This window comes from Lissotriton vulgaris, chromosome 1_1 (assembly GCF_964263255.1).
Source record: "Lissotriton vulgaris chromosome 1_1, aLisVul1.2, whole genome shotgun sequence".
Taxonomy (NCBI): Eukaryota; Metazoa; Chordata; class Amphibia; order Caudata; family Salamandridae; genus Lissotriton; species Lissotriton vulgaris.
This window is the reverse complement of record NC_141685.1, coordinates 112,926,741-113,070,919: the sequence shown is the minus strand read 5'-3', so window position 1 is coordinate 113,070,919 and position 144,179 is coordinate 112,926,741. Positions and strand designations below refer to the sequence as shown.

Below are 144,179 nucleotides of genomic sequence, written 5' to 3'. Positions count from 1 at the left end.
CAATAACACTGGTCAGGCACTAGGAGAATCTGACGCAAACAATGCAATAAGCAGACCAGGCACTAGGAGAAACTGATACAAACAATGCAATAACACTGGTCAGGCACTAGGAGAATCTGATGCAAACAATGCAATAACACAGGCCAAGAACTAGGAGAATCTGACGCAAACAACGCAATAACACAGGCCAAGAACTAGGAGAATCTGACGCAAACATTGCAATAACATAGGCAAACACTAGGAAAAACTGATACAAACAATGCAATAACACTGGTCAGGTACTAGGAGAATCTGACGCAAACAATGCAATAATGCAGACCAGGCACTAGGAGAAACTGATACAAACAATGCAATAACACTGGTCAGGCACTAGGAGAATCTGATGCAAACAATGCAATAACACAGCCAAGAACTAGGAGAATCTGACGCAAACAATGCAATAACACAGGCCAAGAACTAGGAGAATCTGATGCAAACAATGCAATAACACAGGCCAGGCACTAGGAGAAATTGATAAAAAAACAATGCAATAACACTGGTCAGGCACTAGGAGAATCTGACGCAAACAATGCAATAGCAAAGGCCAAGAACTAGGAGAATCTGACGCAAACAATGCAATAACACAGGCCAGGCACTAGGAGAAACTGATACAAACAATGCAATAACACTGGTCAGGCACTAGAATAATCTGACGCAAACAATGCAATAGCACAGGCCAAGAACTAGGAGAATCTGGCGCAAACAATTCAATATCACAGGCCAGGCACTAGGAGAAACTGATACAAACAATCCTATAACACAGGCAAGGTACTAGGAGAAACTGATACAAACAATCCTATAACACAGGCCAGGCACTAGGAGGATCTGACACAAACAATGCAATAGCACAGGCCAAGAACTAGGAGAATCTGGCGCAAACAATTCAATATCACAGGCCAGGCACTAGGAGAAACTGATCCAAACAATGCAATAACACATGCCAGGCAGTAGGAGAATCTGATACAAACAATCCTATAACACAGGCAAGGTACTAGGAGAAACTGATACAAACAATCCTATAACACAGGCCAGGCCCTAAAAGGATCTGACGCAAACAATGTAATTTCAGGTGCAGAGGCTAGCTCTGTACACTATAGGTACAGATTTAAACCAAGTCATGGTCTCTTTACATAGTTTAAGCCAACACGTTTTCTGCCCCACGACTGTTGGTCTTACGGACTCTATTGTGACAGGCATTAGGTGGGACATGGCTCTAGTTCACTGGGTCACAAAGGAGCCTCTGCTCAGGGCTCAAATGCGTTCTTCAGATACCAAGCACTGGAATTGCTGATCTGAGCTCTTCTGTGAAATGATGTCCGTCACACCCTCTTCCATCGCCATATGAGGTGCAACAGGCAGGATTCTACAATAAGCCAAACCAGAGGCCCTTTCTTGAATATGCCTTTCAACCAGTCTCCAATCAGCAAGGGAGCTTTTTTATAATTTGCAGCAAGAAAAGAGGATCTTTTTGTTTCACCTCTGCCAGGCTTCCTGCTCTGACGTGGAGACAAATGGGTTGGAACAGGCTACAGGAGGCCGGATTTGTATTCCACCCTATGCCAGACATCCAGTGAACAACAAGGGGTTCCTCGGGGAAGCTACCAGGGGCTGCTTTCTGAAGCAGGCCATGTGCACAGAGACTGACCCTCATGTAGGGACTAATCAAGACTGGATATCAGAATGAATCTAGATCTAACCAAGATTATTCATGTCCTTATTTCCCTTCCACTGTCAGTAAAAAGCAGCGCCAGGTGCAGAGGTTACTTCTGTAAATGCCTCCTCAAAGTGAAGTAAAGTCAAAAGTAGTGCAGAGTAGCAATGTTGACCTCTGCAATCCTTACAGTGACAGTAAAACGCAGTGCAATGTGCATAGATTCCCTTGTTTAATTCAAACCCATGGGTGTCAGTAATAAGTGGTGCAGTTTATAAATGTTCCCACATTAAATGCCCCTCGTAGTGTGAGTAAAAAGCAGCACACATATATTCTGTACTTTAAACACTTCTCGAAGTGTACGTAAACATCCATGCACCTTACAGATCGATAGGTACCCCTTATAATACAGTGAAAAGCAGTGCTTTGGACACAGATTTCCTCTTTTGTAAACACCCCTCATTGTGTTTCCTCTGTAAATGTCCCTGGTAGTGTAATACACAGCGGTGCACTGCACACAGCTTTCCTCCTGTTACTGCCGCTCATAGTACAGGTAAAAGCAGTGCAGTACTGACAGATTCTCTCTGTAAAGGCGCCTCAAAGTGTCAGTGAACTGCAGTGCAGAGTGGACAGATCTACTCTTTTGTAACCTCCTCTCACTCTGGTGTAAAATAGATTTCCTCCTGTGGCTCTAACACTGCTTCGAGTGCAGGGCTCAGACTTCCTAACCTGTAAACGAGCCTCGTGATATAGTAAAGAACAAAGCAACGCGCACAGGTCATCACTTCTGAAAATACCACACTTAAGGGCCGCCCTTGAGCCACACAATGCAGTGCAAGAGTGACGCAACTCTTAACTTATATTTATCAAGCTACGCAAGGCCACCTTGCATGGCCATGCGCGGGCCATGCAATGGAACGCAAGAGAGACACAACTCCTAAATTAGATTTATCAAGCCAGGCAAGGCCACCTTGCATGGCCCTGCGCGGCCCATGCAATGGACCGCAAGAGCGACGCAACTCTTAAGTTATATTCATCAAGCCACGCAAGGCCACCTTGCATGGCCCTGCGCGGCCCATGCAATGGAACGCAAGAGAGACACAACTCTTAAGTTAGATTTATCAAGACACGCAAACCCGCCTTACGCGGCCCTGTGTGGCGTCATATGCAGCGCAAATCCCTGCTTTGCGTTGCTCTGCTCCAGTGACGGGTTCCATGGGTGGAGCGTGGGCGTTCCCACGCATCGCCTCATAGATGTTGCCGCATTCCCAGATTCACCAACACTGGCAGACCTGGGAGTGCAGCAAAATGCCGCGCCTCCCATGTGAGGTGCAACGAGGATGAATATCTTTATTTCTCCTTGCTCCTTGCTTTCGTTGTGTCCTGGATTCTGCAGCACACATGGAAAGAGGGAAATGCTTCAGGGGATTGCTTTTGTGCAGGAAGGTGCCCCTTTCTGCACAAAACAAAAAGGTTTACAACGCACGCACGCTTGCACCATGGTGCAGGGGCGCCTGCTTTGGCGTTAGGTAGAACATTGTGCGTCAGCGCAGGGAAAAACAGGAATGTGCTGCATGAATTTTTGAATAAATATGCCCCTACGTGTAGTAAAAGGAAGTGCAGTATGGACAGTTTTTTCCCAGTGAAGAGTGAAGAGTAAAGAGCGGTGCAGCATAGATGTATGTTTCCCAGTGAAGAGTGAAGAGCGGTGCAGCGTGCCCAGATTTTCTCTTCTTTAAATGCCCCTCGAGCTGCTGTAAAACTGATTCCGTTTGCAGACCACAGATGGGCTCCGAACACCCTGCACAGAATAGTCAAGGGCAGAGGAGTCTGCACAGATTTCCTCTTTTATTTTAAACCCCCCTCACAGTGTAATAAAAAGCAGTGCAGTGTGTGCATATTAGCTTTCCTGTCAACAGCCCTCATAGAGCAAGGAAAAGCAATGCAATATACAGATTTTATCGGTTCACAGAGATTAGTAATATAGCAGAGCACACATTTTTCACAAGGTACAAAAAGCAGTGCCATTTTCACAGACACCCTCTTCTGTCAATCTAAGACACAAAGTGTAGTAAAAAAATGACCAATGTGTGCAGATTCCTCATCATGAGGTACGATGCTTGGCAGGGTTCACAGATTTCTCATTATGCAGAACGATGCAGGGTAGCGTGAACAGATTCCACATAGTGCAGTAATAGGCAGCGCAGTGTGCAGATTTTTTACAGTCTTAAATACAAATGATGACCACAAAGACCACCAGGCCAGAAAGAAAGCCCCCTCCCCTCTCTCCAAGAGGTCCCAATATGGATGAGCCCAGCTGAGCCCCACAGGCCCCCGGATAGAAGCGCCCAGCTCAGCCCCAGGGCCCCCCAGATAGAAGAGCCCAGCACAGCCCCAGGGGCCCCCAGATAGGAGAGCCCAGCTCAGCCCCAGGGCCCCCAGATAGAAGAGCCCAGCTCAGCCTCAGGGCCCCGGATAGAAGAGCCCAACTCAGCCCCAGGGCCCCCCAGATAGAAGAGCCCAGCACAGCCCCAGGGGCCCCCAGATAGGAGAGCCCAGCTCAGCCCCAGGGCCCCCAGATAGAGGAGCCCAGCTCAGTCACAGAGGCCCCAGATAGAAGAGCCCAGCTCAGCCCCAGGGGCCCCCAGATAGAAGAGCCCAGCTCAGTCACAGGGGCCCCGGATACAAGAGCCCAGATCAGCCCCAGGGGCCCCCAGATAGAAGAGCCCAGTTCAGACCCAGGGGCCCCTGATAGAAGAGCCCAGCTCAGCCCCAGGGCCCCCTGATAGAAGAGCCCAGCTTAGCCACAGGGGCCCCCATATAGAAGAGCCCAGCTCAGCCCCAGGGCCCCCAGAAGAGAAGAGCCCAGCTCAGCCCCAGGCCCCCCGGATAGAAGAACCCAGCTCAGCCCCAGGAGCCCCTGGATAGAAGAGCCCAGCTCAGCCCCCCAGGGCGCCCGGATAGAAGAGCTCAGCTCAGCCCCAGGGGGCCCTGGATAGAAGAGCACAGCTCAGGGGCCCCTGGATAAAAGAGCCCAGCTCCGCCCCACGGACCCCCGGATAGAAGAGCCCAGCTCAGCCCCAAAGCCCCCGAATAGAAGAGCCCAGCTCAGCCCCAGGGCCCCCCGGATAGAAGAGCCCAGCTCAGCCCCAGTGGCCCACGGATAGAAGAGCCCAGACCAGCCCCAGGGGCCCCGGATAGAAGAGCCCTGCTCAGCCCCAGGGGCCCCAGATAGAAGAGCCCAGCTCAGCACCAGGGACCCCCGGATAGAAGAGCCCTGCTCAGCCCCAAGGGCCCCGGATAGAAGAGCCCAGCCCCAGGGGACCCGAATAGAAAAGCCCTGCTCAGCCCCAGGGCCCCGCGGATAGAAGAGCCAAGCTCAGCCCCAGTGGCCCCCGGATAGAAGAGCTCAGATCAGCCCCAGGGCCCCGGATAGAAGAGCCCAGCTCTGCCCCAAGGCCCCCGAAAGAGGAGACCAGATCAGCCCGGCTCCTGCAGAAATTCCTTCCAGGATTATTCAGTCTATTTCTACAAACACTGCAGAAGGTGCTGGCAATCTCCTACCTGACCAGAGACCTGAGCAGACGTGTCCAGGCTCTCTCCTCCCCCTGGGGACCTCTGGGGGGGGGGGGGCAGCTCTGGGTTCTGTGAGGGTCTGAAGATCAAGGTAGCTGCCCACCAGACAGGGCTCCTTCCTCCTCTGCAGAGGCCGGAAGTGATGTCACCGTAGCTACTGGTGCTGTCTCTGCCGCTGCTGACCCGGAAGAGGAAACCCTTCTCCCTTTCATCCAATGTGCAGCTCCGTGTTTCATCAGCAGGCGAGGAGCGCCCTTTGGTGGACAAAGATGGAACCGCCGCCTCCAGTCTCTAGGACTGAATTTGAAATGACAGCCTGAATTTCATTAAATAGATGAAAATGTGTATGCAACTCACTGCTAGAATAAATCTAGACAGCATTTTTCTAATTTCCCTGTTTCTTTGGGTAAATCTTTATATTTGTTAGGGCTGTGTATACTCAAACAGCATTTCAACGGTTTGCCCCAAATTTAGTTTTGCATTTGTCTGCGTTGTTTACCACCTCACTCCCTTCAAAGTTTCACTTATAAAATAAAGAAAGATTAAGCAGATTGTAGTCACAATAACTTCATAATACAGAAAATCAGTTTTGACTCTCACAGATTTCTCCCTCAGTGGATGGTCCCATGGCAATGAGTGAACGGTGCCGGGTCTGAGGATGAGAGGGTATTCCAGCACTAACTAATGCCAGACTCCTTCATACAGGCTCTTATTAGAGTTACCACCTCTTGGTCATGTTTTAAGAGTTTGCAAAGGCTCGGATATTATTCTTCAATAAGACTTTGTGTAAAATTGTTTGTATTATTTATTAACATGGCTCTGCTGTCTTTGTTTACTTTAACTATCAGTCATGATTCATTAAGGCAGTTCTAGAACACATTGAACAAGTGATTTTTCTTATATTTAATATTTTAACTTTGCACTTATTGAAGAAAACAATACCAGCGTTAGGTTATTTTCCTACTTATTGTACTGGCCGGAACATTAAAATACTGGCCATGCCACGCCTATAATATACCAGCCAGGTGGTAACCCTCTGTCCTGGAATAAGTCACTCCTCGACCACGCACCATCAATGTGTGGGTGCAGGAGGGCTTCGTAGCACTGTCAGGCAAGTTGCATTTGTTGCCTCCGCAGTGACATCAGATCCGACAGGCACACATCAGAGCATTCAAGTCTCACTCATCATGAGTGACACTCACACATTTAGAGGTTGTGCTGAAGTCTCACTCACACCTTGCTGAATCTTATCACTGGGAGACGGGCCTAGTACTCCATATGTTACTTTGGTTGTACTTCCACTGTGTGCGGAGTAGCCGTTTAGAACTAAAGAGGGAGACACTATTCACTTCAGCAAACCCACTGTCCTACATTTTGATATCACTACTTTTTCAATATTTCACCGTGACGGCTGCACAGATTATACATTCCGTGTAATGTCAATTTAGATGTCTGTATTAATGATTTGGATTTTACCTGTGTACTCATCATTCCTATAATTTCACTAATATCTCTTCCACTGACATTATCATAGTCAAATGTTATGTGACATCAATTCATGTGAGGTCATTCAGCCCAGGCTGAGACAGCTTCCCGTGCACACACACAGACAGTTTTTAAACTGCTGTAGCCTGGCTGGTCTAGCGTCCGTCTTATTGCCGCCGCACAGGAGTACTTCACAGGTCTTTAAAAGGCCATTTACTTGTTAGCGAGGCTTTGTTGCTTTTCACCCCTTTTTAGAGCTCCTGCAACTCCACTCTGCCTATTGCTGGAAGAATTAGCCCCACCCGAACATTTTTGTAGCCCCCCCACCGCCCTCTAAATTTGGCTCTAGTTGCGCCTCTGAGTAAGGGGGAGGAGCATGGTCTTTGCTGACAGATGAACACATCTGGAAGCAGTACAGGCGCTCCCCTGACACGTTCCTGCCAAGCTATGCTACCAGCATTCAGACCAGAAGAGCGCTGATCTCTGCAAAAGGATATGAAATGTTTGTTTCAGTTTCATTACACTTCATGTCAGTGTTGTTGAACTTTACAATGGTCACAAAGTGGTTCCTCACTTGCGTTCCTACGAGTACTTCAGTCTCTTAACTTTCCCGCTGTGCCGTTTCTCCAACTAAATTGCCCACGAAAACGCATATAGTCTTTTCTGAGAGAGAAGTAACATTTATGTTTCCTGGAGAAAGTGGTTAAAGGCGCTGTCTGTTTCTGCTGATTCTTGGATTTGACTAAAGTGAGTCAAATTCTGTGCCGAGGTGGGTTCACTAAGAGAAGCCCTTCCAAATGTACAATGGCGTTGTATGAATCTGGCTTTTTATATGGTATGCCTGTGGTCATTCCATGCACAGAGATCAGGGGTCCCCCAAAAGTGTACAAGCCTCAATGTAAATCCCAAAGTGCTCTGTTAGTGGGAGTGAGGGCGAGCAGCCTTAGGCCTCACACAGAGAGTGGAAGACATTTATTGCACAACATTGACCAATAATGGACACACGGCTCGATAATGAGATCCACACCACTTTTTAAATCAAAATATTTTTCACTTTCAAAAGGTGGCGTTTAGAATATGTTTGAAGCAGTTCAATGTTCCCTATGGTGAAAACAATAATGCAGTTTAACAGGTAAGTTCCACACTTACAAATCCAGTATTCGGGCCCAAAGGTCAGCAAGGAGCACGGGTTAGGTGAGCAAGGGGGCGGCTGAGTGCAGAGGTCAGAGTCAGAGTTCGGCCCAATGCTTTTCAATAGTGACTGGGGGTGCCGGGAGCCACACTGCTTGCAGGTAAGTGGATCAGTGGCAGAGGCTAAGCTTTGGGGGTTAGCACAAGCACAGGGGGGCCCCAAGCAGCCCCAAGCATACACCACCAGGGGCAGAGGGGCAGCTGGATGCTACATCAGCGTTGGGTGCCCAATGCTTTTAAATGGAGTTTGGAGCTTTTGACAAACAGCTGCAGGCATCTCTCCGGAGGTTGCAAGAGGGAGACCAACTACAGGAAGGGTAAGTAGAGAGGCAGCGTGTCGTAGGGGCACCATTGGTTCAGCTCACCAAGGCCCAGGGGCATCGTCATGGAGGTTTGGAGGGAGCGGTCAGCGAACACTGGATTCGAGGTCTGAATCACTGGGGAGACTTCACTGGGCAGGTGGGCCACTCAGACTCGGGCTGTGGGCGTCGGGTGCAGGGATCACGGTTCCAGCTGGATCCGGAGCCCTTGGGGTTGTTTTCTTCTGGACAGGTCCACTCTCCGTGGGCGATTGGAGTCTTTTTCAAAGGCAGCAGTCCTCCCAGGGTTTTCAGAGGTCACCGGCTGCAGGACAGGTTGCAGGTTCACAGAAGCTGGAGACATGCTAGTAGGGATGGGGCCAAGGCAGTCGTCGTATTCAGTCTTCTCTGCAGGGACCTCTTCTTTCTTCTTAAGTCATTGCAGATCCAATTTTCAGGACTGGTAGAGCCACCTAAATACTAAATCTAGGGGCATTTTAGGGGAGTAGCAGGTAGGGCCAATTGGCACCTTGCCTGGGGTGACTACACCATCTATTATGCCACCCTCCTGTGGGAGTGTGCACAGACCTAGCCCTGATTGGCGGGTCTACCCATCTTCAAGATGGTAAGGACTGAAAGATGTGCTCCACTCCGCCTCCCCCACCTGAGGGGTGGATTGGCAGAGGTGGGCACATCTCTTCTTCTCCTAAGTTTTTCCACTGGTTTTCCCACATGAAGTGAAGGTGTAAACCGGAGGCTGCCGTCTTCTGTTAGCAGCAGAGGCACGGGATTGCATATTACAAAGGAGGCAGGCCTTTGAAGCTTCCCCTTGGAGCACTGGCCCATCCCGGGGGAGGAGGTGTGACACCTTGGCCCAGGATGGACATTGTTTCTGGTCCAAGAGAGAAGGGGCTCTCCACCCAGGGGTCCGGAAACATGTCTGGTGGAGGCTGAATGCCTACAGCCGGTCAGAAACCACACCAGGGTTAGTAGGTTTTCAGGGGGCACCTCTGAGGTGCGCTCTGAGTACATGGTATAATAAATCTCACAGTGGCATTGGTGTGGATATATTGAAAGGAGTAGTTTGGTACCAAGCACCCCTGTGTTCAGGGAAGCAATCATGGTGCTGTGGAAATCGAGCTGTCGAGTTTCCAGCCCATGTACTCTGTTTGGCTTCACTGGCGCTTACAGTATTAAAGAATGGACCCTAATATTGTCGGGGCGTCTCTGCTCATGCAGATGTGTCCTCACCTGTGGTATAGGTCACCCTGCATTAGGGCTGTGAGATCGGCTAGAGCAGTGACTGACCTATACCTTCAGGCAGTGTTGTCTGGCACGGACCCCAGGTAGAATGCCATGTCAACCTTGTTGTTTTCGCTCTCACAGGGGCATGCAAGCTGCATGGGCAGTGGCATGGTCCCACTGAGGAGGGTATGAGGGGAGCCTCTTCAGCTCCCAGGCCCTGGGTACCCAGGGTACCATTTACTAGGGACTTACAGGGGACAGACATACCAATTGAGGATATGTTTTGGGAAAAAGCACTGGCACACTGTGCACTACAATTGAAACCACATCAAAACCAGGGGCTAACCATGTCAAACAAGGCACTTTCTCACAGATGCTCTTAGTGTTACAAATGGGCGTGAAGGAAAGGACCTCTGCTCCACTGTCCTGGGTCAAGATATTTCCTTTGAAATGTTTTAAGCTGACACATCCGGGCGATTGAAAGGGCGTCTGATGAAATATCTTCATCCCGCAAAGTACACTGCGAAAACCGATGAGGCATCAAAGAATCTAGCACACCTTAAGTCATTGGGGGTAGAGGTTACTCCTGCTGCAGACCGTCTTCACCATACTTGGGATTGGGGGAAAAACCACCCATGTGGAACAGAGACCATTATGAAAGGACTGGCTTCATGTTCAGCTTTTCTGCACAATACAAAGCCCTGAAAGAGAAGAGAAGAGGGACTCTTCGTTCAAAGTGCATCACTCCTTTGTTTGCTTGTTTCTATTTTCACTTTTTGCCATTGAGTTTCACAGTTGAATATTACATATGATTTGGGGAGACTGATGCTTCTAGGATAGAAATATAGGGTGGGGGTGTTAGGGAGCTGGATTTTAGGTTAGATTCGTTAAAGTTTCATTTTGTTCATGTTACCAGGCACATGCCCCCGCAAGTTGTACAGGATCACTTTGATTCTAATGACTAACAAATTGTTGTCAGACTTAGATGGGATATAGTATAAAGTCATGGAATGATAATGGTTTAAAAACTAAAATTGAGATGGGGCCTTTATGTTGTTTGTTGATCATCACACCCCTGATATCCTGTTATTTCAAGAGACTCATTTACTAGGTACAAAGTGTGTGTTCTTGGGTAGGATGTATACACCCGTGTCTATCATGCAGGATTCACTCTGTGGTCCACAGGGGTCGCCATTCTCCATTTGCCTCTGTAGGTCCTTCCCATTTTCAGTACAGACAGTTCACGTAGACGACAAAGGTAAACATGTAATTCTCTCCAGTGGGGTCTCCGATCATTCACCAGTCCTATAAACCTCCTGACATCGACAATGGGAGTTGAAGGGTAAATGGTGTTTGAATGTTAGATGATACTCTTGTGAAACATCTGCAGGATAAGATCACAGATTATTTTTACATTATTGCAGGTTCAGTCTCCTCAGCAGATACAGCTTGGGAAGCATTCAAGGTAGTGCCTAGAGGAAATACCATGGCTCAGGTTAGGTGTAAGCTCGAAAATTGGAAGAGGGAGAATACTGACCTAGAAGACCAAATTATTCAGGTAGAAAAGAGGGAGGTGAATGCAAACCATACCAAGGTAGCTCAACTCCTTTAACACCCGAGAACCACACTTAAGATTGATATTACTGGATGGACAGGTTAGTTATATTCACAAAGTATGAAGTGGATGACCAGGCTAGGAATGTTTGTACTGGCTTCCAAACAAAGGCCATATGTCAAGAATTTTCCCTTCAATTTTATCCACTGAGGGTCAAGTACAGATATTACAGAGACATTCACCCATTACTACCAAATATTATATTTTTGTGTATATCGCCCTCCTGCTAAACTTCAAAATCCCATCATAAGAGAACTTTCAGTGTGGTCACTGTCAAGGGATGTCCAAGGTCCCAAGGGGTGTACTATTAAATTCTTCAAGAAATGTGCCTTTCTGGTTATTCTGCATTTAAAGTTGATGTTTCAAGGGGCCTTTGTGAATTGCATGCTTTCTGACTTCTTGTGAGGGGCGGTTATTTCAGTTACTCTGAAGCCACATAAGTCCCCACAACTCGGTGCCTTCTATAATTCAATTTCAGTAATTATTAATATCGAAACTAAAGCCTGTACAAAACGTAGTAGCCTTGAGATTACATAATGTCATCCGAACACTACTGCATGATGATCAAAATGGCTTTATGCCTAATAAGAGCGCTCATAATTGCCTCCGGCACCTCCACATTATACCCTCACATGTACACGATTTCCAGAGCCTAGCTGCCCTACTTTCGATATATATATAGAAGACTTTTGACATGGTGCTTTGGCCTTTTATGCTAATTGTACTATAAAATGGATTTTTTGCCTCGTTTCATTTGTTTTGTCAATAACCTTTATACCTCCCCTTGGGCACAAGTGAGATTAAATAACCCATTATTGGTCCCACTCTCGACATCGAAAGACACCCGACTTAATTACCCTCTCACACCCCTATTGCTCACCCTTATTAATGAGACTCTGGTGGAGTGGTTCCACTTAGATGCACAGGTCAGGGATCTGGACTGGGGAGACAATTATTAGGGTAGAATTATGCTTCACGTGGATGACACACTTTACGCGGATGACATACTTCTATACATTTCAGGCTGAGTGTGAGAAGTTTGGCTGGTATATGCTGTCCACTAGCTAAAGTGGGCATATTGCACCAGTCCAAACGACCCTTATGATGTTGAGGTCAAAGATAACCTTCATGAAAGCTATCCTAGTGGTAGCTATGGAGAGCAGCCTTCAGGCTAAGTCTTGAAGGAGTGTACAGCAGCTTGTTTTACCAGATCACAACCTCCTGAGTACTCAAATGAAAGGAGAACCACACAAGTATTATGTATTACTAAACACTCTCTACTAACCTCTATACGAGATTAGAGCAGAAAACACACAATACTTAATCAATAGAACAACAGTAAATAGCACAATACACAGCAGGCTTCAAGGGGAGACCGAACCATATACTAAAAAATGGTATAACAACAATAACTTCACTAGGCACAGTGCCTAGAACACCTAGAATCACTGGGACCCCAAGGGACTACCCATAGGAGTGACACAGGGAGCCCATGGACGGTGGGGGCAGTATGAGAACACAGACGCGTGCTCCGTACAACTCTATGGGAAAGTCATGGTTGAAAAATTACAGTTCAAGGAAACTTCGGAGAGGACTTCAAGCAAACCCTTTGCAAATATACAAGGTTCTAAGGCCAGCACCCTTGTGAGTACTGAGGTACCGTGTTACCTATCCCAGAGGAGCCAGAGGAGCCAGGTGCATAGGGGTCAAGTGGTGTCAGAAACCCTCGTCGTTTTCAATGGCGTGATGCTGCCAGGAAGATGAAAACTGTCCAGTGGAATCCAAGCCTAGATCTGAGGTGAGAAGAAGCTGAAAGCATAGGGGACAGAGTTTGGGCCACTTCAGGGTGACCAGGGGCTCGATAGACAAATACCCACCGATGCCGGGAGCTTCAGGTGTGAAGATAGGATGCTTGACTCTGCAGCCATGGGGAACAGGAGATGTTGATGATGACCAAAGTCTAAGGGTGAGCTGTTGAGTGCTGAGGGGTCAGTGTCCGGATTGAACATCAACAAGCCTTGGCAAAGGCATCCCTCGCCGTCAGAGGAAACAGGTTACGGTGAGGACCAGCAAGGTCCTGGGGACTCTCCAAACTATGGGGAGTCAGGGCACATCTGAAGCAACCAGGGAAGCCCAAGGAAAATCAAAGTGACCCTCACTAGGGCCCACAGACCAACCGACCAGGGATCGCAAAGGGAATCACAAAGCACCAGCCCACAGAGCATTCGTGGAGTGGAGGCTGGAAATGCTGCTCAGGGTTGGGACCAATGCACAGCCTCAGGGATTGCCAAAAAGCATATGCTGCTGAAAAAGTACTCAGTGCACAGGGGTTCGGGTTGCACGGTCCCCACGAGGGATACGGGTCTCAGGATTGCTGAGAGAGCAGATCGATCTGAGAGATGCTCGGGAACCCACCTCCTGTGTTGCAGAAATCTGCGGAGTCCTCAGGAGCTCGGGAGAGGCAAACCGGTCAGATGCTTTTAGGTGCCTGCTGATGCAGGGGAGTAACTCCTTTACTTCAAGGGAGATTCTTCTATCGTCCAGCAAAGTGTAGACCATTGAAGTACTTGGTTTCTGCTTGCAGAGTTTAGTCCAGGTAAAATCCAAAGTCCTGTAGTCAGGTTTCCCACTTTATACCCAGGGAAGGCATTGGACTAACTCCAGGGACCCTCCTAGGGGAGGGTTAGGACAGAGGGAAGGCTACACCCATGCCCTTTGTCCAGTTTCACACCAGTGCAGGTGCAAATGGCTCCTGCAACCGGTTTGAGCTGGACTATGCATGGGAACACCAAATGTGCCCCCAGTGCAGACTTTCTGGCACTCTCAGAGTGCATCCACCCTGCCCCAATACACTAAGGCCTGTCTGGGAGGTGGTCAGACCTCCCAGACAGGAAACCTATTGTCAGGCTTGGATCAGAAGCAGGAGGGCAGACTCGTGTCTGTGGCTGGCATTATCCTTTTTGTGATGCCCAGGTCAAAAAAGCTGGTACCGGATGCACCAGTGTTTCACATAAGTCCCTCTAGAAGGTTGGAGTCATACCTTACCCGCAGGAGGTAGGATTCCAAGGTGTTTGACACCAAACACAACATGTTTCTAGGCTTCCGTTTTAAAGTACGCTGCCTAGTGCATCCTCCGCTCCTCATCAGCTAAGCTGGTAACTGTGTCTAGATTTAAAAGAGCTAAATCAGGAGGAAGGGCCTTTAGTATTGCAGCGGCACTGGCCTGGAATAAACTCCCAACTGAACTCAGGCAGATGGAGAACTTGCTGCAGTTCAGGAAGAAGTTGAAGACCTGGCTTTATCCCACCAAAAGTAGTAAGAACGTTCTGTGAATACCAAAAGTAGTACGTTTAGGATTTTGTCTTAAGTTAGTTCTGTGAATCGAGCCCACAGGATTAAAGCGATTTCCTCTCTTAAAAGATTTGGATCGAACTAACAGATGTGGTTAGGACACGTGTGTGGTCGTTAATCAGCAAGACAGGTAATTTAGCAATTCACCTTTAACTGGTCCTTACAAACTCCCAGAATTAAGTTAGTGCTGTGAATTGGGCCCTGTGTCACTCTTCTGTCAGAAATGTGAGTCCCTAAATAGGATGACAACCTGATTAAGTAATATATGAAAAATCTAGACCTATATGTTCTTCCATCTGCAAGTTCGGCTTGCCCTGAGACTGTTACCTCCCTGAAATCCTCCCTGAAATCAGCTTTGCTGTTTGTTAATCACATTTTTAACAAACGGCTGAACACTTCACGGAAGTGTGCTGTTGTTCTGAAGGGGTGAAAACAGTCCCTCCTGGTAAAACTGTTAACAAAACTATTGCTGGCCCCAAAACTCTTAGCAAATTCAGACCTATTTCAATTCTTCCCACAGTAGCCAAAATGCTGGAAAAGGTGGCCAATAGACAGCTTTCCCTTTTTCTGGAATCAAACCCCCTTTTCCATGATACGCAGTGTACAGGGTACAGTACGGAGTTAGCCTTACTGGAGGTCTCTGAATTTATCAAGTCTAATCTGGTTCAGGGTGCATCGGCTACTGTTGTAGAATTGGATTTGTCATCAGCGTTTGACACGGTCTCGTATTCTATCCTGCGGCAAAGGCTGTTGAAGATTAGAACTGAAGGGAAAGCTCTGTCCTGGCTTAAATCATATCTTGAGGACAGATCTAAGGCTGTTTTCCTTGCTCCTTTTACTTGGGGTCCAAAGACCCTTAAATATGGATTCCCCCAGGGCTGTCCCTCACTCTTTTCAATGTGTAATTGGGGCCCTGGCTAACTTTGTGGAAGCCTGGGGCTTGAAAGTGATTTCCTGTGCTTATGACGCACAGCACCTTCTGTCCCTCCGGTATGAGGCTTCTGATGCCTTCAGTTCTTCTAAGAATTGCCTGAAAGCAGTCGGCAATTGGATAGGTGAGAGCTGCCCTAACCTGAAATACAAAAAAAATAATTAATTATTCTCTTTAGCTCTAGAAAGCCCCCCGATTCACTCAATTGGTGGCCCCCTCTTGTGTGAGAAACCAGGGTTCAAACCCTTCTTTGGGAAAAGTTTTTTTAACCACTCACGTGAATTGTATTGTTTATCTATTGTGTTTTTAATTTGTATTATTTACGTAATACATTTTGATACCATTTTGATAATTTTGGAGTCACATTTGCAATGGGTGTGTCTGTGGAATGAGGGAAGAGTTTTTACTTTAACTTTGATGTGGCTGTATAAGGGCGCGAACTTAGATGACTGTGATAGTAAGCCCAAGGGATGGATTATTTTACACTGTTGTGTTGGTACCCAGTGCCTTGGATGGTTGGGCCACTCCCTTCAAAATATAAGGTCAAATTTGACCCCACCTTCTCTTTTGAACTGCAGGTCAAAGCCGTCTCGGCTAGCTGCTTTGCTACCTTGAACTCTCTCAGGAGGATATTGCATCTGGCTCTGGTGGTGCCACAGAAGACCATTGTTCATGCCCTGGTTACCCCAATGTGAATATTCTAAATCTGGGCTCACCAACCTACTTACTGCAAACGCTGCAGATCACTCAAAATGCAGCGGTGCCTTATTCTTAAGGTGCCCATGCATCAGTCCGTTTCTGGTCATCTTTGTTGCTGCACTGGTTACCGGTCATTAGCCATATCAAATTCAATTATGTCACAAGTAAATAACACCTTGCGCTACAAACGTCTGAACAGCAACCCAGTGAAATAGATCAGTGAAGACATTCTCCGGATCACCCAAGAGGGTCTGAAAGATGGATTCATTACTAAAAATGGATTCCTGTTCCTCAATAACAAGGAGCCACGTACCCCGGTATTGTATACTCTACCCAAAGTGCATAAAAATGCAGAGGAACCCCCAGGAAGGCCCATCCTGTTAGGCTGTGGCTTCATTGTGGAACCCCTTATGGAAATATGTTGATTTTTTCATAAAGGACCTTGTTGGTGACCTATGACCTATGTCAAAGACACCACCCACCTTATCAATCTGATTGAATCACAAGCATTTAATCCAAACACAGAACTCCTTTTTACTCTTGACATAGAGTCCCTGTATCCAAACATTCCCCAACAAAAGGGTATAGATGTAATCAAGAAACATCTAAATAACCGTCCAGTGCCCCATCACGTACCCACTGAATTTATAACTAGTCTGCTTGAGATTGCATTCACTAGGAACTACTTCCTGTTTAAAGACACATACTTCCGACAGTGCAAAGGCACTTCAATAGGGGCAATTTTTGCTCCGAACTTTGCTATTCTGTTCGTGGATGACTTGGAATCCAACATCATTCTCAATGACACGAATCCACACGTTGACAAGATCCGTCTTTGGCGCAGGTACATAGACGATGTCCTTGTGATTTGGGGCGGTGACCAGAATGCATTAAAAGAGTTCTGTGCTTGGCTCAACATAAGCCAGCCGGACCTAAAATTCACATTTAGCTATGATGCACACCAGGTAGACTACCTGGATGAAACTATCAAGTGCTTGGATGGCCAGTTATACACTACTCTATTCAGAAAGCCCACCGAACGGAACACCCTGCTTGAATACCACAGAGGGCACCCCAGGGCACTCAGAGATGGTCTTCCATATGGGCAATTTCTGAGGCTCAGACGCAACTACAAATTCAAGGGAGACTTTTTTCATGAGGCGGAGATCCTCTTTTGGTAATTAACATCCAGGGGCTACCCCAGGAAACTGGTGAAACGCGATATGAAAAGAGTGTGGTATGCCCACCGGGAACACCTACTCCAACCACGTGAAAAGAAATCACTAACTAGGATCACCTGTGTCACCACTTTAAGCACAGTGAGCAATCAACTGATGAAACTAGTGAGAAAACATTGGTCTGTACTGGACCCACTCAAACTAAGTACAGGATCCTTCCTTTTCTCTATTAAAAGAGGGCACAACCTTAAAGATCACTTGGTTAGGGTGTTTACCCAATTCAGTCAGGAAAAATAACACTATTGAGGCTTGTTTCAATCTGCCACCAATTGTTGGACCCTACAAATGTAATCAGTGCATGGCATGTGACTCCACAAACAACACAAACGTTTTTGGATATGACAACTGTAAGCATGTTCTTAAGTCATTTACCAACTGCAATTCCAAAAAATGTAATCTACTGCATCAAGTGTCCGTGCCAACTATACTACATCAGTCAGACTACACAGCATATCAAGACCCGGATCTCACAACACAAAAGCCGGATCCGTTGTAAAGTACTCACGGCGGCAATGGTGGAACATGTTTTGGCCCTAGGACATTCAGAAACAGATTTCACCTGGCAGGTGATAGACAGCCTGGTACCCAGCACAAGGGGCCGTAACCAACAATCCATACTCAATCGTCTAGAATGCAAATGGATCTATAACTGCAAGACAATTGAAAAAGGACTGAACACTCTAGATGAGTGGAATACCTGTGTTTGATACCATGCCACCAACGTCCCTGGAACCAGTTGTCCTCCTCATAGGTCTAACCTGATGAGCCTTTTGTCACCCACTATGCTACCCTTGTACAGAAATGACGAATGTTACTTTTTGTGTTAACCATATCTACATATCAAGATATCTCATAATCTACAAAGCGATGCTGGAATTCGCTACGCATCCCTGATGGGTTTGTACTTTCCCTAGTGAGGTTCCGTGAATTCTGAACCCGTGTTTTAAATGTCATGGTTCCGTTACGATTTTGGTAACAGTGAACCGTAACTAATGAGTTCAGCAAGTACGAGTGTTCTCGCCATGTTACACACAAGGATTCATAGTTTTCATTTTGTGTAAGGCAGCCATCCTGTGGTTGCCCTCACATAGGCCGATAATTGAGGCTGAATATGGCTTTGAGACCCGTGCCCTTTAGCTGGGTTTTGTGCGGACTTTTACATGAGCCGAAGTGAACTGACCTCGTTGCCTGAAGCCGACCTTGCTAAGCCAGTTCTTGCCCGCTAGCTGATCAAGACTAAGATCAGAGTGCAGGACATCGTAAAGTTTTTACTGCACACAAATATGCCGTATCCTACTTTTACCTGTTTCTTTTTCTTTCTTTATGGTCTATTTATGATATGGGTCGTGGCCTCTTTATTATGGGTTTGTTCGGTCTATCTAAAGATGAATGTTGGGTTTGTCCGATGATTGATCATGGGCTGGACAACTGAAAAGTGGGTTTTACCGTCATGCGATACTTTTAGGGTGGATACATGTGATTGGACAGTTCGTAAATATTAGGTGTTTGTCTGGAATGTGATTTTTGGCATAAAAAGGAATGGCTTGCTTTGTAAAATCGAGCAGTCTCCTGAGAACTCATACCGTGATGATTTCTAGGACTTCTGTCACTGGCTGCAGTCAATAAATTAGATCTGTGACGCCATCAAGAAGTTTCCCGTGTCTCTGTATTCTAAGACAGGTGAACCCGAAGACTTCAGGCGTGGCCCTGGCGCCACTGGGTTCTAAATAGCCCAGTTCTTCAGTTGGCGCCCAACGCGGGGCGACTTCAGTGGTACTGGTCCAAGCCCGAAGATTGCGAGGAGATTTGTGAGGAAATTCCGGAAGAGGGCCCCCACTCCATCGACCCCGGTATATCGAACGTGGACTGAAGGTTTTTGCTGCAAGGCTTCCCGCTTTTCCTGATGGCTACGAAGGACTGCTGCCCTGACGGTCGCCCTGTCTTGGACACCCCCCCTTGTGATGATTTGTACGGCGAGACGATAGACGGGTCTTCTGGTGGCGTGACTGATACCTTAGCTAAGTATAAGTGGGTCGCTCCCAGTCCTTTGTTATGGGTTTCTTTGGGTCTTTGATTTGGTTCTTGCAATTACCAAAGCCGAGGGACTCGTACATTTACGAGACTATCGTTTGTGATAAATCCCTTGAAGTTTGAAGCTAGATTAGTGAGCGAAGATGCCTGGTCTTAGCAAAATTAGGAAGATATTTTGTTGTGGTTCTAACAGGGATTCCCGGTTGGAGGACTCATGTCCGATACCTCCAGTTGGAACTCCGACTTATGAGCTCTATTCTAAACATGGCGTGGGTCCCATTACGTTTAATGAAGTATGGGTCTGCTACACCAGGAAAGATGGTGTCTTACGATGGCCCCAACATGGTAGTTTCAATACTAAGATTTTAAATAATTTGGAAGCTGCATTATTCAGGAAGAAAGCCCAGCCGGCAATGTTTGACTCTTACCGCCTTTGGCGAAAGGAAGCCAAACAACTGCTACGTTTCTATCACCTCAAAATACTTTGTCTCCTGTCCTTATGACAGCTTCCCCTTCCGCTGGACAAAGGATAACTGATACTGTTACTGGTCTTTTGTCTCCTCTCTTTGGGTCATTGAGTATGACTCCTGTTTCTGCACGTAAACAATTACGTAGCCAGCTTCGTGGTCCCAAAGAACGGGGCGTGTTAGATCTTTTGGCTCGTAGATTGGTTTCGAATGTCTTGAGATATGATCTAGAGTCAGTTATGGATGTCTTAGGGAAGCACCGAAGCAAAGGTACGTTTTTGATGTTATGTGTACTTTCCTCCGTGAGGAATGGGAAGATAATCTGGTGAGGTACCGTTGGAGTTACTTAAGGTACAATCCGAGTTTGCGAAAGGGACGATAGTGGGTCCCGGCGTTGAGAAAGCAGTTGCGACAATACTCGCCTTTAGGAGCGAGCTTCCTCCTCAGCCACTGTTTGAGTCTTATCCTTCTGTAGGGAGAAAAGTGAGACAGTATCCAATGAGAGAAGCTCCTCCAGTATGGCGCGATGCGGTAGCTGCTGGTGCGAATAATGTTTCCCTAGCTATACCAGCACATTTTCAAAGAGTATGGGTACATGTTCTGTGGAAGAGAGTTGAGGTTTTGGCTCTTAAACAGTCTCTACCTGATCCCCGTACGAATCCAGCTGGATATTATAAGGAGTTGTGCCAGACAGTTGACGCATGCATCATGAATTTAGATGACATTGACATGTTGTTGGGTAACGTGGTTCCCCAACCTTTGTGGGCGAAGATTCGTCATGAGGATCATGCGCCAGAGTTAGGTGATACATGGGTGAATATCGCTGCTGCGGATGGTAGACAGGTTGGTGGAGCTAAGCCTGAGCCTTTAGTTGCAGATTTACCTGGCATGATTATCAATCTTATGAAGACAATGATGCCGGCTTTACGAGTGAATTGGGATAAATTAGCCGCATGCAAGCAAAAGAAAGATGAAAGTGTGTCTGACTTCTTCACTAGGTTTGAGGAAACATTTATAGATCATAGTGGTCAGGATATGAGTACGGAAGGTGGTCAAAGGTTGTTCGTGGACAAGTTTGTCTTTAATTTGTTACCCAAGCTTTGTAATAAGCTGAAATATTCTGAGAGTTCATGGGCTGTCTCTTCATCGGCCCAGATATTGGCGACTGCACAGTACTACGAGAATAGGGACAAGGATGAGAAAGATAGAGTAGAGAAAAAGACTAAAGATTTAAAGACAAAGGTTCTGATGCAACAGGCGTACCCGCCTCGTCCGACTCAACAAGGGTCACAGCAACATTTGCAGTTTCAACAACAGCCACAGTTTCAGAGACCGCCACAGAAAGCTGGGTATTTTCCTCCAAGACCACCTTTGGGCTTGAATCAGTGTGCATATTGTAGGGAGGAAGGTCATTATAAAAATGAGTGCCCTGTTTTACGACAGCGCGCAAGTGGTATGCCGGCCCCAAGAGTTCGTGGTGTTTTCCAGCAAGTATCGAGGGGTAGAGGGCGTGGAGTGTGTACTCAGAACGAGCGTTCTTTTCCCACACAGAATTCTATGAATTATTTTGATCAGCAGAATGTTCCGACTGGCAGATGGCAGATCTGCTCAATATTATGCTGATGATTATTATGCTGAGAGTGAAAGTACTGATTATAATGATTGCTAAGATAGCTGAGGACAAAGGAAGGGAGTAGTGTCAGTTCCAGTAGACTAGAGTGGACCTTATGTTGCAGTAGTTACATCAGGTGTGGTAGAGCCTTTTCTTTTGGATACTGGTGCAGCGAAGAGTTCTATCATGCACTCTAAACTCCCTGGCGCACCTTTGTCTGGCTTAACTAATGTTTCGGTAGGATTCTCTGGCCCCCAGTTCGTAATCCAGTTTCTAGTCCCTTGTCTCTTTCTATAGGGCCTTGTGAATTGGAAGCACCTCTTATTTTAACGACAGGTTGTGGTGAGAATTTGTTGGGTTTGGATTTGTTGAAAAGGTTGAATGCGACATTGCATTGTTCTCCTTCGGGAGTGCAGCTTACATTGGGTAAGAAAGTGATCTCTCCGATGTATCTGTCTAAAGATCAGCTTCCACCGGAATTGCATTCTCTCCCTGATACTCTTTGGGCTACTGGTCCTAAGGATGTGGGTCTTTTGGAGATTCCACACGTATTCCCCAGTATCGGATTTCTATTGATGGTGAAAGAGCGCTTAGGTCATCTCTTGTCGAAGGAGGGAAGAAGGTTGACTCCAGAACGAATTCAAGCGATTGCTCAAATGTAAATGTAAATGTGCAGGAATTTATATAGCGCAAATCACCAAGCGGTTTCTAAGCGCTTGCTTAGGGAACCCGTCCTGGTATTCCCCTGTGAGATAACCCTGGCAGGGTATCCTCAAGGTGAAAGCCAGGCATCCCGCCGCGAGGGGGCGTTGTGGAGATTAAGCAAGCTATTGCCCAGAGTCACAGAGTGTGAACCCGTGAATAGAGTAGGCACCGGAGCGAGAATTGTCGGGTCCATGGACATATTAGGACTCAAGACCCCGCCGAGCCGGGAATTGAACCCTGGTCCCAGGCTGACCTCTGCTTCCAGGTCTGCCTCCTCTAACCAGTGAGCCACACTTCTCCACAGAGGACTATGCCAAGTACGCAGAGAGAGGTACGTGCTTTCCTGGGTATCACGTCGTATTGTAGACAGTGGATTCCGAAATGTTCTCTGTTGGCAAAACCTCTGTTGGCATTGACTTGTTAGGATATACCGAACCCTCTTCCTTGGTCTGACGATTGTCAGAAAAGTTTTTCTGAGTTGCGTGATACGTTGTGTTCTGCTCCAGTGTTGGGTACTCCTGACTACAGTAAGCCTTTTACACTCTATGTCCACGAGAGAGAGGGTTGTGCATTGTCAGTTTTGACTCAACAATTCGGTGATAAGCAGCGTCCATGTGCGTATTTCTCATTGACTTTAGATCCGGTAGCTAGAGCATTGCCAAGTTGCTTGAGAGCTACAGCGGCGGTGGCTGTTTCTATCCGACAGTCTGCTGGATTGGTGATGGATAATACGTTGGTCGTGATGGTTCCACATGCAGTGGATATTTTATTAAATAGAACCAAGACTCAGCACCTTACTAGTGCGAGGTTGTCGGGTTATGAGTTGACGCTTTTGGCTAGTCATGTGCACATCAAGCGGTGTAATGTATTGAATCCAGCAACATTGTTGCCGATTTCTGTGGATACAGATGGTCAGGGACAGCATGATTGTTTTCTTAGGACCGAAGAGGAAACAAAGGGTAGAGTCGATTTGAAAGATACTGCTCTTTTGAATCCTGATGGTACGCTATGGGTTGATGGGTCATGCTACAAGCTCCCAAATGGTGATACGACCGCAGCATATGCCGTGACGACATTATGTAAGATTGTTGAAACTGCACAAATGAGCTATAATTCGGCGCAGGCAACGGAATTGATTGCATTAACGAGAGTGTGTATTTTATCTGTGGGAAAGAGAGTGAATGTGTATACTGATAGTCAGTACACGTTTGGTGTAGCACACAGTTTTGGACGCTTGTGGAAAGAAAGAGGATTTCTCACATTACATGGGACTAAGATCCAACATGGGCAGTTGGTGAATGAGCTTCTTGAGTCACTTACTTTGCCGAAGCAAGTTGCGATTGTAAAGTGTAGTGCTCACCGGAAGGTTACGGATGATGTTGGTCGTGGTAATGCGTTTGCGGATGAAGTTGCGAAAGAAACAGCGAGAAATATGATGAGTCAAATGTACGTTGCAGGCCCTGCGAGATGGATTGGTGCAGCTGGAATGTGTGAAGATACGATTGAGAGTGTGAAATCAATCCAGGCTGAAGCTACTGAAAATGAAAAGAGTGTGTGGAAAGAAACTACCGGTAGATTGGACTTGAGCGGTTGTTGGGTTGAGTTATCAGAACACCAAAGATGGATGTTGCCAGATGCATATGTACTTGCGGTTCTGTCAATGGCACATGGGTTGTCTCACATTAGTGCGAAAGGGATTTGTAAGTTATTGGCTCCAGGGTGGGAGAATGGTGGGATTCCCAAATATGCGGAGAATGTGGTCAAGAATTGTATGGTGTGTTTGATGTATAATCCTGGTAAGGGAACTCAAACTCCAGCTGGTCACTTTGCGCCTCCGACGTACCCATTCGAGGTTCTGCAATTGGATTTTATCCACATGGAAAGATGCAACAATTTGAAATACGTCCTTGTAGTTGTTTGTGCCTTTTCTAGATGGGTAGAGGCATACCCCCTAAAAGATAATACTGCCTCGTCCACAGCTAAAGTCTTGCTCAAAGAATATTTCCCTAGGTTCGGGTTGCCAAGGATGGTGTGGAGTGATAACGGAAGTGAGTTTGTGGGGAAGATCATGAAGAGAGTGTGTGAGGGTTTGGTCATAAAACAGAAATTCCATGCTGCGAATCATCCCCAATCAGATGGGTTAGTGGAATGTTACAACGGCACTCTGAAGCTGAAGTTAGCCAAAATCCAAGAGAGTTCTGGTCTCCAATGGCCCGATGCTTTGCCGTTGGCACTTTTGTCAACTAGAACTACAGTGCATTCCTGGGGCCTCATTTATGAGGCCTTGCGTCAGTTTTGCGCCGCCGGTGCGTCACTTTTTGTGACGCACCAGCGGTGTAAAAAATGCGCCTTGTTGCGCCATATGTCAAGGGTCTTGAGCTCAAATGTCCATGGACTCGATAATTCTCGCTTCGGTGCCTGACCTAATCATGGGTTCACACTCTGCAACTCTGGGCATTAAGCTTGCTTAATCTCCACAACGGCCCCCCGCGGCGGGATGCCTGGCTTTCACCTTGGGGATGCCCTGTAGGGGCTATCTCACAGGGAAAAGCCAGGACGGGTTCCCAAGGCAAGCGCGGAGATACCCCTTCGGGGGTCGATTCAGGCGCTATATAAGAAACATAATAATAATAATTTAAAAAGTGACGCATCGAGGTAGATGCGTCACTTTTTAAACCCCTGCGCCACATTATACCTGCGTCAGGTATAATGTATGCAGAGGGGGCGTTCCCCCGCAAAAAGCCTCATAATAGTGACGCAGTGAAATCTATGAGATTTCACGGCGTCACTTTTAGGACGCTGTTGCGTCAAAAACTTGCGCCTGCCTCACAGCAGGCGTAAGACTGACACAAGCCCTTTCACATGGGGCTTGCCCCATGTGAAAGGATGCATTGCTGGAGTTGCGTCACTTTTGTGACACACTCCAGCAATGCGTCACTTTTGCGCCTACAGATACGTCAGAAATACTGACGTATCTGTAACTCCTTGCGACATGATGCGTCATATTATAAATATGACGCATCAATCATGTCGCAAGGAGTGCGCACTGAGAAGTGACGCATCGCTGCTTTCACGCAGCGATGGGTCATTTCTCATAAATGAGGCCCCTGAATCGGACTTAGTCCGTTTGAAATTGTTTTTGGTCGACCGGCAAATGTGTGGGGAGTGCTGAGACCAACAAAATTTAGTGATATTGACTATCCTGTGTTGGTGGACTATTTGTATGACCTGACGGCTAAATTGCGTGTCTTGCATCAACAGGTTCACGATAACCTGCCACCAGCCTCTGTGGACCCAGGTCACACCATCAATCCTGGTGACTGGGTCCTCGTGAAAAATTTTCAACGGACCAAGAACGACCAGCCCCGCTGGACAGGCCCTCATCAGGTGTTGCTGTCTACAAGGACATCTGTAAAAGTCTTTGGGAAGAAAAATTGGATCCACGGCGTACACTGTAAGAGGGTACCTTTACCTCTGCCATACGACCAGTGGATCCTCGAAGGTATTGCAGACACCGAGACTGAAAGGTTGCCGAACTTCACACCGTTCAGCAACGCTGAATTGGTATGGAGAGAGACTGAAAAAGAAGACGATGATGCCTTGCAAGCAGCTGTGCCTTCACCTTTGAGATTGGACACCATCGAGCCTGAACTGTTATTTAAAAACCAGACAGAGCTTGGCAAAAACCGTTATAATTTACGACCTAGAGATAATGGACTATTAAAGTACAAATAATTCCTTTTTGGTTTTTTAGAACTGCACTCTCTCAGCCAAGAAACTGTTTTGATCTATTTTTTTCTTTTTTCCAACCGCCATCTGGGTTCAGCTGTAGGGTCGCGGAGTAAAGACTTGGGACTGCAGCCGTGTAGACACAAGGTCGACGGTTCTGGTTGGTCTTAGGGCGTTCCCTGGACTAACAGATGCACTCTTTAAGCAGAAAAAAACCAACCGCCGCAAACAGCCCAGCTAGAGGATGGAGTTTTTTGAGATCGAGAGAGCTACTGAGAAAATGAACTTTAAGATGAAACTATGTAAAAGAATGCATAACAAATACTTTCTGATTAAATGTATTCTGATGTTTTTTAGCATGATGTTGACATGATGGTGGGTTGGATTGTTTTTACTACTCAAGTGTCTTCTGCACCCATTTCCCAACCTACGACTTTCCCTACTACTACTTCTTTGCATTCTTTTCACATCTTACCTGAACACAAGCAGGTTAGAAGGTCAGAATTTGTACATAACACATTTGTACAGCTACTGCATCAACATCAGTTGGTAGTGAACATTACTAATTGTTGGGTGTGCGGTTTTATGCCACATACTACGGATAGAGTTGTTCCCTATCTGATCTTACCGTTTACTCAGAATGGGACTCTACGGGCTTTTCAGACGATGTTCATATATGCCTTCGAAGTGTATCCCCCGCATTCCATGAGAGATAACTCGAGTAATCAAGCTTTGGTGAAAGGAGTTATGAATATGAGCAGAGATATCAATACGTATAGGACTATTCCCAAGGAAGAGTTATTGGCTTATGTTGGATGGAACACGACCGGATACAGTGCTAGTTTGAGCAAAAGGCAGAAACGAAAGAAGTCACCTCCGATTTGGATCGTACCCCACCAAGGTCATTTTTGTCTGCAAGGCAATGGCAAAAATCCGAAACAGCTGGCAGCTTGCCGGCGCCATCCTAAAATAGTTACAACATGCCCTAATCGTGAGCGTCGTCGAGGCAGGTGTGCCTTCTTCACAAATCTACCGTGGAAAATCAGCTGTGGTGCTGGATAAAGGCTTTTGCATCCTTGACTTTCACGAGCGCAATACACTTACTCAAGTGCAAGAGCAGCTCGCTTGTAGTGTATAATGGGAAGCTTTTTCACTGTAGGGTAGCACACTTACAATAGATGTGCTCACTTATATTACAATGTATGGTAGCATGCATGGTCATGGAATGTATATTGATACTCTAATTTCAGCGTAAGGGTAGCAAACGTATAATGTACTCCTCCTCACTGAAATCATGCGATTACTATACAAAAGCACTATTATTTCAGTACAAGGCCACCACTGTGATGACATTTAGAAACACTCACGTTTCAGTGTACGGTGAATGTGTTGCTAATCTATAGAGGCTCCCTTCTCCTAGTGTAATGTGAGGGTGCTGATGATGTACAGACTCACTCTTACTTCATTGTAGGGTAGCATGCTTGTAATACATGTAGTCACGTGTTTTTCAATGCATGGTTGTCTGCATAGAATGTAAGCTGATCCTCTAATCCAGGTGTATGGGTAGCAAATTTATGATGCATGGATTAACTCTTATTCCGGTGCAAAGGAACCATGCCGATAATGTATGAAAGCTCTCTCATTCCAAGCAAGGCCAAGAGTGTGATCGTGTATAGAAACACTCACGTTTCGGTGTTTGCCCAAGACATTGAGACTCTATACAGGCTGCCTTCTCCCATGTGAAAGATGAGGAAGCTGATAATGTGCAGCCTGAAGGCAGATAGCGTATAAAGAGCATGTTGATTATGAGAGGAACCTCTGGATGGGGAGGAAGACAGGCATGTATGGTGGCAGTCTTCTTTTAATGTATGAGAGCATGCTTTGAATGTATGGAGGAGCCAATTCCGGTGAATGGGAAGCACACATATAGAGACCAAAGCCCTCAATATGTCAATGTATAGCTAGCATGTGTTTAATATATGGAGGCATACCTGTTCAAGTGTCTGGGTAGCATGCCCAATTTCAGGGCATGGCAACCATGCCGATGATATATGAACTGACTTATTCCAAGGCCACGGTGGTGAAGATGTCAGGACGCGCACTGGTCGCAGTTTATGGCTGCGGCGCTGATAATGTGCACAGGTGCTCTTCCCTTTTTGTAAGAGTAGGATGCTGAGGGGGCCCCACATAACAGCGCATGGTTGCAAGGCGATAGCTGCTGTTCTTTACACCCAATTTAAACATACACATATGATAGATTACAGCAGTGCTGCACAAATAAATCAGTTAGGTCTGCTGAACGCGGAACGATATGTTTTGTACCTAGCCGGTGCTCCGGCTCATATCTCCCTGTTAAGCGAATTCATTGCTGCTCAGTAAAAGAGCTGCTTCTGTGGCTGAGCTCGTGCACTGAATGATGACATAACCTGGGCACATCACCAGCTCACTCTCTGCAGCCCACGGCTCTGCTTTGTCAAAGTAGGCGCACTCCCAAAAGACATGCCAACCCCCATCGCCTCCTTCCGCTTCAGCCCAATTCTTCCGAAGTAATGGTGATGATGAACTGCCTGCCACAAGCTAAGTGGGCCCTGCACTGGGGTCGGCTGGGACTAAATGCCATCCACGTGAGCCACCAGAGCCCTGCTGGCGACACACGTCGCTTCATTGGTAGTTACCACGTTTAGCACCCTGAGGCCGCCGCATCTCCCTGAAATCTGCAGGAGGTTGTCGGAGAGAAGCTAGGAAAGAAAGCAAAAGGGCTTTGACTGCGCAGCGTTCCCTCAAAGCTATCACCGGGAGTAAGTCAGAGGGGGCCTGCTTCCCTCAGCGGCAAGAAAGACGATAAAGTCTCCTTACAACAAGCAATTGTGTTCCCTGGTCAGCGCTCGCGGGCAGAGCCTGCTTCCTGACTATGACACAGACAGGCATTTCAAACGCATTTCCAGTGCAGCGCTCTTGATGTAACTAGCCGGCTCATCCCCCTCCAACAAGTTGCGAATAAAATAAATGCAAATACGGAGCCTCGGCTGATGCACGCATAGCCTCCCTGGCACTACCCGTGCTGTTTCTGTGACCAGGAGCGTATTTCTCTTCATCTGCTGAACTGATCTTACTCTGACCTTTAATACACACTAGAAGCATGAACTCGCATGGTAGCCCTGCCCGTTTGGCCCCGCCCACACACTCGCGGTTGGCACCGTCTGCCCGCCATTCACCCACTATGATGGACGGCTCACTCAAGGGACCCCTGCGCCCGTTGGGGCGATTGCATAGTAACACACACATGGTCGCTCGAACTAGTTGATGCTCAAATTCAGTGACTGTCACTGCACTCGCATGGAAGCCCCGCCCCAAATACGCGGATCCGCAAATCCGCAAAATCCGCGGATTTTGCGGATCCACGATCCGCAAATCCGCAAAATCCGCGCATCGTGGATCCGCAAAATCCGCCCATGCTTAGTCATGGTTCCGTTAGGATTTTGGTGACAGTGAACCGTAACTAATGAGTTCGGCAAGTACGAGTGTTCTCGCCATGTTACACACAAGGATTCACAGTGTATTTGAAGATTCCGTTCCGAACCATAGTTTTCATTTTGTGTAAGGCAGCCATTCTGTGGTTGCCCTCACATAGGCCGATAATTGCGGCTGAATGAGGCTTTGAGACCCGTGCCCTTTAGCTGGGGTTTGTGCTAACTTTTACATGACCCGAAGTGAACTGACCTCGTTGCCTGAAGCCGACCTTGCTAAGCCAGTTCTTGCCCGCTAGCTGATCACGACTAAGATCAGAGCGCAGGACATCGTAAAGTTTTTACTGCACACAAATATGCCTTATCCTACTTTTACCTGTTTCTGTTTCTTTCTTTATGGTCTATTTATGATATGGGTCGTGGCCTTTTTATTATTGGTTCGTTCGACCTGTCTAAAGAAGAATGTTGGGTTTGTCCGATGATTGATCATGGACCGGACAACTGAAAAGTGGGTTTTACCGTCATGCGATACTTTTGGGGTGGATACATGTGATTGGACAGTTCGTAAATATTAGGTGTTTGTCTGGAATGTGATTTTTGGCATAAAAAGGAATGGCTTGCTTTGTAAAATCAAGCAGTCTCCTGAGAACTCATACCGTGATGATTTCTAGGACTTCTGTTACTAGCTGCAGTCAATAAAATCGATCTTTGACGCCATCAAGAAGTTTCCCGTGTCTCTGTATTCTAAGACAGGTGAACCCGAAGACTTTGGGCGTGGCCCTGGCGCCGCTGGGTTCTAAATAGCCCAGTTCTTCAGTTGGCGCCCAACTGGGGGCGACTTCAGTGGTACCGGTCCAAGCCCGAAGATTGCGAGGAGCTTTGTGAGGAAATTCCAGAAGAGGGCCCCCACTCCATCGACCCCGGTATGTCGAACGTGGACTGAAGGTTTTTGCTGCAAGGCTTCCCGCTTTTCCTGACGGCTACGAAGGACTGCTGCCCTGACTGTTGCCCTGTCTTGGACACCCCCCCTTGTGATGATTTGTACGGCGAGACGATAGACGGGTCTTCTGGTGGCGTGACTGATACCTTAGCTAAGTATAAGTGGGTCGCTCCCAGTCCTTTGTTTTGGGTTTCTTTGGGTCTTTGATTTGGTTCTTGCAATTACCAAAGCTGAGGGACTCGTACATTTACAAGACTATCGTTTGTGATAAATCCCTTGAAGTTTGAAGCTAGATTAGTGAGCGAAGATGCCTGGTCTTAGCAAAATTAGGAAGATATTTTGTTGTGGTTCTAACAGGGATTCCCGGTTGGAGGACTCATGTCCGATACCTCCAGTTGGAACTCCGACTTATGAGCTCTATTCTAAACATGGTGTGGGTCCCATTACGTTTAATGAAGTATGGGTCCGCTACACTAGGAAAGATGGTGTCTTACGATGGCCCCAACATGGTAGTTTCAATACTAAGATTTTAAATAATTTGGAAGCTGCATTATTCAGGAAGAAAGCCCGGCCGGCAATGTTTGACTCTTTCCGCCTTTGGCGAAAGGAAGCCAAACAACAAGAGAATAAACAAGCTAAAAGAGATAAGAGAGAAAAGGGTGTATCGATAATGCAAGCGGCTAAGCAGTTTAAGGAAAATGAAGAAGATCAAGCGATTGAGGAGTTGCATAGGCAACATAATATGGCCATTGATAAATGTTATCCAGCTTTGCCCTCTCTCCTACAAAGTGCAACAAAGGACCCTGAAAAGGATCCTTTGATGTCACATTCGTTGAGATTACCACCCCCTCATGTGCAGAGCGCTACAGTACCTCCGCAACCTCCTGCTGTTGCTCAGCCGCCAGCTCCTCCTCAGTTAGTTTCTCCTCCTACGGCGCAGCCTCCTCTGGGGCCGACGACTTTGCTGTCAGTTCTGCCTCAAACTTCTTTGTCTCACTCTCCTGTACCTTCGACTTCTCTTCCTACTACTGCTACATTTCTATCACCTCAAAATACTTTGTCTCCTGTCCTTATGACAGCTTCCCCCTCCGCTCGACAAAGGATGACTGATACTGTTACTGGTCTTTTGTCTCCTCTCTTTGGGTCATTGAGTATGACTCCTGTTTCTGCACGTAAACAATTACGTAGCCAGCTTCGTGGTCCCGAAGAACGGACCGTGTTAGATCTTTTGGCTCGTAGATGGGTTTCGAATGTCTTGAGATATGATCTAGAGTCAGTTATGGATGTCTTCCAGCAATGGGAAGCACCGAAGCAAAGGTACGTTTTTGACGTTATGTGTACTTTCCTCCGTGAGGAATGGGAAGATAATGAATCTGGTGAGGTCCTGTTGGAGTTACTTAATGTACAATCCGAGTTTGCGAAAGGGATGATAGTGGGTCCAGGCGTTGAGAAAGCAGTTGCGACAATACTCGCCTTAAGGAGCGGGCTTCCTCCTCAGCCACTGTTTGAGTCTGATCCTTCTGTAGGGAGAAAAGTGAGACAGTATCCAATGAGAGAAGTTCCTCCAGTATGGCGCGATGCGGTAGCTGCTGGTGCGAATAATGTTCCCCTACCTATACCAGCACCTTTTCAAAGAGTATGGGTACATGTTCCGTGGAAGAGAGTTGAGGTTTTGGCTCTTAAACAGTCTCTACCTGATCCCTGTAAGAATCCAGCTGGATATTATAAGGAGTTGTCCCAGACAGTTGACGCATGCATCATGAATTTAGCTGACATTGTCATGTTGTTGGGTAACGTGGTACCCCAGCCTTTGTGGGCGAAGATTCGTCATGAGGATCATGCGCCAGAGTTAGGTGATACATGGGTGAATATTGCTGCTGCGGATGGTAGACAGGTTGGTGGAGCTAAGCCTGAGCCTTTAGTTGCAGATTTACCTGGCAGGATTATCAATCTTAGGAAGACAATGATGCCGGCTTTACGAGTGAATTGGGATAAATTAGCCGCATGTAAGCAAAAGAAAGATGAAAGTGTATCTGACTTCTTCACTAGGTTTGAGGAAACTTTTATATATCATAGTGGTCAGGATATGAGTACGGAAGGTGGTCAGAGGTTGTTCGTGGACAAGTTTGTCTTTAATTTGTTACCCGAACTTTGTAATAAGCTGAAAGATTCTGAGAGTTCATGGGCTGTCTCTTCATCGGCCCAGTTATTGGCGACTGCACAGTACTACAAGAATAGGGACAAGGATGAGAAAGATAGAGTAGAGAAAAAGACTAAAGATTTAAAGACAAAGGTTCTGTTGCAACAGGCGTACCCGCCTCGTCAGACTCAGCAAAAGTCACAGCAACATTCGCAGTTTCAGCAACAGCCACAGTTTCAGAGACCGCCACAGAAAGCTGGGTATTTTCCTCCAAGACCACCTTTGGGCTTGAATCAGTGTGCATATTGTAGGGAGGAAGGTCATTATAAAAATGAGTGCCCTGTTTTACGACAGCGCGCGAGTGGTATGCCGGCCCCAAGAGGTCGTGGTGTTTTCCAGCAAGTATCGAGGGGTAGAGGGCGTGGCGTGTGTACTCAGAACGAGCGTTCTTTTCCCACACAGAATTCTATGAATTATTTTGATCAGCAGAATGTTCCTACTGGCAGATGGCAGATCTGCTCAATATTATGCTGATGATTATTACGTTGAGAGTGAAAGTACTGATTATAATGATTGCTAGGATAGCCGAGGACAAAGGGAGGGACTAGTGTCAGTTCCAGTAGACCAGAGTGGACCTTATGTTGCAGTAGCCACATCGGGTGTGGTAGAGCCTTTTTTTTTGGATACTGGTGCAGCAAAGAGTTCTATCATGCACTCTAAACTCCCTGGCGCACCTTTGTCTGGCTTAACTAATGTTTCGGTAGGATTCTCTGGCGCCCCAGTTCGTAATCCAGTTTCTAGTCCCTTGTCTCTTTCTATAGGGCCTTGTGAATTGGAAGCACCTCTTATTTTAACGACAGGTTGTGGTGAGAATTTGTTGGGTTTGGATTTGTTGAAAAGGTTGAATGCGACATTGCATTGTTCTCCTTCGGGAGTGCAGCTTACATTGGGTAAGAAAGTGATCTCTCCGATGTATCTGTCTAAAGATCGGCTTCCACCGGAATTGCATTCTCTCCCTGATACTCTTTGGGCTACTGGTCCTAATGATGTGGGTCTTTTGGAGATTCCACCTTATGTTGTAACGCTTAAAGCGAATGTTAAATTGCCACGTATTCCCCAATATCGGATTTCTATCGATGGTGAAAGAGCGCTTAGGTCATCTCTTGTCGAAGGAGGGAAGAAGGTTGACTCCAGAACGAATTCAAGCGATTGGTCAAATGACTATGCCAAGTACGCAGAGTATGACTATGCCAAGTACGCAGAGAGAGGTACGTGCTTTCCTGGGTATCACGTCGTATTGTAGACAGTGGATTCCGAACTTTTCTCTGTTGGCAAAACCTCTGTTGGCATTGACTTGTTAGGATATACCAAACCCTCTTCCTTGGTCTGACGATTGTCCGAAAAGTTTTTCTGAGTTGCGTGATGCGTTGTGTTCTGCTCCAGTGTTGGGTACTCCTGACTACAGTAAGCCTTTTACACTCTACGTCCACGAGAGAGAGGGTTGTGCCTTGTCAGTTTTGACTCAACAATTCGGTGATAAGCAGCGTCCATGTGCGTATTTCTCGTTGACTTTAGATCCGGTAGCTAGAGCGTTGCCAAGTTGCTTGAGAGCTACAGCGGCGGCGGCTGTTTCTATCCGACAGTCTGCTGGATTGGTGATGGATAATACGTTGGTCGTGATGGTTCCACATGCAGTGGATACTTTATTAAATAGAACCAAGACTCAGCACCTTACTAGTGTGAGGTTGTCGGGTTATGAGTTGACGCTTTTGGCTAGTCATGTGCACATCAAGCGGTGTAATGTATTGAATCCAGCGACATTGTTGCCGATTTCTGTGGATACAGATGGTCAGGGAGAGCATGATTGTTTTCTTAGGACGGAAGAGGAAACAAAGGGTAGAGTCGATTTGAAAGATACTCCTCTTTTGAATCCTGATGGTACGCTATGGGTTGATGGGTCATGCTACAAGCTCCCAAACGGTGATATGACCGCAGCATATGCCGTGACGACATTATGTAAGATTGTTGAAACTGCACGAGTGAGCTATAATTCGGCGCAAGCAGCGGAATTGATTGCATTAACGAGAGCGTGTATTTTATCTGAGGGAAAGAGAGTGAACTTGTATACCGATAGTTAGTACGCGTTTGGTGTAGCACACAGTTTTGGACGCTTGTGGAAAGAAAGAGGATTTCTCACATCACATGGGACTAAGATCCAACATGGGCAGTTGGTGAATGAGCTTCTTGAGTCACTTACTTTGCCGAAGCAAGTTGCGATTGTAAAGTGTAGTGCTCACCGGAAGGCTACGGATGATGTTTGTCGTGGTAATGCGTTTGCGGATGAAGTTGCGAAAGAAACAGCGAGAAATATGATGAGTCGAATGTACGTTGCAGGCCCTGCGAGATGGATTGGTGCAGCTGGAATGTGTGAAGATACGATTGAGAGTGTGAAATCAATCCAGGCTGAAGCTACTGAAAATGAAAAGAGTTTGTGGAAAGAAACTACGGGTAGATTGGACTCGAGCGGTTGTTGGGTTGAGTTATCAGAACACCAAAGATGGATGTTGCCGGATGCGTATGTACTTGCGGTGGTGACAATGGCACATGGGTTGTCTCACATTAGTGCGGAAGGGATTTGTAAGTTATTGGCTCCAGTGTGGGAGAATGGTGGGATTCCCAAATATGCGGAGAATGTGGTCAAGAATTGTATGGTGTGTTTGATGTATAATCCTGGTAAGGGAACTCCAACTCCAGCTGGTCACTTTGCGCCTCCGACGTACCCGTTCGAGGTTCTGCAATTGGACTTTATCCACATGGAAAGATGCAACAATTTGAAATACGTCCTTGTAGTTGTTTGTGCCTTTTCTAGGTGGGTAGAGGCATACCCCCTAAAAGGTAATACTGCCTCGTCCACAGCTAAAGTCTTGCTCAAAGAATATTTCCCTAGGTTCGGGTTGCCAAGGATGGTGTGGAGTGATAACGGAAGTGAGTTTGTGGGGAAGATCATAAAGAGAGTGTGTGAGGGTTTGGGCATAAAACAGAAATTCCATGCTGCGAATCATCCCCTATCAGCTGGGTTAGTGGAATTTTGCAACGGCACTCTGAAGCTGAAGTTAGCCAAAATCCAGGCGAGTTCTGGTCTCCAATGGCCCGATGCTTTGCCGTTGGCACTTTTGTGAACTAGAACTACAGTGCATTCCTGAATCGGACTTAGTCCGTATGAAATTGTTTTTGGTCGACCGGCAAATGTGTGGGGAGTGCCGAGACCAACAAAATTTAGTGATATTGACTATCCTGCGTTGGTGGACTATTTGTATGACCTGACGGCTAAATTGTGTGTCTTGCATCAACAGGTTCACGATAACCTGCCACCAGCCTCTGTGGACCCAGGTCACACCATCAATCCTGTTGACTGGGTCCTCGTGAAAAATGTTCAACGGACCAAGAACGACCAGCCCCACTGGACAGGCCCTCATCAGGTGTTGCTGTCTACAAGGACATCTGTAAAAGTCTTTGGGAAGAAAAATTGGATCCACGGCGTACACTGTAAGAGGGTACCTTTACCTCTGCCGTACGACCAGTGGATCCTCGAAGGTATTGCAGACACCGAGACTGAAAGGTTGCCGAAGTTCACACCGTTCAGCGACGCTGAGTTGGTATGGAGAGAGACTGAAAAAGAAGACGATGATGTCTTGCAAGCAGCTGTGCCTTCACCTTTGAGATTGGACACCACCGAGTCTGAACTGTTATTTAAAAACCAGACAGAGCTTGGTAAAAACCGTTATAATTTACGACCTAGAGATAATGGACTATTAAAGTACAAATAATTCCTTTTTGGTTTTTTAGAACTGCACTCTCTCAGCCAAGAAACTGTTTTGATCTATTTTTTTCTTTTTTTCCCACCGCCATCCGGGTTCAGCTGTAGGATCGCGGAGTAAAGACTTGGGACTGCAATAATAATAATAATAATAATAATAATAATAAAACCATTTTTAAAGCGCCTGGTTACACCTATGACGGTGTGTCCCCGCGCTGAAATGCTACTACTCCCCGATGAAACAGAATGTACCAGGATACTATTTACTTGGGAAAGAGATAAGTTTTTAAATATTGTCTGAATCTTGTTTCGGAGGGCTCCATTCGAAGGTTCAGGGGGAGGCTATTCCAGTGTTTGCTAGCCAAGAAACGGAAGGAGCTACCTCCCATTCTGGTCTTGTGAACACGGGGAAGTTGGAATAACATCACTCCGGATCTGAGATTTCGGGTGGGGCGATGGATGGTGAGAAGTCTTTGCAGATAGTTTGGGCCTTTTCCCTGGGCAATACGATGAGCCATACATAGTGCCTTAAATTTTATGCGCTCCACAATAGGGAGCCAATGAAGTTTACGCAATGCCGTCTTACCGGATGCCCTGCGTGGAAGGTTGAGTACCAGGCGGGCAGCGGCATTTTGGACACCCTGTAGCTGTTGAGTGCCTTTTTTGCTCAGGCCTAGGAGAAGGGCATTGCCATAATCAAGATGTGGCGTGACCAGGGCGTGGATAAGTTTCTTCCTGGCACCAAAGGGGAGCAGATCGAGAACTTTGCGGAGAGTTTTCAGTATTCCAAAGCATTTTCCAGTGATTTTATTAATCTGTTGCTTGAAGGAAAGCTCCGCATCGATCATAATTCCCAAATTTCTGACAACCTCTGCTGAGCGGGGGATTGGCCCTAATTCCGTTGGCCACCAGTCCTGCGACCAGGTGGAGGGGGACTTACCGACCACCAACAATTCAGTTTTATCGCCATTTAGGCGAAGGCAGTTGCTGTTCATCCATCCTGCCACAGCCCGCATACAATTGGAAAAGTTAGAGGCTTCCTCAGGCTGGTTGTTGGCAAGTTGGATTATTAATTGGGTATCGTCAGCGTATGTGACGATATCCACACCATAGGATTCCACGATATGTGCCAAAGGCTCCATATAAATATTGAACAGCGTGGGGCTCAAACTTGAGCCTTGTGGAACCCCATGCCTCAACTTACGAGGAGATGATTTATAAGGAGGGCAATGCACCTGAAAATTCCTATTTTCCAGAAAAGATTTTATCCACTCCAGGGCTGGACCCTCTATTCCCATATCGGAGAGGCGCGACAGCAGCGTTGAGTGCAGCACGGTGTCAAATGCTGCACTAAGGTCTAATAACACCAACGCTGCTGTCTGCCCTCCATCAACAAGTTGTCTCAGGCGTTCTGTGGAAAAGAGGACCACGGATTCAGTTGAATATCCTGCTCTGAATCCTGACTGGGTTGAGTGAAGGCAGGAGTTCTCTTCAATAAATTTCATAAGTTGCTTGTTCACAACCTTCTCCACAACTTTCCCACAGAAGGGGAGGAGGGATATAGGTCGGAGGTTTTGCAGTTGGGAGATATGAATGTTTGCTTTCTTTTTCAGGGGTATAACCTGTGCGGTTTTCCAAGCCTCCAGCACATGGCACTCCTGAAAAGAGAGAGCAATAAGCTGTTCAATCTGCTCGATCATGCCATCAAGAACTCCTGTACAACGATTAGGGGAGATGACATCCAGAGGGGATCCAGAATGAATTCCTCTCATGATGGAAAGCAGGTCTGATCTCTTAGGGACTGAAAAACTTGTTAACTGGAGCTTGGTAGCGGGAGCATTTCTCACTATTGAGTGAAAGTCATGTGGGCTATCTGAGAAAGTGGCATGTATTAAGTCTACTTTTTTTACAAAAAAGTCCGCAATCTCATCACATAGCTCATTAGAGTATGTATCTTGAGCCTCAAGTCTGGTGGGAACCGTGAGCTCTTTATATATTGAAAAAAGTTCCTTAGTAGGGTTTTTTGCGGATTCAATACGTTCTTTGAAATGCACACCTTTCGCTGCTCTTATAAGTTTATGATAAATTTTTAATTCCTTTTTATATTTTATCTTGTCCTCTGGATCATAGTTTTTTCTCCAACCACGTTCAGTGTTTTTACATTTAGCTTTAGCTTCCTTAAGTTCTTTAGAGAACCAAGGAGCCGTTTGAGTCTTTCTGACAGGGGGTTTAAATGTCCATGGTGCTACTGTGTCCAGAGCTTTGGACATCCATTTTTCATAGCCCTCCCATGCCTTGAGCAGAGTGTCATTAAAGGGAGGAGGTTCTCTACATAGGGCAGATTTAAACTTTTCCTCTGTAAAGTTCTTCCAGTCTCTGCGTTTTAAGGGACTAGAATTGGACACATTAGAATTGGTCGCACTGTATTCCTGTAGAGCATTTTCCACCTCAAAGGGGATGACAAAATGATCGGACCATGTAATTTGCAGCGGAGTGTTGATTTTAAGATCCTCCCAATTAGCAAAAACAGGGTCAAGAAGATGACCAAGTTGATGAGAAGGAGATGTAGATTGCAGTGTTAGTGATAATGGTTTCAGAGCCTGTACCACGGCCTTTGCCTCCCTACATTTGCGATCTTCAAAATGAAAATTAAGGTCTCCTAAAATGAGAAATTTCTTATGTCGGAGCGCATGTTGTGTTATTAGTTCTGTCAGCTGAGTGGCAAATTGTGAGGACTGACCAGGGGGCCTATATACTAGAAGTCCATTGATATTACTTTTGGAACTAGTTTTAATCGCAAAAAACCCACTGCAGCCGTGTAGACACAAGGTCGACGGTTCTGGTTGGTCTTAGGGCGTTCCCTGGACTAACAGATGCACTCCTTAAGCAGAGAAAAACCAACCGCCGCAAACAGCCCAGTTAGAGGATGGAGTTTTTTGAGATCGAGAGAGCTGCTGAGAAAATGAACTTTAAGATGAAACTATGTAAAATAATGCATAACAAATACTTTCTAATTACATGTATTCTGATCTTTTTTTAGCATGACGTTAACTTTGGTGGGTTGGATTGTTTTTACTACTCAAGTGTCTTCTGCACCCATTTCCCAACCTACGACTTTTCCTACTACTACTTCTTTGCATTCTTTTCACATCTTACCTGAACACGAGCAGGTTAGAAGGTCAGAATTTGTACATAACACATTCGTACAGCTACTGCATCAACATCAGCTGGTAGTGAACATTACTAATTGTTGGGTGTGCGGTTTTATGCCACATACTATGGATAGAGTTGTTCCCTATCTGATCTTACCGTTTACTCAGAATGGGTCTCTATGGGCTTATCAGACGATGTTCATATATGCCCTCGAAGTGTATCCCCCGCATTCCATGAGAGATAACTCGAGTAATCAAGCCTTGGTGAAAGGAGTTATGAATATGAGCAGAGATATCAATACGTATAGGACTATTCCCAAGGAAGAGTTATTGGCTTATGTTGGATGGAACACGACCGGATACAGTGCTAGTCCTAAGCGTGGAAGGGTATACTCAGATGTGAGTCCCTTGCTCATTGCACCATCAGGATTCAAGCAAGCCGGGCCGAAGACGGCTGAAATGCCAGAAACCGGTCCCCGGTAGCTTGTTTCCTTCCCAGTGTAAGAATTGGCTTTTGTAGTTTGGTTTGCCCTGTTCCCATCATGCACTGGGACAGGAACAGAATAATTTGCATACAGCCAGGTTCTGAAACTGGGATGGTGCAGTGAGCTAAAAAACGGTGTTGGATCTAGCCCTGATCTCTTGACTGGGTGAGAGTATTCTGTTTAATTCAGAGACTCTGTCCCTCACCACCCCTTGTTGTAAATATTTTTGTCCACCCTAAGCGTGGAAGGGTATACTCAGATGTGAGTCCCTTGCTCATTGCACCATCAGGATTCAAGCAAGCCGGGCCGAAGACGGCTGAAATGCCAGAAACCGGTCCCCGGTAGCTTGTTTCCTTCCCAGTGTAAGAATTGGCTTTTGTAGTTTGGTTTGCCCTGTTCCCATCATGCACTGGGACAGGAACAGACTAATTTGCATACAGCCAGGTTCTGAAACTGGGATGGTGCAGTGAGCTAAAAAAACGGTGTTGGATCTAGCCCTGATCTCTTGACTGGGTGAGAGTATTCTGTTTAATTCAGAGACTCTGTCCCTCACCACCCCTTGTTGTAAATATTTTTGTCCACCCTAAGCGTGGAAGGGTATACTCAGATGTGAGTCCCTTGCTCATTGCACCATCAGGATTCAAGCAAGCCGGGCCGAAGACGGCTGAAATGCCAGAAACCGGTCCCCGGTAGCTTGTTTCCTTCCCAGTGTAAGAATTGGCTTTTGTAGTTTGGTTTGCCCTGTTCCCATCATGCACTGGGACAGGAACAGACTAATTTGCATACAGCCAGGTTCTGAAACTGGGATGGTGCAGTGAGCTAAAAAACGGTGTTGGATCTAGCCCTGATCTCTTGACTGGGTGAGAGTATTCTGTTTAATTCAGAGACTCTGTCCCTCACCACCCCTTGTTGTAAATATTTTTGTCCACCCTAAGCGTGGAAGGGTATACTCAGATGTGAGTCCCTTGCTCATTGCACCATCAGGATTCAAGCAAGCCGGGCCGAAGACGGCTGAAATGCCAGAAACCGGTCCCCGGTAGCTTGTTTCCTTCCCAGTGTAAGAATTGGCTTTTGTAGTTTGGTTTGCCCTGTTCCCATCATGCACTGGGACAGGAACAGACTAATTTGCATACAGCCAGGTTCTGAAACTGGGATGGTGCAGTGAGCTAAAAAACGGTGTTGGATCTAGCCCTGATCTCTTGACTGGGTGAGAGTATTCTGTTTAATTCAGAGACTCTGTCCCTCACCACCCCTTGTTGTAAATATTTTTGTCCACCCTAAGCGTGGAAGGGTATACTCAGATGTGAGTCCCTTGCTCATTGCACCATCAGGATTCAAGCAAGCCGGGCCGAAGACGGCTGAAATGCCAGAAACCGGTCCCCGGTAGCTTGTTTCCTTCCCAGTGTAAGAATTGGCTTTTGTAGTTTGGTTTGCCCTGTTCCCATCATGCACTGGGACAGGAACAGACTAATTTGCATACAGCCAGGTTCTGAAACTGGGATGGTGCAGTGAGCTAAAAAACGGTGTTGGATCTAGCCCTGATCTCTTGACTGGGTGAGAGTATTCTGTTTAATTCAGAGACTCTGTCCCTCACCACCCCTTGTTGTAAATATTTTTGTCCACCCTAAGCGTGGAAGGGTATACTCAGATGTGAGTCCCTTGCTCATTGCACCATCAGGATTCAAGCAAGCCGGGCCGAAGACGGCTGAAATGCCAGAAACCGGTCCCCGGTAGCTTGTTTCCTTCCCAGTGTAAGAATTGGCTTTTGTAGTTTGGTTTGCCCTGTTCCCATCATGCACTGGGACAGGAACAGACTAATTTGCATACAGCCAGGTTCTGAAACTGGGATGGTGCAGTGAGCTAAAAAACGGTGTTGGATCTAGCCCTGATCTCTTGACTGGGTGAGAGTATTCTGTTTAATTCAGAGACTCTGTCCCTCACCACCCCTTGTTGTAAATAAGTCTGAGCGAAAGGCAGAAACAAAAGAAGTCACCTCCGATTTGGATCGTACCTCACCGAGGTCATTTTTGTCTGCAAGGTAATGGCAAAAATCCGAAACCTCAGCTGGGGAAGAGTGTTTGTACTCAGACGTATGTTTTTGCGTCTCAATCTTCCCCGCCGTTTTTGGCAGCTAAGGGCACATATTTTGTTTGTTACAACAGAGAATATACATGGTTGCCCCCTGATTTTTCAGGAAAGTGTTATGTTGGATACCTGTTGCCTCCTACGTATACTGCTGCTACAGATTACCACAAGACGAGAGTTGTTAGAGGTGTCTTCGATCGGGAAGATACCGCTGGACAGGAAGTGGGAGACTTCTTTAAGGGTTTCCTACCGTTTTGGGGACCTATGGCTAACAGTAGAGGCTTACGGCAATTGACGAGAGTGGTTGAATCCACCATAAACGAAATTGCCAGTGCCCTTAGTAATTTGACAGCTGAGCTTCAAGCGGATCGCCTTATGACGTTACAGAATCGTATAGTTTTAGACGTCATACTCGCAGATCGAGGTGGAGTACGTAAAGTGATCCTGGTTGAAAAGCCAGGTCTTGATGGTTTGCGGAAGTGGGTATAGTGGGTCTCCAGGCATAGGTGTTGAGGAAGGGAATTCCAGAGCTTGGGGCCCAGAAGGGAGAAAGATCTACCCCCCATCCTCATTAGGCGTATTCTGGGAACTGAAAAAAGGCCTTGAGATGAGGATTGCAGGCAGCGAGCCAGCGTGTAGGCTTGAACGAGGGCTTGCAGGTATCTAGGTGCATTGCCCCATTTGATTCTGTGCATTAGGCTAAGGGTTTTGAATTTAACCCTATTTTCAATTCGTAGCCAGTGGAGCGTTTTAAGGTGACCGGACATATATTCCCTCCTGTGGCACTTGCAAAGCAGTCTAGCTGCGGCGTTCTGCACCAGTTGAAGGCATCGCATGACTGCTTTAGAAGCCTCTAGGTAGAGGACGTTACCGTAGTCCAAGCGGGAGGTGATTAATGCGTTGACCACTGATTGTTGAGTGTCATCTGGTAACATCCATATAATTTTCCTGAGCCACCTCAGGATGGTGAAGCAGGTGGATGTCAGATTGGTGACTTGGGGTTCCATAGTAAGGCCGTTGTCGATGATGATGCCTAGGGTTCGTACTTTTTGTGACGGGATGGGTAGGGAGCCCATTTCAGTTGGCCAATGTCTTGGGTTCCAGAGGTTTTGATTAGGGCCCAGTATTAAGACCTCCGTTTTGCTGCCGTTAAGTTTGAGCATGTTTTCTCTCATCCAGGTGGCAATGCTCCTAAGGCCAGACTGCAGGAGGGAGGAGGAGTCGTGGTCTCCGTTGGAGAGTGAAAATACGATTTGAGAATCGTCGGCGTAAGTGAACATGTTGAGGCCTGCTGCTTCGGCGATCTGAGCTAGCAGGGTAACGTATAAGTTAAAAAGCAGGGGGCTCAGTACCGATCCCTGAGGGACACCATAGGGGGATTGGTGGACATTTGAGGCCGCGGTACTAGAGGTGACTTGAAACGTCCTGAGCGTCAGAAAAGATGATATCCAGTCCAGTGCTTTGCCCCTAATTCCCATGGTGGAGAGCAATTTTAACAAAATGTGGTGAGATATGGTGTCGAACGCTGCTCTGAGGTCGAGTACAATCAGCGCAACGGAATCACCTCTATCGACTAGAAGGCGAAGATTTTCCATGACCCCGAGCAGTGTCGTCTCAGTGGAAAAGCCGGGGCGGAAACCCGATTGGGAGGGGTGAAGTATGTTGTTTACCTCCGTGAAACTGGCAAGGTGTCCGTGGACATGTTTCTCCAAGATTTTGGAGAATGCAGGTAGGAGGGATATAGGACGGAAATTGGCTAGCACTTTCGGATCCGCCGATGGTTTCTTGAGAAGTGGTGACACCTTGGCATGTTTCCACATGGCTGGGACCTTTGCTGTGGTGAGGGACAAATTCAAAGTTTGGCAGATGACAGAGAGTTGTGGGGGGTCCAGGAGTCTCAGTACAGAGATTAGGAGGGGGTCGATAGGAGAGCCAGATTTTACTTTACCTAAGATGACTCGAAGACCCTGAACATTTATCTTGGGCCAGAATGTTAATGGCACGTAGGGCGGGTTTTGCGCAGGGGAAATGGCCTCCCCCTTTGGATCGAGGTCCAGGACAGTTTCTGCTTGTATCTGGTGCTGTTTTACAATGTCCTGGTAGATGGTCTCAATCTTTTTAGTAAAGAACTGCGCCAATTCTTCACATTGGACATTATTCAATGGAGGGGGTTTGGCTGATGTATTTGAGCCCGCTAATTCTTTTACGAGATTAAAAAGAGTTTTGGATTTGTTTGTGGCTTCTGAGATTGCTTTCGCCACGTAGTTGGTTCTTGCCGTGGAGCAAGCTTTATGATAGAGCTTGAGTTCGTTTCGGTAGGTCAGGCAGGCTGTAGGAGAGTAGTCTGTCCTCCAGAGTCGTTCCAGGCGTTTACACTTGGATTTCGCTGCCTTCAGTTCCAAGTTGTACCATAATGCAGGAGGGTTATGGTTTGTGATTTTTTTACGAGTCAAGGGAAGGCAGGTGTCTAAGGCTCCTAATAGCCATTTGTTAATTTTAGTAGCTACAATGTCTATGTCCTCGGTGTCAAATAAATTATCCAGGGGTGCTGAGTCTAGGACGGACATAAGGTGGTTTATGTCCAGTTTCTTCCAGTTTCTGTTGCCGGACTGTCCTGTCCTGCCGGAGGGACAGGAGTTTATGTGGTCAGACACGCTGAAATTTATAAGGAAATGATCAGACCAGTGTAGGGGCAAGGCTGGGTGGCAGAGTGACAGTGGAAGACTGGAAAAAATAGGGTCCAGAAGGTGTCCTCTTTTGTGTGTGGCCCCCGAGTTCCACAAAGTGAGATTCATGGCAGCAAGATCATGGATTAGGTTTGACTCTGGTTTATTTAGCTGGTCGTCAAAATGTATATTTAGGTCGCCTAAGATGGACATATTGCTGTAGTTTATCCGGACCGAGGCGACCCAGTCCACTAGTTGGGTTGCCCAGGGTTGAGGAGGGCCGGGTGGTCGGTAAATCAGGAGACCCGTGAAGGTAAAGTTCGGGTGGAGTTGAAGTTTAAATAGGGCCATCTCACAGGCATTCAAGGAGACTGGTTCCAGGGTACATTGCACCGATTTTTTGAAGATAACAGCTATGCCACCCCCAACACCAATGGTTCGGTCTATTCTGGCTTTGGCATAAGTAGACGGGAGGGCCTCCGCTATGTCTGGGCCTGAGCTGGCGTGTAGCCACGTCTCCGTGAGAAATAGGGCGTCCAGAGAGTTGTCGGACAAGAGGTCGAATATGTTTCTTTTATTTTTGCTGAGGGATCTACAGTTCAGGCTTCCTAGAAGCCACGTGTGTGCCGGCTTACGGTTTACGACAGTGGCCGACAGAGCTGAGGAACATCAAGTTTGAATTTGCAGGACGTACACGAGATGGAATTGTGCCTATCATTTGGTAGGAGCTGACATTTTTGTTTGATAGGGTGTCGCATGGAGAGTAGTAGTTCAGGCGTATAAACCCTAGGTATTGTGGTGTAGCCTCCAGGGGTTTCGGGCCCTGGGCCCGGCCTGGTGCGGACGGGCGCAGACGGGCTTTCCTTTGGCCGCCTTCGGCGTGCCCACTGCGCTCGTTCGCTGCGCGTCCGGTAAATGCACATTGATATAGGGAGGAGAGAGGCGTGGCCTCAGGAAGTAGGCGTGGCCCGGGGGTTGAGCGCGCGATTGCGGCGATGTTGTTCCCTACCTGCAACAGCACTAAGATCCGCTGTGCGAGGGACTTTGTATCAGCTTTCTGGGGGAAAGTGCTCAAGGGTGAGTGAAACGTGGTTTTAAAAACACAGAAAATTCAAATATAATTTTAAACACAAACAGCAAGCAGACTCTCCCGGCTTCCGCCTCAGGAGTAGTTCGGTAATTTTGGCGCGCTAGTGGGTCAGCGCGACTTATGAAGGCTAGGATTGAGTGGGCGTGGCCTCAGGTAGTGGGTGTGGCCCGGGGGTTGAGCGCGCGATTGCGGCGATGTTGTTCCTTACCTGCAACAGCACTAAGATCCGCTGTGCGAGGGACTTTGTATCAGCTTTCTGGGGGAAAGTGCTCAAGGGTGAGTGAAACGTGGCTTTAAAAACACAGAAAATTGCAAATATAATTTTAAACACAAACAGTGAGCAGACTCTCCCGGCTTCCGCCTCAGGAGTGGTTCGGTAATTTTGGCGCGCTAGTGAGTCAGCGCGACTTATGAAGGCTAGGATTGAGTGGGCGTGGCCTCAGGAAGTGGGCATGGCCCAGGGGTTGAGCACACGATTGCGGCGATGTTGTTCCCTACCTGCAACAGCGCTAAGATCCGCTGTGCGAGGGACTTTGTATCAGCTTTCTGGGGGAAAGTGCTCAATGGTGTGTGAAACGTGGTTTTAAAAACACAGAAAATTCAAATATAATTTTAAACACAAACAGCGAGCAGACTCTCCCGGCTTCCTCCTCACGAGTGGTTCGGTAATTTTGGCGCGATAGGGAGTCAGCGCGGCTTACGAAGGCTAGGATTGAGTGGGCGTGGCCTCAGGAAGTGGGCGTGGCCCGGGGGTTGAGCGCGCGATTGCGGCGATGTTGTTCCCTACCTGCAACAGCGCTAAGATCCGCTGTGCGAGGGACTTTGTATCAGCTTTCTGGGGGAAAGTGCTCAAGGGTGAGTAAAACGTGGTTTTAAAAACACAGCAAATGCAAATATAATTTTAAACACAAACAGCGAGCAGACTCTCCCGGCTTCCGCCTCAGGAATGGTTCGGTAATTTATGCTTCTCTAAAGATACCCAAGCATCGTTAATGGACAAGCTATTTGATGGCTCTCGTCTTTTAAGCAAGAAAGCAGACTAGACCCCAGACAGATTCCTTGGGTCTGTCTGCCTCCGCCACGCAATTTCATCACAAATCTCGTGCCCTTTTGGCTACTGTAGGGTTTTTCAACACTGCCAGCGCCAGACCCTGCTGCAAACCCAACAGGTCTGCCAGTTCTTTCATGGCCATGGCACACAAAGGCAAAGTCCAGGACATCATGCCACTGCGTGACCTGCCTCTACAACTGGTGCAGCCTCAAAACCTCTTTGTGTCCTTCCAGACACTGACTCACCCTATTATAGGCAGTATCCAACATATTCTCCAGTGAATTAGATTATGCCAGTGGCAGACCCCTCTCCCTATTCCACCCAGACTTAACAGTGGCGACGGATGTATCACTTCTGGGATGGGAAGGCCATATGGGAGACAGATTAGGGAACCCTCATCCCCAGCAGAGACCCAACTCCACATCAAGCTGTTGGAGTTGCGAGCATTTCACTTGGCGGTGGAGGTCTTCCTGCCCACCATCACAGGAGGGCGGGTGCAGCTTCTCACAGACAGGGCAGTCAATGACGATGGTCTCATCAGGAAGTGTCACACTTGAACGTGTTTGACAGCGAGCCGAGGATTCACTGGCTCCCAGGTACGCTGCCCCGAGATACAGAAGAATCCTTACTGGGTTGTATTGAATATAGTGTGAGAAGCATATGGGAGAGACGGTGATCTACCGTCCTGACGAGTCCACGGTAATTAACTGGAATGGTTGAAACATTGACTAAACAGGGACTATTTCATATAAATTATGTCTTCTAAGAATAGCCTTTGCTTAACTTGTATTGTACATAAGCAATTTACAGCCCTGTTTTTGTGAACAAAATGTGGATCTGACTATTTTATCATCATATCACTTTCATCTTGAGCACTGCGCAGTCATCACTCAACGATTTATATATACACTTGCTGCTGAGAATACAATTATAATTTTTGGAAATGAAAAGGCCTCATCTGAATTCTAATCATGATAAAAATGTGAATTAATATCTGCCCAGGGCTTGCATATGGGATAATGAACTCATAGACCTCTGTAGTTGTTCACAGTGCACATGGGAAGTGCTTCTATGCATCTACGCTTGCCAAGTTCAAGTTCAAGTTCAAATACTTTATTTCGTTAATTGACAGTAACCATAAAAGCATACAACATGAAATTTCATTTACAAAGAAGTAATATGCATAATTTTCCATATAAAACAATATTCAACAAAAAGAGACAGTTAAAATTCATCCATGCCAATTGAATTCCGCAATATAAAAACATGTTTTAAAAATTCTGAGACGGTTGCAACCGTTAAAACTGTATCTAATCTCTGTAGTTCTAAAAACGCTGGGCGGCATCGATTTAAATTCATTTCCTTAAGCATAGGGATGATAAGTTTCCTGCGAGGCAATGTATAAAATGTACAGAAAAATAATACGTGGATATCAGACTGGGCTGAAGAATCATCACTTGGGCACAGAATTAAATCATGAGACCAAGAATTTGTAACAGGGAAAGTCAAGAGTCTAAAAACAATGTTTAATATAAAACGCGTCAGGATAAACCTCATAATTAATCATATATAAGGTTAAATATGGCTGTAGTTTGTCCCTAGACGATATCACTTGATGTAGAGAAACAGTCTTTTTCTTTACTTCCTCTTTTATTCTTTTCTCCTGAAGATGTTCCATACAGAGTTTTTTCAATGCTTTTCTGGGTATGTTAACCATTGTGAGAGGATCATCGTAGTATTGGTTGCAATAAATTTCAGCTAGGAAAGATTTAACATAATCGAGCCACTTGATTCACTCACTTTTTCTAATTTTAAGACATCCCAAAGAATAGCGCGATTTAGGACACACTCATTAGTAGTCCATACCCTATGCCAGAGGAGGATAGGCTGTATTCTAATTGTGTCTGTGATCTGCGGCCGAGCTCTGCATGACAAATATAAGTCGAGACACTCTCAGGAACAGGTAAAATGTGTCTCAAAAACATATTTTCGGCGAATTGAATTGTTTTTATACTGGCATATCCCCAGAGGCCTGATCCATAAAGAACAACTGATATACAAGTAGCATTATAAATAGTTAAAATGTCCCTAATTGTTTTTTTCCCCCATTTTTTTAATAACACTTTTTAAAGCCATTATTGTTTTTGAGAACAAGAGTGTTCTCGCTTTTACCGCACTTGCCCATGTGCCAGTCTCATGGAACGGGATACCTAAATAAGGAACGGTAGGGGTAGATTCCAAGGGAGTATTATTTATGTAAATATTTTTCCTTCTTTGCTTACCTCCTGTACCACAGTTCATGGAAAACGTTTTTGTACAATTAATTTTTAGATCCAGGTTTGACATAAATTTATTAAATGATGTTGTGAGGTTCTGTAACGCCAGGGGCGTCTGAGCCATTAAAACCGCGTCGTCTGCGTACAGGAGTGCAGGGACAGATCTCTTACCAACCATGGGCATATCCCTGCACTCCTGCAGCAGACGCTGCTCGAGACCATTTATATAGATCAAGAACAGAAACGGGGCCAGGACGCACCCTTGGCTTACCCCATGGCCCATCCCAAAGGATCTTGTACATTCTCCACCCTTCCCATAACGGACAGATGCTGTGGCCCCTGAGTATAGTTCCCTTAAGAAGCAAATAATAGTTTTTTCCACCCCTCACCTTTCTAATAATGCCCAAAGTTTACTATGGGACACGCAGTCAAATGCCGATGTAAGATCGACAAACATAAAATATAAGCGTTCCCCCTTAACCCTGGTATATTTTTGATGCACAATAAATAAATGTAATCCTTGTTCAACTGTACCTATTCCCTTCTGAAAACCGTATTGCAGGTCACTTATTATCCCGTTTTCTTCTGCCCAGTTTTGAAGTTTCGCTAAAATAATTCTGCCAAGGATCTTCATGGACGAGTCCAAAAGGGAAATGGGTCGGTAGGATGCACAATTTCGCCTATCTCCGTTCTTAAATATTGGCACAATTACCGAGGTGAACCAGGAGGCATTTAGTCCCCTCTCCAGAGCGGCATTAAAAAGCTGTGCCAGCATAGGCCCCCAAATCTCGCTATTTTCTTTAAACAAGTCTGCTGGTATCCCATCTGGGCCTGGGGCTTTTCCGCTCTTGGTTGTTTTCAGACTCGCCATGACTTCTTCCATGGTTACGACCAATTTCGAATCCGGTGCCCTTTTTCCCCTAATTATGGGGAGCAGTAATTGGTGCGTACCATGTGGGTCACTATAGAGTTTGGAAAAATGGTCGACCCAAACATCCTCAGAAATCGCTATTTCTATGCGAGCTTTAGTGTTATCATAAAGAAAGGGGGCATTTACCGCCTTCCAGAACGCAGATGGGTCTTTAGATAGCGACGCTTCACAGAGGGCATCCCAGGCCTCCCGCTTTATAATATTTTTCCTGTTTTTCAATGCATCGTTATATTTTTTCCCTAAGCCTCTCACCAATGACAGGTCTCGAGGGTTCCCATGTAGTGTGTTTTTAAGGTCGGGGAGGGTCTTAGTGCATGAAGTATCAAACCGTCTCCTATTACCTTTTACCCCTTTTTTGGACTCAACCCATAAGCTATCCCTGATAGCAGACGCTATAAAGTTAAACTGTTCAATAATACGCTCACTGACTGTGTGCTCATCCAGACAGATCATAAAACTTTCTAGACATTTAATCACCAGATTCCTTGTAAATTTTTCTTGGGTCACCTTACTCCATTTAAGTGTGTAGCCATTTTGCCTCCCAAGCATCACATCAGGGACTATCTGGCTAGAGGACCCTTCACCATCTAGCTCCTGAAATGGATTTTCAATCTCTAATGTTAGTGGCCGGTGGTCACTCATTGGCAAATCAAGAGTCTTGAATCTTTTAATTTGCCGACCATACCTATTTACGGATATAATGAAGTCAATAACAGACAATGCTCCCCTGCCAATAAATGTCGGGACAAAGGGGGATGAAGTTTGAGCAATTTCATTAGCATATCCCAGATCATAGGTAAACAGTATTTCATTTAAGAGGTCCCCACACACAGAGTGTTCAAAATGGGTAAGACTAATGTCTTGTTCAAGCATAAGACCACAAATGCCTTGTTGACCCCTTTTTCAAAGAGCATAATTAAAATCCCCCCCAAATAATTATTACTTCTTTCTTATTGGTGTCAATTTCATGTTTTAGGTCATCCCTCAGCGTTTTATAGTAATAACAATATCGCTATTCGGGATGTTATTATAAAAATTTATAATAATCAAACTAACCGCCTTCTTAACATCTATCCTTACCAGCTGATAGAAGCTGTTTTTTTAGAGTAACTGTACTCTCTCATACTTAAGCTGGTTAGAAAGATGCATGCTCAGGCCACCCTTTGCCCTCCCATATCTTCCCCCCAAAGCCAGTGTAAACAGGGTTTTATATCCATTTATATGAACTGGCTCTGGTAACCAGGTTTCATGTAATGCCAAGATATCATATTTATTTACTACATTTTCCCAGATAGGGTTTTTAATTTTCGATCTAAGTCCTGCCACGTTCCAAAACATAATGTTACAATGTTCCTTTTTTTCGATGGTACTATTGGGTCTTGTGGAAGATATAGCCCCATCTGTTGGCTCAGCCCTTAACAGATTACCCATTTTACTCCTTTCGTGCCCTCCAGGATCTCCCTGGAGGGTTACTTTAACATCTCTATTATTCATTTTACATTCCCCTTAGTTAATACTAAAACTCTCTGGGGACATGGGGACTACACAGTTAGTAGCTGTCTTTCCTTCACACAGTACAATTTCTTCATTATTCGACTTAATTAAATCACTGTCCTGTGGTGTAGGGTGCATAAAAATAACAGCATTGTCCCTAGGAAGTCAGTTCAAGGCCTGAAAGTAAGTCAAACCGATTATATATTGCTATATTATAACTACCTGGTACAAGACCTGTGCTGCCACCGAAATGGTTGTTTTCTAATCGAGGATTTACAGATCGCAGGTATGGTGCTCTGGGGTAGAAATCACCTAATTCCCAGGTTACTATAGAGCTATCTCCTATTTGGGGTTGCCAGCTTCGGAGGTAAGGGATAACATGTTTGTCCCTAAAATTTAGTATGATCAAGTCACCTGCTATATCTTTTGGCATGTGTCCTAGCCATCCCACCCTTCTGGCATTCAAAATGTTCCCATCAATATTAGGTGGGAGAGGTCTGTTTTTACTTAACCAAAAGGCTACTTTATTTTTTAATTCCTGTTGTCCTTCAGTTTTCCAATTTTTGAGCTTTGGAACCCCCGAGTGGATACTCACATAAGGTGCCGCCTCCGGAGGTAAATCAATACGGTTTATTCTTCTGTTTACCCTGCCCGGTTACCACCCGTCCTATCTAGGTTGATACTTTTTTTAATCTGCCCTACCATAGGTGCAACATTCTTGGTTATTGTAGGTTTTTGGATTGATTTTGAATCCTGGGTGTTTAGGGAAGATGTTTCCAGGGCTACCGGTTGATTTGAAGCAATATTCCCTGGCCCAATGCTTTTGGCCACAATGGTTTCAATTGGCTTCTTAGTTTGCTTGTTTCCTGTCATTTTCTTAATGAGTATGGCGTTTGCCTTTGTGATTTCCTCTATACTCCCCACCTTTTCCCCTATTCTCTTCACCCGTTCTACCAATGGAAGTAATAAAGATTTAACCAAGTGTTCAATCTGGGCGAGTAGGTCTGATGGTGGGGTAGATATGGGGACTCGTGGTATTGGACAAACCTTTGGTGATGTAAGGGGGCTGTTTGTTGCCGTTGGGGGACTTGAATACAATTTTTGTTGTTTCGCTAATCTCCCCCTATGTTTGGCACCTTTACGCTTCCTTTTAGCTAAAGGAACCTGAGCATGTGTAGGAGATTTCGTATTGTCTTTAATAGGTGAGTTGAGAGCAGTACTCGGAAGACTTAAGTCTGATATAAATTGTACATTGGGCTCAGCCCCTGTGTTTCCCGTGGTTAACCCACAACTTAGATCCCTGGTTGGCCCATAGTCTCGTTCTAGTGGGGTACATGAAATATTGCTAATCTCATTTCCATCCCCTAATGCAGATGGAGGTTGTGAAGATTCGATTAACACCAGGGAAGATCGTTTATTAGATGTACTTTCTACAGATAGGCGTTGTTCGGCTCTCACTATTTCACGTTCAATAGCAGATGTTGCCTTGTTAAGTAGTGGTCTATTGTCCCCTTGAGCGATCCCCCCTTGGAGATGATAGTTTTATGGACCCCTTTAGTAGTCATAATACGAGTGATGTTTCTATATATGGCCAAGTAACAGAACAGGACACACAGGAAACCCACCTAGCCGGTGCGTAGTCCAGTAAGCAAGAACCACACAATAAGCTATCGTGTCCATATCTAATTAACTTACTCAGTTTTTCTCAATGTCCACAGTCAAATGGGGTGGCCCAGCCAGGCCTCTTTTGGCCTCTGAGGGCCACAGAGGGCCCACCCTTTGCCCGGGCTTAGCCCGGCTAGTCCCGCGCGCGTCCCGCGAGGCGGGAGGCGTTCCTAAGCTTTCAAGCGCTCCGGGCGCTGCGATGACGTCAGGCGTGCGCCGTGGCCGCCGGAGCACCTGGGGATTGTAGGCCCTGCCCTCGCGGTGTTCGTCTGGCCGGTTGCACTGCCGTTCTGTTTTGCAGATGAAACGGGCACTGGGAAGGCAGTCCGGTCCCCCACAACAGTATTTACCCAAGGAGCCTCGTGGAATTCAGCGAGCTAACCAGGTAAGGTTCCCAATGAGCGCTCTGTGCTCCTCAGTTTTCAAGCGCTCCGGGCGCTGCGATGACGTCAGGCGTGCGCCGTGGCCGCCGGGGCACCTGGGGATTGTAGTCCTTGCCCTCGCGGCGTTCGTCTGGCCGGTTGCACTGCCGTTCCGTTTTGCAGATGAAACGGGCACTGGGAAGGCAGTCCGGTCCCCCACAACAGTATTCACCCAAGGAGCCTCGTGGATTCAGCCAGCTAACCAGGTAAGGTTCTACGCTTGTCACTTCTGGAGCAGAATGACGTCGACACTGAGCTGCATGATATCTCCTACTGCATGCAGCAGGACTGCTTTAAGGGTTGAGGATCCAGTCTGGCGAGTTGGGAATATTCACACGGTAAGGAATCTGCAGGTAAAGCAGTATCCACCAGAAAGAGCATTATCGAAGGCAAGTAACTGGTTTGTTATGTTTTCCTGTTGTCGTATATTATCTCATTCTGGGTGGTGAACTCTGCTCGTGGAGTTATCTGTACTCCTTGGAGCTCGCATAGTTCCTAAAAACTCTGCTCCAAGGAGCGTAGTGAGGTTTTTTTCTACGCTCGCGCTCTTCAACGTCATGTGCCTCAGCAGGGAAAATCCACCTCCTAATGAGATTTTTCCTTGCTTGCGCTCGCCGTAGTCTAGTTGGTGAGCAAAATCAACCTCCTGGGGCGATTTCTCAAAGCAGATCGTCGGATTTCTCAATGCAAGTGGTCGCGGCAGGTCACAACCACTTGCGTTGAGAAAACTTCTTTCGCATTGAAGAAGCAGCTGCACCCTCTTGTGCTGAACATGGTGCCATTCGCGATTATTTTTACAGGGCGGGACAAACACCAGGAGATCAAAATCAAATCAAATCAAATTATTCTTGTGATTTTTTTGGCAATTATTTGATTTTTGCAAGCACTAACACTTCTCTGTGTAAAGTAAAGACATTGAGAGTTTTGTAACTTTCAGATACTCAAATTGTGGATTCAATTGCAATTAAAAATATTTCCAGGCCTGAAATTGTTTGGGGAGGTTGCATGAGGGCAGCCTAAGTTATCCTGCAAGAGTTTCTTGATGAATTCTATTGCAACTACAATATGTGCTCTCTCATGTAAAGTCAGGTTGTTAGAAGCTTTTCTGCAACTCAAGCTACGCCTTACTTTTCACCTGGTGTGGATGCATTTCTCATGTGTAGTGAGATCTCCTTTCTGAGTATAACGTTTCTGGCTTTCCCCTCGTGTATATGGCTTTAGTCCAGTGCGAATTCTCTCATATGAAGTGACATTGTATTCGAGACTAAACCTTATCTGACATTCAGAACACACATAAGGCATTTTTCCCCCGTGTGAGTTCGCTCATGACAAGTGAGAAGTAATTTGTAACCAAGACTTTGCTTGCATTTCTAGCACTCATAAGGTTTTTCCACAGACTGGGATCTCTCATGAAGCATAACACTGTCTTTCAGATACAAGCTTTTATGGCATAAGGATTTTCTCCAGTGTGGAGTTTCTCATGGTGAGATCACGTTTTTTCTGCAGCTTTTCTGGAATTCAGAGCACTCAAAAGGTTTTCATCAGTATGGAGTCGCTTCTGGTTAGCGAGGCTGTGCCTATCAAATAGGAATATCTGGCATTAACAGCATTGGTAATGTTCTTTCCCTGTGTGCATCTGCTCATGTAGAGTGAGGTTGCGTTTAAAATTGATGCTTTTCTGGCATTCATAGCACTGAATTATTTTTGATGGTGTGTTTTCTTATGGTGCTTGTAACCATCTCTACCTCTGAATCTTTTCTAACATTTAGAACACTGATAATGTTTTTTTCTCCAGTGTGGATTCTCACATGTTCATTGAGATTAGATTTTTGGCTAAAACATTTTTGGCATTCGGAGCATGGATAAGGTTTTTCCCCAGTGTGGGTTTTAATATGCAGTGTGAGATGGATTTTTTCACTGAAACATTCCTGGCATTCAGAGCACTGATAAGGTTTTTCCCCAGTGTGGGTTCTTGTATGCAGAGTGAGACAGCCTTTTTGACTGAAACATTTCTGGCATTCAGAGCACTGATAAGGTTTTTCCCCAGTGTGGATTCTTATGTGCTGTGTGAGACTACTTTTTCTACTGAAACATCTCTGGCATTCAGAGCACTCATAAGGTTTTTCCCCTGTGTGGAATCTCACATGTGCAGTCAGAAGTGATTTAAGTTTGAAATGTTTTGGGCATTCAGAGCACTGATAAGGTTTTTCCCCAGTGTGGGTCTTTGTATGTTCAGTGAGTCTGCTTTTGAAACTGAAACATTTCTGGCATTCAGAGCACTGATAAGGTTTTTCCCCTGTGTGGAATCTCACATGTGCAGTCAGAAGTGGTTTAAGTTTGAAATGTTTTGGGCATTCAGAGCACTGATAAGGTTTTTCCCCAGTGTGGGTCCTTGTATGTTCAGTGAGTCTGCTTTTGAAACTGAAACATTTCTGGCATTCAGAGCACTGAAAAGGTTTATCCCCAGTGTGGGTTCTTCTATGCTGAGTGAGACTGTTTTTGTATATGAAACATTTCTGGCATTCTGTGCATTGATGAGGTTTTTCCCCAGTGTGGGTTCTTGTATGCAGAGTGAGAGTGCTTTGATCACTGAAACATTTCTGGCATTCAGAGCACTGATAACGTTTTTCCTTAGCCTTACAGTGGTATCTTGTATGCTGAGTGAGACTGCTTTTGTCTTTGAAACATTTCTGGCATTCCAGGCACTGATAAGGTTTGTCCACAGAGTGGGTTATTGTATGTCGAGATAGACTCCATTTGTTACAAAACCTCTTCTGGCATTCAGAGCACTGATAAGGGTTTTCCCCAGAGTGGATTCTCATATGTTCAGTTAAATAAGATTTTTGGTTGAAACTTTTCGAGCATTCAGCGCACTGGTAAGGTTTGTCCACAGAGTGGGTTATTGTATGTCGAGATAGACTCCGTTTGTTACAAAACCTTTTCTGGCATTCAGAGCACTGATAAGGGTTTGCCTCAGAGTGGAAGCTCATATGTTCAGTTAAATAAGATTTAAGGTTGAAACTTTTCGGGCATTCAGCGCACTGGTAAGGTTTTTCCCCAGTGTGGGTTCTTGTATGCAGAGTGAGACAGTCTTTTTGACTGAAACATTTCTGGCATTCAGAGCACTGATAAGGTTTTTCCCCAGTGTGGATTCTTATGTGCTGTGTGAGACTACTTTTTCTACTGAAACATCTCTGGCATTCAGAGCACTGATAAGGTTTTTCCCCTGTGTGGAATCTCACATGTGCAGTCAGAAGTGATTTAAGTTTGAAATGTTTTGGGCATTCAGAGCACTGATAAAGTTTTTCCCCAGTGTGGGTCTTTGTATGTTCAGTGAGTCTACTTTTGAAACTGAAACATTTCTGGCATTCAGAGCACTGATAAGGTTTTTCCCCTGTGTGGAATCTCACATGTGCAGTCAGAAGTGGTTTAAGTTTGAAATGTTTTGGGCATTCAGAGCACTGATAAGGTTTTTCCCCAGTGTGGGTCCTTGTATGTTCAGTGAGTCTGCTTTTGAAACTGAAACATTTCTGGCATTCAGAGCACTGAAAAGGTTTATCCCCAGTGTGGGTTCTTCTATGCTGAGTGAGACTGTTTTTGTATATGAAACATTTCTGGCATTCTGTGCATTGATGAGGTTTTTCCCCAGTGTGGGTTCTTGTATGCAGAGTGAGAGTGCTTTGATCACTGAAACATTTCTGGCATTCAGAGCACTGATAACGTTTTTCCTTAGCCTTAGAGTGGTATCTTGTATGCTGAGTGAGACTGCTTTTGTCTTTGAAACATTTCTGGCATTCCAGGCACTGATAAGGTTTGTCCACAGAGTGGGTTATTGTATGTCTAGATAGACTCCATTTGTTACAAAACCTTTTCTGGCATTCAGAGCACTGATAAGGGTTTTCCCCAGAGTGGATTCTCATATGTTCAGTTAAATAAGATTTTTGGTTGAAACTTTTCGAGCATTCAGCGCACTGGTAAGGTTTTTCCACAGAGTGGGTTATTGCATGTCGGTATAGACTCAGTTTGATTCTAAACCTTTTCTGACATTCAGAGCACTGAAAAGGTTTTTCCCCAGTGTGGATTCTCATATGCTCAGTGAGATAAGACTTACGCCTGAAACTTTTGAGGCATACTTTGCACGGAGAGTGGTTTCCCCCAGGGTGGATTCTCATATGCTCAGTGAGATAAGATTTACGCCTGAAACTTTTTTGGCATACTTTGCACTGAGAGTGGTTTCCCCCTGTGTGCATTCTGTCAAATTCTGTGAGATAAGATTTATGGCTGTATCTTTTTGGGAACAGGTAACTTTTTTCCCCAACTTCGGGCTTGTTTAGATAATGTTCAGCACTTATCTCTAAAAATTGTGTGTAATTTTCTTAACACTTGAATTGAGCAAACTATGTCTGGAAGCAGTCCTGTAACACCTGTTGAAATTTTTCTAGCAGATAATAGTCTTTAGCCTCTCCGGCAGCAACTTAAATTGTGACTGAAGTTTTTCTCAAATCTATTTGTATAGGTTCTTAGCAATGCAGTAATAAGGTGTTGGTTTGATATTTAATGATTAAACTGATAAGGTCCGTTTTGTACTGACGTAATGGCAGTAACTGAGGGCGTTTGAACGTGCAGAGTACTATTGTGGATCATTAGTCGCGGAATATCCGTTCCTTCTACCCTTTCTATGTTTGGTGTAAGGTTAAGGTTTGTAGTCCTGAAGACGAGGCTTTATTTACATTAGCTATAGCGCAACGGTGCTCCTTTAATCCATTTTCATCTTTAACAGTTTTACATATCACTCCTGCACAACAGATAATGTTGAGGCGATTTACATAGAATTACCGAACAGTACACAATAAAAAGGAAACAATCTGAGATGGTCATGAAAACAATAAAATGGTGAATTTTTAAGGTTTTCGCCAGAGTGAGTAGAGTGGGTCGAGGTGTCATATCTCGAGGCAGTTAGTCTCAAACTTGCGTAACTGGTTAAAAACGGTTGTTGAACAAAGGTGATTTTCTAATCTTTTGGTTGTTAACGTGTCAGCTTCGGAGTCTTCTTTCAGCGTCTTTTCTTTGATGGTATCCAGAAGAAACCTTTAGTTGTAACTTTCTTTTATGCAGTGTGTGCTTCCTCTCTAGAATTACATGATGCTTTAGATGTACGTTATTCTGTCATGCTGAGGCGATTTGTCTTTCTGATAATATTTCAGATGAGGATGCTGAAGTTGTCTTCCTACATTATTTCTGATGCTGTGTGCACAGATATGGCTTTGCTCTGGGTTAATGAAATGCAAAATTAGAAACTTCACTTACAGGTGTAGTACTTTCCTCGCCACACTTAGATTTTTCGAAATTGTTTAAACGTAGAATGCTGGATGTCCTTCAGTTTTTCAAAATAATCCTTCTTATGGTGCTGACATTCAGTTGCTTAGTGCTAAATCTTGCTTTCTTCGTCCGTAATTTCAATCACCTATAGTATTAAAATTAAATAGTTAATACATGTACATTTCCAAAAATATAATTTACAAGCCAAATCAATGCAGAATTTTGAAAATGTTGAGCTGTTTTTCAGACAGAGCAGAGTGTAGAATGGTAGCCTGAGAGTACTTGGATGTAGGAGTGAGGATTTCTAGAATTTTCAACATTTTATTAAGCTCACAAAGGATACATGTACCCTATGAAGTTGTAACATAGAATCCCAAAGGCAGAAATTAAAGTCATATGGACTGGCACCAAACAGATATTAAAAAAAGATATACTATTAATTAATTTGTAATGCAGATTTCTGGGAAGGGAATTACTCCTCCACGGACAACAGGTGTTTTCCCCTGCCCTAAGTTACCACCTACTTGTATCTGGTATCCTGACTTGAGATTTGGCCTCTGCCTCAAGCAAATCTATTGTGTGCTGCGAGGACTATGCCTAGACCTATCCCTCAACTATGGTCCAGAGTGTGAATGCAGGGCAATGAAATTAAGGCGTACTTTCATGTGTTCATTTTATTCCACCTGGTTATCAGTTGTTAGGTTTTTCTGCACCTGGACCAGGACACAATTTTTTTCCAGACAGAAAAATTAGACTGCAAAGATGCATAAGACGCTGGGTGCAGCAGAAGCAGCCAAGACTTATGCTGTTTTTTTTACTAACTGGGGGAAACACGCAATTCTTCCCTCTGTTGGTGTTCACAGTTGTTGTTGGCCTGTGATTCAGCATTGAGTGCAGAGCATACCGAGTAGAGCTGAGGGGCCGAGCCGAGGAGGAGTTGACAAGCAAGCGGAGCAGAGCCTGGGACGACTGCCCTGGTTTGTTTTGTGACCAGTTCCCGCTCCCGAAGGTTTCTCCCGCTTCACCCGCGTCCTGTTATACGGGCGCTTTAAGTTCTACAGATCTGCTGTGGGGGCAGGAACGGCTGCTGCCAGCAACGTGGTGCTAAGGCGCTGCTAGTGCTGCTCGTGCGGCCACCGCTGCAGGGGTCAAAGGAGCCTTGGACTGCGGTGCTGCTGGTGCGGCGGCTGCTGCAGGGCACAGAGGCACAGAGGAGAACAAAGGACACAGAGGAGCCTTGGCCTGCCGCCTGATTTTACTTATTTACTAAGCATTGAGCAGAGCAGAGCTGAGCCGAGGAGTGGAGGGGAGTGCCTACATCTGCCATCTGTAGTGGGACTGGCTCTGGATCCTGCTCTTGCTCCTGAAGGATTGCCAGCATTCTCACTTGTACTCTTGACAGCGATGAATAGCAATGAACAAGCAATGAACAGTGAGTGGTGAGTGACAAGTGGCAAGAGGTGTGTGGCGTGTGACTAGTAGTTAAGGTTGATCGGTCCGTAAGTCGCTGAGCCATTGGAGTCTGTAATAAGTCTGTAATACAAAATCTGAGAAATTATGCAAAGGGAAAAGTGACAATAGACTTTGACCCTCTTGAAGCACCCCTCGATCCCTGAATTACTCTGCATGCCTAGACTACAGCCCTACCCGGACCCCGGATATTAATTAATCGGTTAAATAAATAATTAAGTAACCAGCAGTACCGGCGGATTCTGTACCGAGGTGTGCTTTGGGGGTGTTTTCCCTTGGAGGTGTTGGGAGGTGTTTTTGTCCTATCAAAGCACCGTTTGGTCTTGTCACTGGCCCGTTTGATTCTCTGAAAGGAGCAAGACTTCTTCACCTTAGAGGGTGTATTATGAGGTCAGTAAAGGAGCGGCCACCTTTTCCTCCTATCAAAAGGAAAAGAAAAATACAACACACACTAATACTAGATACATTTAAAATAAAACAGGCAGGTGACATATACTCCTTTAAATAATCTAAGGTCCATACATTTGGGAAACTGGGAAAGTCGCTGTCAAAGTTTGATTTTATGAAAGATCCAACTGGTGCTATGCTAACATTGCTAACTAGGAACACTGAGCATGGGGTTTTTTAGAAAATTAGGACTAAGAGGGCGCACTGCCTGGGTTGAAACGTTACAAGGTGTGTAAGGAGCAAAAGTATCGTTGTGTAGTGCGTAAAGAGCAGACGGCAAAACGCCCTTAACCGTCTAAACAAGTCAAAGACAAGACAATTTAACAACAAATAAGCTCTCGCAACTACATGTGTGTATATCAAAACAAGGTTCAATGACCAACAGTAAAAAGGAAACGCAGACGCAGGTTCTTTGGTGTGATACTTCTTGTTACAGCAAGATGTTAACTTTTCTCCAGACTTAAGAAAGATATCAATCGCCGACACGTGTTTCGTCGTGTGCGGGTGAGTCAAACACGACTCTTCAGGGCTGGTAATACAAAACAATGTAGGCAAATTTTAATCTAGACATGTAAAGTTTGATACTGCATATGGTGACAAAAGTGCAGCCGACATGCAGTCTGACGTGCGTTTGTGTCGCACATGATAGGTGAAAATTGGTGACGGTACTTGCATACTCAGGCAAGTGATCGGTCTATGGTGCTAATGTGCACGTAGTGAGTGAGATGAAAATAAAGACCTAGGTGTGGTCATGATTCACTCGTACAGAGTGGTCCTAAAATTAAGAGGGTGTCCGTCGTGATGGTGAATAAAAACGTGAGATGTACTACATCTTTACTTCTAATACATAAGTGAGGAGGTGTTTGTGTGACCTCATAGCGTGGTAGTGACAAGGTGCCTATATAGGGTAAAGATCCAGAGAGCACAAATTCATGCAATGTCTGATGGTCTATGAATAATGGTTATTACCTTAAACTCCCAATCCACTGTGTGGTTGGAGTAAGTCTGGGTCTTTACAAGCTCAGTTTCAGGCTATATAGTGTGAGGAAAGGAAAAAGAAAAGAAAAGGGACTCATGAGGAGGCTTCTAAAGGAAGAAATTATTAAAAGACTTAAATGAAGTCTCGGGCAGCACAACAAACTATTCCTTACCAATGGGTATTCTGTGTGTTCATACACAGACGAGGCTGGTTGGCAAAGTGATCAATGGTAGTATGGGAATGGAGTTATCATATCCCATTGGTAATCTTGTAGAGATAGTGTAGCGCTATATGTAAAAAAAGGGGGAAAGGGAGAATCATGTGTCACTATCATATAGCGCTAATCAGTCGTTTGATACAATGTTTGCTGGCTATAGAAATATTGCACAGTGCCTGCCCAGGTGCTCTAGAAGGATAGCGATTAACGATGAAATAAGGGGGGGGGGGTGGTTTACCTGTATCCCGCTATGCCGTCAGGCGGGGAGCCGGGAGGGGATTCTTATTTCGTGCCGAATTGAGGAGACGAGTAAGTATCCTCTGAGGCGGTGTGCTGTCGAGTGAAAACAAGTTATGGTGAGAAAGCTGTCCATAGGGACCCGCGTTAGGAGCAAGTGCACTCGATGCGTACTAAGCAAAAACGGGTTATTGGTGTGTTGCACAGCGGTATTGAAATCGCACTTACCCGCTTCAGGCAATCCCTCCTCTGTTTGTTCCCGGCGGTCGTCTCTCGTGTACGAACAAATGACCCCGGGAGAGGAGGGATTAAATGGAATTAAGTGGACATAGAAGACGTCCTAACGGCGATGCATCTACCAGCGCCATTACTAAGAGGTGAACTCTATGGGAAAAGGAGGGCGTCTATGCGTTTGGCCAAGGTCTACGTAGGAGGAGAAATGGCAATACACTAAAGTGTTTAGTGAGTTAAAAAGTCCCGCTATTTCCAGAAAAGGAAAATAACTTTTTATTCCTGTTCCGGAATAAAATTGTTAAAACGATACTGGCAACGTATGTCAGTTCCAAAAGTCCATTGTCATCTGCTCATAATTAGACAAAACCGTAGAAAAGAAAAAGTATGGCGTCAAGCATGCAGGATCAACCCAGCCACACTTAAAAAGTTATTTTCCTTTTCTGGAAATAGCGGGACTTTTTAACTCACTAAACACTTTAGTGTATTGCCATGTTTGTGGAATATAAATGGGGTTCAAGCAAAGATTCAGAATAACCAACTCGCTACTTTGTGCTGTTTTCAAATCATTTGTTTACAAGAGACTTGGGCTTTAGTTCCTTTTAGATTGGAAGGGTATAGGGTTATTACTCATTAGCTAAGAGAACAAGTAACTATGGCAGACCTTGTGGAGGTTTGGCTATTTTTATATCAACTGAGCTAAAAATGGAAAGTGAAATGGACGTCCCAAGTCAAAAGGATTATCTAATTGTCAAAATATGATACAAAGAACAAAATGTAATTACATCTCTTGTAGTAATCAACGTATATAATTACGAAGAACAATGGCGACCAATTTGATAATTATGATATTGCAGCAACTTGACAATGACATCCAACCTGAGATTATTATTACCGGTGATTATAACATGAATATGCTATGGTCTAACGATAAAGATGTTGAAATACAATGGCAAAATAACTTATGGTCAATTCCATAAGTAATTTTGCCATATCCAATGTTGATTTTCATCAACAATGGATATGAGGGATCATCTATCAAAAAGATAGAGGAAAAAACAACGGAAAGCAAGAAATAAAGCTTCTAAAAGTATAAAAAATACAAATGCATCAGGTATAGTGAGATTGAACACTGGAAACAACAATGACCAAATATCATATTGTGAAGGTGAGGGTAAACAAATATCTCCAACAAAACCCTTCTACCCTCTATTTAATAAGGATCTATCGGAGGTCCAAGCAGTTATGAAAAATAATTGCCTAAACAATCAAGCTGCTAGTATAAAAATGATAGAGAATGGGAAAATTCAGTCCTTAGAAATGCTGCAAGTGGAAATAAGCCATCACAATTGGAAACAAATAGAGCAAAGAGGGAGAGTATCAGAGATTTGTTAAAAACCTGGAAGGATATTAAATTACCACAAGATCTGGGAATCGAAACGAAGCAGTTACATAAACATCGACAATCATTGTCTCAAACTGTTAGTAATCATAATGGAAGGTTAATTGAGCATGCTCAAGGTGAAAATAGCCTGCAGCAAATTAAATTAAATAACCCAGATCAAAAAGAGGGAGTGATGCAGGTAATTTTTGTGATGAAATATAAATCTAGGGGTAATAATGAAACAACTTGCAAACATCTGGGCCCAACACAAGATGGCAGGAGTATGCAAAGCATACATGCCTGAGGATTAATGGCCCCAAATCCTTGCCGTGGTATCTTGTCATGTTGTGGCTGAGTGTGCCATGTGATGTGGCAGGATATAGTGCTTGGTGTGATTTGGTCATTTTTGACCAGGTGGAGTGCTGGATGGTTAGGCAAATTTTGATTTTCTTTGTTTTTGGGATCGTGTGATATAGTGCAGTACCTACCGTATGATGTAAATAAATTACATTGCTAATATACCATAAGGATGTGGGGTGAGTGCTATTAGGGCCGAAGCCTTGCTGATTATATGCAGAATAACAGGTCTGGGTGGTCACTACTGACTAGAGCAGGTTAGCAGCTGCACAGGTCTTGGGCATTGATCTTATTGAGGATAATATGTGACAGGCACTGAAGACTGGAGCTGGCTAGCAACAACGCTGGCCTCTGGTATTCATTACAGGCAGGGCAACAATACATGTCAATATTGAATGGAACTGGTTGGTAGTAGAGTTGACCTCTGGTTTTGAATATTTTCAGGATTTAAGGTACAGGGGTCACTACTGACTGGAGTTACTTAGCAGGATAATAGGTCTCAGGGAGCCAATACTGACTGAAGCTGGTTAGTATGATCACTAGTCCCAAGGTGCTACTAATGACTCAAGTTGGCTATAATGATAACAGGTCCTAGGGGCCAATACTAACAGGAGCTAACTAGTAAGCTTACATACAGGTCCAAGGTGCCACTACTGACTGGAGCTGGCTAGAAGAAGTGAAGTAGTGTGGCTCACTGGTTAGAGGCGGCAGACCCGAGAGCAGAGGACGGCCCGGGACCAGGGTTCGATTCCCGGCGCGGCAGGTTTCTGGACCAGGGTCAGCGGACTCGATAATTCTCTGGCCTCGGTGCCCACTCTGATCAGCGATCACACTCGGCAACTCTGGGCATTAGCTTGCCTCATCTTCACTAACGGCCCCACCAGACCGCCGGGGATGCCTGGTCTCACCCTGGAGATACCCATTAAGGGACCATCTCTCAGGGAAGCCAGGAAGGGTTTCGCAGCGGTCGAAGCGCCTTGGGACCCTACGGGTAAGTAGTGCGCTATATAAAGGCCTATACATTACATTACATTACAAGAATAACAGGCCCAAGGGTGGTGGGGTGCGAGTGGCACCAGTGACCGGAGTTGGCTAGAAGCATTGACAACATTTGGTATTGATTAAATACAGGATTCCAGGTCACAGGAGGCACTGCTGAACACAGCTGGATAGCAGCAGTGGTGGCCTCTAGGAGGAGGAATTGAGAAAACATAACTGGATATACTGGTTTCTTTTATACCGATAATTGTTTACACATCATACACATCAATGCCACAACCTGCATTGATATATTACATTACCAAATTACAATCTTCTTATATTAATTTGATGTGTCTGTTCGCCTTAATATGCCTGCAAAGTTATATGATTCTATTAGGGCCCAGAACCATTTTATTTAGTGATGTCCATCTGCATACTTTCCTGCACCTTGTAGTAAATTGAATATTGACAAACGGAAGTGTTATTTCCAGAAACAGTGAATTCTGCAGGTTGTCTGTGTATCTTTTATCTGCACCTCACGGACTCCTCACATTCTCTCGAGAGAAGATCCTGCCTCCTACTCATTAGTGTTGTTTCAGTAACTGTTTCTATCACGTGTTCACGTTTCATTGACTTGTATTAGGAAAAAAGTGTATAAAATACATTGTGTAGCATTAGCATTATATACTCCAACTTGCTTTAAGGTGGATGCTGTCGTCCATTGCAAAGACAATTGTCACTTCTTAGTTTGCTTGGCCTTTTGCTATTTTTGCATTAAATGTATGATAGATGTCTTCGCCTCCAGGTGTGTTGTGTTTCATTTTACATATCATAAGAGATGACGCGGAAATTGACAATCCAGTGTACACATTCTTCATATAAATCAACTCACAGTATACTGTTCTGGAGGTTCAGTCCCACAGACATTATCTCTAACTGAACACCATGGGAAGCATGTGCTTTTCAAACCAGTTGCCGTCTGATGCAGCGTCTTCGCTATTGGATAAGTCAATATGTCCTGAATTTTAGGAGGGTTATCGTATCTAGTGCACTCTGTTAGACAGTGCTCACCTGTGGTAGTAAGATGGTAATAGGCACCTTATCACCTATGCACGGTGCAGGGCTTTGAGTTACAGAGCTCCTCACGCTGTGGAGAAGATTAGGTCACATTTACCCATTTTCCCATATTTGGTCCTGATGAAATGCCAACAGATTGCTCCATGACCACACAAGGCATGAAAAACGTTGACCTGAAGTATAGACCCCAGCTTACCAGCAGGTCCATAGGTGATTGACACTTTCACACAGTGATAGGGGCCATTAGTTCCTCAATTTCTCTGCCACCGTTTTTAATCTCAACATGGACCAGGAAGATCACATTAACCGCATCGATGCGGATGACGGAACCGCTCCGTCATTAGCCGCGGTGTCGCTGTTATTTCGCGCCTGCACGGCGCGTTCTATTGAGCGGGCGGGGCCATGACGGAACAGCTCCGTCATCAGCACAGCTCACCCGAGGCTGGTGACGGAGCGCTTCCGTCACCAGCGTGTGGGCGCTGAGCGCCCCCCCCGCCCCCTTAGCGCTGCGGCGGAATAGCTGCCGCAGCAAAGGGGTTAACTATATTGTGGCAACTGGTCGATAGTTGATCTTATATTCAGGCTTCACCAATCTCACTTCTTTTGACACAACATCCTCTGTCCTACTATGCTCATCGGCGTACTTAATAAAAGATGTGCGACAAAGTGCCCTCTAGGGGTGCCCGCCAGGCATTGTAGTGCTGGCCTGGTGAGGAGTATAAACCAATGATGAGGCATGTCACCTTCAGGTGAGTGAACGCAACTTGTCTTAAAAGCACATGCTTCCTAGGGTGTCTGCGTTCAGTTACAGATAATGTCGCTGGGACTGAACCTCCGAAAACAGTATACAGTGATTTGACTGTTCTATGTTGCTGCTACAAGCTCCTTACCTGTGCGAGTTATCTGAAACGATGCAGGGGCAGACCCAAACCAGCCACATGGTGAGATCAATGACAAATACTGAAGATTTAACAGAGCTTCCAAGCTGGAAACCATTACTTAATTGACCTTCAAAATAAAAGACACGTTTTTAGTATTCTGGTGACTCATGACCATAAAAAACAAAGATTATAAATTCAATATTGTGTCAAATACTTAAAAAATGGAACTGGATGTGATGAATCGGATTCTGTCCCGGGTCATGCGTGACACCTTCCACCACTATAGCCTTATAGCCCGCCGTAGCGGGCTATACCGGCTATTAAAAGCCCGCTGAATCGTTAAAGGCCCGAGCCGAAGGCGAGGGACTTTAACGAAACAGCGGGACTTTAATTGCCGGTATAGCCCTGCTACGAAGGGCTATAAGGCTATTAGAACATTCTGCCAACACAGGGCAGAATGTTCTAACAAATTAAACAAAGGGTTCTCGAAGCTCGAGGGGATATGTATCCCCTTGAACTTCGAGAAGCCTTTGTAGAACATTGGAATGTTGCTCTGCGGGCCTTTACCGGCCCGTAGTAGCAGGGAGCACTCCATTGACTGCAATGGAGCTCCCAACATTCCAATGTTCTAATATTGCTTATGGGACTTCTAGTTTTGTTTTTCCCATTAAAGGATGGGCTCTAAAGTCCCAGTGTTCTAAGCGATGTTGGTCAAAATCAGAGGCCTGACGGAGGATGAAGTATGACACTGCTCTGCTTAGCAGTGAGATGACTGACAGTTCCCCAGCCCTTCCATTCTTTGACAGACAGAGGCTCGTCAGCCGTTCATATTTTCTTGCAACGAGAAAGAAACTTTTATTGCAGCTTGTGTCACTGAAGAGATAAAACGCCTGGGCGTGTTTCATTAACTACTGACAAACATGAACAATCAAGAACATGAGTTTCTGGAAAACTATCAAGCACCCAATCAGAATCAGCCGCCCTTCACACCCAGGAATTCTTGAGGCTTTGGAGAGGGTGAATTGCACGTGGTATAAGAGGAACACTACATCGACTCAAAGCTCACTTTTCAGGGATGTACTGAACTGCCAGCCTCATGGCACACTTAGCCAGCTCTTCACCTCCTCCTCCTCAAACTGTTGACCAGCTATCAGGGCAAATGAGCGTGCAGCAAAGCCTCGCTGGCTTGATTCCACACAGGACCAGGCAAGGTGGTCAACTCCGTGCTCCTCCAAGTCAGCAAGCACTCTGGTCGAGCCAGTCCTAACCCCACATGAATGTTCCCCATCTCAACTATTTTAATGGTCCTAAGTTATGTTTCTGCCAAATGATTGAGTCAAAAAATGAAAGGTTTTACTAGGAAGTGCTGAAAGAGAAATCATGAAGTTTTTCAATATTTCTGAATCTGCCACAGTACACAGGAGCATTATTTCTCTACAGCAGCAAATCATGTATGTGCCCTGTAGAAAGCACGTTTGAATGAAACATGGAATGCATTGCAGATAAAAAATTCATGCAACAACATAGAGTGCAAGATAACTTGTGTTATTATTCCAGCAAAACGAAATGCCATTTGTGTACGTCATTTTAAAGACAAACCCAGAAAAATGTATGGTCAGTGTTGTTCTTCTCCCAGGTAAATGACAATATCCATTAATGTGTCAGGAAATAACATACTATGAGAAATCCTACTCTATGGCAGGGTGCTGCCTGCCACTATATTGCAGGTTACTTCCAACATAATCTGATTTATACATACATACTCCAGGGTGCTGCCAGCTATCGGGTCTGCACACAGCAGTCTGGAGCCACTCAGGAAGGAGGTGAGCTCTTCATTTCATCTTAAGCCCTTAGGTTACATTCACAGCCTGATAGGTCCGGCGAACTTTATCTGCGCTCTAACTGTGCAGAGCAGATACACGTAGCCCAACATAGTCTGTGTTGTGTGCTGGGTGATGCCTGGCATCTTAATATCGTTGGCGGATGGATGAAGCTTTGATAAGAGCTGCTACAAGAAGAGCAGAGAAAAAGGACCACAGATCGCCACAGAGCGACAACTGCCCAGAATCTGAAGAAAGAACTCTGAAACAGCAAACCTCCTACACCCTGGAGATTCTCCAGGATAAGCAAATGATGGTAATGAAATGCAAACTGCAGCATTAAGGTCACACACTACAACATCTTTCCCTTTAAACCAAAGGTAACAACCTACAAGAAAAAACTAAACCAAAATCAACAAAACTAGAAAATGCATTTCCAAATGCTGCAAAAGAGAAACAGTTAATACAAATGAACAATATTAAACTTTGTTGGTACATTAGTAATGTGCTTACTTCTGGGCTTCACTCCATCTGCAGCAATAACGCTCTGAAAGGAGAAATTACGGCTGTGAGTCTCAGAGTCTTCAGTGTTACTGGTCTCAGTCACAAAGACTGTGGTGTTGGAAGATAACTTTCTCTTATTTGGGTTTATAGTTCCACTAGTCACGCCATCGCTTTTAGCAGACACGCTACTGTCAGCAGCATCATAACTTCAGGCAGACCAGCAAAGCGGATCTCACCACTCACACTGGGTGAATATTCAACAAGTACGGTCTCGGCTTACCAAGCAGAACAAAAGAATCGGGTCTCACAACCATACCCAGAGCCACAGTTAGCTTTGCCGTCACTTGAGCACACCCAAACATCTCAGCACTTAAGCACCAGTTCCAGGGGAGACCATCTGTGATGTCCTTGTTAACTTACACCACTCCTGGGTCAGCACAAGCAGCATGGTGGGCAGCGTCTAACACCGCTACCAAAACATTCATGAACATCCAAATCCTCGTCACCCAAACTACCCAAAAGTGGCTTTCTAGATCAGCATCCAGCCCTGTAGTTTCTGCCTCTGTGCACTAATTTGTTGCTAAGGTTGTAATTTTAAAAACAGCCTTAGTAGGGGGAGGAGCCAAGATGGCGACCGAGATGGCTGCGTAAACGCTCGGCTCCGTGAGCCTTCTCACCCTGCGCATACATCCTGGCAACCATCCTGAGCCGCAACGGCATATTTAAGTAGGCGAAGGACAACTTTCACTTACCGTTTGCTCCCGAGGCTTCTACGTTCGGCAGACCCGTTGCAATGTCCCCGACGGTTTTGCGGCCTTCACGTAGCTGGGACCAGGGTCTCGAGTGAGGAGAGTGGCCGGCCGCGATTGCGACAACAGCGGCCTCTGGTGATGGTGAGGAGTCGGCCGGTGGGAACCAAAGACTTGATGGCCGATGGCGACAGTGCCAACCCAGTTCAACTTGCGGAGACCCTTGTGGGCAGTGCGATACAGCAGGATCGAGGGGTGTGCACGACACTTGGCCCCCCATTCCAGTTTTTTGTCCGGGCATACTACCGACTTTTCCCGGAGTCGGCGGGCAGCTCCCAGGGAGCGGCAGAGATTTTGTTAAGTCTTTTGGTGACCCTCCGATGAGAAACCTGCCTTGACTGCGGGATCCCCGTGGTGAATCCTGTTCCTCCCTGGTGTGGGGCCCGGTCCCGAGGTGAGGTGGGGAAGGACGAGGCCGGATCAGCTAAGATGGCGGATAGCACCCGCTTACTCACACCTCATCTGGGCAGAGAAGTCGCTGTGTGTGAGAGTCCTGGGGTCTGGCACCACGAGAAAGAGCCCACGTCCAGAGATATACTGGCTGCATTAACAACTCTGCAAATGACCCTGATCCGAGACGCCCGGGATCTGGGAAGAAGGATGGCCGCCATTGTTGTCCCACCGCTCCACATCGGCGTGGTTCGATCTCAAGGAAGTGCCGATTTGCCCGCTTCTACGTCAGTGATGAATGCTCCAGCTACGCCTACGTTTGTGGAGAAGCCGATAGACCCGGTTCATGATACCGCTTTGGATAGATCTGTTGTATATGTGAGTGACTCGTCGGGCCCTTATCTGTTCGGTGGCTGAAGAAACAACATCGATCTATGGTTTGGGTTGCCCCGGCGGCGTTTCAACGCTTACCGGATTGTGTGACTCTCTCTTCCTGGCTGGTGAGATGGTGCGCGGACTGGAGGTTGTTTCCTGTGTCGATACTGACACAGACGGATTTCCGCCATACATATTCGGCTGGGTTTTGGGGGCTACAGTCCCATAGAGTGACGGCACTGCCCGGTCCGCCCGGATCGGTTGGACCTGCCACACTGCTCAATATGTCGATTGATAACTGGACGTATGTTGGTACTATTGATAGAAAAGGCCAGGGGTGAGACCGTCTAGGACATAGTGGAACTCATTGTTGGCTGACGGTGCTTAGGGGGACACTCAGCGGGGATGTTATTGATTGCGCTATTGATGATTATTGTTTACTGTGGCTGTTCTGATCCTGCTTTTAGGATGTTTACTGTGCGCGGTGGGTGAGGGGGGGGTCGGGTACCTGGATCGATGGCCCTCCTCCACATTTTTTCTTCTTTTTCTTTTTTCTCTTCTTCTATATTTCGGGTCTCTCATTTTGGGCGATAGGCACGCTGCTGGGGGGGGTAGGCCGTAGCCTTCTGCAGGGGTGCAGGGTGGGGGGTAGGGGGATGGGGTTTGTTAATTTGTTCCTTCTTTGTCTCTATGGCCCTTTGTCCTTCTTCTTTTTTGGTGTTGCTGTTTTTCATGTTTCCTACAGTCTGTATCGTTTTGAGGGGTGGGGTGAAGTTCGCCACAAAGTGTATGTGTTTTTTACATTTATCCTGACTCGTGTGACTTACCCCCATTTCTTCAACTGTATTCGCACTCTTTGCAGATTCCCGCTTCATGCTTGCTATTGTAGGAACATGTATGACCATATGGCATTGATTCTGAATTTTCTTTCTTTATTGTAAAATGAACCACTCAAATCCTGAACCATACGCAGTACGCTTGAATACAAGTTATATCCTGGACACTTATCAGACCCCGATTTTCGGGCTTCTGTATCTTTCTATACTGCTTTGCTGAACTCACGATTTGACTAGCGGCCGGCCGGGATGGTTGTAGGCCCATGCTTGTATTTACTTGAGGTAACAATAAAGGTTCTCAAAAAAAAAAAAAAAACAGCCTTAGTTACATTACAGGGGCCTTTCTGACACCATTATGGGTTCAAACCAAAGGGCTGTGGTCTCCCAACAGTCCGGATATACAATTATTTTACAGCCATAATTTCAGAAAAACTACTGAACAGATTTACACCAAATCACAAAAAGCACAATTTGCGGACCATGGTCTAGCTTCCTGCCGAACATAAGGCAATTCCATTCAGCAGTTTATATAGAAGTCTATGGAAAATGCATTGGGATTTTGCATTTTGGGACCCCCCCTTTTTCTCGGCCATCGCCTGATGGATCATCCCCCAACTTTCTATGCAAAAACTAATAAAAAAGGAGGATCTTTTTGGAAAGTTTTGTGGAGATTCATACTCCGGTCCCAAAGTTATTGGCAAGACAAAACGTTATTTTCCTATGAAAAAGCAGAAGTAACTAAATTAACCTAGTGGAATTCCTGAAAACAAGCTTTGACATAGCCAATAGGTCTCGTTTTGGGACCTTATAAATAGTTAGCCATGCAGCACATTTTCCTGGGTGCTACACCATCTACTGGTACTTCATGCACGCCTCCCACAATATATGGTGATAAAAGGTCCGCAGCCTGCAGTGGAAAGTGGAAAAACTGCTGAGGGGATAGGAAGTAAAGACATGTATTTGTTATAATCGCGGGCACTGTGAGGTTTATTTCCACATGACGCCTACACCCCCTTCCCTCGGCCCACCCCGCAGACAGTTACAGGCACAGCTGTAACACCGGGCAGGACAGGGCTATTTTGGCGTTTCCTCTCAGTTACGGCCCGCTGTCTGCAGCCCTTCTGGGGCTACGATTCAGTGTGAGATGCAGCTAGCGGGGATCTATATAATATGTATGTGGGGGCAGGAGAGGGGTCGGGGCTCTGGCGCCGGCCTTTCCTGCCCTAAGGTGCAGCCCCGTTTTCATCTGTGCAGTTTAATACTGCGGCAAGGTCCCATGGGCCGCCACAACTCTGCACATGAAACCAGTGAAAGCAATCCTCACAAAAAAACACACATTCCATGAGAGGATAGAAAAAACGATAAAGCTTTGCTGGAACAGAAGAACAGCTTGCCAGGGATTAGACCAAGCAGTCTAGAAAAAAGGAGAATAAGATCAGATGAAGCAGCTGCTTACTTTCTACCATATCCACGCAGCCACGGTTTATTTTTGCATCTGGCTTTCACTTTAAAGTGAAAGCCAGATGCAAAAATAAACACGCTGCGGAGCTTGTCTTTACGGGGCCATGTCTTTGAAACACATGGCCCCATAAAGATAAGGACCCTTTTGCGACAGGAGTAAGTCAGACGAGCCCATCCAAGTGGGCCGTCTGACAGAGAGAAAAGTCTCCCTAGGAAAAAGCTCTTTCCCAATGGCTGGCCACCGTTTAGCATAAACAGTGACGCCAGCCAATGGGAAAGAGGGGCGGGGCTTAAAGCCGTCTAGTGTAAGCTCCTCAAAAACATTAAATCTCGCGAGCGAGACAGCGCATGTGCGCAGCCACGCAGGCTCGACCTAAAAACAACACAGCCGGTAAATCTGGCTGTCCGGAAATGCAAAAAGGTTTACGGTAAGTAAAAAGGTTCCTTCACCAAGGCTAGGACTGAAAAAAAAAACAGGTGCTCCAATAAAAGAAAGTGCAAGGTGCTAGAGGGTATAAACTTGGGAGTGCTCAAAAGAAAACCTGATACAGAGTATTCTCTCCCTTTTCTTCAGGGTGAGAGACAATAGAGGCTAGCGTTCCATGCTGCCGCACTTCTTCCGTTACCAAAACATCTCAAGGCAACAGTGTATGCGGCATATTCATACCGGGCATATTCCCACAGGCGTGCATTCCTCCTGTCCCTTTTAAACCATGCCCTTCCTTTTCTACCATGCAGCAGATAAGGTTTTGTGTGCCCCCCCCTCCAAATACTAACCACAAGAACAATTCTATCGCCCCAGTGCACCCGCTCCACACCCCCTCTTCTTCCTTTCCTGGACACGTACCGCGGAAGCCGTAACTCACCGGAGTTAGGGCGGCATGTAGGCATCCTCCGGGGGCGTCCACCAGACCTCAGACCAGGTCTCGGGCTCCGCTGAGTCGTCTTCTTCTTCTTCCTGGATGGCGGCTTCAGTCGGAGCTTGGTCCTTCTCGTATCCCGGTAAATACTGCAGCACGTCCTCCAGTTTCTCCTTCCCTAGGTACTGCATGTCCAGTCTTTGCTCGCCGTTTTCCGTCCCACGGCCTCTTCCTGGAACTGCTCACCCGCTGACAGGTCCGCCCTTCCTATTCCCCCGAGACCTTCTCCCATTGGTTCTTTTCCTCTGGGCGTTCCTGTGGGGAAGAGGAGTCCGGGTTATTTAACCCTTGCATATCCCCTGGAATCCATTCAGCCGATGACAACGTTACTTGTGAGTCAGAGACGGGGTTTATCATGGTAGGGAAAGAGGGCTCCTCCTCACAGGTCCCAAAATGTGTTATCCCATGTAAATTTACATAGGAAAATTTAGACAAAGCTACAGCCCGAACTGCTGAACGGAATTACACCAAATTTGGCAAAAAGGTAAGTATTGGTCTAGAAAGTGTGCTTTTTTAGGTCGAGCCTAGTGCAGCGCGCATGCGCTGCTCTAGGAGAGGGCCTCTTGGAATCGCTACAGCTTTTCTTGAAGCTTGTGCTTGTTGTGCTCACACGCTATTGGGGTTTGTGTGCGTCATTCTAAAAAGACAGCATGCAACTGGGCAAAGGCGGGTGCATGTCCCACCTTTGTATCCACCCACGTTTGCGAAAGCAAGCAACAGTGGCATCTGTTTGGCATTATGTTTCCTATTAGCGCCCTCTCGGTTGCCGTGCTGCTGCGCTTGTTTAGGTTTTTTTTCTTCACTTGAGCTGTTGTCTGGTTGTATGTGAGCTGGGTTGCGTTACCCCCGCGAGCGCTATCCCTGGCTGTACTTTGGGCACCCCAGGTCGTGTCGCTCTTCTGGGCGGTCCCGTGTGTTGCAGACAGTCGGGCTGGAGCTTCGCGTTGATGGTCTTCCACATCGATTGATCCTTGCTGTTCAAGGAGATAGGCGGCAGGGGCTCGCGCTGAAGTTCTGTGCGAGCAGTGGGATACCGGTGAGAATGGGCTCATTTGCACTCATGAAGAGTTCAAAATCTTGATTTAGGAGCCCACTGAACCACAGCAAGGGTCTAGGGCCTGAGAAGCACCATTTGGAGCAAGGAACGCGATGAAGACTGGTCCAGGAGCTGCTTAGAAGCTTGTTTTGGCCCTCAGGCTCAGATTAGGAGGCCAAAAGCCTAGCCCACTGAGTCACTCGGGGGTCCCAGGTTCAAGATAGAGTTGCAGGTTTAGATATTCTTCCCCAGACAAGAGTGCAGCAGGTCAGTACAGCAGGGTGCAGTTCCTTATGGAGCAGCATTCCAGCAAAGTGGAACTCCTTGTAGCGGCACAGTAGTCTTTCTTCCTGGCAGTGTCCCCAGCTCTAGAAGTGTACTGAAGTGGTGGTGTCAATGTCCTTCTTTCATACACAGTTGTGCCTTTGAAGTGGGCCAAAACTTCTTGAGGCATACCTTTGAAGTGTACAGATGCCCTACCTTCCCTGCCCTTAGTCAGGACTAACTACAGGGGGTGTGCAGTTCTTTGTGTTGAGACACTACAGAGCCTATTCAGGCCTTCCCTCCTATCCTTCCAGTGATGTCCCTTGCGGTGGCAGGCTTGAGACACGTTCGAAGGGCTCCTTAAGTGGGTGGCACAAGCAGTGCTGCAGCCCACTAGTGGCATTTAGTTTACAGGCCATGGGCACATGTAGGGCTACCTAACTAGGGCCTTACAAGTAGATTAAATATGCTAAATGGACAGAAGTATATGTGACCATATTTTAAGAAGAGAACACAAGCACTTTAGCATGGATTAGCACCGGTAAAGTGCACAGAGTTCCAAGGCCAACAAAACAAATGTATCAAAAAGTAGTAGGAGGAAGGCATAAAGTGTGGGGATGACCCTGCAAAAAGGGCAGGTCTAACACAACCGCCTCCAGCCTAACGACAGGGGAGTTTAATCAATACCTTGATAGACTTTCCTGCTTAGGCGATAGAACGGGGACAGTGGCCCTCTACTTCAGAGGCACTCATCAGTTCTATGCCCCTTTGAACTCAGTTGGATACCTCTATCTACACTCTCCTGAGCCACGGAACTGACCCACGGGAAACTCTTCTCATCTGTGTAGCACCGAACCTTAACTTGTTCACAGATACTGATGAATTGCTACTGATCCTCCAGGCTATGAGGCATCAAACCTGTCAACCCCTTAAGAGTAGAGCGCAGTTATCCCGAACCATTACTTCAGATAGTCGCCACTCTTCCTTTTAACCAGGTGGGGAGCCAACCTGAATAAAAGTAATTCTTTGGACTACCCAACCTGTTTTCATAACTTTCCTTTACACCACATCCACACGTTATAGGTCCCTTACCTCCACTGCACCAAACAGCAAAGGACAAAAGATCTCTGCCAAAGAGTCCCTCTTTGTGGGCCCGTCAGGTCTTGCAGCGCCGACCCAACGAGGCGCAGGCCCAAATGATGGAGCATGGCACCTAGCTGGCTGGGTGTGTGAGGGCCTTAGTTCCGAAAGGAGAAAGTCCCCTCCCGCCGATTATTTTAGGACTGCCATGCCTCTTTGCGACAATACACATTATTGACCTCTCTTTACTTCTCTTGACCCACCTAATCAATCAATCATTCATTTGTAAAGCACATTACATACATAGTAGAAGGTAAATATCATGCCAATGGAGCGTGGAAACGGGGATTGCTGCAGCCAGGCTCACGCGCCTTGCAGCTGAGCCTTGTTTTGTGGCACTCACGGACTGTATGTGGCAGAACGACAGGACTGTGTGAGGCCTAAACGAACGGCATGCTGTTGGGACTTAGCCCTTTCTCCCTTTTACTTACCCTCCTTGCGCGTGCCGTTCCCCTGCGCGCTATTGGCTAGTGTCCAGCTGGAATGTTGACAGCTGTGTATTCGTTGACAGTTGACAGTGACAGTTGTTGCTTTCCCTGCTAGGCTGCACATGCATAAGGTGTGTTGTCTTTTATGCCATTAAATAACTTAATCTACTGCCAGTCCCCTGACTCTTACTTTACAATTTGGCGACGAGGACGACGGACAACACGCCAAAGGAACCCGACGCGTGAAAGAATATTAATAAATGCTGAAGGAAATTTACAGAGATGAAATGAGGAAAATAACGGGAAAGGAAAAAAAAATAAAGGTGTGGCTTAACGGTACGTTAAAACGTGGGCAGGGAGCAGTGAGCAAACAAACAAATGAAGAAGAGAAGCGTTTGTTGGCATATTAGAAGAGATTACATTTATGGAAGTGAGATTAACGTATAGAAACTGAGGCACAGCGGAGTATAAAAAAAAAAGCTGAGCATAGCGGAGTTTCATCTGGAAGCGCTGGTGAGAAAAATGTGAGGAAATCGTAAGAAGGCATCGCATTGCGAACTCCAGCGTGGAAACACGAAGGAATCTCAGGAGAAATACGAGCGTAAGGAAGGGTGAGTGAAACTCTTTAAAAAGGAAAATAATTGAAAAAGCTTTACCGTGTTAAAACGCAGAACAGGCTTATGGTGAAGATCTGAGGTGATGTGAAGACTCCACAAGTGAAGTGCGCAGTCGCGGTACTTGACGTGACGTAATGCGCGAGTAGCCATTTTGGAAGGAGAACTTTTACAGTCTAGTTGTTACACTGGATAATAGCTTGGCGTGAAACGGACATTAAAGCAAATATATATGACTTTAATCATTAACCACGAAAAAAAAGTGTGCTGCAAAAGTCGTTTAAGGCAATTATAGAAATAGCGCAAATTGACTGTTAACCGCTTCAGCGCGGCGCAGATTCCTGCGCTGTGCTGAACGTTCCATTGGGCTTATGGAACCATGACGGAACGGTTCCGTCATGAGCACAGCTCAACCGACGCTCATGACGGAACCGTTCCGTCATGAGCATGGAAGGGGTTAACATGGCAAATAGCAATATTTACAACCTGCAACCACCCAAACCTTTTATAAAAGGTGCTGGAGCTCCAATTATCAATTGAGAAGAGTGGAACGAGTATTTTATTAATTACATATCAACTTTCGATAAGGAGGATGAGCCTCTGAAACCAGAGGAGAAGAAAAAGATCTTATTGCACAGCCTGGGTGCTGGAGGTTTGAAATTGTACAATAACATTATTAAAACAAGCATTAGAAATGCAATAGGTCTCGGATGTATTTGAGTTAGAGCTAATGGCATTGTAAATGGCAATGTCTTTTAGCCATGTGTTATGGAGTGTATGCATGTGGTGTGTAGTGGAATTATGTGGGTTAGATTCGAATTATAGCAATGGTGGCTCGCTGCATTTTAGATGAATATGTTTAAAAGTAAAGTGCACCATACTGCGATGAACGCTGCACTCTCTGCACTCACTCTGCTCTCACTCTGCACACACTCTCACTCTGCACCCACTCTGCTCTCACTCTGCACACACTCTCACTCTGCACTCATTCTGCTCTCACTCTGCACACACTCTCACTCTGCACTCATTCTGCTCTCACTCTGCACACACTCTCACTCTGCACTCATTCTGCTCTCACTCTGCACACACTCTCCCTCTGCACACACTCTCCCTCTGCACACACTCTCACTCTGCACACACTCTCAATCTGCACTCATTCTGCTCTCACTCTGCACACACTCTCCCTCTGCACACACTCTCCCTCTGCACACACTCTCACTCTGCACACACTCTCACTCTGCACTCATTCTGCTCTCACTCTGCACACACTCTCACTCTGCACTCATTCTGCTCTCACTCTGCACACACTCTCCCTCTGCACACACTCTCACTCTGCACACACTCTCACTCTGCACTCATTCTGCTCTCACTCTGCACACACTCTCCCTCTGCACACACTCTCACTCTGCACTCATTCTGCTCTCCCTCTGCACACACTCTCCCTCTGCACACACTCTCACTCTGCACACACTCTCACTCTGCACTCATTCTGCTCTCACTCTGCACACACTCTCACTCTGCACTCATTCTGCTCTCACTCTGCACACACTCTCCCTCTGCACGCACTCTCACTCTGCACTCATTCTGCTCTCCCTCTGCACACACTCTCCCTCTGCACACACTCTCACTCTGCACACACTCTCACTCTGCACTCATTCTGCTCTCACTCTTTACACACTCTCCCTCTGCACACACTCTCACTCTGCACACACTCTCACTCTGCACACACTCTCACTCTGCACTCATTCTGCTCTCACTCTGCAGCACTCACTCTCACTCTGCACACACTCTGCACTCACTCTCACTCTGCAGCACTCACTCTCACTCTGCACACACTCTGCACTCTCACTCTGCACTCACTCTCACTCTGCAGCACTCTCTCACTCTGCACACACTCTCACTCTGCACTCATTCTGCTCTCACTCTGCACACACTCTCACTCTGCACACACTCTCACTCTGCACCCACTCTGCACTCACTCTGCACTCACTCTGCACTCACTCTCACTCTGCAGCACTCACTCTCACTCTGCACACACTCTGCACTCTCACTCTGCACTCACTCTCACTCTGCAGCACTCACTCTCACTCTGCACACACTCTCACTCTGCACTCATTCTGCTCTCACTCTGCACACACTCTCACTCTGCACACACTCTCACTCTGCACACACTCTGCACTCACTCTGCACTCACTCTGCACTCACTCTCACTCTGCAGCACTCACTCTCACTCTGCACACACTCTGCACTCTCACTCTGCAGCACTCACTCTCACTCTGCACACACTCTGCACTCACTCTCACTCTGCACTCACTCTGCACTCACTCTCACTCTGCAGCACTCACTCTCACTCTGCACACACTCTGCACTCTCACTCTGCACTCACTCTGCACTCACTCTCACTCTGCAGCACTCACTCTCACTCTGCACATACTCTCACTCTGCACTCATTCTGCTCTCACTCTGCACACACTCTCACTCTGCACACACTCTCACTCTGCACACACTCTGCACTCACTCTGCACTCACTCTGCACTCACTCTCACTCTGCCGCACTCACTCTCACTCTGCACACACTCTGCACTCTCACTCTGCACTCACTCTCACTCTGCAGCACTCACTCTCACTCTGCACACACTCTGCACTCACTCTCACTCTGCACTCACTCTGCACTCACTCTCACTCTGCAGCACTCACTCTCACTCTGCACTCACTCTGCACTCACTCTCACTCTGCAGCACTCATTCTCACTCTGCACACACTCTGCACTCTCACTCTGCACTCACTCTCACTCTGCAGCACTCACTCTCACTCTGCACACACTCTCACTCTGCACTCATTCTGCTCTCACTCTGCACACACTCTCACTCTGCACACACTCTCACTCTGCACACACTCTGCACTCACTCTGCACTCACTCTCACTCTGCAGCACTCACTCTCACTCTGCACACACTCTGCACTCTCACTCTGCACTCACTCTCACTCTACAGCACTCACTCTCACTCTGCACACACTCTCACTCTGCACTCATTCTGCTCTCACTCTGCACACACTCTCACTCTGCATACACTCTCACTCTGCACACACTCTGCACTCACTCTGCACTCACTCTGCACTCACTCTCACTCTGCAGCACTCACTCTCACTCTGCACACACTCTGCACTCTCACTCTGCACTCACTCTCACTCTGCAGCACTCACTCTCACTCTGCACACACTCTGCACTCTCACTCTGCACTCACTCTCACTCTGCAGCACTCACTCTCACTCTGCACACACTCTCACTCTGCACTCATTCTGCTCTCACTCTGCACACACTCTCACTCTGCACACACTCTCACTCTGCACACACTCTGCACTCACTCTGCACTCACTCTGCACTCACTCTCACTCTGCAGCACTCACTCTCACTCTGCACACACTCTGCACTCTCACTCTGCACTCACTCTCACTCTGCAGCACTCACTCTCACTCTGCACTCTCACTCTGCAGGTTTCAGAAAGCTCTCCACCCATCAGCGCGTCGTCATCGACTACAGATTCCACACTTACACTCCCCCACAATAAGTTTTAGTGAGGTACATAATTTGCGCCACAGTTCTTTTCCATGGTCAACAAGCCTCCTCTGCGGACATCCAATTCAAAGTCTATATTCCCGATAATTTACATTAATTTGACTAGTAATTAAACTATTGCCTAACGTTTTCCAAACACAGTTTATATGTGATTATCCAGTGCGCAGAAAAAAATAATTTCCGTTTACACTCCACAGAAATTGAAAACAGCACTTTGTTTAAAACAATAATTAAAGGGTCGTGTCACAGCAATTTGATCCGGATTTAAGTAATTGTCACCCCCTATAAACATATTTACCATAGGGATATTTTGCAAAGTGCCACGAAGCCGCAAGCCACCGGCAGCTCTGAACAGTAAACTGAGCTTAGCCACAAATGGACTATGTCTGTTCAGAAAGAAGTGATTTAAACAAACAACTATGTCTGGATTTGCAACATCAGAAGTGAGCTTCAAACTAAAATACTTGCTCACACAAGTCACACATTCCACATTGGCAGGTTGCGGGGGCCGCCGTGTACTATCCCGCACGCTGCAGAGAGTTGGTAAACAATCGGATTTAAGGGGTGGGAGGGAGGACGTTCCAGAAAGTACTTTTCAGATAAATAAACAAATAACGTAACTGTTTAAAATGTAGAACACGGTGTAGTCGTCAGGAGCGTTCAATGCATCAAAGAGGCTGAGCTATAAAATTACAGACCTTGAAAGTGTGTCTATATCTGTCCTAGAAACATAGTGTGGAAACAGTGGACTCAAGCTCTTGAACGTGGTGCTGTGTCAAAGAAAGTACAGTCCTGGTGTATTACAGAGCCTCTGGGCGGGTACTTTTCCAAATGGCAGGTTTGTGTTTTTTTCATTCATTTACTGCTGCCTTTCCCTCGCCTGCAGCCACATGTGAAGAAGAGAGAGGCAGCGCCCGTCTCATCACCTGCCAGGGTGCCTTACACCCGCCGGGCCCCAGGGACGCGGCACGCATTGAGAACTAACACAGACCCACCCGGCCGCGCCCCCTTATCGCACAGAGGAGGTGGTGATAACAATGCCGGGTCTGTTCCATTCCCCGGTACCCAGTGGAGCCAGGCGAACACAAATGTATCCTGGCCCTTTTCGCAGAGCTGGGCAACTACTACACGCAAACAGGTTAATCGAAGTTTCCCTGGTTCTCCGAAGACGTGGTAGGTGCAATTTGAGAACAACAAAAACACAGCACGAAATGCTGCTAAAAGTGCAGTTTACAGACAGGGTGACATGTGCTCATATGCTAACACGTAGGAAGGCTCACGTGAGGAATTATAAAAAGATGACGAATATCTGGATAGGCATTTTTCAGAATAAGCAACATTTTAATTACAAAAAAAAGGAAGGGTGTTTGGTCGCGATCTTCAGCTGGAATGCATGCATGGGGGCACGTATACAATGAGAAAACAAGCGGCACTTCAACGGATCGCGAAAGCGATCCAATTGTAAAACAAGAAACGACTTAGTTATGGAATAGACGGGGACAGGCTTAAATATTCGGGACGTGTAGGCAAGATGACTACCGTCTGCTATTTCGGAAAGGACGGAAAGATTGGGGAGGTGATGGGCAACAGTACGGCGTACAGTCTCAGGTTAATGCGAGTGATGGTTATCTGCATGTGTGTGACAGGCTGGCACTTCGGACGGGACACATGAGCGTAGTGTGGCCGGGACTTTGGCGGTTTCGTTTCGTCACTCGGGAATGACAGTGCTCTGACTCGTATAAACAGTGTTAATCACAGATAAAAATATTCTTGTCCAAAAGGCAATTTATGTAGTGAAGAGAAAAAGCAACGCTTTTAAGCTTGAAGCATAAGCTTCTTCCACCGCATGGCTGGTGCATTTTACCAAGTCCAACTTGACTACATAAAGATAAAAAATAAACTGCTCGTTTCAAAACGTGCCAGGCGAGGTTACAAACAAGAAAGCCGTTAAGGCCTTTCTTGAAATACGCAATCATACAAGCCAACTTCCTTGTTCAGGGAGGGGGGGATGTTCCATTTTTAGAGCTGGGCGAGCCGCAGAAGGCTGCAGCCAGATAGCCCCGCCTCTGTCTTCAATTACCGCGGGCCCTGACAGCTGGTAATTGAAGAAATATGCCCTTCTGCTGCGCGTGTCCGCGCGTAATATGCACTTGGCGGAGCAACTCTAACGCCTATGGCCTATTGCGTGCTCTCTTGTAAAAACACACGCATGCGAGGGCCAATTGCCATGCAGCTGGCAAAAAAAACCAGCAAAAATCACGAGCTTTCTGGAATTCGGTAGGTACGATTTTCAAAGCCCTCAGAAAAGGACTCTTAGGCCACGCCCACTTCGTGGGACGTAGGTCGAGCCCTAAAAAGACATGATGGTGTGGATAGAAATGTATATGATAATGCTATAGAGGATTTGGATAGCTACTATAAACCTATGGTGTGTGTTGCTGTCCATAAGTACAAATTCTACAGAAGGAAACAGGGTAAAGACGAGAGCATTGATGACTATGTAGCTGCTTTAAAGAATCTGGCGCTATCATGCAAATTTGACAATATGCACGATGACCTCATAAGGGATCAAATAGTCATGTGTGCCGCTAATTTTAATATACAAGATGCTCTGTGGGCCAAAGGTGAGAAACCCCTACAACAGGTCATAGATGTGGTCAAAAAGGCAGAACTTACGGGTCGATGTGCTAAGAAAGTCATAAATGAAAACAAGAGTAAGAGACTAATGTGGTTGCTAAAGTAAGAGGAGCAAGGAAAAAATTTGTGAACTATAAGAGCAAAGGAAAGGATAGTCCAAGAACCAGCAGTAAAGAAAGAAGATTTGAGGAATTAAGATGATATCGTTGCAGCAGCAACAAGCACTTGGCAAATGACTGGAACTGCCCGGCTGGAAACAACAAATGGAGCAAGTGTGGCTTAGTTGCACATTTTCAGAAAGCTTGCAGGAGAAGTGGAAGAGCTAATGTAAAATTGGTTCAAGAGGTTGACGAGGAAGAGACTAACTCTTTTGATGATTCGGAATACAATCTGTGTGTTGGAGGTAACAAATAATAATGGAGATGGGAAGAACAATAAGAAGAAACCTATGTGCAAAGTGGAGTTAGGGGGAATAGAGCTTGAAATAACTGCGGACTCAGGTTCAACATGCACTATTGTTAACCGCGAGGTGTGGGAGAAAAAAGTTTTGTAGTGCATTAGGAGGGAGAAAGGTAAGGCCGGATATTACTTTGAAAACTTTCACTGGAGAACCTAGCGAGCTAGTTGGTTTCAGGGAATTAACTTTCATGTTTAAGGGAAGAGAAAAGAACAGAAAATTGTATGTGGCAACCACTGGTCCATCAGTACTAGGATGGAAAGACCAGAGGAAGCTCGGCATTACCCTTAACCCCAACAGCTCTGAGCCGGTCCTAGTTGTGCAACAGAACTCTCTATCTGACTGTGATCTTCTGGGCAGATTTCCAAGTGTATTTAACGGGAAGATTGGGAAGCTTAGGGGCTTTCAACACAGAATAAAGCTGAAAGAAGACGCCATCTCTTGCCTACATAAGGTAAGACACATATCTATTACACTGAAGGAGGAAGTTAGGGATGAGATTAACAAATTATTGGAGTCCGACATAATCGAGCCAACGGAATCGGCTGAGTAGGTCGCACCCTTGGTGGTCGCTAGAAGACCTAACAGCAAGCTGAGATTGTGCATGGACCTGCGTGATCTAAATAAAAATATAGTGGTTGACCAGTACCCACTACCTAGAATCGGGGAAATGTCGTCACTCACCAAGGGAATGAGTGTGTTCTCAACTATTGATCTAGCCACAGCGTACCATCAGGTACCATTACATCCAGAGAGTAGACACCTTACAACTTTCATCTCACCCTTTAGGGGTTTCAGGTTCAAAAGGGTACCCTTTGGTATAGCGTCGGCTGCAGCGTTATTTCAAAGACTTATACAAGAAATCTTCAAAGGAGTTAGGAACATACTCATCTTCCAGGATGACATTTTGGTGATGGGTAAAAATCAGGAGGACCATGAGAGCAGGCTCCTACAGGTACTTAAGAAATTGGAGAAATGTGATATGACAGCGGAATACAAGAAATGCAAGTTTGGAAAAAACAGCGTAACTTACTTGGGACATGAGATAACTCAAGAAGGAATAAAACCAAAAAAAGAACTCATAAAGGCAATTAAAGACACACCGGTTCCAGTGAACAAGGAGGAACTAAGAGCATTCCTAGGTTTAGTAGAGTACTACTCTAAATTTGTAAGAGACTTCTCAGCAAAAACATACCATATAAGATCACTACTGAAGAACAAGAATAAATTTGAATGTCACGTGAGTGTGAAGAGAGTTGCAAAAAACTAAAAAAGGAAATTTGCGAAGCACCACCCTTGCAAGGATTCGATGGTGAACTGGAGTGCGTGATCACCACTGATGCTAGTGGAAAAGGAATAGGGGCCGTACTCTCTCAAATAGAGAAGTCTGGAAAGGAGGTGGCTATCGCATTTGCTTCCCGCTCTTTAACAGAAACGGAGGAAGGATACTCCGTAATCGAACGGGAGGCACTGGCGTGTGTGTGGGAAATGGAACATTTCCGCCAGTACATTTGGGGCAAGAAAATCATTCTGAGATGTGACCACAAGCCTCTAACCAAGGTGTTAACGGTGAAAGGATTGTACAACGTGTCACCTAGGTTGGCACGCTTATCCAAAAGACTTCTGGATTATAATTACGAGGTACAGTACTTGCCGGGGGTCAAAAACATAGTGGCGGACTTTCTCAGCAGATTGCCACTACAGAACGTGGAGAAACAGGTACAAGATGAAGATTTGTGCGTGGCAAGCATCAGCAAAGAATTCCCTACCATTCGGAAAGATGAGTGGACCCAGGGTTATCTTAAAGACACAACCTTACAAAAAGTACGGGAACTCATTGTTAAAGGTTGGACAAGGAAGAAATGTCAGGAAGTTGAGTTAAGAATATTTTGGGAATTAAGGAATGAACTTTCCGTGGAGGACGAACTCATCCTGAGACAAGGAAAAGTCGTACCACCCAAGACGCTAAAGAGAGTGAGTAATTAAAATATGCCAAGAAGGACATTTAGGGGTGAACAAAACAAAACAAAGGATTAAAAGTTGGTATTGGTGGCCAGGCTGTGACATAGAAATAGAGAGGGCTGTAAGAGACTGTGATGATTGTGAAAATGCTGACAAGACACAAACGACCCTAAGACCACCGCTGCAACCATTGGCTTGCCCAAACATGCCATGGGAAAGGATCTGAGTTGAGATAACTGGACCCATAAAATGGCAGGATGAGCAAGTGTACATACTGGTTTTGGTGGATCACCTGTCCAAATGGCCAGAATTAAAAGTATGCAGGAGGGTGGATACAAGTGATCTTTTGACATTCTTGGACGATGTGTTCACTAGGGGTGGAATCCCTAAAACCATAGGTAGTTACAATTGCAGTCAATTCACTTCAGACGCTTTTAAGAAGTTCGTAGAAAGGAATGTCATCACCCACAAGACAACCTTGGTCTATCATCCGGCGGGAAATGGAGACGTGGAAAGATTTAATAGGGTGATAAAAGGAACCCTTCCAATTGGCTAACAACAGCGGCAAGTGTTGGAGAAGGGAGGTAAAGAAAATGATTTGGGGGTACAGAATTACACCTGGAGAAAAAACGTTGGTGAGCCCATTCGAAATTATTAGAGGAAGAACCCCCATTTCTAAAGACAATATTTGATGGCTCAAGTCAGCGAGAGTGACTGAATGGCGACAAAGTGAGGATAAAAAGAGTGGACATGTCGTCAAAGGTGATAATAGATCTTCAGCACCGTTGGATGTGGTTGAAGTTTATTGTAACTCAGCATTACTCAGTGATGGAAGAATTTGGCATGCCTCTAGAATGGCTGTGTGTCACGTACCAGGAGTTAAGGAACGTGAAGGAAAAGAACAAGGGGACGTGCAGGAAAGACGCAAATTAAAAGGGTTGGAAGATGAGGAAGACGAGTCCGATTTGGAGGATAACAACCAGATTACACCCAAGGAGGACCAAGAGACCAGAAGGAGTCGGGACAGCGATCTCATTGAATCCATTGGTGCAGACAAGAATCTTCGCTCTGATGAGTCAGTTGTGTCCCAAGGCAACTGGGAGACCAGTACTACGGAAACCAAACTAGAGACATCGGAGAGCGGGTTGGTGGATTGTAATCTCAGTTCAAAGGAGACTGGTAACTCTGTGTGCGCTGCAGGTACAGCCCAGGTTGACACTGAGAGTATGACCAGGAGTGACGTTGGAGAAGCAAGCGCTAACACCAGTAGCTATGGCCGCATTCTGAACCAACCCAACAAGTATAAAGACTTTGTTTGTGATTGACTCTCTTTAACCCCTTCGATGCTGATGACGGCCCCCAGCCGTCATGCATCACGGGGCTCGTGTGCTGATGACGGCTGGGGGCCGTCATAAACTGCCCACTCGCGATTCTGACGCACAGGCGCAGAATCACAGCCGCGCCCAAGGGGTTAAGTCATTACAGCTTTGTTGTTGAAATAGTTTAACCTTTTGTTCCGTAGGGAAAGAGATGTGTTGGGACTTAGCCCTTTCTCCCTTTCACTTACCCTCCCCAGCGCGTGCCATTCCCCTGCGCGCTATTGGCTAGTGTCCAGCCAATGTTGACAGCTGTGTATTCGTTGACAGTTGACAGTGACAGCTGTTGCTTTCCCTGCTAGGCTGCACATGCACACGGTGTGTTGTCTTTTATGCCATTAAATAACTTAATCTACTGCCAGTCCCCTGACTCTTTACACATGCATAGACAAGGTTTGCTCTGTACCCTCTGGACTCCTGTAAACCTAAACAAACACCAGGAATCAGACACCAGGGACATCACCTGGGATCACAAACACACTCACAGGGAACAGGGTTACATGGAATGGTTTCACTATGACGATGTCATTGTCTCTCTTTTGTTGCTTGTAAATAACAACACATTTTATTTTTGGGAAAATATAAAATCCAATAAAAATATTATTTTAAAAAAACAACACACACACACACATGGTTGGCGCTTTGAGGACACCTCACCTCTCCTTGAGCACCGGTCAGTGGGGGCTGCGGGGCCTGGGGAGAGGGGGGGCACTGGGGGCCCGGCTGCCTGAGAGGAGTGTGTGGGGCCCGGTGTGTTACTGCCCCCGAGTGACGCGCGCGCTCACGCCGCTGCACGAGCCACCATAGCACGTGAGAACAAAACAATTCATAACAGCTGCGCACGCGCAGCACCGCGCGTCACATGTGCGGAGCGAAGACACTACTTCCTGGCGCCGAGTTAGGACCTTGCACTAAGACAGACTGTGAACTGCCCTGGACAAAGGACGCTCAGCCTCACTGCGCCTGCGCAGAGCAAAGAGACTCCCCACTCCCCCCCCATAGAGCAGCCGAACCGAAGAGCTCTGCGCTTCAATACATCTCACCCTGTGCTGTGGCGCGAGGCGCCTCGTGCTCCGCGGCTGGAGGCACTTAGGTGTACCTATTGTGTCCCCTGTCATTCTTGTGCATCTTTATGTTCCTGCGCGGACCCCGTCCCACCTGTGCTGGCTCTGAGCTGTGGCCCTTTACTGCGCTCCGTGCTGTCGGTGCCTGTGCTGCACTCCGTGCTGTGAACTAAATAAAGCAATATTTCTTGCAACGACTTCTGGAGTTTGATTGCATTAACAGCGGTGTCTGTCCTAGGCGCATGCGCAGTTGTTTAATTCAAGACCTGGGATATGTCTGTTAGTCTGAGATATCTATACCCATGCAGTTGCACTATAGCATCTAATTTACAGACTGCTATAGATCACTGTCCAGCAGGAAGAGATTTACATAATAATTTCCACAAAGAAAAATATTTGTTAACAATCTAGTTCTTTATTAAAAAAAGGATATTTTACAATAAAAATGCACACATTTAAAATTTCAAAGGAACTTTCCCTGAAAAGTAAAAGTTAATATATGAGATATGAATGGACAGTACAGTAATAGAGCATACGAGTTCATGCACAACACATTATATATCATAAACAACAAAAAATTTGTTACCAAAATCAACATATAAAACAAAGCAAAAGACCCCTTTTAAAACAGTGGCACTTAGATATTTTTACCACTATGGATTTCTGGATCCACTGGCCTAAAGTGACATGTACAATCTTACACAAGTGCGACAAAAATACATGTACATCCAGTGTGTATTTAGGCTTAAAGTGGATTCTCTCGTTCGGAAATGCGTCGACGCGTTTCGGTGCTATACACTTGATACTGTGGCACCTTCCTCAGGACTTCTTAGTCGGGGTTTTCCTGTACAAGCAGGACTTCGCTCTCCCTATTGTCGGGGGAAAGGATGTTCCCTTGGATCCTATTGCGACGGATACTGACTGGGCGCCTATAGCGTCGTTCCAAGACAGTTGTTTAAAATCTCTGGCTGGTTTGGCCTTTTTGTCTTCTGCAAGACTCCTCATACGGGGTTCTTTTATCTTCAAGTTTGTCTGGTCTTTTTCTTTTTTAAAACCATGTATCTTTTTGTCTTCTGCAAGACTCCTCATACGGGGTTCTTTTATCTTCAAGTTTGTCTGGTCTTTTTCTTTTTTAAAACCATGTATCTTCAATAGTTTTAAAGCCCACTTCAAACGGGCATATATTGACTGGGGGCCTAGCAGGAACTGGATATGTTCTTAGTGCTCGTGGCGCCGCGTTTCTGCCTCGTTTGAACCGCTCTTTTTTTAGATTGTTAACAAATATTTTTCTTTGTGGAAATTATTATGTAAATCTCTTCCTGCTGGACAGTGATCTATAGCAGTCTGTAAATTAGATGCTATAGTGCAACTGCATGGGTATAGATATCTCAGACTAACAAACATATCCCAGGGATTTCCCTCTGACTTTTTGTCTTTGCGCCCTGTTCCCTGGTGACAGTGGGGTACCCTCTCTTTTGAAATCTCTTAATTCAAGACCTTCCTTAACTCGCACTCCGCGGCGGGAGGCAGTGTCTGTCCTCGGCGCATGCGCAGTTGTCCATCCATCAGGCCGTCTTAAACCGCGTTCCGCTGCAGGAGGCAGTGTCTGTTCTCAGCGCATGAGCAGTTAATCCAAGGCCTCTTTTACCCGCGCTGTGGGAAGCCGTGTCCATCTCCTGCGCATGCGCAGTTGCCAATGAACAGGCTCTCTTTACCCCGCGGTCATGGTGCAGTCCTGGCCTCAGCTCAGCAGGGAGCACAACAGGCCCCGCATGAAACCCCAGGTGAGGTCAAGAGATACAAAGACTGTCTGCTGCTGGAGGGTCTCGAGCCTGCTCTCCGGGATTCATTTGTTGTTGTTGTCTGCATCGATCGTTGATTATTTTGTATCAACAATGTTCATTGTCCCTCGCTGCTGGAGTTGGGTCACTCTTTTGAAGGCCTCAGCAAACGGTGACATTTGTTTCACCTGAAAAGTCTGTGATGAGAAGATCGGCTTGAATCCCGTTTGTGTCTTTCACCAGAGTGGAGGGGGGCAGCCCCGCCAATCGAAAGTGAAAGAACACACTCCCAGGCAGCACAGACTGCGCCTCATTGCACCTGGGCCTGGGCCTGCACAGCATCTTCTGATGAGGCTAAAACTCCCCCAAATATGTCTCAACCTCACTAGGGCCTCAGTGACCAGGCAGCGGTCAGCCAATGCCCCTCAGGTAAACAAGCATTGGCATCGCCTGTAGGTCTCGCCTCTGGGACCTTTTACATGTTAGTTATCCAGCACAATATCCTTGGTGCAACAACATCAACTGTTACATGGTTAAACACGTATAAGGTGCCAAAGGCAAGACCTATTGGCTATGCCAATGCTTGTTTTTATTGGTTCCTGTTTGAGCCTTTTAGAGATGCATGCTTCTGTTTCGTCCTCGAGTATAACTACTCCCGCCTTTTGTTGATCTAGGTCACGGGTACTCACAAACATTTTCCTGGGGGCCGCAAAGTTTGGTCTGTGGTGTGACCGAGGGCCGCCCTGATGCCAGCGGGGGTGTAAAGTCGGGGTAGGGAAACAAAGCATGTATATCTAGTGGCAGCATTTAAGAATGAAGGCGTTCCTAAAGTTAAAGGCCTAGTTACTTCCTTTTCCTAACTGCAATTAACCTTTAAATAAGTGTTTGCTGTATATGTACGTTTCTTTTTCGTGTTAGTTCTAAGTCGAGTAAACGGCATCCCAGTACTACTGCTGCCCAGGGGTCCGCATGTAATGACCTGGAGGGCTTTATGCGGCCACTGGGCCGTACTTTGAGTATCACTGATCTAGATCTTCCCGGCGACCACCCCAGCTACATGCGTATTTCCATGTTCTTCAAAAAGGGGTCGCAGTTGAGCCGGGGCCGCTGTATCTCCTTTGCTCGTGGTGGTCCCCTGGGAGTAAAACCTGCTCATTCTACTAATCCTTCCCTAACTTTCCAGAAGTGTCAGAGCAGACAGGCTCGTCAAGTCTTCAAGGAAGTGTGAGTGTGACAAGTCTGGTGTATTTATTCACCACTTAACTAATCAGTCTCCCTCCGTCCTCACGTAAGCCACAATTTGTGACACATTTGCTATTTTAAGGATTGTAATAACATCACTTTTGTATATTTAAGTCCATACAGATACTGAAAACAGCAAACCGCAAGTACAAAAATGAAAAGTACAGGGGGCCCTAAACAAAACAAAATATAGGTTTTAGAGGGGCAAGGTTTGCAAAGTAGCATAGGCAGTGTGCAGTAATGTCACAGAGAGGGACATTGCAAGTCTATTATGCCTCTCTTTAATGGTAATGAACCGTGATTCACGTATTATAAGCACGCACATGAGCAGCGTATACCCTCATGTACATGAATAAAGAAGGCTTAAATTTATTTTGGTACAACAATGTGGGAGAGTTTGAATGAAACGTGTGGGAACATGTTAACATTAACTTTTATTGGGCAGAGCAAGTTTTCAGTGGGAGACAGCTAAAATATTGTAATGCATGATATAGAATGAATATAGTCCTCTCTGAATCTGACTTGCACATCTATGTACTTTTGTTTTACTGCATTGCACCGATATTCTAGGCAGTAGTCTGTTGTTCTTTTCCTTTTGCATGATAGCGTGCATTACAATTAGCTTATAGATGCCACTTCTTCAGATATTTAATTCACTAATGGTGAGCATTTTTATTTTGGTGCCGGTAAATATTCTTTATCTCAGTGCGACCCTGATAGTTGGCAGCCCACTAGCGATTCATTTGATGTTTACTAAATACCAGGCAGTTGGGGTAAACCTGCTACTTGCTACCAAATGGGTGTTTGGACTCACAACAAACTGGAACAAGCATTTGCAATGCAATTGGTCTCACATTTACGCAAGTTTGAGCTATTGGCATTGTAAATGACAATGCCTTTTATTTATGTTTTGGGTTTCAAAACATAAATAAAATGCTTTGTCATTTACAATCCCAATAGCTTAAACTTGTGAAAATGCGCGACCTGTTGCTTTGCAAATGCTTGTTATCTTCCGTCTCATGGTCTTTTCAGTACCATTAGAAAACTTAAATTTGAAGCTTTTGTGTGGGCCCTTATGGCCAAGGGCGCTGTACACACAACCATAAATTTCTAATTCGTTGTCAACAAAGTTTGAATTTGAATGATTCTGCCCAGGTTTAACCAAAAGCTGTCAGTTACTGAAACATTTTGAACAGTGTATTTTCCTGCCAACAAACAAACGTGTGTGGTATAAATGCCTTAGTGGCCGCTTACTTCCTTGAAGTACTATTTTCCTTACAGTAAAGTCCCCAATTTAATTATATTCAAATAGCATTAGATTTATGGAATTCCCCCTTCCCACCCCACAACAAAAGCAATTCTATGGATTACCTAGATACCTGTTGTGTGGTTTGATTGCCACAGTTGTCCTTGAGGACTCCGGTTCTGGTGTGCATTACTGGGTCAAAGGTGAAGATGGACAGATACTGTTTGAAGAAGTCATGTCCAGTGGTCCTTTTGGCAGCGGCTATGAAGCGCTCGCGCCTCTTTGTCCCATGCTTCACTGTCATCCCACGGATTTTTCATGGAAGATAAAATCTGTCCCTGTAAGTGTATCCCGCCCCTGGGAAGCCCGTGGGATCTATTCAAAGTCAATCGCCTGTTACATTAAACAACGCAAGCTACTGGGGCAGAACCCACAGATGGCCACCGCGGTGCGTGCGTCTGCGGCGCGGAGGCCGTGCGCACAGGACTTCTACGCGCTTGGTTTCTTGTCTGCCAGGTGTAATATTACTGGAGCACTAAGGCCGCAGGCCCCGGCTCTCATTCAGTCCATTTTGTATTGTTTGGGTGAGGGGTTAGGTTTCTCTTAATTTCCTAAAGGAAGAGGATTTTTCTGCAGATGCGCCACTGAAAAATCTGTTAATGTTATTCATTGCATAGGAAATTATGGTGGTGGACATGGTGGTGGTGGATGCGGTGGTGGTGGACATGGTGGTGGTGGTGGACATGGTGGTGGTGGTGGTGGTGGACATGGTGGTGGTGGACATGGTGGTGGTGGACGTGGTAGTGGTGGATATGGTGGTGGTGGACATTGTGGTGGTGGGGGTGGACATTGTGGTGGACATGGTGGTGGTATGGTGGTGGTGGACGTGGTGGTGGATATGGTGGACATGGTGGACATGGTGGTGGTGGACGTAGTGGTGGTGGATGTGGTGGTGGTGGTGGAGGTGGTGGATGTATTGGTGGATGTAGTGGTGGACGTGGTGGTGGACGTGATGTTGTTAGTGGTTGTGGTTGTGGTGAACATGGTGGTGGTGGACGTGGTGGTGGTGGACATGGTGGTGGTGGTGGACATGGTGGTGGTGGTGGATGTGGTGGACATGGTGGTGGTGGATGTGTTGGTGGTAGATGTGATGGTGGTGGTGGATGCGGTAGTGGTGGACGTGGTGGAAGCAGTGGTGGTGGACATAGTGGTGGTGAACATGGTGGTGGACATGTTGGTGGTGGACATGGTAGTGGTGGACGTGGTAGTGGTGGATATGGTGGTGGTGGACATTGTGGTGGTGGGGGTGGACATTGTGGTGGACATGGTGGTGGTATGGTGGTGGTGGACGTGGTGGTGGATATGGTGGACATGGTGGTGGTGGACGTAGTGGTGGTGGATGTGGTGGTGGAGGTGGTGGATGTATTGGTGGATGTAGTGGTGGACGTGGTGGTGGACGTGATGTTGTTAGTGGTTGTGGTTGTGGTGAACATGGTGGTGGTGGACGTGGTGGTGGTGGACATGGTGGTGGTGGTGGACATGGTGGTGGTGGTGGATGTGGTGGACATGGTGGTGGTGGATGTGTTGGTGGTAGATGTGATGGTGGTGGTGGATGCGGTAGTGGTGGACGTGGTGGAAGCAGTGGTGGTGGACATAGTGGTGGTGAACGTGGTGGTGGACATGTTGGTGGTGGACATGGTAGTGGTGGACGTGGTGGTGGTGGATGTGATGGTGGTGGACGTGGTGGTGGTGGACATGGTAGTAGTGGACGTGGTGGTGGTGGATGTGGTGGTGGACATGGTGGTGCTAGTGGATGTGATGGTGGTGGACGTGGTGGTGGTGGGTGTGGTGGTGATGGATGTGGTGGTGGTAGAGGTGGGTGTGGTGTTGGTGGACATGGTGGTGGTGAACATGGTGGATTTGGTGGTGGTGGTGGACATGGTGGTGGTGGATGTGAAGGTGGTTGTGGACGTGGTAGTGGACTGGGTGGTGGTGGACATGGTGGTGGTGGTGGACGGGGTGGTGGTGGACGTGGTAGTGGTGGATGTGGTGGTGGTGGATGTTGTGATGGTGAACGTGGTGGTGCACGTGACGGTGGTGGTAGATGTGGTGGTGGTGGATATGGTGGTGTTGGTGATGGACATGGTAGTGGTGGATGTAGTGGTTGAGGACATGGATGTGCTGGTGGTGGACGCCGTGGTGGTGGACATGATGATGGTGGACCTGGTGGTGGTGGACGTGGTGGACATGGCGGTGGTGGACTTGGTGGTGGTGGTAGTGGTGGTGGGTGTGGGGGTGGTGGACATGGTGGTGGTAGTGGACGTGGTGGTGGTGGACATGGTGATGGTGGACGTAGTGGTGGTAGATGTGGTGGTGGACGTGGTGTTGGACGTGGTGGTGGACATGGTAGTGGTGGACATGGTGGTGGTGGATTTCGTGGACATGTTGGTGGTGGATGTAGTGGTGGTGATGAAGGAGGTGGTGGACATGGTGGTGGTGGACGTAGTGGTGGATGTGGTGGACATTGTGGTGGTGGATGTGGTGGTGATGGATGTGGTGGTGGACGTGGTGGTGATGGGCGCGGTGGTGTTGGACGCGGTGGTGGTGGAGGTGGTGGTGGTGGACGCGGTGGTGGACATGGTGGTGGTGGATGTGGTGGATGTGGGGGTGGTGGACCTGGTGGTGGTGGTGGCGGTAGTGGTGATGGTGGTGGACGTGGTGGTGGTGGAGGTGGAGGGTGGTGGTGGTGGACGCGGTGGTGGTGGACATGGTGGTAGTGGACATAGTGGTGGTGGGTGTGGTGGTGGTGGTGGACATGGTGGTGGACATGGTGGACGTGGTGGTTGTGGACGTGGTGGTGATGGACGTGATGGTGATGGACATGGTGGTGGTGGATGTGGTGGTGGTAGACATGGTGATGGTGGTGGACATGGTGGTGAATGTGGTGGACATGGTGGTGGTGGACATGGTGGTGGTGGATGTGGTGGTGGTGGACATGGTGTTGGTGGATGTGGTGGTGGTGGAGGATGTGGTGGTGGACGTGGTGGTGGTGAACGTGGTGGTGGTGGACATGGTGGTGGGTGACGTGTTAGTGGTGGACGTGGTGGTGGTGGGGGTGCTGGTGGACATGGGGGTGGTGGTGGTGGATGTGGTAGTGGTAGTATTTGTGGTGGTAGTGGTGGTGGTGGTAGTGGTAGGGGATTTGGTATTGGTGGATGTGGTGGCGGTGGTCGACATGGTGGTGGAGATGGTGGTGGTGGGGGATGTGGTGGTGGTGGTGGACATGCTAGTGGTGGTCGTGGTGGGGGTGGTGGTGGACATGGTGGTGGTGGACATGGTGGTGGATGTGGTGGTGGACGTGGTGGAGGATGTGGTGATGGACGTGGTAATGAACGTGGTGGTGGACGTGAGGGTGGTGGATGTGCTTGTGGTGGACGTGCTAGTGGTGGATGTGGGGGTGGTGGTGGACATGGTGGTGGTGGTTTACGGTGGTGGTGGTGGACGTGGTGGTGGTGGACGTGGTGGTGGATGTGGTGGTGGTGGACGTGGTGGTGGTAGACGCGGCATGATTGGTGGATGTGGCACGATTGGCACGATTGGACGCCTCACTTTGGCACTAGCAACAGGGGACAGAGGCTGGACCCGGCAGCTATTTTACCTTTCAAAAAAGAGGGGAAAAGGGGACGAAAGTTTGGCTGAGGAGGACATTATTTCGCAATAAAATAACAGTTATTTCAAAATGCAAACAAACTTTGCCAAGGCAAGGGAAACAAGGACATTGAAAGCTTTTCAAAGGACACAAATAAGGAGCTTTGCATCACCCCACCGGTATAAACAAGCCAAGCGACGAAAGCGAAAGTTAAAGTGATCCGATGGAGGCAGAGAGGAAAGCTATTTAATGACCCGGACGGAGGAGACAGATGGCTGTTCTGCGCGTGCATGCGCACGTGCACTCAAGCTTATAGCCAGCCATGAAATCCTGGGTAGCACTTTCGAGATGCCCTTTACTATAAGTCGAGCAAACAGCGCATGCGCTGTTCTAGGCTCAACCTAAAAATGAAATGTGATGTGTTTTCACTAGGATAATTAGGGTGATTGTTGGTGTCCCATCAGTTGGTGATTTTTAGGTCTAGCCTAGGCAGCGTGCATGCGCTGTCTCTCCAAGACATCTAATATTCTATATGCTTGGGGATACTCCGCCTATTGCGGGATAATTTCTTCCTGCTTGCCATTAGAACTTTCCCTTTTTAGGTCTTGCCTGAGCCAGCGCATGCGCTGCTCTGTGAGACATTTTGTTAGGGCTTTTAAAAGTGCTGCCACACTGCCTAGCGCTTGCGTTCACGCGCGCAGCCACCAGCTTTCAGCGCCCTGGCCTCTCCTTCTTTCGTGCGCACCACTCGCGTGTTTTTTTTTGCACGTGTGCGCGCACAACTCCCGCGCTTGTTGCTTGCACTTCTTGTTTTAATTATAATGTTGGTATGTGCTGTACTTAACATGCCTCCTGACCAGATCCCTGGCACTTAAGTTTTTAACAAATTATTCAATGGGTGTAATATCTTTCTACAAGCTCTGTCACCACCCACTGCACGCGTGTACATGTAGCACAGAATTACCGGGAGCTATAATTACACCCTGAAGTCAAAATCCTTGCTATTTATCAATTTTACGTGTGGACGATCCCGTCCCACGCAGTGGAAACTCCGTGCGCAGCCAGTATTTCATGTGGGACTGGCCATTCAGCATTACTTGCATCTCGGAGTGTGCCAAATATTTGCTACCAGATTTAACAGGACATGCTTCACCTCCTCTGCACCCCGGACAGGCCTCGCCTCCTCTGCTCCCCCTGGAAAAGGCATCTCCCCTGCACCCCTCAGGACAGGCCTCACCTCCTCTGCACCCCTGGACAGGCTTCACCTCCCCTGCACCCCTGGACAGACCTCTCCTCCTCTGCACCCCTGGACAGGAATCTCCTCCTCTGCACCCCTGGACAGGCCTCTCCTCCTCTGCACCTCTGGACGGGCCTCACCTCCTCTGCACTCCTGGACAGGCCTCACCTGCACCTAACCCCATGGACAGGACATGCTTCACCTCCTCTGAACCCCGGACAGGCCTCGCCTCCTCTGCTCCCCCTGGACAGGCATCTGCCCTGCACCCCTCAGGACAGGCCTCACCTCCTCTGCACCCCTGGACAGGCTTCACCTCTCCTGCACCCCTGGACAGACCTCTCCTACTCTGCACCTCTGGATAGGCCTCTCCTCCTCTGCCCCCCTGGACAGGCCTCTCCTCCTCTGCACCGCCACGGAACAGGCCTCACCTCTTCTGTACCAGCTTCGCAGGCCTCATCACCTCTGCACCCAAGGACAGGCCTCACCTCCTCTCCTCCCCCTGGGGAGGCATCACCTCCTCTGCACCCAGAAACAGGCCTCACCTCCTCTGCACCCCTGGACAGGCCTCACTTGCTCTTAACACCATGGACAGGATATGCTTCACCTCCTCTGCACCCCGGACAGGACTCGCCTCCTCTGCTCCCCCTGGACAGGCATCTCCCCTGCACCCCTCAGGACAGGCCTCACCTCCTCTGCACCCCGGGACAGGCCTCACCTCCTCTGCATGCCCCGGGACAGGCCTCACCTCCTCTGCACCCCGGACAGGCCTCGCCTCCTCTGCTCCCCCTGGAGAAGGCATCTCCCCTGCACCCCTCAGGACAGGCCTCACCTCCTCTGCACCCCTGGACAGGCTTCACCTCCCCTGCACCCCTGGATAGGCCTCTCCTCCTCTGCCCCCCTGGACAGGCCTCTCCTCTTCTGCCCCAGCTTCGCAGGCCTCATCACCTCTGCACCCAAGGACAGGCCTCACCTCCTCTCCTCCCCCTGGGGAGGCACCACCTCCTCTGCACCTCTTGACATGCGTCACCTTCTTTGCAACCCCCCCCTGAAAAGGACATGCTTCACCTCCTTTGCACCCTTTGGACAAGCCTCACCTCCTCTCCTCTGTACCCCCCTGGAAGGCCTCTCCTCCTCTGCACCCCTGGACAGGCCTAACCTCCTCTGCACCCCTGGACAGGTCTCTCCTCCTCTGCACCCCTGGACAGGCCTCGCCTCCTCTGTTCCCCTGGACAGGCCTCACCTCCGCTATACCTCTGGAGAGGTCTCACCTCCTCTGCACCCCTGGACAGTCCTCGCCTCCTCTGCACCCCTGGACAGTCCACTCTTCCTTTGCACCCCTGGACAAGCCTCACCTCCTCTGCACCTTTGGACAGACCTCACCTCCTCTGCACCCCTGGATAGGCCTCACCTCCTCTTCACCCCTGGACAGGCCTCACCTCATCTGCACACCCCGGGACAGGCCTCACCTTCTCTGCACCCCTGGACAGGCCTCTCCTCTGCACCCCTCAAGACAGGCCTCATCACCTCTGCACACATGGACAGGCCTCACCTCCTCTCCTCCCCCTGGGGAGGCATCACCTCCTCTGCACCCAGAAACAGGCCTCACCTCCTCTGCACCCCTGGACAGGCCTCACTTGCTCTTAACACCATGGGCAGGATATGCTTCACCTCCTCTGCACCCTGGACAGGACTCGCCTCCTCTGCTCCCCCTGGACAGGCATCTCCCCTGCACCCTTCAGGACAGGCCTCACCTCCTCTGCACCCCGGGACAGGCCTCACCTCCTCTGCATGCCCCGGGACAGGCCTCACCTCCTCTGCATGCCCCGGGACAGGCCTCACCTTCTCTGCACCCCTGGACAGGCCTCTCCTCTGCACCCCCTGGACAGGCCTCACCTCCTCTGCACCCCTAGACAGGCCTCTTCTTTGCACCCCTGGACAGGCCTCACCTCATCCGCTCTCCTGGACAGGCCTCACCTCCTCTGCACCCCTGGACAGGCCTCACCTCCTCTGCTCCTCTGGACAGGCCTCTCCTCCTCTCCTCCTCTGGACAGACCTCACCTCTTCTGCACCCCTGGACAGGCCTCACATCCTCTGCACCCCTAGACAGGCATCTCATCTGCTGCACCCCTGGAGAGGCCTCACCCCCTCTGCTCCCCTAGACAGGCCTCACCTCCTCTGCACCCCTGGACAGGCCTCTCCTCCGCTGCACCCCTCCTCTGCACCCCTGGACAGGCCTCACCTCCTCTATACCCCTGGACAGGCCTCACCTCCTCTGCACCCCCTGGACAGGCCTCACCTCCTCTGCACCCCTGGACAGGCCTCACCTCCTCTGCACCCCTAGACAGGTCCCTCCTCCTCTGCACCTCTGGACAGGCCTCTCCTCCTCTGCACCCCTGGACAGGCCTCATCTCCTCTGCACCCCTGGACAGGCCTCTCCTCCTCTGCACCCCTGGACAGGCCTCGCCTCCTCTGCTCCCCCTGGAAAAGGCATCTCCCCTGCACCCCTCAGGACAGGCCTCACCTCCTCTGCACCCCTGGACAGGCTTCACCTCCCCTGCACCCCTGGACAGACCTCTCCTCCTCTGCACCCCTGGACAGGAATCTCCTCCTCTGCACCCCTGGACAGGCCTCTCCTCCTCTGCACCTCTGGACGGGCCTCACCTCCTCTGCACTCCTGGACAGGCCTCACCTGCACCTAACCCCATGGACAGGACATGCTTCACCTCCTCTGAACCCCGGACAGGCCTCGCCTCCTCTGCTCCCCCTGGACAGGCATCTGCCCTGCACCCCTCAGGACAGGCCTCACCTCCTCTGCACCCCTGGACAGGCTTCACCTCTCCTGCACCCCTGGACAGACCTCTCCTACTCTGCACCTCTGGATAGGCCTCTCCTCCTCTGCCCCCCTGGACAGGCCTCTCCTCCTCTGCACCGCCACGGAACAGGCCTCACCTCTTCTGTACCAGCTTCGCAGGCCTCATCACCTCTGCACCCAAGGACAGGCCTCACCTCCTCTCCTCCCCCTGGGGAGGCATCACCTCCTCTGCACCCAGAAACAGGCCTCACCTCCTCTGCACCCCTGGACAGGCCTCACTTGCTCTTAACACCATGGACAGGATATGCTTCACCTCCTCTGCACCCCGGACAGGACTCGCCTCCTCTGCTCCCCCTGGACAGGCATCTCCCCTGCACCCCTCAGGACAGGCCTCACCTCCTCTGCACCCCGGGACAGGCCTCACCTCCTCTGCATGCCCCGGGACAGGCCTCACCTCCTCTGCACCCCGGACAGGCCTCGTCTCCTCTGCTCCCCCTGGAGAAGGCATCTCCCCTGCACCCCTCAGGACAGGCCTCACCTCCTCTGCACCCCTGGACAGGCTTCACCTCCCCTGCACCCCTGGAAAGACCTCTCCTCCTCTGCACCCCTGGACAGGCCTCTCCTCCTCTGCACCCCTGGACAGGCCTCTCCTCCTCTGCACCTCTGGACGGGCCTCACCTCCTCTGCACTCCTGGACAGGCCTCACCTGCACCTAACCCCATGGACAGGACATGCTTCACCTCCTCTGAACACCGGACAGGCCTTGCCTCCTCTGCTCCCCCTGGACAGGCATCTGCCCTGCACCCCTCAGGACAGGCCTCACCTCCTCTGCACCCCTGGACAGGCTTCACCTCTCCTGCACCCCTGGACAGACCTCTCCTACTCTGCACCTCTTGATAGGCCTCTCCTCCTCTGCCCCCCTGGACAGGCCTCTCCTCCTCTGCACCGCCACGGAACAGGCCTCACCTCTTCTGCCCCAGCTTCGCAGGCCTCATCACCTCTGCACCCAAGGACAGGCCTCACCTCCTCTCCTCCCCCTGGGGAGGCATCACCTCCTCTGCACCTCTTGACATGCGTCACCTTCTTTGCAACCCCCCCCTGAAAAGGACATGCCTCACCTCCTTTGCACCCTTTGGACAAGCCTCACCTCCTCTCCTCTGTACCCCCCTGGAAGGCCTCTCCTCCTCTGCACCCCTGGACAGGCCTAACCTCCTCTGCACCCCTGGACAGGTCTCTCCTCCTCTGCACCCCTGGACAGGCCTCACCTCCGCTATACCTCTGGAGAGGTCTCACCTCCTCTGCACCCCTGGACAGTCCTCGCCTCCTCTGCACCCCTGGACAGTCCACTCTTCCTTTGCACCCCTGGACAAGCCTCACCTCCTCTGCACCGTTGGACAGACCTCACCTCCTCTGCACCCCTGGATAGGCCTCACCTCCTCTTCACCCCTGGACAGGCCTCACCTCATCTGCACACCCCGGGACAGGCCTCACCTTCTCTGCACCCCTGGACAGGCCTCTCCTCTGCACCCCTCAAGACAGGCCTCATCACCTCTGCACACATGGACAGGCCTCACCTCCTCTCCTCCCCCTGGGGAGGCATCACCTCCTCTGCACCCAGAAACAGGCCTCACCTCCTCTGCACCCCTGGACAGGCCTCACTTGCTCTTAACACCATGGGCAGGATATGCTTCACCTCCTCTGCACCCTGGACAGGACTCGCCTCCTCTGCTCCCCCTGGACAGGCATCTCCCCTGCACCCTTCAGGACAGGCCTCACCTCCTCTGCACCCCGGGACAGGCCTCACCTCCTCTGCATGCCCCGGGACAGGCCTCACCTCCTCTGCATGCCCCGGGACAGGCCTCACCTTCTCTGCACCCCTGGACAGGCCTCTCCTCTGCACCCCCTGGACAGGCCTCACCTCCTCTGCACCCCTAGACAGGCCTCTTCTTTGCACCCCTGGACAGGCCTCACCTCATCCGCTCTCCTGGACAGGCCTCACCTCCTCTGCACCCCTGGACAGGCCTCACCTCCTCTGCTCCTCTGGACAGGCCTCTCCTCCTCTCCTCCTCTGGACAGACCTCACCTCTTCTGCACCCCTGGACAGGCCTCACATCCTCTGCACCCCTAGACTGGCATCTCATCTGCTGCACCCCTGGAGAGGCCTCACCCCCTCTGCTCCCCTAGACAGGCCTCACCTCCTCTGCACCCCTGGACAGGCCTCTCCTCCGCTGCACCCCTCCTCTGCACCCCTGGACAGGCCTCACCTCCTCTATACCCCTGGACAGGCCTCACCTCCTCTGCACCCCCTGGACAGGCCTCACCTCCTCTGCACCCCTGGACAGGCCCCTCATCCTCTGCACCCCTGGACAGGCCTCACCTCCTCTGCACCCCTGGACAGGCCTCTCCTCCTCTGCACCTCTGGACGGGCCTCACCTCCTCTGCACTCCTGGACAGGCCTCACCTGCACCTAACCCCATGGACAGGACATGCTTCACCTCCTCTGAACCCCGGACAGGCCTTGCCTCCTCTGCTCCCCCTGGACAGGCATCTGCCCTGCACCCCTCAGGACAGGCCTCACCTCCTCTGCACCCCTGGACAGGCTTCACCTCTCCTGCACCCCTGGACAGACCTCTCCTACTCTGCACCTCTGGATAGGCCTCTCCTCCTCTGCCCCCCTGGACAGGCCTCTCCTCCTCTGCACCGCCACGGAACAGGCCTCACCTCTTCTGCCCCAGCTTCGCAGGCCTCATCACCTCTGCACCCAAGGACAGGCCTCACCTCCTCTCCTCCCCCTGGGGAGGCATCACCTCCTCTGCACCTCTTGACATGCGTCACCTTCTTTGCAACCCCCCCCTGAAAAGGACATGCCTCACCTCCTTTGCACCCTTTGGACAAGCCTCACCTCCTCTCCTCTGTACCCCCCTGGAAGGCCTCTCCTCCTCTGCACCCCTGGACAGGCCTAACCTCCTCTGCACCCCTGGACAGGTCTCTCCTCCTCTGCACCCCTGGACAGGCCTCGCCTCCTCTGTTCCCCTGGACAGGCCTCACCTCCGCTATACCTCTGGAGAGGTCTCACCTCCTCTGCACCCCTGGACAGTCCTCGCCTCCTCTGCACCCCTGGACAGTCCACTCTTCCTTTGCACCCCTGGACAAGCCTCACCTCCTCTGCACCGTTGGACAGACCTCACCTCCTCTGCACCCCTGGATAGGCCTCACCTCCTCTTCACCCCTGGACAGGCCTCACCTCATCTGCACACCCCGGGACAGGCCTCACCTTCTCTGCACCCCTGGACAGGCCTCTCCTCTGCACCCCTCAAGACAGGCCTCATCACCTCTGCACACATGGACAGGCCTCACCTCCTCTCCTCCCCCTGGGGAGGCATCACCTCCTCTGCACCCAGAAACAGGCCTCACCTCCTCTGCACCCCTGGACAGGCCTCACTTGCTCTTAACACCATGGGCAGGATATGCTTCACCTCCTCTGCACCCTGGACAGGACTCGCCTCCTCTGCTCCCCCTGGACAGGCATCTCCCCTGCACCCTTCAGGACAGGCCTCACCTCCTCTGCACCCCGGGACAGGCCTCACCTCCTCTGCATGCCCCGGGACAGGCCTCACCTTCTCTGCACCCCTGGACAGGCCTCTCCTCTGCACCCCCTGGACAGGCCTCACCTCCTCTGCACCCCTAGACAGGCCTCTTCTTTGCACCCCTGGACAGGCCTCACCTCATCCGCTCTCCTGGACAGGCCTCACCTCCTCTGCACCCCTGGACAGGCCTCACCTCCTCTGCTCCTCTGGACAGGCCTCTCCTCCTCTCCTCCTCTGGACAGACCTCACCTCTTCTGCACCCCTGGACAGGCCTCACATCCTCTGCACCCCTAGACTGGCATCTCATCTGCTGCACCCCTGGAGAGGCCTCACCCCCTCTGCTCCCCTAGACAGGCCTCACCTCCTCTGCACCCCTGGACAGGCCTCTCCTCCGCTGCACCCCTCCTCTGCACCCCTGGACAGGCCTCGCCTCCTCTATACCCCTGGACAGGCCTCACCTCCTCTGCACCCCCTGGACAGGCCTCACCTCCTCTGCACCCCTGGACAGGCCCCTCATCCTCTGCACCCCTGGACAGGCCTCACCTCCTCTGCACCCCTGGACAGGCCCCTCCTCCTCTGCACCCCTGGACAGGCCTCACCTCCTCTGCACCCCTGGACAGGCCTCTCCTCCTCTGCACCCCTGGACAGGCCTCTCCTCCTCTGCACCCCTGGACAGGCCTCACCTCCTCTGACCCCTGGACAGGCCCCTCCTCCTCTGCACCCCTGGACAGGCCTCACCTCCTCTGCACCCCTGGACAGGCCTCTCCTCCTCTGCACCCCTGGACAGGCCTCACCTCCTCTGACCCCTGGACAGGCCCCTCCTCCTCTGCACCCCACTCAGGCTCAGCAGGAGGAAGATCCATGTATTAATAAATTGCAGCTAAGCGAGTTAGCAGCTCCTACCTGAGCAGAAACCTGTCCAGGCTCTCTCCTCCTCCTGGGGGGGCAGATCTTGGGTCTGAGGGGGGGTCTGAAGATTAAGGTATCTGCCCACCAGACAGGGCTCCTTCCTCCTCTGCAGCAGGCTGGACACACCAGGAGAGACAGGAAGTGATGTCACCAACGCTGCTGGTGCTGTCTCTGCTGCCGCTGACCCGGAAGAGGAAACCCTTCTCCCTTTCATACACCATGCAGATCAGTGGGTTTCATCAGCAGGTGAGGGGCGCCCTCTGGTGGCCGCTGACGGAACCACCGCCTCCAGGCTCACACAAAAAAGCACTGGTGCCTGTAAAGATCTGGGATTTCAGATGTCACAGATGTGAATGTTTTTAAGGGTCAGACAGTTCAAGTACAGGGCCTCACACTTTGCTGCTGTAAAAAAGTATTTATAGCTTCACTTCAGATGAGCAGCTTCCAAACCCTGATGTAAAGGACTTAAGAGTATTTACAGAAAGGTGACAACTGGAAGTGGCAGTCTGTATTTCAATGAATATATCTGTATTTCAAAGAATATATCAGAATATCAGTCAGTTTTCCAATTAAACTGGGCAGCCTATTTATTCTTTTAAATAATTTATTTGCAGTTTTTCAAATCCACAACGTGCTAGATAGCAAAGTAAACAGAGGTAAATACCATGGAGTTTTAAACACCAGATCAGTGACAATGCGGCATAGGTCATGTGTCAAAGCGACAATTGATGGAACAGCTTATTTCTAATTTTCCTGTGTCTGTGGCTTATTCCTTATATTTAATTCGGTTTTATATCCTCAAACAAGACTGAATTGTAGGTTCTAATTAGGTTTTGAGTTTCTGGTTTAAGAGCACAACTGTCTCCTAAAATATTAAGATAGTGGCCTCTTCCAGGCTTTGGTGTTTTGTTTACAGTAACCACCATCCTCTTTCAACAAAGATTCACTGACAAAAAATAAAGCAATTTATCTTTGAAACAATTTATTCCTAAAATAGGGCAACCAAGTATGAACCAGAAATTTCTCACACAGTTTGCATTGTATCATAAAAATGAGTGGGTGTTACTGGTCTGAGGAACAGGGGAGGGGCATTTCACTACTCGAAAATATTCTACTCCTTCACATAGGCCCCTATATCATGTAAATGTATGTATGTAAATGTATTGCGACTTATATAGCGCACGTATCACCCGAAGGTATCAAGGCGCTTGCTTAGGGAACCCGTCCTGGTATTCACCTGTGAGATACCCCGGCAGGGTATCCACAAGGTGAAAGCCAGGCATCCTGCCGCGAGGGGCCGTAGTGGAGATTAAGCAAGCTATTGCCCAGAGTCGCAGAGTGTGACCCTGTGAGTCGAGTAGGCACCGGAGCGACAATTGTCGAGTCTGTGGAATTTTTGAGCCCGAGACCCGCCGAGGCAGGGAATCGAACCCTGGTCCACGGCCGATCTCAGCTTCCGGGTCTGCCGCCTCTTACCACTGAGCCACGCTTCTCCATCATAGTACACTCGTCATCAATACACCGCTGATTAGTGAGTGCATCAACTCTTTGCAGCATTGTCATGCAAGCAGCCTTGAATGCCTCAACAGCAACATAAATTTGGACATGCATATATCAGAGCCTTCAAGCGTCACTCATCACGAGTGACACTAACACATTTGGAGGTCGTGCTGAGGTCTCACACAAACCTGGCCCATTCTTCCAAACTATGGGGATTAACTAGAACTTCACACATGAATATTCTGCACAGAGCAGACCCTCTGTCCCACATTTTGGTGCAACACTTTTCTCATATTTCACCATGAGTATTGCACACAGTTCAGTGGAATGTTAAATTGAATGTCTATTTTAGTGAGACTTGGTTGTCAATATTATCACTTTACATGTGTGCTGATCATGTCTATAAATTCAGTAATGTCTCTTCCTTTGGAATTGTCAAAGTCAAATGTTAAGTGACACCACTCCCTGTGTCTTTTTTAAATACCTCAATTCTCTATTGATTTTTCAAATACAATGAGATTTATTACAGGGATGGAAGTTTATCGATTCAGCGGAGTCCAAGATACTGTGTAAACTAGAACTTGTGAGAAGACATTGAAAATAGGAAAAACAATAAATTAAATAACCCCTCTAGATAGAGGTGATGTGGCTCAGAAAATCCCCCAGATGATCAGGGAAGGTGGATGAGGGAGAACACGAGGGGAAGGGACATGGGAACAGGAAAAAAAATGTCAGGGTGCCAAGCCCCATGGTCGCCCCCAAAAAGCCAACTCCCACTATGAAGGCCATAGCCAGCTAACTCTTACAGTGGTGGCTTAAATCCTGGAAGGCTGACTTTTTGTGAAGCAAGGTCAGACGGGCCATCAATTGCGGTGCCACCCCTTGGTTGGTCATCAAGGTATCCCAAACGGAGCCCCAGTAGCACAAAGCACTGTACAGTCCGCAGGAAATGTAAAATGTCACAGGTGAGTGTGCCACACCTTCAGCACCTCCGGCACTTGAACTCGTCTGCCGTATGTGCTTTATAGATCCACTCAGGTGTCCAGTTCCAGTGGTGTAGGAACTTGAAATAACTGAATTTCAACCCGACCTCCTGGAGGAAACTGCCATGTTCTTTCCAAAGGTCGTGTCCGTCCTGCTCAGAGAGTGAGAGGCACAGCCTCTGCTCCCACAAACAGCATTAAGTGTGGGCAGTGGTGCTCGAAGAATGGCTGTCCATAGTGGTAACATACAATCCCACCATAGTGTCCTTGAATCCTTTCCACATCACGATATAATGCAACATTGGGTCAGTCTCTAGATCGTAAGGGGGAGCAGCCAGCATGTGTGGCAGGCTCTGCATGAGCTGTCGGTACTGTCAGTGATGCGACTGTGGCAGCCCATAATCACGCATGAGTGTAGCAAAGGGGGCCAACTCACCGTCCCCTACTATATCGTCCACAGAGCATATCCCTCTGGTCCTCCACTGTGTAATCGGAGTTCAGATCATACTTGGCCCCAAGCAGCTCCTTGAGAAGAGCAGGTGTCAGCAATGCGTTATACGTCTGAGCCAGGAGAAGCATGAGGTCAGTCAACCAACGCTGTTATGCCTCACAGTGGCACTTATAGGCAGCCAAATCATTCATCAAATTACCTCTAAAAGGCCTTCCTGCCCTCCCACAGCACCTGTACAGAGGACGTGGACCCAATGTTTTCCTCCAAGTACTGGCTCAGATATTGGCACCATCTGTGCTTATTTTCATGGGCTTTATACCATGCTGTATACATATGCCAACGGGCCTGAGGGATTTGCAACAATGGAAGTTTATGGTCGAGTAGCAGAAGATCATGATCAGAGGTACTGTTTGGGAGGATCAAGGCGTAAACGTTAACAATGGACGCAGGAGGTGAAAGTATAGTCCACTTCCCTCAGGTGAGTCAACCACCATGGATCCATCAAGGCATGATCATCAATAATGTCAGAGAGGATGAACCGGTCTCGGGGCTGCCTGGTGGTTTCTGGACTTGTGAAGGTACCATATTCCAGCACCCCCCTCATGAATACCCTGGCTGTCCAAAGGAGAGCAGGAGTTTGGTCAGCCGACGGGGCATTGATAGAGCCCACACACAAAGACTCATTGAGAATCTGAACCTTGACAAAGTTATACATCTGTCAAGGGGGTCCGCAGTGTGCAAACGCCCAGGGATTTGGGAAATAAGATGTCCAACCCACTGTGCCCCTGTTCCACAGGAGTAGATGGGTGTGTAAGGGTGGTCTAGATCCTGCTAGCATGTACTCATCCAAATCCTTCTGAGTTTATCATGTTCAATAGGTGCAGGTATGTTTCCTGGAGCAATGCTACATCAAGGTGGTGCATCCTCTGAAATAAGAGGACTTTCTGCCTCTTGATACAAAAGGTCAGGCTGTTGTCATTAAGGGGCATATTTACAAGCAATTGGAGGTGTACGGCGTTAGCCTCCTTGGCTTAACAACGCACTCTCCACTTCTGAAATGCAGGGGTGCACCATATTTACAAGAATATAGCGCAGCCCTGTGTTTCTTCCTGTGCTGGTGCTAAATTTAGCTGCTGAGCACCAATGCAGGCAGCCTTGCGCCATAGTCCAAGGGTGCCTGCGTTGAGGGGAACAGGCCTGAAAAGTACCACGCATCACCGGTTAGACTAACGCATTTCAATGTGGTGGTCCGCATCACCGTACTGAAATGCAGTCACACATTTTTATAGCTTTCTGAACTGTCAAGTGCTGGAGCGATGCTATAATAATTAAGAGTAAAACTGAGCAAAGCTGGCAACGCACATTTAGGGGTTCTAGTTCAGTTACATTCAGTCACGGCACACCAATCCGTCACGTGAGACTGCAATGATTTGCCCAATGCTGAGCTGTCTGCAGGGGCCGGTTTCAGTTTCCAGTCGGGCCGTGGCTTGCTCTGTCACAATAGTGCCTGCCACAGCCGGTATTTATGTCCTACAGCCCCAATCCTGGGGAGGGGGGCGCTTGCATTATGTTGTCGATTTTACTCGGGTCTAGGTTCTGGCACAGGCAAAAATAAGTCCTAAATCATTATTAGTAGCCGAGTCAACCCATGTCTTATGGGCGTGCGTAGCTGCTCCTCAATCGGTGATAACATAACTGCCATCACCTGCAGACAGCGCCAGGCACACGTGGATCCATGAGGCTGTGCCTTGCCTGCTGATATGTTCTGGCAAGGCTTGCCACGCTTATTCATAATTGCAGCGAGGCAGACATTCCAGCACCTCCCCAAAGGGCCACCAGCTTTGCAGCAGGCAGCAGCAGTGAATGTACTCTTTCCTGGTGTGCTGGAGCATGCCATAGTCAGGTCAAGTGTCTGCTGCATCCTAGCACCAGATATCAGAGTGACAACTCGGACGACTTTATGTCTGCAGCCAGCAGACTCTCATGCAGGTGGACTTACAGCAGCCCTGAGCCGGGGCCTCAGCACAAGCGCCACTGCCACGTCACCAGTGAAGCGCTCCAATGGGCAGACACACTCCCCCACGCGCATGTGAACTGGCAGCCTGGGAGAGGCCCGCACTTAGGGCCCGATTCACAAATGTAAACTGAGACGAAAGTCTAACTTTGCAACTTTTGGTATTCACAAAAGGTATTTACGTGTAGTAAAGTTAGACTTTTGTCTCACTTTAATTTAAGTTTTGGTCTTAAGTCTAACTGAGGTATTCAAGAATAATTGCCTGATATTATTGCAGCGTGCTGGTGGTACGCCTGGGCCGCGAGGCCGAGGTGGCTTCCAGTCAACACCTATGGGGAGGGGGCGAAGTACCATGTCCCAGGATCAACGTTCCTTTCCGCCTCAAAATTCCATTAATTATTTTGATCAGCAAAATACTCAGTCTGCCCATTATTATAATGACGATTATTATATGGAAGATGAGAATCAGGGTTTCTCTAGCTAGGACAGCCGTAGACAAAGTGAGGGAGTCATTTCAGTTCCAGTGGGCCAAAATGGGCCTTATGTTGATGTTGTTGCGCTTGGTGTGTCAAAGCCATTTCTCTTGGATACTGGTGCAACAAAGAGTTCTATCATCCACTCTAAACTCCCTGGGGCACCTTTGTCTGGCTTAAAATATGTTTCTGTAGGATTTTCTGGCGCCCCAGTTCGTAACCCAGTTTCTTGTCCTTTACCTATCTCCATTGGTCCTTATGATTTGGAGGCTCCTCTTATTTTGACAACTGGTTGTTGGGAGAATTTGTAGGGGTTAGACTTGTTAAAGAGACTGTATGCGACCCTGCATTGTTCTCCTTCTGGTGTACATCTTACTTTAGGCAAGAGATTAATGTCCCCGACATATTTGTCTAGAGACCAACTCCCTTCTGAATTACGTTCCCTGCCTACTACTCTTTGGGCTTCAGGGATGAGATGCGGTTCCAGCCCAAGGTGGTAATCAGCCTATACCAGCTCACTTCCAACATATATGGGTACATGTACCTTGGAAGAGATCTGAGGTTCTGGCCCTTAAACAGTCCTTACCTGACCCCCGTAAAAACCCTGCAGGTTATTACAAGGAATTGTCTCAGACGGTTGATGCTTGTATTATGAATTTGGCTGATATAGATATGTTGATGGGAAATGTTGTTCCACAACCATTGTGGGCTAGGATTCGGAAAGAGAACCACACCAATGAATTAGGAGGTTATTGGGATGGTATAGTTGCTGCTGATAGACTCCAAGTGGGCGGTGCTAAACCTGATGATTTAATTGTGCAACTTCTTGGTAGAATAATCACCTTAATGAAAACTATGATGCCCGCTCTGTGGGTTAATTGGGATAAGTTAGCTGCCTGCAAGCAGAAGAAGGATGAGAGTGTCTCTGACTTTTTCACTCGTTTTGAAGAAACGTTTCTTGATCACAGTGGTCAGGATATGAGCACAGAGGGGGGACATCGATTATTCGTAGATAAATTTGTATTTAATTTGCTTCCCGAGCTCTCTAATAAATTAAAGGATTCCGAAAGTTCATGGGCTGTTTCTTCTTCAGCCCAGATATTGGCTACTGCCCAATATTATGAAAATAGGGATAAGGAGGAAAAGGATAAATTGGATAAAAAGACTAAAGATTTAAAGACGAAGGCTCTTTTGCAACAGGCTTATCCCCCTCGACCTGCTCAGCGCCAGTTTCAGCCGACTCCCCAGTTTCAGAAGGTGTTTCAGAAACCTGAGCCCTTTGTCCCACGGCCTTCACTTGGTCCTAATCAATGTGCCTATTGTAAGGAAGAAGGTCACTTCAAGAATAATTGCCAGATATTATTGCAGCGTGCTGGTGGTACGCCTGGGCCGCGAGGCCGAGGTGGCTTCCAGTCAACACCTAGGGGGAGGGGGCGAAGTACCATGTCCCAGGATCAACGTTCCTTTCCGCCTCAAAATTCCATGAATTATTTTGATCAGCAAAATACTCAGTCTGCCCAATATTATAATGACGATTATTATATGGAAGATGAGAATCAGGGTTTCTCTAGCTAGGACAGCCGTAGACAAAGTGAGGGAGTCATTTCAGTTCCAGTGGGCCAAAATGGGCCTTATGTTGATGTCGTTGTGCTTGGTGTGTCAAAGCCATTTCTCTTGGATACTGGTGCAACGAAGAGTTCTATCATCCACTCTAAACTCCCTGGGGCACCTTTGTCTGGCTTAACAAATGTTTCTGTAGGATTTTCTGGCGCCCCAGTTCGTAACCCAGTTTCTTGTCCTTTGCCTATCTCCATTGGTCCTTATGATTTGGAGGCTCCGCTTATTTTAACAACTGGTTGTGGTGAGAATTTGTTGGGTTTGGATTTGTTGAAAAGACTGTATGCGACACTGCATTGTTCTCCTTCTGGTGTACATCTTACTTTAGGTAAGAGATTGACTTCCCCGACATATTTGTCTAGAGACCAACTCCCTTCTGAATTACGTTCCCTGCCTGCTACTCTTTGGGCTACAGGCCCCAATGATGTTGGTCTCTTGCAGATTCCACCCTATATTGTCACCCTCAAGTCCAATGTTCGGTTACCTCGCATTCCTCAGTACAGAATTTCGAGTGATGGTGAGAGAGCGCTGATGGCTATCATTTATGATTTGGTTGAGAAAGGTGTGGTTGAAGAGACTAGAGGAAATGTGTGCAATAGTCCTGTTTTGCCTGTCCTTAAACTTACTGACTCTTCCCAGCCACCTGTTTATCGCTTTGTGATCGATCTCCGGGAGGTCAACAAGATTGTTGTACCCCAGTTTCCTGTCGTCCCACATATCACTGCTTTATTGACAATGATACCTGCTTCGGCTGCCTGATTTTCGGTCATTGATCTTAAGAATGCTTTCTTTAGCATTCCCATTGCTGAGGAAAGTAGGGATATTTTTGGTTTCTCTTTGGGAGGCTGAAGTTTTTGGTTCAAGCGTGCGCCTCAAGGCTATTGTGAAAGTCCCTCTATTTATAGTCAGGCTTTGAAAACTCAACTCGATGCTTTCACTTTGCCTCCAGGTGCCACCCTTATTCAGTACGTAGATGATCTGCTGGTTGCTGCTGATTCTGAGGACGTTTGTAAACAAGTTACTGTTTCACTGTTGCATCACTTGTCTGACCTTCATCATAAGGTTTCGCCCTCTAAATTACAATATTGTCGCCAAGAGTTTACCTATTTAGGTCATCTCTTGTCGAAGGAGGGACGGCGATTGACCCAGGAAAGAATCCAAGCAATTGCACAAATGTCTGTACCATGCACACAGAGAGAGGTGCGTGCCTTTTTGGGCATTACCTCTTACTGTAGACAATGGATTCCGAATTTTTCTTTGTTAGCGAAACCTTTGTTAGCCCTTACCCTTAAAGATACACCACAACCTCTCCCTTGGACAGAGGAATGCCAGAAAAGTTTTACTGATTTGCGTACTTCCTTGTGTTCTGCTCCTGTGTTGGGTACTCCGGATTACAGCAAATCTTTCACACTTTATGTGCACAAGAGAGAAGGTTGCGCACTGTCAGTTTTGACACAACAATTTGGTGACAAGCAATGCACGTGTGCTTATTTTTTGCTACGTTACACCCTGAAGCTAAAGCATTACCTAGTTGTCTGAAAGCTACAGCAGCAGCAGCAGTTTCTATTCGCCAATCTGCTGGATTGGTGCTAGACAATACGCTTATTGTCATGGTGCCACATGCAGTGGATAGACTTCTAAACAGGACAAAAACTCAGCATCTTACGAGCGCCCGTTTATCGGGGTATGAGCTGACCCTCTTGGCTAGTCACGTGCACATCAAGCGATGTAATACCCTAAATCCAGCTACATTGTTACCGATCCCAGTAGAGAAAGACATTCAGAAGCAACATGATTGTTTTCTCCGTACAGAGGAGGAGACAAAAGGTAGGATTGATTTAAAAGATACGCCGCTCCTGGACCCGCATGGGATCCTATGGGTGGATGGATCGTGTTTTAAGCTCCCCAATGGTGAAACGACTGCAGCCTATGCTGTTTCCACTTTGCCTACAATTGTAGAGACAGCACGCATTAGGCAGAATTCAGCCCAAGCAGCTGAATTGATAGCTCTGACTAGAGCTTGTGTATTGGCTAAAGGGAAGAGAGTGAATGTGTTCACCGACAGCCAATATGCATTTGGGGTGGCCCACAGTTTTGGCCGCCTTTGGAGGGAAAGAGGATTCTTGGATTCTTTACCTCACATGGTACTAAAATACAGCATGGTCAGTTAGTGAATGACCTTTTGGAATCACTTGCTTTACCCACTCAGATAGCAATTGTGAAGTGTAGTGCGCATAAGAGGATCACTGATGATGTGGGTGAAGGAAACGCTTTTGCGGATCAGATAGCGAAAGAGACAGCGAGAGATGTGACGAGTCATATGTATGTTGCTGGACCTGCTAGATGGGTCAGTTAAGGAGGATTGTGTGAGGACACAATAGAAAGTGTGTAAATGATTCAGGAAGAGGCTACAGAAAAAGAATTGAGTAAGTGGAGAGATGGTACGGGAATGTTGGATGCAACGGGGTGTTGGATAGAATTGTCGGAACACCAACGTTGGCTGTTACCAGATGCCTATGTACTTCCAGTAGTAACTATGGCGCATGGTCCAGCCCACATCAGTGCGAAAGGAATATGCAAGCTTTTGGCTCCAGTATGGCAGAATGCAGGGATTCCTAAATGTGCAGACAATCTTGTTAAACATTGCATTGTTTGTTTGATGCACAACCCAGGAAGAGGGACACCAACCCCAGCAGGCCATTTGCTCCCCCAACGTATCCTTTTGAGGTATTGCAGATAGACTACATTCATATGGAGGGATGCAATAACCTAAAGTATGTCCTGGTGGTGGTGTGTGCCTTTTCTAGATGGATAGAGGCCTATCCCCTAAAGGATAATACTGCCTTGTCTACAGCCAAGGTCCTTCTGAAAGAATACTTCCCGAGGTTTGGTTTACCTCAAATTGTCTGGAGTGACAACGGAAGTGAATTTGTGGGTCAAATCATGCAGAAAGTATGTGCAGGTCTTGGTATTAAGCAGAAATTCCATGCGGCAAACCACCCTCAGTCAGCGGGTTTGGTAGAGTGCTATAATGGCACTCTCAAGCTTAAACTTGCGAAGATACAAGCCAGCACAGGTCTTGCCTGGCCCGATGCTTTACTTTTAGCCCTCTTGCCAACTCGAACAGCTGTTCATTCTCATGTGAGACTTAGCCCATACGAGATTGTGTTTGGACGCCCGGCTAATGTCTGGGGTGTCCCTAGACCCAAGAAGTACTCTGACATAGAATATCCAATGTTAATTGACTATTTGCATGACCTCACCACTAAATTGCGTGTTCTCCATCAGCAGGTACAAGACACCTTGCCGCAGGCTTCCTCGGATCCAGGGCACACCCTCCAACCTGGCGACTGGGTGTGTCTGAAAAACTTCCAAAGGAAGAGGAATTTGGAGCCTCGCTGGCGGGAGCCGAGGCAGGTCCTGCTGACGACACGTACAGATGTGAAAGTTGTTGGGAAAAAAAGCTGGATCCATGGTGTGCACTGCAAAAAGGTGCCCTTGCCTTTGCCCTTCGATCAATGGGTTCGCGAAGGTATAGGTGATTGTGAAGGAGAGAGGGTCCCCCGGTTTCTACCTTTTGGTGATGCACACCTAGAATGGACTCAGTCTGAGAAAGAAGATGATGATATTTTGCAAGAAGCTATCCCACCACATCTGAGATTGAACGCAACTAATCCAGAGACACTTTTTCAGGATCCGACTGTACCAAACAAAACTAGATACAATTTGAGATCTAGAGCAACTAAGGACAATTAGGGAACTTTTTTCTGTGTGCTTTTTGTGACGTTGACCATCTAATTAGGTTGCAGGGTCGTGGTAAGAGCCTTAGTTAGTGACTCGAGTCGTGGCAATAGGTCTGCAGGACTTGCAGTGTCATAGGACGGCTAATAATCACGGCTAAGTGAAGAAGGAAGACTGCCACGAGCAACATCTAGAAGATGGATTCTACTATGCTAGAAAAAAATGATGAAAGGAATATAATGAAGAAAGATTGTAAATTATTATTTAATAGATGTGGCGTAGTACTATGTGTTTTAACTTTGCTATGTGTTTTATTAGCTTGTGTGGGTTGGGTTATTCACACTTTGCAGCCAACATCTGTACCTATATCTACCTCCCAGCCCATAACTTTTCGCACTACTGCTTCCCCACACCAATTTCATACGCTACCAGAGCATGAGCAAATTAGGAGAATGGAGTATTTCAACAATTCCTTCATTCAATTGTTACACCAGCATCAATTGGTGATCAATACCACCGATTGCTGGGTATGTGGACTTTTACCCCATAATACAGATAAAGGAATGCCATATTTAGTTCTACCCTTCTCCCTAAAACGTTCTGCTTGGACTTACACCTCTATGTTTGCCAATGCCTATTAGAACCAACATCGACATCCTGTTGGTCCGTATAGGGATGGAATTGACGTTAGTCATGATGCACTAATAAAAGGAATAGTGGCTATGTCAAAACATTATAAGAAATTTAATGAATTCCCCACTGATGAACCACAAGCATACATTGACTGGAATGTAACACATTACGTCACTAGTCTTACGGACAGAGCCAAAAGGAAAAGGTCCCCACCTACATATACTGTGCCCCACCAAGGTCACCAATGTCTCCAAGGAAATGGTCAAAGTCCTAAGGCTCAATTGGGAAAGAGCACTTGTAACATTACATATATCTATACATCCCGAACGTCTCCACCACTGGTAGCGTCTCAAGGAACATATTTCGTTTGCCATGACAGAGCCTATACATGGCTACCAGCCGATTTCTCAGGAACTTGTTATATGGCTTTTCTCCTCCCTCCAACATATACAGCTCCTTCGGGACATCACAAGACAAGGTACGGTAGAGGGGTTATTGCTATGGAAGACACAGAAGGACAAGAAGGAGGCGACTTCCTTAAAGGATTCCTCTCATTTTGGGGCCCTATGGCCAATAGTAGAAATATCAGGCATCTCATTCGAGTAGTTGAAGCAACAATAAATGAAACTGTCGGAGCACTGGGTAATATCACTGCTGAGCTTCAGGCGGATCGCCTTATGACATTACAAAACAGAATGGTGTTAGACATCATTCTTGCAGATCGTGGTGGAGTCTGTAAATTGATCGGATCCAGTTGTTGCATTTACATACCTGACAACGCACCTACAGTATACCAGGCCATCTCTAAATTACACCACATTGCTGAGTCCATCCACCAGGCCGAAGGAAATTGGTCTCTGATGGGATGGTTTTGGGGACTGCTGTCCACATGGGGATGGGAGGTATTGACTTTTGTTGGAGTAGTTTTGTCCATCATCTTTTCGTGTTGCCTTTGTTTGCAATGTGGCCCCGCAATCTGTGGTCTTTGTGCTACTATATGTGTCCCAAGACCCATGTCACAGAAAACAGAGTATATGAAGATGATGTTGCAGCAACAGCTTGACGACCTCATGACCATCAACATTGATTCAGATTAGCGTGAGTCTTTGTGTATTGCCTACGTAATGGCAAAAGAAGGGTCTGAAGTTCTTTAATTTCGACTCCATCTTACATTCGCCGCCATTTTGTGTTGCCTTTACACAGGCTGCTCGATGAACGAAGTGTCTCTGCCCTTTGAACTGCAACGTGTCGAAAACCCCCTTCGTCCTTGTTTTGAAACCAATCTCAGACACCAGCCGGCCTAATTAATTCTTGTCTGGGCTACCTAATCCCTGTATCAACTATCTGTTAGCCTTTAGTATTCTTCTCTTGCCGTATCTTATCTTTTGGCCTTCGCTGTTCTCTCCCTGTGTTTTCCTATTTCACAAACTTTCTTTTGAAGCATACAGACATGTCCTGCCATTGCAACACTGAACCATGGGTACCAGTATTGATTAACTTTGGGGGCTGGATAACACACAGCATGTATGCAGAGAGCATTCTGGTTGCACAACACCTTGTTTTCAAACTCTTCTGATTGGCTAAAACTTTGTGCATTGGGTGTATGTTTGTACAGATGTATTTTGGCTATAAAAGCTTGTGAGCCACGGAGTAAAGTGGCAGTCTCCTGAGAACCTACTTGGTGTACTTCTTGGACAACTGTGCTTAGCTGGAGCAAATAAACTTGGTTTTCTACGCCAACAGAGTATTCCGTGTCTCTGTGCAACAAGGCAGGTGAACTCGAAGATTTCAGGCGTGCCCTGCGCCGCCAGGCCCAAAGGCCCGGTTCTTCAGCAGGAGTCCATCACTGACGGGGCAGCAGGGGAGGGCGGTAAATCCTGATCCTACGTCATGCAGGAGTCCATCGCTGACAGAGCAGCAGGGGAGGGTGGTAAACACTGATCCTACCTCATGCAGGAGTCCATCACAGACAGAGAAGTAGGCAAGGGTGATAACCACTGATCCTGCCTCGTGCAGTGTTCCATGGCTCACAGAGCAGCAGCGGAGGGTGTAACCACTCATCCCGCCTCCTGCAGTGTTCCATCACTAACGGAGCAGCAGGGGAGGGTGGTAATCACTGATCCTGCCTTGTGCAGTGTTCCGTCATTGACAATGGAGAATGGCACAACAGTAACCACAGCATGCTTCTGACGACAGTGGAGCAGTAGAGGGAGCTCACCCTTCATCTTCACTCCTGGTAAACATTGACTTTCTCAAAGTCCTTTGTATTTTCCATGATAGTTGTGCACTCTGCCTTTGCACTTTGTCTCGTGGCCCAGCTTCTTGAGTTTGTTTATATTCTGTTTTGCTGCTTTTGTCCCCTCTTTTATCTCTACTTATTGCTGGACTGTCTGCCATGGAATCCATTTCACAGAACGCTTCTGCCGGTATGATGAATGAAGGAGGTAGGCCTGAAGTAGTTAGGCTTGGCTTGTCGTTATCTTTGTATTCATTCACATTACTCTTTTTAATATTGCCAGTGTTCATGCACTGGTGAAGGCTAGAGTCATTGTGTTCAAGTGGTGGTCATGTGTTGTATAGCACCGTTTTTAAATTAAGGGCAAGCAACATAAGAGAAGTTATAGTTGGATTAATTTTTTATCTGAAGCTTAATTGATACCCATGTCCAAGGCCAGACAATGGGCTCTTCAGTGGGTTGAAAGTTTCAGGGATTGTCAGTGAATCTCACAGGAGGATGTTCTGGCAGCATGCCCTCAGCTGTTGAATACTGCCACCGACCCTGTGATGGAGTTGTGTCTCATCAGCCTATCTGTGCATGGAGATATCGCGTTTCGCCGTTGGTACACACAGTGTTTCCACTTAAAAGTTGAAGATCCCTAGTGAGAGTACAGAGCTCTAGGTATCAGCTAAGTATTTGTAACATTTCCTTTCTCTAGGCTGGTGCTTAAACAGGTACACCCGCTACCAGCTTACAGAACCAGGGCATCACCAAATGGATGCTGCAGCCACAGACACAAGTCTGGCCTCCTGATGCTGGACGAAAGTCCGGCAGGGGAGGCTGGACAATAGGTTTCCTGTCACAGGGAGGTGTAACCACCTCCCAGACAGGCTTTAGTGTATTGTGGCTAGGTGGGTGCACTCTGAAAGTGCTTTGAAGTCTGCACTGGGGGCACACTTGGTGTTTCTGCGCATAGTCCAGCTCAAACCGGTTGCAGGCGCTACCACCCCTGCTCTGGTGTGAAACTGGACAAAGGATATGGGTGTAACCACCCCACTACCCTGACCCTCCCATAGGAGGCTCTCCAGAGTTTGTCCCACCCCTTCATTGGGTATAAAGTAGGAACCCCTGACTACAGGACTTTAGATTTACCTGGACGAAACTCTGACACATAATCCTGGAACATCGATGATCTACAAGGCGCTAGATAACTGAAGAATCTCCCCTGCTTGGCAGGCACCTAAGACGCATCTGACCGGGTGGAATCTCTGAAGCTCCTGCCGGACTCCGAAGACTTTGCAACATAGGAGGTGGGTTCCCAGACTTCCCAGAGGCCGACCCGAGCTCCCAGCAAAGCTGAGACCCATAGCCCTCGTGGGACCGTGGAACCAGAACCCCCTGATACCGTGCACATTTGCAAGTGCATATTCTTCTTGGTGATTCTTGAGGCTGTGCTTTGGGCTACTTGTAGTCCAAGCCCCTAGCAGCCTTTCCACCGAAAATTACTGGCCTACACTCACTGAGTGTCCCGTGGGCTTGTATTGTGTGATTCCTCTCGAGGTCCATTCGCGATCCTTGGTCCGTAGACTGATGGGTCCCTGTGAAGGGAACTCTAACTTTCAAACGGCTTCCCTGGTTGCTCCAGACATGCCCTGACTCTCCACCACTTGGGAAGTCGCCCAGACCTTGCTGCTCTGCACCAAAGCATCTTTTCTCTTCCTGCATGGGTTGCTGTTTCCAAGTCTTGTTGTGTTCAATCCGAGCACCGAAGCAGCAGCACTTGACATCCTTCGGGGGACAGCTCGAATCAAGCTCCTGTTCGTTGTCGACGCCTCCTAGTCCTCGTGGCTGCAGAGTCAAGCTTCACCTAATTGCACCTGACATTGGTAGGCATTCGTCTACCTTGCCCCTGGTCACTGGCAAGTGGCCCGACTCTGTCCCCTCTATTTTCAGGTTCTTCTGATCTTCGATCCAGGCTTGGATCCCTCCGGAAACTTCTCTTCTTCCCAGCAGCAGCACTTTGCAGCAGGTCGCCATTGAAAATGACGACGCGGCTCGACACCATTTGACACGTATGCACCCGGCTTCCCTGGGTGGGGTAACTCGAGTACTCTGGGGATCCCGTGGGTCTTGGCCCTAGAACCTCCTAAGTCTAAAGGGGTTTGCTCAAAGTCCTCTCCTAAGTGTCCTTACACTGTAAATTCCAACTGCGACTTTCCCCATAAAAGCTAACGGAGCTCGCGGCTGTGTTCTCACACTGCACATGTCCCCCGTGGGTCCCCTGTGTCACTACCTTGGGTGGTTCCTTGGGGTCCCACTGATTCTACGGGCTCTAGGCACTGTGTCTAGTCTAGTCGTGGTTCTTATACCACTTTCATAATATATGGTTTGGTCCCCCCCCCCCCCCTCCCCCCGGGCCCGTTGTATATTGTGCTATTTACTGCTGTTTTAGAACTGTATTATTGTGTATCTTGGACTCTAATCTAATAAAGAGATTAGTAGTGAGTGTTTAGAAATAAATACATATATTTTATATATATTTTATATATATGTATATTGTGTGGTTTTCCTCTCATTTGGTCATTCAGGAGGTTACAATGTGGTAAAACAAGCTGCTTTACACTCCTCCAAGACTTAGCCTGAAGGCTGCTCTCCACAGCTACCACTAGGATAGCTTTCAATAAAGGTTGTCTTTAACCTACCATCAATAAGGGATGTTTGGACTGGTGCAAGGTGCCCACTAGACAGACCCTCCAGGATTTCGCGATTTGTGAAATAATCGCGAAATCAACGATCTAGCTCGATGACGGTGAAATGTACCTTTTTGGCCGCTAAACACGACCTCCAGCAGACAGACAAAAAAATGGTGTCACTTTATTGGCCATACGTGCACACGTCACTATGTGTAAGTGGCGCTGCACGGCCGTAATAGCTGCCTGCTTCCTTAATGTAGTTGAAAGAAAATCGAAAGAAAATTAAAGTTGTGCTTTACCGGTAAACTCTGTGAAGGCTACTGTTTTATGGCGTTTTAGGATCTGAGCGCAATTTTTCCGATTCATGCCCTTATATAGGTAAAATTCACATTGCCCTAATATAGGCATAGAAATCATACCCATATTTAGACATAGCCCATGCAGTCCAAATACAGGCATGGCTACTTCCACTAGTTCCAAAAAGCCACAACGATTTCTTGGAAAATCGGCTGAGAGCAGTCAGGGACCTCCCCTTGCTTGAATATTGATTTGTCCAAGAACTCATGGAGTTTTCAAAGAACTCCCATTCCCTTGAGGTTCTTTTATGACGTTATTATGCCCAACTTTACGTCAAACTAGGCACCTTCAAGGTATAAATATGCCTTCACTTGATCTAGCAAACACACTGTGGTTTGGAGCAGTTCGACTATCTACTTGCACGACGCAGCTCGCTACAGCAAGTGCCGAAGGAAGCTGACCCTCCAGCTGACGCACTGATCGAGAAGCAGTCCTTTCTCTCGCTGAAAAATCCAGCTCCAGTGTTTCCAAGCTCCCCTTGCGGGGTGTTGGGAAATCGAGTCTGAGACAAAGATACCAGACCTCCTTCATTCTAAAACCAAGGTACGGAGCTGATTAGACCCTAAGAGAAATCTTGGATATATTCTTGGCAAAGAATACTAAACCTATACTACACCACAGTTACTTCTGGCCTCGTACTAGACTTAGGTTAGGTACACCGGGGTAGGCGTATTTTAGAAGCACCAGTTGAGTACTTTTAGTCATTGTTATTTATGTATGTTATTTTATATGGCTTAGAAACCATACAATGCTCATGCAGTATTATTTCATATTACTGTTTATGCTGCACGCATTATACTTTGCAACCTGTATTACGATTGTAGCAGTTCATTTATTCTGTGTGAGAAAGAAGACTGTTCAACAAATCCTTTTATTAAAAATTCCCATCTTTCTATTTCTCTACACCTCTGGTGAAACGAAGCATGCACGATTGACTGAGTGAAATAACTATCTATTGTTTCCACAACTCTAGAGATACATTTCTTACTCTTTTGAAACAAAGTTGTCATGTTTAAGCGGTTGTCAGAAACGAATCCCTTATTGTGAATTCGAGAAATGTTCTAGTGACCTCTGAGCTAGCTGGCACTCACTATTAAGTATTATATTCGATAGAGACCTAGTCGACCTCAGTCCTACGTCAAATCTATAGGATATATTATTCCAATGCGCAGAGCCTATTGGGAATATAGGAACTACACTACACTACGAGTGCTCCGAGCGTTCGTATTATTGGAAGAGTGTTAAAAATGAAGATTCCAGCTCGTGAGCACAGGGAAAGGTCATAGCCAAGATGATCAGGTCTCACCCGTACAGTCAGCATGTTTCTTTAGAGTGGTGCTCGAAAACGAAGACTGGGCATTGTTCCAAGGGAATCTCACACCTTGCGGCTGATAAAGCTTCTGCCTGTGGAAGAGATCTGTTACCAGAGGCAGAGGTTCTGTGCGCTTGAAATGGGCATGAAAAGAACTAAAATCGTTCCTTCATGTCCATTGATTCTAGACCTCTGTCCTTTTTTAAATGTTTTAATTTTTATTTTACAGAGATTTATATAGCGCGAACTTGACCCGAATCATGTATCCGAGTGCTTTACATAGCACCAGTTGCTTTACATGAGGACATATTCATTTTTGTTAGGCGCGGGGAGATTAAGTGATTTGCCCAGAAGCACAGGATGTTCAGCATCATTGCCGAGACTTGAACCTGGTTCCCAAGGTCTGAGGTCGAACGACCTAGCCGTTAGGCCAACTCCTCTCGCCTGCTAGGAATAAACCATTTATGCCAGAAAATGTGCAGAAGCCAAATAGCGATAAGTATTCCGAACAATGAAACACACGCTAAAAAACAAAGCTGCATTTTAGAACCAGATTGGTAGAGTATTTCGAGGCAACGTTACTGAATTTCGGGGTCATCATCTGAACTGTGCTGAAGATATTGGGCTTCAGGAGGAGGGTGATGGTTTCACTGTCTCTTTGCCTGAACTATTGATTCTGTATGCCATTTATCAGCGCACATTCTGGGGATTTACCTGGATTCCGCATGGTTTTTATGTCCTCTAGCAAGTCAGTCCTGTCTCCTTGGATTAATTAACTTCTCCTAGGGATTCTCATTTTTCAACATCTGTCCCTGCACGGTCTGCTTAAGGGGAACTGTTTGGCTAATTCCCCACCTCCAACTTTGCCTAAATTTATGACTGCCGCTGTTCCATTTTTCTTTTCTGCTTTGTCTTTTCACTGTATTATGCACACTAAATTCACTTGGGCATTTCATTGCCACATTATGCACTACTGTGCACCTTTCTGTTGCTGAATAATAATCATAAAATATACCATGATAATGATTTGAATATGGAGCTTTGGTCTGTCCCTTTGGTATGTCTGTTGTGCTTTGTTATATTTACCACTACGTGAAATCTGTCCCTTTGGTATGTCCTTTGTGCTTTGTTATATTTACCACTACTTGAAATCTGTCCCTTTGGTATGTCTGTTGTGCTTTGTTATATTTACCACTACTTGAAATCTGTCCCTTTGGTATGTCTGTTGTGCTTTGTTATATTTACCACTACTTGAAATCTGTCCCTTTGGTATGTCTGTTGTGCTTTGTTATATTTCACGCTACTCGAAATCTGTCCCTTTGGTATGCCCTTTGTGCTTTGTTATATTTACCACTACTTGAAATCTGTCCCTTTGGTATGTGCTTTGTGCTTTGTTATATTTACCACTACTTGAAATCTGTCCCTTTGGTATGTCTGTTGTGCTTTGTTATATTTACCACTACTTGAAATCTGTCCCTTTGGTATGTCTGTTGTGCTTTGTTATATTTACCACTACTTGAAATCTGTCCCTTTGGTATGTCCTTTGTGCTTTGTTATATTTACCACTACTTGAAATCTGTCCCTTTGGTATGTCCTTTGTGCTTTGTTATATTTACCACTACTTGAAATCTATGCATTTTAACAGGAACATTTGGCACAGTTGGTTTATTCCTAAATAGCGATAAGTCTGAAACCAATGACCCCCCCCCCCCAATAAAAATGTGTGTGTCTTCTTGTATCAATAGGACCCAGGTGGGTTGCCCCGGTTTTGTCTCTGTGGAAAAGGGACACATTTGCACAAAAAGCTTCATGGATGGATCTATTTACTTCTGCTTCTGGCATAAAGTCCAAGAAAGGGCTGATGGCTCATTCAGTGTCTTTAAGGGGACCCTATTGTATCTCCAGAGAGACGCCATAAAGCTTTCACGGACATGAAAAGAGCCCAGACCAAGCGTGTGGTGGGGGGGAGGGAGCCAGTGCACGCAACACAAGAGGGGGCTGTACACAAGAGGGGGCTGTATGAGTGCAGCAAGGGAGCGAAAGGGGTCTGCATGACTGAAACCAGAAAGTGAAGGGGGCTGTGTGACTGAAACCAGGGAGCGAAGGGGGCTGTGTGACTGAAACCAGAAAGCGAAGGGGGCTGTATGACTAAACCCAGGGAGTGGTGAAAGTGGTGCAGGGGTGCATGCATGGGCACTAGAACATCTCAGAGAGAAATCCCATGAGGTTAGGATCGGAGCTATGCTTCCGTAGAGTAAATAAATCGTAAATCATACGTTCTTATATAGGGCCTTTCACCGTAAGGTCTCAAGGCGCTTGCTTTGGGAACCCGTCCTGGCCTTTTCCTGCGAGATTACCCCTACTGGGCATCCCCAAGGTGAAGACCAGGCATCCCATCGCGGTGGGGCCGTAGTGGAGATTAAGCAAGCTATTGCCCAGAGTTGTGTGAATCCACGATTCGAGTAGGCACCGAGGAGAGAATTATCGAGTCCGTGGACATTTTGAGCTAAAGACCCTGCCGCGTCGGGGATTGAACCCTGGTCTGACCTCTGCATCAGGGACTGCCTCCTCTAACCAGTGAGCCACACTTCTCCACAGAGTTGGAGAAACCTTAAACATACCTGTTTCAAAGTGGAATACTCTGCTAAAAAAGGTTCCATTGATTTAAGGCTGAAAAGGGATGATTATGGGTCAAATAAAGTGCTGCAATAATGCTGCACAATTTTCTTTTTTGTGCTGCTAAATTTCAATTTTATTGCCGCAAAATTTGCAAATCTATGCCGCAATATCCTGGGGGGTCTATGTGGACATCATATGCCAGGCCAACTTCTCACAGAACTACAACAAGGTTTAATTTGCTTATTTACAGAACATAGTGTCCAGCATAATAGGCTCTTCCCTATGGATTTTAAACTCCAGTGGTTGAATTTTAACGTTCTGCATGACCTGAGGCAACTTACCTAGGCCCAAAGCAAGAGCTGGTTTAGGCTGCAGCAGGGTACCTCCTGGCAGGGACCCGGAAGTGGAAGCGTTGTCCTTGAATTCCTATCCTGCAGGATCAGACCAGACCTGCGGATGCCTGGGCACTTCCTGTTCCTTCCCCAGGGGTGATGCAAAGGGCTGGGAGACAGAGTCACCCAGAAGGACAGCACTGTCATCTTTACCAGACTGCAAGAGGATGGATCTTGGACAGTTGGAGGTGAAGATCAGTGTTATCCAGTTACGTAAGTCTTCCTGGTAATGGGAGCCAAAGCAGCATTAGAAACCATCGTTCGAGTGCAGACTATGGATGCTGAGGCTGGCTCCTCCCATTAGTATTGCCTTCCTGTCACCGCGCCTGCGCTTGTTGATGAGGTCGGTAATAGGTGAACTATCTTTACACACTGGACTAGCAGAGCATTTCCTGTCTTTACAGAAGTGGCTCCCGCAGAACTGGTCCTTCTTCCCAGGTCATTGAAACATCGCCCATCCCTATCAGGAGGTGCAGGGATACGAGTGACGTGGTTCTGTGGATCTTATATGGGCTGCTGACACAATGACGGACTCTGGTACTGTGTCTCTAGTGACAGCATGGAGCAAAATCCAGGGCCCTTTTTTTCCAGCTCGCAACCACAGCCTGGACTTTAGTTTTAGTTCTTGCCGCACACGATTCAAGAAGAGCACTATTGGAGAAGCTTTCTTTCAAGTTGCAGGTTTCAAGGGAGATTCTTAAGCTGAATTCACAGAGTCGGGTCAAGGAGTTTCTTGGGAAGAGTGGACTGAGGAGTTGCATGTAATTTTGATATTGAACGGGATATATGAAACTCTATACCATCTCTTGAGGACCGCATGTCGATTGTCCATTGGAGTTTAGACAGCTCCTTGCTGATTGTATTACCCTGAAACCGGTCCTGGGAAGCTTGTTTCCGGTCCAGGGAGGAACCTGGCTTGGCATTTCGGGCTGGACTGTTTCCATGGGGCCCATGGTCAAGACTGATTTGCATATGGCTGGGTCCAAACTGGGGTGGTGAAGTGAGCAAAACAACAATGCATTTAACCCAAATCTCTTGACTGGGGGTGAATGTTTGATTCATTCAGCATTCCGTACACCATTTGTTGCTGCAGCACTTTTCATCCTAAGTGGGATGGGTATGCCCAGATGTGGGTCTCTTGCTCGCTGTGCCACTGGACTCAAGCTAGCCTGGCTGATAAGGGGTGTTACTCCGAAACTGATTCCAGGATGATTGTTCTAAGTCCAGGGAGGAACCTGGCTTGGCATTTCGGGCTGCACTGTTCCCATGAGGCACAGGGTCAAGACTGATTTGCATATGGCTGGGTTCAACATGGCGTGGCATGGTGAGCAACAGAATAGATCTCTTGACTGGGGGTGAATGTTTGATTCATGCAGCGTTCCGTCCATCATTTGTGCTGCAGCTATTTTCCCTTCATGCCTGCAAATAAAGAGGTTAAATCTGTGATCACTGAATACTCGTGGCTTATCAGGGTGTTCAAAAGATCCAGTGTTAACAGCACACAACGGCAGTGAGACAGTGCAGAGAGTGAGTGTCAGTGCAGGAAAGGGGAGTGAAAGTGCAGGAAGAGAGTGTGTGAAGTGCCAAAAGTGAGTGACTGGCAGTATAGGAGAGGAGTGAGAGAGTGACAGTGTGTCTCAACCCTGTTTTCCTCCAGCCTCTACAACCTCTGATCATGAAAACTCTAACCCTTCTGTCTATGACCTTACTGCGTGTGACACTGCCATGTCTGCCCATGCACCTCGCCTCTTGCTGTGATGTCCCTGTCCCACACTTCTTCCCCCAGCCAAACCTTGTGTTTCACCTGCTCTTCCTGATCTCTGTGCTATGGTTGTTGGAGGCTTACTCCTAAACTTTCTTCACCTCTTCTGTGCATGTTTGCTTTGCCGGAGAGACTCTGCTCAATCACTGTTGGCTCAGATGTCAGTGAACCGTATGCTCTGAATCTACCACATTGCAGGGAGTGAGTATCAGTGCAGGGAGTGAGTGCCAGTGCAGGGAGTGAGTGTCAGTGCAGGGAGTGAGTGTCAGTGCAGGGAGTGAGTGTCAGTGCAGGGAGTGACTGACAGTGCAGGGAGTGAGTGACAGTGCAGGGAGTGAATGTCAGTGCAGGGAGGGAGTGAGTGAGTGTCAGTGCAGGGAGTGAGTGTCAGTGCAGGGAGTGAGTGACAGTGCTGGGAGTGAGTGACAGTGCAGGGAGTGAGTGTCAGTGCAGGGAGTGAGTGTCAGTGCAGGGAGTGAGTGTCAGTGCTGGGAGTGAGTGACAGTGCAGGGAGTGAGTGACAGTGCAGGGAGTGAGTGTCAGTGCAGGGAGTGAGTGTCAGTGCCGGGAGTGACTGACAGTGCAGGGAGTGAGTGACAGTGCAGGGAGTGAATGTCAGTGCAGGGAGTGAGTGACAGTGCAGGGAGTTAGTGTCAGTGCAGGGAGGGAGTGAGTGTCAGTGCAGGGAGTGAGTGACAGTACAGGGAGTCAGTGTCAGTGCAGGGAATGAGTGACAGTGCAGGGAGTCAGTGTCAGTGCAGGGAGTCAGTGTCAGTGCAGGGGGTGTTAAACTCGAGGTTGTAGCTTTGTTTATTTCTGTTTGGATCCGTGCTCTGCCTCGTTTCCAGGGTTGGGGGGGGGGGCGGTTGTTGCAGTTTTATGGTCAGCAGGAGGTATTGGGCGCTTTACATGAGGCCCAGTCACTTTACACACGGTCACCTTCACTTGTTCCAGACCCGGGCGAAGGAGTGATTTGCCCAGAATCACAGGGCTGTGAGCCGACGCCGGTACTCGACCCATAGACTGCAGCTGTGGCCGCTACGCCACATCGTTTTGGGTTTGTGTCTCTCACACGTGAAGTGCAGGATGTGGATTTCTGGTGAATAACAACATTCCTAATTGAGAAAGTCTATTTACCTTTTGAGTGTTTTAGGCTCATTTATGTGAAAATACGGTGGTATCGTCCGGTGACTAGGGCAGTCTGCGCATGTGCGGAAGAGTAGTGTCCAGCCACATCTGGTGTCTTGGCAGTCTGCGCATGTGCGAAGGATCGGCGTCGAGTCACTGCCTCTGTCTCGGCAGTCTGCGCATGTGCGGAGAAGCCGTGTCAAGTCACTGCCTCTGTCTCGGCAGTCTGCGCATGTGCGGAGGAGCAGTGTCTGACCGCGCTGGGTGAAGTTAATAGTGTGAGAAGAAGGACTCAGGGTCATCAACGGCAGAGTCAGCATCAGCAGATCCCGGCTTCACTTCCGGCCAATTGTTGAGTATGGCCCAAGCATGGGGGAACTTGTGTTCCGGGTCAGGGGCCACAGAGTCAGCACAAGCATTAGATACTGATACCTCTGGCTTCTTTCTGTGTTCAGCTGACTGCAGAGGCGGAAGGACACCCTCTCGGGTGTCTGTGCAGCTATCTTCATCTACAGACCCTCACCGACCCCCCCAGATCTGCCCCCCACCCCCTCAGACTCCAAACCTGCCCCCCCTCCAGGAGGTGGAGAGAGTCTACTATATACAAATCTGTGCATACTGTGCTGCTTTTTACTGATCGCTGGGAAATCCTGCAAGTTACTTTGCATTTCACTGCACACGGAGGTATTTACAGCTTAATCTTTACATTTGTGCACACTGCATTACTTGTAATACTGTATGAGACATCTTTGCACACTGGACTGCTTTTTACAACACTTTGTGAAATCTGTGCACATTGTACGTGTTTATTAAGTATAAGAAATCTGTGCACATTGCATTGCTTTTCAGGGCACTGTAAAGGATATTTACAGCTTAAAGAGGTCATCTGTGCACAGGGCACTGCTTTTACCACACTATAAGAAATCTCTGTGCAATGTACTGCTTTTTACTACACTATGAGGACTATGTTCACAATGGACTGCTTGTTACTGCACTACAGGAGGGCATTCACAGTGAAAATGTGTACACTGCACTGATGTTTACTACACTAGGAGAGATGCTTATCGCTGCACTGCTTTATACTGCACTGTGAGGAATCTTTGCCACCACACTTCTTTACCTGCACATTTGAGGGAAATTTACATTCTCATTGTTGCTGATTTTTTTTATACCATGGGAGGTTGGACTCACGCACCCATCGACGCGCAGGCCGCTCCTGGGTGTGTCTGGCCAGAAAGAGGCACTTCCGCCTTCTACTCTGACAAGGAGAGTGTCCACTTCTCCTGCTTTGCCGCGGTCAGCAGCCCCCTCCTTTCTTCCTCTTCTTCCCTCTCTCTGTCTCTGTCTCGCACTTCCTCACTTGCTGAATGAAAGCGTGACTTCAAGAAACGGCTATTACCCTCTCTTTCCTCTCGTTTCCTTCATTTGTTCCCCTGTGAAATGGATCCAAAAGAGAAAGAAACACTTTTGCTGGAAATGTCGTCTTTTTCTCAAATTTTTCTATTCCAAAGTGCAGCCTTAGGGATGAAGAGAAAAAAAGGTTCGAAATAAGAAAAATACAAAGTAAAGCAAAACAGAGGGGTCGCAAAGAGGCCAGATTAGTTTTATTCACACCTAAACACATTAGCGCCACTTCACGGAGTTTGCCAGTGAAACAGTACTTTCGTTTTCTCGCATTCTGTTGGTGCGTGGAGTGGAAAACGTTTAATGCAATCCTTATCGACTGTTTTCCTTATTATAGTTTATAAAATGTGTACCACGGCTCTGTGTTCAGGGATGTGATCTTTTTAAATCATACTGCTTACTTTTTGTAAGGATATAAGCAATGGGCATTGAAACGGGTCCCTTCCTATTCATGTAGTCATGTCCTTTACTTTTCAGGCAAAAACACTCTTTGATTTCTAAATATTGAGTGTAAAAGTGTTAAGGTAACCATGTTGTTCCAGGTAATATTACACATGCTTTACTTAATCTTGCATTCCCTATAAGTGTTTGCTTTTCCAGGAGGTTATTACTTTTTTTTTTCAGGCAGCATATTGCTCTTGTCGAGTGCATAGTTTGAAATGAGTCGCATCCAGGTGTTTATAGCGGGGCACAATTGGGTTGTAGCTATAGGCAGTGCAAGTTTTTCTCAGTGGACACGTATATACATAATAGGGGTCTGCCCAAATTACTCCTAAATACCAGGGCAATAACATCAATGATGTAAAATCACAAAAGAATGGTATGGAGGGGTCAATCAAAAACACTTATTTCCAGCCAGAGTACAATTAATTACCCTGCTAATCTCTATTCTTATTAAGGACAAATTAATTTCTGCTATTACAGCTTGTGTACGTTTCAAGTGATGGGAAAAGAAACACAGTATAGTCACAACAAACTAGTACATATACATTTTTCATATATACACAATGTACAATTCTTTACACAAACAATTAAACCACACTCATATATATGGTACACTACATATATACAATATATACAACATATACAACCTATATCAAACACATACATATATCAAAAATAAAAAAAACAATAAATCAATGATTGGTTCCCCCACTGAGAACAAAACAAACAGCTTGTATACTCTTAAATCAGAGCAATACACTATAAAGTAGTCCCTACTGCGCCAGAGGAATAACACCTCAAAAGATATTCAGGTGGTGCTTTAATTCTACGTGATGGGGCTCCTTTTTCTCAGTGGGGCAGTATGGTGTTCAGTGGGGATGAGAATTTGGCTCTATGGCCAGGGATGCCGAATTTGGAACTGGTGAACCAGGTTCAGCATTCATTACCAGACCATTCTCCTGAGGGAGCATATTCCCATGCTAGACCTTAGAAGGCCCCACTGGACCTTAGAAGCCCTAGTGTCTTAGCACCAGCAGGTGGACCCTAGCAGTGGCAGGTATGGGTTAACCTTAAAGGTTACCACAATCCATACCGAAGTTCACCTCCAGTCTTGCAGGCATGCCTATGAAGCAGCGCACGCTATAGCGACAGTGACTTTGGCACTGAGGTCACATAACCCTTGAGGCCAGTCCACCTCACCCATTGGTGCCTCCATTGGCCTTGTTCAGCAGTGGTAGGGCAACTCGTCAGAAATAGACAATGCAGGATTTGCACCCACACCAAACTAAGTTTGCAAACTTCACGGTCCCTCTGCTTCAGACACAAGCACTTTTAACATCTGCTTGTGCATTAGGGTTTGTGTATCGTTTTAATCCACAGTAACACGATCAATTGTGGGGTACATCAAACTCTCTCTTTTCTACTTAGGCATATCTGTCTACTTGGGTAACATAGCTTAAAAACATTGCCAAAATCAAAAGCTCTGATTAAACACTTATAAGGTCCCAAAGGTGAGATCTATTGGCTATGCCATTGCTTGTTAATACTTGTAAGTTACCCCTATTGTAGGCCCTGGGTTGCCCTAAGAGCAGGGTGTAGTATTTAAAAAGTTGGGCATGTGCTTTTACGTTTTACATGTCCTGGCAGTGAAAAGCTCTTACGTTTGTTTTTTACTACAGCGCAGCCTATCTCTCTCTCGTAGGATAACATTGGAGTTGCTGTGTTACATTTTAGAAGTGTAATTTCCCAAAGGGAAGAGATTTTTGGTTCACGTTTGGTGTCTCTGTAATCCTAATTTAAAATCCTAACTCATGTTGAAGTGGAATTTTAAATTACAATTCTGAAAATGACACTTTTAGAATGTTACCATAAAAATTAATGGGGTTGCCCCATGTCCTTCAGAACCTGGGTATCTAATGATATTGGCTACAATGTGTTCAGTTAGGTGTCGCAATTGTTTGAATGAAAAGACAGTTCTAGAATACATCACCAAGGTATGCAGATCAATATATGGTCTGGAAAATTAATGAAACAAAACACACAACATATTTTATTTATTTATAGAGTTTTGTATAGCGCGAACGTGACCCAAGGGTATCAGAGCGTTTCACAGTTACATGTGTTACAGTTAGAGTACAACGGTATAGTAGTGTTAATATATATTAGAGTCCGGTATATATCTTTCTTAGCAGTTTCAACAATAACACATTTAGGATCTGTTTAGTGTACAAAGGTGTACCACTGATCCTCTCTGAATGATCCAGATGTGTATTGCCATTAAGTTCTACATCAAGATTCCAGTGTAGTACTGATGGAAAGTCTTGCCTAAGGGAGGAACTTGTTCATTAGGAAGATCTTCGCTTCCCTCTTGAATGTTGCCGTGTTTGGAATTTTTCTAATGTTTGGAGGAAGTGAGTTCCAGATTCTTAATTCAAGACCTTCCCGCACCAACGCTCGGCGGCGGGAGGTAGTGTCTGTCCTCCACGATGTGCAGTTGTTCACCCAAGGCCTCTGTAACCCGTGCTCCCCCGCAGTTGTGATCCACAGGCCCTCTTTAATCCACGGTAGGCTATGTTAATTCAAGACCTTCCTGAACCAGCGCTTGGCGGCAGGAGGCTGTGTCTGTCCTCAGCGCATGCACAGTTGTTCATCCATAGGCCCTCTTTAACCCGCGCTCCGCCCTGGTAGGCTGTGTCTGTCCTCAGCGCATGCGCAGTTGTCATCCACAGGCCCTCTTTAGTTCAGTCCTGGTGTTACGAAAAGGCCTTAGAAAGCTCAGCAGGGCCAGCCAAGGGTGCCAGACCCACAACAGGGACCACAGCACCCACATTAAACCCCAGGTGAGGTCATGAGATAGAAAGATTGAATACCTAATTATTATATAGCTAAACATGAACAACAAGCATTGGCATAGCCAGTAGGTCTCGCTTTTGGGACCTTACAAGTATTTAGTTATGCAGCACAATATCCTTGGTGCAACAGCATCAACTGTTGCATGGCTAAACACTTATAAGGTCCCAAAGGCAAGGCCTATTGGCTATGTCAATGCTTGTTTTCATTGGTTCCTGTTTGTGCCTTTTAGAGATGCATGCTTCTGTTTCGTCCTCGGGTCTAACTACTTCCGCCTTTTGTTGATCTAGGTCACAGGTACTCACAAACATTTTCCCGGGGGCCGCAAAGTTTGGTCTATGGTGTGACCGAGGGCCGCCCTGATGCCAGCAGGGTGTAAAGTCGGGATAGGGAAACAAAGCATGTATATCTAGTGGCTGCCTTTAAGAATTAAGGTGTTCCTAAAGTTAAGGGCCTATTTACTTCCTTTTCCTAACTGCAATTAACCTTTAAATAAGTGTTTGCTGTATATGTACGTTTCTTTTTCATGTTAGTTCTGAGTCGAGTGCTGCTGCTGCCGGGGTGTCTGCATGTAAAGACCTGGAGGGCCTTATGCGGCCCCCGGGCCGTACTTTGAGTATCACTGATCTAGATCCTACCTGGCAACCGCCCTAGCTACATGTGTATTTCCATGTTCTTCGAAAAGGGGTCGGGGTTGAGCCGGGGTCGCTGTATCTCCTTTGCTCTTGGTGGTCCCATGGTAGTAAAAGCTGCTCATTCTGCTAATTCTTCCTGTTTCTCTTGCTAAGCCATAGCGCATCCATTGGGGGGAGTGGGAGGGGTAGAGCTGGGGCTGCCCTTCAAGATGCTCACACCCTGCACAGCTCAAGAAGCTGCCATGGCTTAAAAGAAACAGGAAGAATCGGAGAAACTGACACAGGTCAGATACACGGTACCAGAGAGTACTAACTGAGAACTTGCTTGGTTGCACAGTCTTTTTAAACCAGAGTATTTTGAATGATTGAATGTATCGCTTTTAAAGTTACTCTGAACGCTTCTAAGACAATCGCATTTTAAATGTAAAGCTTTTTGAAACAAATGTTTTTTAAAAACTGAAATTGAGTTGAATACTCACTCCCTGTGGGGAAGCCTGACTTACTTACGTCGAACAGTAGAACAGGAGTTGGGCGGGGCAGGACCAGTGAGCACAGCTGAGAGGACTCGCCCTCATGGGGAGCGAGGGACAGGTCAGCACTCTAGTAGTTAAGCAAAAGCCTACTTATGGTGCCCGCAGCACCGACGCGCAGCGGTACGCTGTGGGCGTGCCTTAGGCTAGCCCGTCTGCGTCTGGACATGGTCATGGGCAAGGAACCATGCGGATTCGTCCCAGAAAACGGTAAGCTCATCACATGTGATAGAGCAGTATTACTCTCATTGAGATACTCGGGTAGAGCCCATTGTGAGATGATTCTAGCGCCAACAAGCTTGATAGGGAAGAAGATGTCATGCCCTCTCTGCCGGACTAAGTTTAACTCAGGCAAGATTGAAGGGCCACTACAACTAGATAGGCTCACAAGGAATGAACAATGAGAAATGGGACTTATTAACAGTAGATCCTTGCCAGCACACACCACAGAAATCATAATGCTAATAGAGAATGAATAACTTGACATTCTCTTCGTTACTGAAACGTGGTGGCAAGACTGGTCCGCCCCTGACATAATCCAAGGACTAACCCCAGATTTCCTTATCCAAAGACAAGATAGGATGGGAAAAACGAGAGGCGGGGTAGCAATCATTTACAAAAAAGACTATGAATGCATGATATCGTCCATTACCACCACCAACAGTGAAACTGTACAATTCAGCCTAAAACATCGGCTACAAACTCGTTTTCAGGCACACTGCTCTATAGACCCCCTGGAACCCCCACTCCATTCCTAGAGGAATTTCCCAGCTTAATAGCAGACATGGTGGCCAGCAAGAGCTCCATTACATTATTGGGGGACTTTAACTTCCATCAGGATGAACCAGTTAATACCACAGCAGTTAGATTAATTCATGACAAGGAGGCCATGCAACTGAAACAACTGATAAACACAAGCACCCACGTAAAGGGTACCATACAGGATGCCATTTTTAGGTCTCGCATAAGCAGCGCGCATGCGCTGCATAGGAGGACCTTTAGCTGTCGTTCTGCTCTTTTTGGAAGCACATATTCGCGCTTGTGGCGGCATCCGCCTTGCGGGAACAAGGAGGGGCGCGCCACAAGCATGAGTGTGTGCTTTCAAAAAGAGCTGACTGCGAGCGCACGCACGTTGACATTCTAACGTGCCGCAAGTGCACGCAGGCACTACCTGCATCTTCAAATGGCACTTGCTTTAACAAATCTCATCAAAGATTGCTCCTACAGGGCTCTGCACTGAGCACCACACTTTTTAATATTTACATGCATCCTCTTACAGGGATTGTACAAGAATTTGGTCTATCTAGTGTTGTACGCGGACGATACACAACTTGTATTATCAGTGACGAACGGCCCCCACTCCCAACACAACAACCTAGGGCCGTGCATGACACTAATAGCTGAATGGATGTGTAAATAGTCCATTAAACTGAATGGGGATAAAACTGAACTTATGTTCCTGGGAAACAAAACAGTCACCAGGAATCTTATAAGCTGGCCTACTCAGTTGGAAGAACGACCAACCCCCAAGACTGCCATCAAAAACCTGGGAATCTGGCTATACAAAAATGTAAGCATGGAGATCCAAGCAAAGAAACTTTCAGGCAAATGTTTTGGCTTACTCCATATGCTTCGTAAAATTCTCCCCATCCTACCTGAACAATCTCGTAGAATTGTGATCCAAGCATTAATCGTGTCACAGCTGGACTAGGGGAACTTGCGGTATCTGGGCGCACCAAAATACGTCATTATCCGGTTGCAGGTAGTGCAGAATGCCACAGCAAGAACCCTGCTACAAATCCTGAAACAGCAGTCGGTCAGGGCAGCCCTGAGGACACTTCACTGGCTTCCAGTCCAGGCGAGTATCATGTTCAAGGCACTGTATCCCGGACAGAGCCATGAATGACAGAGGAGCGGTCTTAATCAAAAAATTCGTTACACACTATACACCGAGTAGGACTCTAAGGTCATCAGAGGATCTTCTTATGCAACAGGGCAGAATAAAAAGAGCACGATGGGGGAGGAAGGTCCTTCAAGCACTTGGTTCCTAAAATGTGGAACACACAACCCAGGGACATGCGCATGATAACCAACGAATTAGCATTCAGGAAAAGACTCAAAACATTGCCCTTTCCCTAACAACTCCCGATCTCAGGCAACTTGACTTAGTCCACCGTAGTTATGTTTCTCTTAGCGCTGGGAAGCCTAAGGGCAGCTATGCACCTTACAAATACATAAACATCTTCTCTGAGCCTCTTGTCACAATCATTTAAGAATAAACAGATTCACGGAAGAAATGTTGCAAAAATTTAACCAATTCACTCAGTAACCAAGAATGACTCAGCGAGCTTGTCTGCCTCTGACACTTCTGGAAAGTTAGGGAAGGATTAGCAGAACACGCTGCTTTTACCCAGAGCAGTGAATTAAAGTCTGCGCATAAAAAGCAAGTTGCATTGCTACATTGATTAGACAAAGAAGGTTTAAAACAATATTACACTTTGCCATGATTAGAGTGTGATGCATGATAATACAAAACAATATGCAGTTTGAAGTTACAATATGAATACTTGACACCCTTCATTTAATTAATTCTGGCCCGAGAGGTCCTGACAGTCTAGGGGAAGGAGGGCGTCCATGTTTTTTGCAGGGGGGAAGTGGGGGGAGGGCTCAAGTTTTGTTACACCACTGACCTGCACATAAACTTAATACACAAAAAGTTGTGAGTCAGCTCTTGTCACTGGGCCTCTCAGAGAGCTCCCGAACTTGGAAATTAATTATCTGCTAGCTGCAGGAACATGAGTTAGGTGGTGAGTAGGCAGTGGCAGTGTCTACAGCCACTGTGCTCGGCGCTGAGGATTTTAATTGCGTTTATAGCGCTTTTTAAATTGTACCTGATATCAACTTTTAAAAATACTGGGTCACGTTAATTGCAGGCTTACCTGCTGTAGCGGACGCCGGGGCTGATCTCTTCACTCCTTCCCGCCCTGGTCCGACGCGGTGACTAGCACCGTTGCGCGGAGGGTGAGGAAGGTCGAGACTGCTACTTCCGGTGAGCGGGGGAGACCGGTTAGCGGTCTAGTGCTCCTGAGGCACTCGCTCTGGGGCATATAAGGCACTGGAGGAGCCGGCTCGCGTGGTGGTGAGTAGGCAGTGGCAGTGTCTACAGCCACTGTGCTCGGCGTTGAGGATTTTAATTGCGTTTATAGCGCTTTTTAAATTGTACCTGATATCAACTTTTAAAAATACTGGGTCACGTTAATTGCAGGCTTACCTGCTGTAGCGGACGCCGGGGCTGATCTCTTCACTCCTTCCCGCCCTGGTCCGACGCGGTGACTAGCACCGTTGCGCGGAGGGCGAGGAAGGTCGAGACTGCTACTTCCGGTGAGCGGGGGAGACCGGTTAGCGGTCTAGTGCTCCTGAGGCACTCGCTCTGGGGCATATAAGGCGGATGTATACTCGGCAGCGCAGCGGGCGCGACGAAGGCGCGCCGCAGTGTCGCCAAAGTCGAGCCCGTCTGCGCCCGTCCGCGGCCGACTGCGGGCTAGGGCCAGAACCCCTACTGGTAAGATCAACTGGGACAGGGAGCAGCTCCTCAGTTTATGTCCAGACACTTCACAATCATGCAGGCATGGCATGTCTAGTAAGGAGGTGGAATGTGCTCACTGTGGTTTCCGTTTTACCACCTTGCTGCAAGATGCGGCGGAGCAAGTACTCACATGTGGTCTCCTTAATGTGAGGTCACTGCGTAAGCACAGACTCGACATTTTCAAGCTGCTTATGGAGAGAAAGCTCGACCTATTGTTCCTCACGGAAACATGGTTAGACCAGTTCTCCGACTCGGATATCATCGAGGCCATGCCGGAGAGTTACTCCATGGTTAGGCAGGATAGGCCAGTGGGGGTGGGAGGGGGGATTGCTATTATTTTTAGGAAAACTCTGGGCTGTTTTTTGGAGTTTACGTTGGTCGCTGAGAGTGAGGCGGGAGCATTCACTATACAAATCAACGGGGGTATGACGATCAAAGGATTTCTTGTATATAGACCCCCAGGGCCCTGCACCAAGTTCAGGGAGAGTCTGTTAGAAAGCTTAACAGAGGCAACACTGCGTAGGGACAAATTCCTCCTACTGGGTGATCTGAACCTGCACCTAAACTGCCCAGAGGATACAGGAGTGAAGGAATTCTGTCGGGATATCCAAGCCCTTCAGCTTGAACTGAAGCTTTCAAGCCCTACGCACCGGCAGGGGCATCTTTTGGACGCGGTTTTCGCTAACTGGGGAGGGGTTGAGGTGTCCGCAACTGAACCGATCCCCTGGACAGACCACTTTTTGATGGCTTTCTCTATAAACAGCCCCAAAGCCACTAAGCCTAGTCAGGCCCCCCTGAACTATTTAAGGAGGAAGTGGGCTAAATTCTCCTTGGAGGATTTTAATCGAGCTCTAATCAGAGATGGCCAGCCTGGTGGTAAGGACATAGAAACGGCGGTTTCTAACCTGAATAAGCGCATCACAGAAGCGCTTGACCAGACTGCTCCACTCTGCCGCACATCCGCATGTGCCCGCAAGGAAAGATCATCCCCATGGTTCAGTGGAGAGCTGAGGAAAACAAAGGCGGAATGTAAGCGAGCCGAAAGAGTTTGGAGGGTGTCCTATGATACTCAGGCCAGGGAACTGTTTTTAGAAAAAAGGCGCCTCCATCACAGGCTGACTAAAAAGTCTAAGGCAGCCTATTATGCAGGACAAATTTCAGGGGCAAAAAACTCGGCAAAAGAACTCTTCGGCATCTATAGGTCTTTGACCACCATAGACTCATCTGCAGATCCGGAGAGTTGCTCGACGGAATCATGTGACCGCATCGCTGAATACTTCTCCATCAAAGTCGAGAAAATTTACTCAACCTTTCCTAACCCCCCCCCCCCTACAGGGGCTGAATTTGAGGTAGCATCAGAGGATATAGAGACTGCGGGGCTTCTCACAAACTTTAGTACCCCCCCTCCTGAGGACCTAGTCAGGGTGTGCCGCTCTGTTAAATCAGGCTCCCCTTTGGACCCGGTGTCCCCGAAACGTTTGGGGGACAGCCTGGAAGCACTGGAGCCTTACATAAGGCATGTCCTGGACACCTCCTTCAGATCGGGAATGTTGCCTGAGGGGTGGAAACAGGCAGTGGTGCTCCCGCTCCGGAAGAAACCCCACATTGGTTTTGAGGTATTAGAAAATCTGAGGCCCATCTCTCTCCTGCCTTTCCTGTCCAAAGTGGCGGAGAAGGTGGTAAATACCCAAATCATGAACCATGTGGAGGAGACGGGATTACTCCACGCCACGCAGTTTGGCTTTAGACCACGTCACTCTACTGAGTCCGCCCTTCTTATGGCAACAGAACATCTGAGACAGGGCATAGATGAAGGCCAAACTATGGCCCTGATCTTGCTTGACCTCAGCGCGGCGTTCGACACTGTAGCACATACCACCTTGCTACAGTGTCTGAACAGAGGTGGCATCGCTAACACTGCGCTGAGATGGATCCAGGCCTTCCTCACGGGGAGAAGTTTCCGAGTGAGGCAAGGCGACTGCTATTCTAAAGGGGTACAGCTGGGCCAAGGCGTGCCTCTGGGCTCGTCCCTGAGCCCGACCCTTTTTAATATGTATGTCGCGCCTGTAGCCTCCATTGTGGAGAGCCATGGACTCCAACTGGTTTCGTATGCCGATGATACGCAACTGGTTATCTCCCTGTCACACACGCCCTGTCTTGCTGCAGATGGCTTCCGGTCGTGCATGAAAGAACTTGCCGAGTGGATGGCCATCAACTGTTTAAAACTCAATGGCAGCAAGACAGAGGTGTTGGTGGTAGGGAGAGCCCAGTCTGCCTGGTCATCGGCATGGTGGCCACCATGCTTAGGACCAACTCCCACCCCCTGCCAGGAGGCTAGAAACCCGGGGGTATGGTTTGATGCAGGTCTTACTTTCGGGCCCCAGATCAATCGGGTGGTTGGAGTGTGCTTTGGGGTACTGAAGAGATTGAGGAAAGTCCTGGACCTACTCCCGATTGAAGCCCGTCAAACCCTGGTACATGCTTTGGTGACCGCCAGGTTGGATTACGGGAACCTGCTGTACCTGGGGGCACCAGAGAAAAGCATGGCACGCCTCCAAGTGCTGCAAAATGCGGCAGCACGTTTGATCCTCAGGCTGCCCAAAAGGGCGCCTTCGAAGGCGGCCCTGCAGAAGTTACACTGGCTTCCTGTGAGGAGCAGAGTGGAATACAAAGCCCTCTGCACCTGTCACCGGATCTTGAATGGCAGGGCACCTCGACCATTGAGGAAACTGATTGAAGTTTACGAACCTGCTCGCGCGCTCAGATCCGCGGGTGGGGGTCTGCTGAGGATCCCCAGGGTTAAGAAAGCCCGCATGGGAGGCAGGTCCTTTAGGTGCCTAGCGGCAAATTACTGGAATAAACTCCCAGTGGACCTGCGCCTGGAATCTGAGGAAGCGAGGTTCCGAGCGAAATTAAAAACCCACCTCTATGCTAAGTAACTGCCTGCTCGGCAGCTGTGTTCCCTACTTGCCGCCTCTCCCACTTTTTCAGCGCGTGGACACGCCAGTGCGCGTACCTCAGCGCTTTATAAATGTCCCTATTATTATTATTATTATTATTATCCACAGACCACTGTCAGGGAAAGCCATAAGCAGCATCCAACTTAAATAAACCCTTCTAATCCCATTCAAGAATGAGAGAACTGAAAGTAGCCAATCCAATCCCAATCCAAAAGACTTTATTCGGATAGCAACATATCCATAAAAGTAACACATGTATAGTATAAAACCATTAGAAAACTATATAGATAGCAATGTCCAATCCATAATGTAGCAAAAAACAGTAAACCTTGGTAAAGTGCATATTGTGAATAGTACTATACGAATGACTTCATAGATCGCACATACTGTCCCAGCTCTTAGACGGAATAGGAGGCCTCTCTCCCATTGGGACATCGGTAGTGCGATATCACTTGGTAGACAATGCTCAGGGTACTCAATGGATATACATTTTGCAACAGTTTGTTTATTAAATTCCCTTTCTAGTCTTTCCGCGCTATAAAGTGCGTACAATACTGTCTTTAAAACTTTTTTGGCCATTGTTACAGCTGTGTTCGAGTTGGCAAACAGTCTACCAAGGTTAACACTTTCCAGACTCTTGACTACCCCAGGAAGCCATGGAATGTCCATCCCTTTCTCACAGCGAAGACTATCATCTATTATGTCCCTTGTGAGAGAAGCCTCTGGATTCTTCATTATGGCTAGCCAAAATAGTGCGGGCGGGCCCTTATGATGTCTTCAATGTATCCTAATTTCAATTTGCAGTGACATATATACAGAGGGGTGGAGATTAGAGCGCCCAAGAGTTTTCTGCAAAATCTATTTTCCTTTGATTGGACGCAAGAGCATTTGGCAACACCCCATACCTTTGCCCCATAGGTAGCTATTGGTACACACTGGATCTTAAAAATCTTTAAAATGGCTGCAATTGTTCGCGATCTTTTAGGGCGGGGAGACTGAGGATTGTAATGTAATGTAATGTAATGTGATGTGATGTATTACTTGTAAAGCGCACTGTTGCCAGCCGGCCTCCTGGCGCTGTATACCGCTGGGGAACCCGTCCTGGCTTACCCTGTGGGATTTTCCCTGCTGGGAGTCCCCAAGGTGGAGCCAGGCACCCCCGGCGTTGATGGGGCCATTGTGGAGATTAGGCAAGCTAATGCCCAGAGTTGCCGAGTGGGACCCCTGGTTAGAGTAGGCACCGAAGCGAGAATTATCGAGTCCGCTGACCCAGGTCCACGACCCTGCCGCGTCGGGAATTGAACCCTGGTCCCGGGACGACTTCTGCTCCCGGGTCTGCCGCCTCTAACCAGTGAGCCACACCACTCCACTGAGTTAAAAGCCCTCGAGAACTTACATTTACAATATGCCAAGTATTCCCACCAGGTGCCGTTCGCAGCGAAGACCATTCCCAGATAAGGGGAAGTAGCAGTGCAAGGACATTTCCTTGGCCCACAGGCATTATAAAAGATTTCTTAAAATTTGTGCATAAATCTAGCACGGACATAAAATCTGTGAAGCCTCGAACTAAAGTGCATAGTGCATTTGGTGTGCGACCAATTAAAACCACATCATCTGCATATAAAAGCACTGGGAGAGGTTTGCTTTAAATTCTGGGAACATCATTAGTTAGTGTGATCAGTGATTTATGTAAATTGTTTATATATATGATAAATAGGAGGGGGGCCAGAACACACCCCTGTCTGACCCCTCTAGCTACACTGATGTCATTGGAAACTTCTCCCCACCACCAATCCTGACCCGCGCTTTCAGGTCCGTATGGAGATAGGCAAAAAAATGAACAAGGGTCTCATCCAGTCCATATTCTAAAAGGATGGACCATAGACGGGACCTATTGACAAAATCAAAAGCTGAGGAAAGGTCCATAAAAGCTAAGTAAAGTGGCGAGTGCTGTGCAAAAGTGTACTTCCCTATCATCCAATTAAGATGAAGACATTGCTTGTTCGTGCCAACTTTACCCCTGAAACCTAGTTGGCATTGTTCTAAAATCGGATTGTCCTCTGTCCAGGTTAACTTTTTTGTGTATAAAACTCTGCCTAAAATTTTAAGGGTGTTATCTATGAGGGAGATCGGTCTACAGCAACAAGGTTGTGTGCAATCGCCCTTTTTAAAAATGGGAACGATCGTGCTAGTACACCATGTCTTAAACAGTGGGGCATTGGTTAGATTATTAAAAATATTTAACAACAGGGGGGCCCAAAATTCTGGTTTATATTTAATAAGATCGATGGGCATCCCATCAGAGCCTGGAGTTTTATTGCCCGCACTCTGACATGTAGAGTATTTATATAGCGCACTTCTACCCGGAGGCCTCGTAGCGCTGTATTCATACCGCTGTGGAACCCATCCTGGCTTTCCTGTGAAATGTCCACTCCTGGGCACCCCCAAGGTGAAGCCAGGCATCCAAGCGCTGGCGGGGCCGTTGTGGAGATTAAGCAAGCTATTGCCCAGAGTCACAGAGTGGGACCCATGATTAGACTAGGCACCGGGGCGAGAATGATCAGGTCCTGGGAAATTGAGTCCAAGAGCCGCCGAGGCGGGAATTGAACCCTGGTCCCGG

General features: G+C 47.4%; 1 protein-coding gene across 1 annotated transcript; it reads right to left on the bottom strand.

The window, feature by feature from the left end:
- Positions 1-55,107: 55,107 nt before the first annotated feature.
- LOC147737662 (uncharacterized) lies at positions 55,108-105,374 on the bottom strand. Its single transcript, XM_086924797.1, has 4 exons — positions 105,252-105,374; positions 67,135-67,252; positions 56,478-59,009; positions 55,108-56,339 (listed from the first exon to the last, which is right to left on the bottom strand). Exons 3-4 carry the CDS (start codon positions 57,793-57,795, stop codon positions 55,231-55,233), a joined length of 2,427 nt encoding a protein of 808 aa, XP_086780923.1. The 5' UTR covers positions 57,796-59,009; positions 67,135-67,252; positions 105,252-105,374; the 3' UTR covers positions 55,108-55,230.
- Positions 105,375-144,179: the final 38,805 nt, after the last annotated feature.

What these genes read in the sequence shown, in the direction of transcription:
- LOC147737662 (XM_086924797.1), bottom strand. Translation starts at nt 57,795, where the DNA reads ATGCACACAGGGGGAAACCACTCTCAGTGCAAAGTATGCCAAAAAAGT. An exon ending in TGAATGCCAGAAAAGGTTTT is followed by an intron (nt 56,340 to 56,477) that starts GTAACAAACGGA and finishes GGGAAAACCCTT; the next exon opens with ATCAGTGCTCTGAATGCCAG.